Source organism: Camelus bactrianus, chromosome 25, assembly GCF_048773025.1.
Source record: "Camelus bactrianus isolate YW-2024 breed Bactrian camel chromosome 25, ASM4877302v1, whole genome shotgun sequence".
NCBI classification, from domain to species: domain Eukaryota; kingdom Metazoa; phylum Chordata; class Mammalia; order Artiodactyla; family Camelidae; genus Camelus; species Camelus bactrianus.
Genome location: NC_133563.1, coordinates 8,803,159 through 8,947,337, shown reverse-complemented (window position 1 = coordinate 8,947,337; position 144,179 = coordinate 8,803,159). Strand labels below are relative to the sequence as shown.

Here is a 144,179-nt window from a genome sequence, read left to right as displayed (position 1 = left end):
ATAAACCGCTGCATCAAGTGGTGTGGTCAGTCCATACATGAAGAAGTCATGCCCATGGTGTTAACCTGTTTGAATTCTATGTCTGTTGCATGATTAAGGAAAGACTTTGTAATATGTAAAAACTCCGTGTAGTCTAGGAAAACCAGCAGCTCCTCAGTGTGAACAATGTTTACAAAGGCTAATTCTTAAAAATAGTACATCTTTAAATGAGGGAAATATTCAGCGTCATTAGTATTCCCAGATGAAAATCTTACGACTGTTGGCAATGCTTCAGAATGGAAAAAGAGTGGCTACCTCTGGTAGAGGTCTAGGTGAAATAAAGAACTTGATTTGTTACTGTTTTGAGTATAAAGTTATAAAGCCCTTTTGGAAAGCAGTTTGTAGGTATAAACTTGAGATCATTTATATACCCTTGAATGCTGTTTCTGCAGCTCTATCCTATGAACAAATACCAAAGTCTCATGAAGTTGCAGCATTATGTACAAAGGCAGAAAGTCATCCTGTCCACTATAGAAAATAATGTTTGCATTGAGAACATTTGTAAAACTAATAGTGTGGGAAAGTACTGCCATATAGGCTGCGGGGTCAGGAGTTAAGGAAATAAAATTATGGGAATCTCCTGTGATAAATTGTGCTGAACTAGTGTTCTTAGACACAGAAAACAAAACAGTCTACTAAAAGTCAGTCATGATTTGGGTGGGAATATGAGAGGGTTTTTTTTTTCCACTTTGATGTATATTATAATCTTTAATGACACATGTTCTACTTTTATATTAGGGGAAAACCTAAATTTTTAAAACACATTTTGTTATAATGCTGCAGAGGAATTTCTTCCAGGCTGTTGTGTGATAGAGAACCTGATAGTTTAAATTTCTATTTTAGAAGATTGCAAAGTGTAAGAGCCATGTTGAAACGGCAACGATGGAAAGCCTTTGTATCTTCTCATTGGCGTGCAGGCGTACACCCACTCGTGTACTGATGGACAAATCTCCTTAACCCTGGTTAGCTAAAAGGGAAGGAGAGGAGTGTGTATTAAGAAAAGCTTTATGTGATTGTAGTTAAGAGGTTTGTGTTTATATTTGATAGTTTCATTTCTTCACTTAAGGCCCTATTTCTGTTTTATAGTGTGCTCTTTATTAAAGATTCTGAAATTATCAGTAACTATTACAGAATCAATGGTCAGTCTTAATTAACCTGAATGTCATAGAATAGAACCTAATTTTATAGTTCTTACATATTTTATTAGATTTGTTGGACGATTTAAGTCTCGTAAAGAACGAGAAGCAGAACTTGGAGCTAGGGCAAAAGAGTTCACCAATGTTTACATCAAGAATTTTGGAGAAGACATGGATGATGAGCGCCTTAAGGATCTCTTTGGCAAGTTTGGTAATGTGTCTGAATTAAATTTTTATAGTCAGTTCTGAGTAATTGCTCAACATTAAGTTTTGGCTAATTTATACTAAAAAATGAATGAGACTTAACATGGTACTTTAAAACATTTATAGTTACTTGGATTAAGCTGCTGATAGTCCATTATACTACAGAGTAGCATATAAAAGTTCTATCCAGTTTAAAGGTTAATAGCACAGTAAGGTATCACTGTAATTGAAACAGATTTTTAAAGGTTTTGCTGTGTTAAATTGTGCTGGGTTTTATGCACCTACAGATCCCATCTCATCAGAGGCATTGCTTGTGACAGCCAGTGTAGGTTGGAATGTAGTCTTTAATTATGGGACAAGATAATTGTCCAGCTTTAGGATATTTTGGCCAGTCTCAGCATCACGTTTGAGCAGTTTTTTTTAAGTGACTTTCAAAGACAAAGATCCATATTTTCCAGTGATAGCTCCTTGGGATGGCCTTTTGAATCCATGGGATCTTAAACTGCTCTTTTCTTGAATTTCAGAGTAACTTCATTAAACTTTAGTTATGTACTTGATCAGATGATGAACTTTATAATTGTGGTCTTGCAGATGATTTGCTTGCCCCTTATCCTTTGCTTTCCTTTTGAACTTAAGCAGGTGTCCTTCTTTTCCTTAAGTGTTTCAAATTGTAAAGAATTAGGAAATCAATATTTTTCTGTTGTCAAGCTGGCATGCCACATGGAACCCTCTACTTTGAGCAAAAAATTTCAGTTTGCACAAAGATAAATTGTATAAGATGAGGAAAATAAGTGACATCATTTCTTGCATCTTACTCCAAATAGTGGCTGCTGGCTTTTGTATATTTCATGTCTTGTTTCTTCTGTTTTAGTTAGAAGCTGTTTCTAAAGTTGGATTGTTAACTATCCCTAATGAATAAATGCTGTGTGGGTTGACCATCAATACGCAGATTTGTCAGCTATTTTCTTGGCTGTTTTCATAGCCAGATTGGAAGTTTAGCTTTAGGGCAGAGGCACATTCAAAGAAACAATATCTGCTCCCATATATCTTGTAAATTCTCTGTAGTCATGTGATTTTTAACCCCTTTCCCCCCCACCCACCTGAGATAGTACCCACTTCAGTTAAGTCTATTTCACTGACAGAGTTGGGGGACGATGTGTCTTCAGAAACATGCCACTCCCTGCAGGTGATTCTGCTGTGTCTTCCTAATGGGCAAACCCTGTGTTTCCTTCTACTCCCTGTTGAAAATCAAGTGGGCCAGGGCTCAAAACATTCTTAAAGAAAATCAAATTGTTTTAAAATAAGCCATCTGTTTTGTGCTAATGCTAAGAATAAAACTGCATCTTTTACAGTTGTCTAAAACATACCTCCTTAAATGGAGGAATGCTTCAGGAAATAGAGTGTTAGCTTCTTAATAGAGAGTCTTTAATGAGAGTATTTAGTGCCCATTGTTGGAGAGAGTGGTTAGAGGAGGAATAAATTTCTGGGGGCTTGGGATTTTATTTTAATCTCCATTTTTATATTTTTCATTAGTTTATATATTGAAACTTGAACTGTATAAACTAAATGTTGTATGGAGTATCTTTTGAATCATGTGAAAAAAATTTTTTTAGGACCTGCCTTAAGTGTGAAAGTAATGACTGATGAGAGTGGAAAATCCAAAGGTTTTGGATTTGTAAGCTTTGAAAGGCATGAAGATGCACAGAAAGTAAGACTTTAAATTTTAAAATAAATGTATTTATATATTTATTTAAATGTAAATATATTTTGAAATATACTAATCAAAGGCAGTGTGAGTTTTCTGTATTTTATGGTAAGAAGTGGGTGGTATAAAGTTGAGTTGCTCTTGTATTGAAAGATACTTGCATACCAATGGCTATTCTAAATGTTTGTCTTAATGTGTATTTTGAATTACTTTCATCTTATATATTAGTCTTGAGAGTGTAAATAGGGAATCTATACTGTCATAAAACCTGTTTATTTTTGTGGTGGGTCCATCTTCAGCTTTTATAATCTAACAAATATCCTACATTGTTAAAAAATAAATTTATGTATTGCCAGTTAGTAATTAAATTTTTTGCGATTTTTGTGAGGCTGTGGATGAGATGAATGGAAAGGAGCTCAATGGAAAACAAATTTACGTTGGTCGAGCCCAGAAAAAAGTGGAACGGCAGACGGAACTTAAGCGCAAATTTGAACAGATGAAGCAAGATAGGATCACCAGATACCAGGTTGGTTTTTTAATTGTAGAAGCAAAAATAAGACAGAGATGAGGACACCTATTTTATGCTCATTTCAGCTACTGCTGGTAACTGGGGGGTTTGAGAGAAGAAAAGGAGAAGAAATGTGGGCCAAGCATGGGATAAGCTAATAGGAAGTGTGTTTCAGTACCACTATAGTTTGCTTTTTCCTTTTTCTACAGTTTTTTTTTTCCTCTTTTTTAGGGTGTTAACCTTTATGTGAAAAATCTTGATGATGGTATTGATGATGAACGTCTCCGGAAAGAGTTTTCTCCGTTTGGTACAATCACTAGTGCAAAGGTAAAGCATATGATGTGCATTTTTAAGATTTGGGAAAAATCCATGTACATAGATACATTTGTATAAATTTCATACTTTGTCCTGGAGAGTTTTTCTTTCTTTGTAAATAAATGGCCAGATAGTTTTTTCTTCCCTAAAAAAAATCAGTCTTTCATTTTTCAGAAAATCATGTTTTTGTTTCATTACTACAGAAACTTATATTCAGATTTGACTGGGATGTTGTAGCTGATGATTTATTTTTGAAGATAATGAATTCTGAATTCTTTCCTGAGGACGGCTGTGTTTAATGACCATAGTTAGTAATTGATCATTATATGATATGCACGGTTCTATGCTCTGTTAAACTAGTTATTTTACTGGTTAAAGAAGGCAGTCTGTTAGGGAACCATAACTGTTTCCATCAGGTTAATTTATGTTCACTTACACAATTCATTCTGGGGAGTCAAACTTAAAGCCCACTAATAGTAAAGACAGAGCTCATATACTTGGTTTACTTGAAATCAAAAGTTAAGAAATACAGCAGTAAGATTCTAGTTTAAATTCTGGAGTTTTGATGTAAGAACCTCTGCTTAGGTGTTTTTTTTCTGGTGACCATGGTCCAGGAACCCTTCTGTATGTAAAGTTTTATGCATGTGTATTTCGGAGTGGGGTTGGGAAGTGTGTCTAAAACTTTAACCAGATTCCCAAAAGAGCACAGGAAAAATTAAAACGCAGTGCTCTGGAATGAATGACCTCGTGGCTTATCTTTTATCTGCTTGGCAACCCCACTGACGGAGGGAACTTCTACAATGGTGAGGAAGTGTTGTCGGCACAGTAGAGGAATACACCTACAAGTGAAAGTGATGTAGCTGTCCTGTGTTTGATTCAGCCAGCGCTTTTGTGTGATAGTATCTATTCCCAAGTGTGTTTATCTTCAGTATGTTCCCTGAAAATCATTTAAATTGAATATTGTCCATCAGTTTATTTCAAATGTATGCAACACGTCTGTTTTACAAAGGAGGGTCTTTATTAAGTCCTTTTTGAGAGGTCCTTTGGATCATAATATCACTGTTGGCAAGGAGGTGAAAAATTTGGCAAGAATTTATTCTGGAGGAGGAGGTCATTATGGTAATTTGATAATGTTTGCTGAAAAAAACAAATTTATCAAGGCAGAAGGGTAAAAAGTAGAAGGTGACCCCTCCATTCTTCTTTTTCAGTCTCCAAAAGTAGTTTGGCCTCCCCAGATATTTTCCACGCTTGTGCAGTTTTTGTGTACATCTAAACAGTTTAAGGATCATACTATACATATTCTGCAATTTGCCTTTTAACTTAACAGTAGATCTAGGTACATACTAATTTCAGGTGTTTCTCATTTTTTGGCTAAGGGCTGAATAGTCATGGTATAGATGTAACATAACTTAACTCTACTGTATCTGTGTTGTTGGGCGTTTGGGTTGCTTCGCATGTAAGCACTGTTAGACCCACACGCTAATAAATATCATTACACATACATCTTTGCCCACATGTCAGTATTTGTGAAACTCTGGAATTGAAATAGCTGGTTAATGGATATGTGTGTTTAAAATCAATGCAATTGTCCAAAAGGCTTAACAAGGTAAATTATTACTAGCTCTGTCAATTTAGTAGAAAATGGTATACATCTTTTTAAATAAGATGTCCTTTTCATGTGTTTACTGGGTTTGCCTGTTCTTGGCATGTTTTTGTATTGCATTGGTTATCTTTATTGATTTAGGGAGAATTTCACATCAGCCCTATGTTTTATATTGCAAGTATTTTCTCCACATCTTCCACTTAAGACTTTGGGGTTCTTGTGTCATCTTAGATTTTCCCCGTATTTTTGCATTTTGTTTTCAGATTCAGAATCTGGCAGTTTGATTTTTTTCAATGAGATATGAATAAGAGATCTAACTTAATTCAAAATTATCCCAGTGTACCACGTACTGGACAGTCCAAAGTCTGTCTTTTCCCTACTGTTTTAAAGTGTTAGCTTTAACATACTAAATTCCTATAATTGCATGGGTTTGTTTCTGGACTCTGGTTTTTTTGTTGTTGTTGTTGTTTTTGGGTTTTTTGAGGTTTTTTTGAGATATAACTGACTTAAAACATTATTTCAGGTGTATAACATAATTGATATTTGTATATATTGCAAAGTGATGGCTACAGTAAGTCCAGTCAACATCCATTACCATAGTTACAAAAAGTTTTTTTTTTGTAATGACTTCAAAGATCTATCTCTTAGCAACTTTCAAATATATAATACAGTATTATTAACTGTAGTCTCCATGTTGTACATTATACCCGCATGACTTATTTTATACTTAGGAGTTTGTACTTGTTAGCAACCTTCACCCCTTTCTCCCAACCCCCTGCTTCTCTGGCAACCACCAATCTGTTCCCTGTATCCATGAGTCCAGTTTTTGGTTGTTTTGATTCCACATTTATGTAAGATCATTGGACTCTTTTTATTGCTGCTTGGTTTGTCCCTGTGCCACCAGCATGCTATCACGGTAGCTGGATAGCATGCTTGTGTGCATTGCAGGGCTAGAGACGTCTTTGCTTCTCCTCGTTGCTTGTTTAAAAGATCTTCACAGTCATTGGAAGCTTCCTGAATATTGTTTATGTCCCAATATTTATAGCCCTTATGGTCCTGAATGTGAAATTTTTTTTTTTAAATGTGGATCTTATAAAGTTCAACCACTTTCCCTCCCTCTAAAGAGTAATAAAGCATCTTGTCAGCTTGAATTGCTAGAATAGTCAGATTTTAATTGTGTTTCTAGTGGTGCTTAAGTTTAGTAGGCCTTCCATGTGCTTAGAAACTAAACCTTAACATTGAAAATCGATTCACCTTAAAGTTGCTGTTGTACCTCCACCGCTTTACTTCCTCTTTTGCTTGACTAGGATCATGCATGCATGTAGTTTACCCTTAATATTTTGGTATTAAGGGAAAAACTATGGAAAACATGATGAAAGCATTGACAGAGTTTAGTTAAATGTGAGTCCGTGGCTAAAACTGACTAAATAGTAACGTTCTCCTTTCTGTGCTTCATCCTACCATTGCATTAATCTTTTTTTCTCTTTTAACAGGTTATGATGGAGGGTGGTCGCAGCAAAGGTTTTGGTTTTGTATGTTTCTCCTCCCCAGAAGAAGCCACTAAAGCAGTCACAGAAATGAATGGTAGAATTGTGGCCACCAAGCCATTGTACGTAGCTTTAGCTCAGCGCAAAGAAGAGCGCCAGGCTCACCTCACTAACCAATATATGCAGAGAATGGCGAGTGTAAGAGCTGTGCCCAACCCTGTAATCAACCCCTACCAGCCAGCACCTCCTTCAGGTTACTTCATGGCAGCTATCCCACAGGTAGGTTTTAGAAGAAAACAAATACCTCATGCAGGTTTTCCTATTCGGTCATTCTAGTATTTTGTGCCCCCCCCCCCAAAAAAAACTAATAAAGCCTTAGGATGAAAACGTTAAGACGTGAATTACAATTAGATTTGAAAAGGACTTACTGGGTGAGGATCTGCTAGATGGTTTGAGAACGTATAATTGGTTGCATTATTTGCCTTTTTCTGAGGCTGATACATTTGCTTGCTTCCTGCAGACTCAGAACCGTGCTGCATACTATCCTCCTAGCCAAATTGCTCAACTAAGACCAAGTCCTCGCTGGACTGCTCAGGGTGCCAGACCTCATCGTAAGCTATTTTTTTCTTTTCCCCTAGGCTGCAAAGGGTTTGGACTAAAAACAATACATGAGGCAAATTAGCTGTTACATCCCCACAGTATGTTAACTGTTGCTTTTCGTAATTTATGGTTACAGGTGTTCATTTTGGGGATCCTAGCATTTTGTATTTTAAAAAGAAGCATAAAATGCTTCACCATTTCTGTCTTATTTTGAGAGAGTAACTTCAGTGCTGGTTTGATTTTCCTTTATGACAAGTTTGAGAATGCATCCAACTCAATTTCGTATTTTTAAAACAGGCAGTAGTAGTTGTAAAGATCTTATTTTACGAGGACCAGGGTCCAGGCATTTTCAGCCTTATCCTATGGAACAATGCTGTATTGCAGAACACTTGGGACCAGGTTCATGTATTGTGTTCAGCTATTAATAAGTACTTGTTTTTGTATGAATGTAAATTTTTTATTAACTGATGCTCTGATCTGATAAGTCTAGGGGAATGGCAGATATAGGAGGCTAAGGTTTTTTTAAATGGTATTTATATTTGATCATTTTTAGCCTTTTGTGCAAACCTCAGTTCTAAAAAAGCAGCATGAACACTTTTGGTGAGTTTTTCCCGTTAATGTGCATTCATGTCTTTAAATGTAGCATTCCAAAATATGCCCGGTGCTATCCGCCCAGCCGCTCCTAGACCACCATTTAGTACTATGAGACCAGCTTCTTCACAGGTTCCACGAGTCATGTCGACACAGCGTGTTGGTGAGTCTTACCTTAACCTTTCCTGTAAACGTTGGTCTCCAATTTGAAGTAGCAAGGTGAATACAACCTTTTTTCTTTCTTTCTTTTTTTTTAAAGCTAACACATCAACACAGACGATGGGTCCACGTCCTGCAGCTGCTGCCGCTGCAGCTACTCCTGCTGTTCGCACGGTTCCGCAGTATAAATACGCTGCGGGCGTCCGCAATCCTCAGCAGCATCTTAATGCACAGCCACAGGTCACCATGCAGCAGGTGTGGGCTTAATGATTTCTTCATAAAGATGTCAGTCCTTTATCGCAGTCAGACATTGAAGACAGCTATATGATTCAAGAGAGATTAAGCTAGCTAGAACATCTTGTTAATTGAGGTCTCGTTAATTGGTAGTATGTAAAAATGTCTTCTATACATCAGACTCCAGGAACTAGACAAGCATTCAGCAGTCCGCATCCTGAAGTACTTACGTGACTTGAAAATTTGGCATAGTTAGAAGGAAGGGTTGAAATAAAGTTTAGTTTGTGACATTTGGCTTACCCTTTTTTATTTGAACCCTGGAACTGAGGCTTTCATTGATCATAATAGAAATATGGTTCTAGAGTATATTCTAGATAAAAAAGAAAATTCAGTGTCCCATGTGTTCATACTATTTGAGCACTTAGCTCACCCAGCTTCTGTTTATGTTTAGATAATCTTTATATCCAGTGATTTTGCAGTGATGACTATTTCTACTTTAAACTTAGGAATTTTCCCATTTTCTTTCTAGCCTGCTGTTCATGTACAAGGTCAGGAGCCTTTGACTGCTTCCATGTTGGCATCTGCCCCTCCGCAAGAGCAGAAGCAAATGTTGGGTAAGGACCTTTGTACCACCCAGTCAGATAGGAAGACACTTGCACCTAAAAATGACAGCTGGGGTGGCAGGCTCTGAATTGGCATGAGTGATTACACCAGTTTGCCTGCCTAATTAATTTAGAGTCTAGAAAGCTATTAAAATGTTGCCTTTGATGGATAGGTTAATAGGGCATTACTTGCCATGATGGAATCCCATCACATTTTTGGAAGAAGGAATCTGAAACAGATGTGTAAACCACTCTGATTTTTGTCTGAGCACAGATTTAACACTATAATAGTAATATAGCTTCCTTTTTTCCCCCCCCGGCAAACGGATACTGCCAAGAATTAATTGCCTTGTGGTGGATCTTAATCTGTTCTATAACAGTCTTCTTATGAAAGATACTGAAGTGGTGGATTATGGGTTAGCATTTATTTGCTATATATGAGATTCTTAAACCCCAGTTTTAATATGGTAGATGCCTTAAGATATTTTTGATTGAAGGAGTTTTTGAATGTTTTTGTTCCTAGGTGAACGTCTCTTCCCTCTAATTCAAGCCATGCACCCTACTCTTGCTGGTAAAATCACTGGCATGTTGTTGGAGATTGATAATTCAGAACTTCTTCATATGCTCGAGTCTCCAGAGTCTCTCCGTTCTAAAGTAATTTAAATTCATCATTTATCTAGCAGCTTCTTAACTACACATTCTTTTATAGAACATTTATAAGTGTTTTTGTACAAGCCATACACAGTTCTAAGAGTTTTATAAAATATTAATTATAAATCCTGATAATAACCTATGGTGCTATTACCCCCATTTTATAGGTGGGGAAACTGAAGCATAGAGAGGTTGGATAATTTGCCCGGTGCGCACACGGAGCAACTAGTGAATGGCAGGGCTTGTCTCAAATCCAGTCTCTAACTCCAGTGTCCACGCTCCCTTATCTGTGCTGCTGCTTTATCGGAGAATGGGGATATTTGCTGCTATTTCTCAACTTTGGGGGATTTTTGGTGGGGAGAGAATAAAAGATACAAGAGGCTCACAATTCTAGAGCAGTGGTGGAATGGAACACGAAAGATAAAGATTGAGTTGGAATGTTTTTTTAATAACAGTTCTTTCCACTTTCGTCTGAGAAAAGGAGTTTGCCTTTGTTGGACAATGTGTTGTCAGTTCAAAATTATCTTTTAATGACTACTCTTCAGAACCAATTTGTTTTGCTGTTTCAGGTTGATGAAGCTGTAGCTGTACTACAAGCCCACCAAGCTAAAGAGGCTGCCCAGAAAGCAGTGAACAGTGCCACTGGTGTTCCAACTGTTTAAAGTGAGCCTTCCCCCTGTGTTTCTGGTTTGCTTCGTCTATTTTAACAGTTTGAACATACTTTGAAATAGAGCAACATCTCATTTTACCATTAATCCAAATGTATTGCTAATTTTTTTCAAAGAGAAGTAGAAATACAATAATTAAAGGAAATTTTACCTGTTATCCTGGGGGTGATGCTTTCAAACGTTTTGTATAGTCATTTGTATCAGATGTCTTTAACGGGGTCGGCTCTTTGCATAGCTTATATATTTTCTTGGGTGGCAGCAGCGACAGTTGCCTTTTGGCCTGTACTGTTGCTGTGTGAGAGCAGCCACAGCCAACACATAAATAAATAGAAATGGGCTGCAGACTGATTTGGCCAGGGGCATTACTACTGCCAAGCCAGTACTGGTCCTCTTATTTTTCTTCAACATAATACTGTGCAGATTTAAGGTATGCAATAATACATAAACGTATGTATCACTTATGTAATGATCCTTTCTTTTTAGTGGTTGGGATCATTAAGTTCTGTCTCAACAAATTCAGTGATCATAATCTTTTTCTCCCCCGTATTTACAGATTGATCAGGGACCACGAAAAAGAAACTTGTGCTTCACCGAAGAAAAATACCTAAACATCGAAAAAAATATTGTGGAAAAAAAACATTGCAAAATATAAAATAAATAAAAAAAGGAAAGGAAACTTTGAACATTATGTACCGAGCAAATGCCAGGTCTAGCAAACATAATGCTAGTCCTAGATTACATATTGATTTAAAAACAACAAAAAACTACAAAAAAAATAGTAAAATATAAAAACAAATTAATGTTTTATAGACCCTGGAAAAAAGAATTTTCAGCAGAGTACAAAAATTTAAAGCATTCCTTTCTTTAATTTTGTAATTCTTTACTGTGGAATAGCTCAGAATGTCACTTCTGTTTTAAATAACAGAATTGATAACTGAGCAAGGAAACGTAATTTGGATTATAAAATTCTTGCTTTAATAAAAATTCCTTAAACAGTGCACAGTGATTTTATGCTATTTTATTTACCTTTGTAGCTGACCTCCGTAAATAGGTGATAAGCTGAAATTGGCGTAAGAACCTCTTTCATGAAAAAGGTACTGTTATTTTTCAAAGATGTATTAGTTTTATGGAAAAGAAGCATGGGACAATTCCTCTGTTGCATTTTCTGAATTTAGATTTCCATGTGAATTTTTGAATCAAGGCATGTATTTTTTGTTAAATAACCTTAACATCCTTTGAGGTGATGCCAGTTTGACTATATGTTGTTTTCTAGGCTGTCAAGGTAATTAGCTTAAAGCCTCATTTATATGGTATAAAACAGTAACAATTACTCTATTTGTTGGAGAGGAGGGTGTAGGTAATATAAAAATTATACCAAAGACTAGCTGTATTAAATGTACCAAAGTTAGGATTAGTTTTAAGCCTTACTTTTTAAAAGACCTTTAACTTGATAGTTGATGATTGTGACTTATCTCAATCTAATACCTTATCCAAAGTACTTCTACATCTGGAGAATGGATTTAGAAGATCAGGACTGGGGCCCAGGATATCTGCATAAAACAGATACCCTGGCTTTTTTAATGCACTTTTGAGAATGGTCTAGTTTTAATCTCTGTTCCATTCTCACACACATACACTGCCAGAGGTAGCTTTCTAAATTGCACATCTGATTATCTAATCACCATGCTAGAATTATCTCAGTACTAACTCTAACCTTTGGGAGCAGAGAAATCCAAGTACAGCCTTGGCTGTGACAGTGGCAGCCCTCCCTGCATGATGAAGCCTTTCAATGCTCCTGTTTATGGAGTGCTTTTCACTTTGGCTTCTTTTAAAACTTGGGACACACACAAGTCCCACCTGGTACCCCATGGCTTAAATCGGTGCACCTAGTAGACATTGTAATGATCATTTTGTATTTTGCCTGACCACAGTCTTGCCCTTTAAGGGGCTGGCAGTTCGTTGAGATAAAAACAATTTTTCTGAGTCACCAAGAAAGCTTTCCTCAGTGCTTTAGAAAGGCAGAGAAGTATATTCTGTACTTCTTAAAATTTTAGGACAAATCATTCAAGCCCTGGTTTTAAAGGAGCAGACTTTGTAGATACAGCTTTTAAAGTGTCTTAGACTAAAGTTCTCACGGTTGAAAACCATTCCAAGTCTAGTGTTGCAGATAGGGTTTGCACAGACAGTAGCTGGATTTACGTTGGATAGTTGGAATTCGTATTTCTTGTGTGATAAAAACGAAGATGCACCGTCTCCATCTGTTTTTGAAATGTGTTTTCTTAGAGGTAGCAAACTGTTAGGAGGAGCCAACAAAACTATACATTGTAATTGATTTAGGAAAAAACAGTTGATCTTACTTGATTCTGTATTTGCAAATCCAGCTACTAAAATTTTTGTAACCCCCAAAGTCAGTGCAAAGAATAGATTTCAGTCTTTTGCGAACACGCAGAGAGCACTGAAAAATTTGTGTCACCTGAAACGAACATGTTTCCCAGCTGAAGTAAAAAAAGCCTGCCTTATTTTATATAAACAAGTACCCTTTTCGAGGTCTGATTAGTGCCACATCCTTAACTGTTTTGTGGGTGTGTGTGTGTGACAGACACAGATTATTTAAGTGGCCCCCAAATCATACTGTGCTGAAGGCTGTGATGTCCTTTGGATAAAATGTTAGATAAGCTTCATTTGAGCATAAGTTGGAGAGCTGTTAGCTATGGGTTCCGTGTTAATACATACTAAATAAGGTGTCATTAGAAACACTTAAAGCTATGTATCTATTGTGAAAATGTGACAGGCTTACTGGACAAAACCCTGTTATTTCCCTTAGGGCCAATGAGTCAGTGTTTACCAATGTCACTGTTAGCAAGACTTCACGAAACATAACTGCCACAATTAACGAGAATTGACTAGTTGTATCTGATAAACATATGGCTCATAGTCTACAATAGTTTATTTTAAACCATCCAGCTTTGTGCAGCATCTGAGATGAAGCAGAATAAAGCAGCAGACACTACTACCACAGCTTACAAGGCACGTGTATGGCTGCTTCTATTGGAAGATTTGAGACAGACTAAATTGAAATATTTTTTCTGTGGGTAGTAGGTATAATGGCCACTGGGAGACTGCTTTTTTAGCCTAGAATCTCCTTTTCTTTAGTTCAGCACTTACCTTGTGTGGATGAAATAAGCTACAGTGATGTGCCTTGTTTACAGGATGCTACCTTTGATTATGCTTCTTTCTGTCCTGTCAAGCTAATGGATCACAAATGAGTGACGTTTTGGAGAGTACTTTGAAATTCGCTTATTCTTTTGATGTAAAACTATGGTCCCTATTCATTTGCAGTGAGTAAATGACTTTGAAGAGGATCTGGGTACTGTTGTTTAGTAAGTGCATTCTCCCTGTAAGACCAGTTCTCATGGAGACAAAGTAAAACCAGAAGTTTGGTTCAAGTTGGAAGCAAGGTGGGTGGAGCTGGCCAACACAGTGGCCAGCACCGTCCAGCTGTGATGGTCCAGTGCATGCTGCTCTGCTGGAGACCAGTGCTACACGGATGGATTCCTGTCTCCCTCTTTCTAGTGACCCACTGTCGTCTGAATATAACCTATCCCAGACCATCTAAATTTAAGGGTTGTTAGTTACTTTGATACATCTCAGATTTCGCTATGTGTTCTCAATCACCTAGTTACAAGTGCTGTGTATACACACGGCAGTATATGGGGGTGACTCAAATTTTAGGTGTTGCTTTTTTTACCTATCCACAATCATGGCAAATTTGGGGGGATTATTTATAAAGATAGAAAAATGATTTATTTACTGTTATTAACAGTGCCCCCAGAAAATGTGAAAAAACATAGGTTATTCATTAGCCTGCAATAACATTCTGTAGAGAAAAAGCTCTTCACATTACAAGAGTACTTTTTAGATTCCACAAAATAACCGTTGATAAGGTATATATAAGCAGATGGATTTGTGGTTGGTGATGGGGTTTTGTTTCAAAATAACCCCAGCCGCAAGTGAAATGAGTGTGGTGCTTGGAATATTTTATTCTCATTTTCAAATTGCCGAGTAAACATACCAGACTGACATTCTAAAGTATTCTGAATATGTGTCATCCCCCAAATGTTAATATTTCCCAAACTACTGAAATCAAAGGCATGACCATTTTCTGAAGTAACAGCATAAAAGTTACAGTAATGTAAAATGAGTTAGGTGCTAAATACATCCTTTCAATCTTTAAACTTAATAGTTAAATAGATCTAATTTTTTGTAGGTAATCACTTACAAAATGTTGGTGATTATTTACAATACCATCTGTGATAGGAATGGGGCTCGTGTGCACCAAGAGATGGCAGTTACGGGCACCTGTGAACAACAGGTATTCTTAAGACAGGTGGGGCATTGTTCAAAACAATTTTTTTTAAACATTGAAAAGCTTGCTTTTGAGTATTGAACATGTGCTACGTGTTTACTTATCCAGTGAAGTCTTTTACAGGCACTATTTCATTTAATTCTTAAAACCACCCTGTGAGATTGGGTCAATAATATATTCCCATTTTACAGGTACGGAAACAAAAGCTTCAAGAAGGTTAGTGACTTACCCAGAGTCACATAGTAAGTGGTGAAGTTGGGATTTGAATCCAGATCTACAGGCTCTGCAGTTCATGCTGTTAGGCTTTGTGTAAACAGCCTGTGAATTATGAAAAAGTGAAGTTCCATAAACTCAAGTAATGGGGCTACCTTCAGCCTAGGGCCGGGAGATGGAATGACAGGTGTACAAAGCGCAGTGGTAGTAAGCCAGAACAGATGGTTTTTTGTTGTCCCATTTTAGGACAGTCAAAAACTAAGGGAAAGAGAAAGTCATCACTTAGAAAAAAATTTCAAATGATGTCTTTAACCAAGCTGAGCTTAAAAATTCTGGATCAGAATATTTTCCCTTCTTAGCATCTTAGATTGCCTTGGAATCTCAGACATTTCCTTTAGCAACCCTGTGACATTTTTTGAGCTTGTTCACATTCTTATTCTAGGGTCTCGGAATTCACAAATGGACTTAACTAAGACCTTTTAATTATCATAAGAGTTTTTATAAAACTTGTAGAATTAACCTTTTGATCACACATTGTACTTCTTTGCCAGTTAGGAAGATATCAATCTTTTCTCAACAGCTATCAACAAATACGTTAGATACAATGCCAATTGCTGTTGCCAAAGAAGAAATTTTCAACAAATTAGGTATGTTCTATTTAACTAACACATATTGCTAGTAAGTGGCAAAGCCAAATCTACAACTCCAGTCTCTCTGACTCCAAAATCTGCTATTAACTTTAACTTTGTTTTAGTTTAGCTTTTATTTCTTTTGCTAGTCCTTTATGCTAAAATAAATCCAACAGAAGGAATTCTTTATATTTTCTTTACCAGTTATATTAATGGATATTAATTTTAAAGGACAGTTTTGGTTTTTTCCTTCTCATTTAAACTTAGTTTTCACTTGGTCTCAGATCACTAAAGTGATGTCAGGAGAATCATGGTTGTCTTAAGTCATCCCTCTTTTGTCTCCTTTTATAACAACTAACTAGACATCTGTAACAGAAGTGCCTCTGCATATTAAGGGGCACACCAGCCTACCTGTGCCAAAATTCACAGGTCCTTAGTAAGTGCTGCCAATCCACAGGCTGGTGATCCTGCCCCTCCTCCACCAGCACTTGCCATGATGGGGGTAAAAAGAGCCAGGAGAGTGCAAAACTGGGCAGATACCCATGAGCAAGAGCAAACTGGAGGAAGTCAGCCTGCCTGAGGGGAGATTCCCACACACCATCAGAGTAGCATAGACACAGAGATGAGTTTGGATGCGGAGAAGAGGGAAGCACTCACGAGGGCAGCCCCCTCCCCAGGAGGGCACTGCAAGGGGCTGGGCTTTCGGTGGTAGCAGTGGCAACCTCTAACAGAAGTGGGGACCTCGCCCACAGAGGAGGTAGGTGGAAGCAAAAGTGGTGAATGCCCGGCTACCACAGTTGTGCGGGGTTTGGCTGGAGAAACCCATTTCTCTCTAGCAGCACCCAGATTTCTGAGTTGGGAACTTCATGATGGAGAAAGGAAAAAGAAAGGTAAGGAAGCATGTAAGAATATCAAAGGGCATTAAAGAAATTCATTTCCTGATGTCTGTTTCAGGACTTCATCAGGAAGTCCACCCACAAACTTAAGAGCCTATCCAACTCAAGGATCCCCACCCCCCACTTCCAGCCAGGCTGTAGGCGCCCCCCACTGCCCCAAATGCCAAACTCACTTCCACCCCACTCTGCTACCAACTCCTTGTGCACACTCCTGAATGCATCCCAAGAGCCCGCTCCAGTAGACACACATAACAGGCCGAGCTCAGTGGGCAAAGGAGAGAACCACAATCTTGAGCTATAGAGCTGCCTGGAATACAAAAGAAAGGATTCTAATAACCAGCCTGTTGAATTTTAAGAACCAAAGAGGACATAAAACCCTAGTTAAGAAGATGACTGCTGCTTCAGATGCAAAAACTGGAGTGCATACCTACAAACATGAAAAATCCAGGAAATACAGTATCACACACACAAAATTCACCAACTAAACGCAAGGCACAGAATATTGACATCTAACTGATAAAGAATTCAAAATAGCTTTGATGAAGAAATTCAGTGAGCTACAGGAAAACTCATAATTCAATGAACTCAGGAATAAAATTAACAAACACAAGGAGTTCTTTACCAAGATACTTCAGTCATTAAAAAAGAACCAAAAAAGTTCTGTAGCTGAAGCGTTAAATGAACAGATGCATGAAGAATGCAGTAGAGAGCGTTAGGAACAGGGCAGACCAGATGGAAGAGAGGGTAAGTGACCTGAAGAAGAATATGGTAATGATTCTGTTAGAAGATGAGAGAGAACTAAGGTCTAAAAAGAATGAAGAAACTCTATGAGAGCTTTTGAATTCAATATGAAAGGCAAATGTAAGAATAATGGGTGTACCAGAAAGAGACGGAAGACAACAGAGATTATTTAAGGAAATAATAGCTGAGAACTCGCCAGACCTGAGGACTTGCACATACAGCCCACAATGCTAGTAGAACACCCTATTATTTCAATACAAAAAGACCTCCAAGACACATTATTATGAAACTCAGAAGTCAATGATAAAGGACCTTAAAGACAGCCAGGGAGAAAAAAAGTAACCTACAAAGGAACCCCCATTAGGGTAGCTGCAGATTCTCAGCAAAAACTACAGGCCAGGAGTGAGTGGAATGACATGTTCAAAGTGTTGAAAAATAAGAAATGCCAGCCAAGAATACTTCATCAGGCAAAATTACCCTTCAGAAATGAAGGCAAAATACTCTTCCAGACAAACAAAAGCTGAGCAAGTTCAGCACCATTAGGCCTGCCTTGCAAGAAATGCTGAAAAGGAGTTCTTTAAGCTGAAATTAAAATACGCTAAATAGAGAGATGAAAATATATGAAAGCATACAACATCCTAATGAAGGTTACATTAGAAAACTAAGTATTAGAATAGTGTGTTAACCATTTAACTACAGTATACAGGTTAAGGGGAAAGAGTATTAAAAATAGTAGGTACTATAATTTGTTAATAGATAACATTGCATAAAAGGTAAATTATCAAAAATACAAAAGGGGAGCAGGGACGGTAGAGCTCAGTGGCAGAGCGCATGCTTAGCCTGCATGAGGTCCTGGATTCAATCCCCGGTACCTGCATTAAAATATGTAAGTAAATAAATAAACCTAATAACTACCCCCAAAACAAAATAAATAAAGTATTAAAATATATATATATATATACACATAAAATATATATATCTCAAAGGGGAGGAATAAAAGGGTGGAACCCTGTATAGACATGAAGATAAGTTGCTATCAGCATAAAATGGAATATTTTATCTATGAGATGTTTTAAGTAAGCCTCATGGTAACCACAAAGCAAAAAATCTAGAGTAGATTCAGGAAACAAAAAATGGGGAACGCGGAGACAGAGCATTCCACCACGGAAAAATCACCGATTTACAAAGGTAGGCAGAAATGGAGGGGAAAAGCAAGGGAGATACAGAACAAGTCTAACTGAGATGGCAGTAGTAAGTCCTAGCATGTCAATAATCACTCTAAATATAAGTGGGTTGACTTCACCAATCAAAACGCCAAGTGGCTGGATGTATTAAAAAAAGACTCGAATGTATGTGTATCTCTAAAGGAGACTCTCAGCCCTGAAGACATAGAGGCTCAAAGTGAAAGGATGGAAAAAGATATTCCATGTAAGTGGTGACCACAAGAAATCTAGCTTTCAGCTTTCAGTCAGGCTGAATATAGGTACTGAAAGAGATCTTTCCCTTTGGAATACTGACAGGTCTTGACATACCCTCAACTGCTGGGAGCCATGAAAAATAAAATAGGCTGCTTCGACAACCACAAAGGTTTGAGAGACAATGAAGAGAGAGGGCAAGGTTGAAGGATAGGACTCATCTCCTACACAAGACCACTCCTTCAAGACAGGGAGAGGTGGCTGCTTTATCTAACACACAGAAATTAACACAGTGTCAAGGAAACTAAACAGGATGAGCTGTTCCAAAAGAAGATAAAATTTCAGAAAAAGTCATTAATGAAATGAGAATAAATGATTTATCTTGTACAGAGTTCAAAATAACGGTTATAAAGGTGCTCACCAAATTCTGGAGAAGAATGGATGAAGACAGTGAGAACGTCAACAAAGAGATAGGAAATACAGGATAGTACCAAGTAGAGATCACAGGGCTGAAAAATGTAAATAACTGGACTGAAAAATACACTAGAGGGGTTGAACAGCAGACTAGGTGAATCAATAAACTCAAAGACACCATCCCCACTTTTTTCAATGTAGTACTGGAAGTTCTAACCACAGCAGTTAGGCAAGAAAAATAAAATGCGTCCAAGTGGAAAGCAAGAAGTGAAAGTGTCACTATTTGACATATTATACATAGAAAACCTTAAAGACACCACAAAAAAACTGTTGTAACTAAGATTCTATACACTAATAATCAACTATGAGAAAGAGAAATTAAGAAAATAATTCCATTTACAATTGCATTGGAAAGAATAAATTTAACTAAAGAGGTTAAAGAGCTGTATAGTGAAAACTATAAGACACTGAGGACAGAAATTAAGATAAAAATAAGTGGAAAGATATTCCATGCTCATGGATCTTTAAGGTGCCCATGCTACCCAAAGAAATTCCTGTAAAAACTTCAAGGGCATTTGTCACAGAAATAGAAAAAAACAGTTCAAAAATTTGTATAGAACCAGTAAAAAAAAAAAAAAAAAAGCCACCAAATTGGTAAAGCAATCTTGAAAAAGAACAAAGCTGGAGGCTTCATGTGCTCTGATTTCAAACCATATTACAAATGTCTATAATTAAAACAGTATGTGTATTTTTGTGCCAAAGCCAGAGGTCAACAGAACAGAACTGAGAGCCCAGAAATAAATCTATGCGTATATGGTCAATTAATTTAGGACACAGGAGCCAAGAATATACAGTACGGGAAAGGGCAGTCTTTTCTATAAATGGTGTTGGGAAAACTGGACAGCCACATGCAAAAGAATAAAACTAAACCACCATCTTACACCATACCTCAAAATTAACTTAAAAAATGGATTAAAAACTTAAGTGTAAGACCCAAACCGTCAAACTCCTGGAGGAAAACGGGTGGTAAGCTTCTTGACTTTGGTCTTAGTAATGACATTTTGGATGTGACACCAAAAGCAGAGGCAACAGAAGCAAAAATAAACAAGTGGGGCTACCGCAAACTAAAAAGGTTCTGCACAGCAAAGGAGACAACAAAATGAAAAGGCAATGGGAGAAATATTTGCAGATCATATATTTGATGATGGGTTAACACTCAAAATATATAAAGGACTCATACAAAAAGTGTAAGTTTAATTAATTATTGGGCAGAGAATCCCAAAGATGTTTTTGCAAAGCAGACATATAGATAGCCAGCAGGTATATGAAAAGGTGCTCAACATCACTAATCAAGAAAATGAAAATCAAACCACAATGAAGTATCACCTGACTTGTTAGAATGGCTATTATCAAAAAGACAAGAAACAGCAAGTGTTGGGAGGATGTGGAGAAAAGGGAAGACTTACGCACTCTTGGTGGAAATGTAAATTGGTGCAGCCACTATGGAAAACAGTATGGACGTTCCTTGAAAAATTAAAAATAGCACTATCATATGATCTAGCAATTCCACTTCTGGGTACTCATCCAAAGGAAATGAAAATGTTCACTTGAAAAGATATATGTACCCTCATGTTCACTGCAGCTTTATTTACAGCAGCTGAGATATGGATGAATGGATCAAGAAAATGTAGTGCAGTACTCCCTCCGTTGTCTGGCGGGTTGGTTCCTGGACCTACCTTCAATACCAAAAGCCTCAATGGCTCAAGTCTCATGAAATGTCATACTTTTTGCTTATTACCCATGCACATCCTCCCATATACGTTATATCATCTCTAGATCTCTTGTAATCCAGTGCCAATGCTTTGTAAATAGTTGCCAGCACACAGCAAATTCATGTTTGGCTTTTTTAAACTTTCTGAAATTAAAAAATATACAGTGTTACATGCCAATTATACATCAATATGAAATTAAATAATTTTTTTAAAAGCCAATAGAGTAACATGGTGGTTACCAGGGGATGGGGGCAGGGGATAGGACAGACACCGTTTAAGGGTAAAAACTTATAACTAGTAATAAATAAGTCCTAGAGATCTAACGCACAGCATAGCAAACATAGACAACAATAATGTATTCTCATAAAACTTGCTAAGAGACTAAAACTTAATGTTTCCCACCACTGAAAAGAAATGATAATTATGTAACATGATAGAGATGCCACTACAATGGCAATCATACAACACATAAGTGTATTAAATGAACACATTGTACACCTTAAATTTATACAATGTTATATGCCAAATAAATTTTAGTTAAAAAAGTTATAGATGAGCAATACGTATGTTTTGTGGTTTTTGGGTATAAACATGAATCCTGTCCCAGCTTTCCCCAAGAAGAAACAAGCCAATGGACTTGTGGAGAGATGGTGTATTTATCATGTGTGAGTGCAGCTGGAAGACCTGTAGCATACTGTTAACAAGATATCTTTGGTGTCTTTCCTTCTAATCACATCTTTGCTACCTGGCAATCTAGGAATATTACCTCGTGCCCTGCCTTGAGGTTTTGTTGTTTTTTCTACAGTCAGATTTTATTTTTAAATGAATTCAATTTTTTAATTGCGTGCAAAAATCTGAAGAGTACATCTTTGTGAATTTTAGCCAGTATTTATAATCACCACCCACACCAAGATGCAGAACATTTTCAGTACCCTAGAAGGCTCCCTTGCACCACCTCTCAATTAATATGCAACACCCCCTCCCAAAATTAAACCCTTTCCCAACCTCTCTCGTTGTACATTTGTGTTGGCTGTTTCTGAACATCATCTAAATGAATTCGCACATAGTGGACTCCTGTGCTTGGCTTCTTTTGTCCAACATTATGTGAGATGTATCTGTACTGTGTGTAGCAGAAGTTGGCCTGCTTTACTTACAGCATTCCATTGTATGAATATACCACAATGTATTCATCCTATCATTGACGGAATCTTGGCTTTTCAGTCTTTGGCTGTTATGAAGAAACAAGCTTGTGACCAGACCTTTGAATTACAGAAAATGCAACAAGTAGGAAATCACACAGTGCAGTGACAACTGCTCTGCTAAGGCCACCAGCGAACTACAACCCAATGTAATGTTTTAGAACAAACCTCAAACTCCCGAGACAATATCAATTATTCATAATTGCGGTCTAATCAGTGTTTTCATGTTGATCCCCAAACAAAGGGAAAAAGTCTTCAAACGCTCTGCAAAATCAGAGTAAGTCTTAAAATGTGGACCACTAGTGTCTTAATAAAATGAAATGTCTTGAATTTATACTATGACTGTTATGACTTTCAAACAAACCTACATATAATTTCCTTCCTCCTTATTTTCCTTTTCTCAGCTGTTGGGAAGGGCTTTGGCTATGTGAAGGGGAAGATGTGGTGACAACAGCAGGGGTAACAACCAGGGGCAGTGACGGAGATTCAGGGATTTGCGCTGAAATCCACCCCTAGTGCTAGGATCCTGGATGAGGTGACGTCAGCAAAGTAGAAAAAGCAGGTCACAGAGTCAGCCCTGTCCCTCTGCAAGGGCACCTAGCGGCGGGCTCCTTACGGAGGATCCTCTCTAGTTTTAGTACCTGGCACATCGTAGGTGTTCAGTGAATAGCCAGATGACATGTCCTGCTATTTGCTGCTGAGCATACAAATTTTAAAATCAATTTCACATTTTTACTTTGAAACAATCACAAGTTACAGAAAAGTTGGAAACAGTACAAAAACATTTTTTTCTAAAGCATTTGAGAGTTAAGTTGCCAACCTGATGCCCCTTACCCTGAACACTGTCATGTTTGTGTCCTATAAACAAGGACATTTTCCTACAGAACCATAATACTATGGTCAATGGTACTGAGGTACTGATACATTACTACCATCTAATCCTCGGACCCCACGTAAGTTCCTCCAGTGGTTTCAGTCACTTCCTTTATAGCAAAAAGGTCTAGTTTAAAAGCATGTGTTATATTTGGTTGTCATGCCCTTTCGTCTCCTTCAATTTGGGGCAATTTCTCCAGTCTGCTCTCAATCTTCCTGACATGGACACTTTGGACGTGACAGACCAGTCATTCTGCAGCATACCCCTCGATTCCGGCTCGCCTGACATCTCCTTGCTATCAGATTGAGAGTAAGTATATTTTTGGTGGAAATGGCAGAGAACTGGCGCTGCTGTCTTCTCATTACATCCCATCAGGTGCCCACAGTTTCCATCTGCCCCATGACAGATGATGTTCATTTTGAACACTGGACTGAGCTGGTCTCTGACATTATAAAGTTGCTGTTTTTCCCTTTGTAATTAATAAATATTTTGTAAGGAGTATTTTGAAACTAGGTATGTACCCAGTTTCTCCTCATACACTCCATTTATTCACTGATTTATTCATTCTGTATGGAGCATGGTTTCCCACTTTATTCATTGGCTTATAATCTGTGACTGTCATGATTAATTACAGTGTGCCAATTGCTCGTGATGTGACTAGTGGCAGTCCCTTCAAGCTGGCTTCTGTGTCCTTTTGACGTGGACCCATTATTTTTTGAGTGACTTCTTGTTTTGGACCACAGGCTTTTCTTTCATTTTTCCTGCTCAAGCCATAAAATGGGCCATTTTCCTAAGGATCTCTGGCTTCTTTTAGTGGAAAATGGCATTTAGAAACCAAGACTGGGTGTCAGGCATGCTTGTATCCGGTAAGAATACAAGTTCTCTGCACCTAAGCTGTCTCAGGGAAGAGTGCTAGGGAGTGTCCCAAGACCTACTGAATCGGTTTGCGTTTTTAACAAAACCCTAGGTGATTCATATGCACAGTAAAGTTTGAGCCGCACTGCCCACCTACAGAGTAAATAAATGCCTGCCTTATCCAAGCCAGCTGTTGGCACGCCAGCTGCCACAGCTGCATCTAAGGCATCAGGAAGGAGGAGGGAAGCAAAAGGACTCACCTCTCTGTGGCATAAGCTTCCTTCAACCCTAGAAAAACCCTCACAACAATTCTGCCAGCATCTCACTGCTTAGAACTTAGTCACATGGCTGCATGCAAGGGAGGCAGGAAAATCTAGTTTTTCAATTGGGCCCATCGCTGCTCAGAATAAAATGAGTGATCTGCTTCTAAGGATGAAAGGGAACGATAGATATCAGGTAGATTACAGGACTCTGCCCCTGTGGCCTTACTTGGTCACCCCTCTGTGTCCTCTCAGCACTGGGGAAGTTACTGGAAACTGGGCACAGCTGCCAGTCCCCCACAGGTGGACACCAGGGAGGTCACCGTGGCCGGCCGGAGTTAAGCACACAGGTAAAATCTGCCTTTCACATTGACTCAGATCCCCTCATGCCGGCCCACCCAACCTCCTGCCTGGCCCCAGAACGGAGCAAGGGCCAGAATTCAAGACAAGCAGGGTAGAACAGGAAGTGTAGGGGGCACAGGTTAGCACAGTGTCGTAGCTGGGAGGCTCGAGAAATTGTCCCCCAGGTTCAAAGCCCAGAGCCATCACTTCCCAGCTGTAGGGCTCTCAGTGAGGTATGTCTCTTCACTAGAACTCAGCGTTAAGATGGGGATGTGTGTAGGACCGCCTCACAGGTTCTTGGGAGGATGCAATGAAAATAACCCGTGCAAAGCTCTCAGAGCCCCTGGCCAGTGGGAACTCGCCATTAACAGCAGTTATTATGACTGAGCAAAGACATGACCTCTCTGGAGGCGGCTGCCAACCCTGACCACGGGCTTGGGCCTAGAGATCCGTCCCGCAGGAAGGACAGAAACCACCAACTTGGAAGTCCTACCAGTTCACTTAACACTTTCCCCCAATATTCCCACAAGTTTAGAGAAGATAGCAACCAGCCTCATTTACTTTTTTCTTTTTTTAAATGGAGGTACTGGGGAACCCAGGACCTTGTGCAGGCTAAGCATGTGCTCTGCCACTGAGCTACACCCTCCCCCACCTGTTAATTTAGTATTTAACACCCTCGTGACAAATCCCCAGGAATTCCTTGTTTGTTATTTTATAGCACAGTATCCTTTCTTCCCTTGAGTTTGGTTTCCCTTCTTGACCACTTGAACTCCTTCCAAAGCATTTTTAAAAATACTTAAACAAAAACCCAACATACTAGATACAGCATTTGACCTGACACACATCTTTTCCACAATAAAGCCTGAAGCCACCACTGTCCCTTCACAAGCACTTAGCAAACCCACATTCGTCACTGGATACGCAACAAGTGACACTATCATGTTTTTAGATAAACATCCTGGGAAATCTGGCTTCTTCTACTTTGTCATGAACACAACCGGTTTTGCCGAGTACCTCAGGGGACCTCGAAAGACCCGTTCTTGTTATTTTAACCTCTTCACTGGCTTATCGTTATGGTTTGCAATTCTAACTTATTTGCCAGAGGCCTCCAGGTACTACTGAAAGAAAAATCTAAGATAAACAAGGAGCGTTTTTTCTTCCCAAGATCTGTGATTTACATTTGTCTCCTCCTGATTGAGTTTCACAACAATGGTATCATTCTGCTCATAATATTTGTTGAATGACTGACAATGATTTAAAGAATGCCAAGATGCGTGTGAGCCTGTGAGCAGGTGCGTCTGCAAAACCAGGACTAAGTGTTCCCGGCAGCTCTACCTTAGCTCCCTTTGCCACTTCCCGGTTTGGCTGAAACACTTGGAAGTAATCCCTCTGCTCTGTGATTTAAACTGGGGCCAAATTGACACCTGGCCAGCCATCCCAGGGACCAGCAGGGTGAGAAGAGTCACAGCGCCCCCTACAGGTGTGTGCCTATGACAGTGAGCTTGACCATCTGAAACCTCTCCCAGAGGCCTCCTGAAGCCGGAGGGTTGAGTTCCTTGGTGTCTGGCCTGATGGCAAATGCAAACTGGTGATTAACAGCGTAAGGGTGGTACTGATTGCCAGTGTCTCAGGGAGCCCAGAGACTGGACTCCCGTGTTATCTCTGCGGTGGGCTGTGATGGCTACAGCTGGGGTCTCTCCAGCCAGTTTTCCCATCCTTCTCTGCCTGGCAACAGTACCCCCTTTCCTTCAGGAAATTTATCCCCCTCTCCTGGTGAATCCTGTGGGTTTGACAAGCCACGGTGTTTGATCCTGTCTACAGGGGTAGATGAGGACCCCAGTCTCAGCCTTGCCTCCCTTTGGACACTGCTGAGGAAGCCAGAAAGCCCCACAGCATCCTCAACACCAACTTCTCCCTTACCTACCGTACCCAAGCTGTCACGGCCTGGCGATTTTACCGCCTCGATTTCTCTCCTGTCCATCTCTCCTATCTCCCTAACCTCAGCGGTCACTGTCCTTCTCTCCCAAACAGTTGTAGAGCTTCCTAACTGGTGTTCCCATCTCGGTCTGGGCCACCTCCATCTAGCCTACTGCAGCTGGGGTCATTCTTTCAAAGGAAAAGCATGATTGTATGACTCCACCAATTCCCCCATTTCTGTCCTGGCTCCCGTGGCCTTAGGATAAAGGCAAAAATTTCCAATGTCACCCGCAAGGCACTCCATGGACTTGCTCCCTCCCTGTTTCGCCTGTTTCCCTCAAACTACTCTCCACAGGGTATCTTTGTACTAACTACTCAGGCCTTCTTGCAGCCCCAGGCCTTGGTATTAACATGCTGCATTTTTTTTTTAATAGAGGTACTGGGGGTTGAACCCGAGACCTTACACATGCTAAGCAAGTGCTCTACCACTGAGCCACACCCACCTCCTCCCACCATGTGCTTTGTACCCGCTGTTCCTTCCACCCTAAATACCCCTAACTCTGCCTACATTACTCATCCTTTTGATCTTAGCTATCACTTACTTAGAGGCTTTCCCTGACCTCTAAGTTCAAGTCCTCACGTACACTCTCAAAGCACCACCTAGCTCTTTCTCAATGCACTTGCCACAGTGCCCTCTTGCACCTGTGGCCATCTGATTTACATTTACCTCCCCCTGATTATGAGTTTCATGACAATGTCATCGTCTTGCTCATAATATTTGTTGAATGACTGACAATGAATTGGTCTAAGTGTTGGGTACCCATCATAGGCTGGGCCGGCTGGGGCCTTTCCCCAGATTTCCCAAGTCAGAGGTGGAGGAGAACGGTCCTCTTTTCTTTTGGGTTCATGAGCTACCAGGAGGCAGGTTCTAGGTTGCAGATGACCATCGTCCCTGTCTTTTAGAGCTCACCTGTCTGCAAATGACACCTGGCAGATGGAGAGGAGACATGGTCCTGCCACAGTGGTGTCCTTCATTCCATCCCCAGGCCCCAAACACAGAGCTCTCCCCTGTTTCCAAGCCTCCCCAAGTCACCCCCAGCTATGAGAGCCAATAACCTCCCCCCCCCCGGGTATGTAAGCTGGCCTGAGTTGGGGTTTTAGGACTTGCTACAAAAAGCTCCTCGGTTAAGGCACGTTAACCTGGTGACATGAGCCAAGGGAGTGAGGCCTGGAGAGACCTTAGGTTAGGATGTTAACAAACCATCAGCCTAAAGGCAAGTTAGTTGTATTACAGACGGCAAATTTTGCCTCCTGCAGTTAGATGGCATGGATGCTCACGGCCATCTGCCCTAGGAAAGGTGGCCCCAACCTGCCAGCAAGCATTCGGGGCCTGGTTCAAGTGTTTCATCCAAAAGCTGAGTCCATCTCTGCAGCAAACAAGCAGCAACCAATCAAACAAGACATCCATTCCTGCAACAAACATGCACTGTGCACCTACTATGTGCACCAGAGACTTGGCAGGGAACACAGTGGGCAGGATCACAGTGGATTACTGTGTGGTTTGTTAGGGGGTGGGGCACAGCCGCGGACAGGATAGAACGTACTCAGAACCACTGCCAGGCAGCAACGCGGGCGGGCTGCGTGGCGGGGAGGGCAGCAGCATGCGGGTAACAGTCGGAAGGGCCTGGCTGTGCACTTTGGCCCCTCTGCTCACTGCTGCTGAGCCTTACTTAGTTTCCTTTGCTGTTACTGGGGATAATAATACTTGTGCAGGTTACCAGGAGGATTAAAACAGAGAAAATATATAAAGTGCCAAACAAATTGGAGTTGATGTTATGATGTATCCAGATGGAAGTCAGAGAGCCACCTGGAAAGAACCTCTGCCCCAAATTATCCCCCGCTGCCCCACATCAGCCAGAGCACTTGAAACGCCAGCATTAGGGATTTGGGTTTTGAGTTTATGGCTTGATTGCTAGGAGGTCCCTGTTAAAATGCAAATGTGTTACTTGAAAGTGTCAACACAGTGAGTAAGTAGAAGACATAAACATTGAACAAGGATGAATTAAATTCAATCAGCAAAGAACAGAAAAGGACTTGGAGAATAAGGCCAAGGATAGCGCGACCAGCCGTCTGCCAGGCACTGTGGCCTGTGCTTTTGATACCCAAGTGCCCTCCACTCTTGGTGGCTCAGTGTCCTTGTCTGAAGACTCTCATAATAACAGCATCTCTCTCACAGGACTGTTTTGATAGTTAATTAAGATAATACAGGAAAAGCACATGCCCCCATGCCTGGTCACCAGACCTGGAGCCGAAGCCTGTCTGAATGGTTAGGAAGCACTTGGAGCCGTGATCCATCGCTTGAGAAAAGAGACAGAACAGGAGGGACCACTCAGGTGCTCCTGGCACCAGAGCAGTTAAGATGCTGTTGTAACATGACCACGTTGTGCTGCTTCACCAACTAAATTCATTTCCCCTAGATACATGCTCAGGACTGAGGTTACTGGATCATATGATAGTGCTAATTCCTTGAGAAGCCTTCAGACAGGTTTTCTACAATGGCTTTACCAATTGACATTCCCATCAACAATATTATAAGGGTTCCCTTTCCTCCACATCCTCACCAACATTTGTTATCACCATCTGAAAATGGCCAATGAAGGGAGGACAAAAGGGAGCTGCAGCTGGATCCTTCCATGGAGGCAACAGGAAAGAACGAGATGTGACCAGATCTCTCCTACATTGGGGACATCTGGTCCTGCACTTCCAACAGTTCTGTGAAGATTAAGGTATGTTCTGTCTTGTATTTCCAGGGCCTAAGATGTGCTCTGTATCTAATATTCTAAGACAAGTGAACTGACAATAAGGTGATGTCAACAGGAAAGACGGAGATATTTGGTTAAAGGATCTAAAATCCATGTAAACACTAAGACTCCTTTTTGCCATAGTCCACAGGGGGGCATTGCATGCCAATTCATAATTTGTGGAATTTTCTGCTCTGTCACTAGACACCTGAAGATAACAAACAACTCCTACACACATGACAGCTCTGTTACTATCTCAATGGGGATTCTTTCTTGTTTTTATTAACTCATACTCCTCCTCTTCTGATGGGAAGGCAAGGATTGCTTTTTTTTTTTTTAAGGTCAAAGGCAACAAAAGCAAAAACAAGTGGGACCACATCAAACTAAAAAGCTTCTGCACAGCAAAGGGAACCATCAACATAATGAAAGGCAACCTGCTGAATGGGGGAAAATATTTGCCAATCATATATTTGATAAGGGGTTAAAATAAAAAGTATATAAAGGACTCATACAATGCAACAGTAAAAACACAATCTCATTTTTTAAATGCGCAGAGGGTCTGAAGAAATATTTTTTCAAAGAAGGCATACAGATGGCCAACACATGTATGAAAAGGTGCTCAACATCACTAACCACCAGGGACATGCAAATCAAAGCCACACTGAGGCTTCGAGTCATAGTCAGGTTCCCAGTGGGCAGCAACAGCTTAGATTTTGTGGAACCTAAAAACACCAAACCAAACTAAACAAACAAAAAAGTTGAACAGATTGGTAGTTGCCAGAGGTGGGGGGATAGAGAGTGGGCAAAATGGATGAAAGAGGTTAGAAAGTACAAACTTCTGGTTATAAAATAAATAAGTCATGGGGATGTAATATACAGCAGGGTGACTATAGTTAATAATATTGTGTTGTATATTTGAAAGTTACTAGGTGAGTAGATCTTAAAAGTGCCCTTCATGAGGAAACAACATTCGTAACTACGTGTGGTAATGGATCATTTCACAATATATATAAAAACTGAATCACTACATTGCACACCTGAAACTAATATAATACTATACATCAATTATATCTTAATAAAATATATATATTAACTTAAGAAAAAGAAAAGGTCAGAGAGAGATCAAGATGGCAGAATAGAAGGACGTGGATCTCACCTGCCCCCCAAAACACATCTAAAATACATCTAACATGTGCAACAATTCTCACAGACTACCACCTGAAAGCTGGCAGAACGCCTTTTTTTAACTTTTTGAAGAGTGATTTTATTTAGGGTTTTTTTTTGGGGGGGTAATTAGATTTATTTATTTATTTAATTTTGAAGGAGGCACTGGGGATTGAACCCAGGACCTCATGCATGCTAAGCATGCGCTGTGCCACATGAGCTATAACCTCCCCTCTCAGAACGCCTCTTATATAACCAAAGCTGCAAGAAAGATCCCCATGTAACCCCAGGTAGGATGAAAAGAGGGGAAAAAAAAAAAAAAAGAGGAATCAGGGTGGGACCTCAGTTCCTGGGAGGGCGTGGTGAAAAAGGAAAGGTTCCCTCACCCTGGGAACCTCCTTGGCAGCAGCTGGATGCTGAAACTTGGGCTTAAGCTAACAGACCTGGGGAGCAAACTGGTGGCGCTGAGACAGCATTAAGGGCCTGCAGTGCGCACGCGGGGACAGAGCATGAGTCCACCGCAGAAGCATCATTGTCAATGCGCAAAGGCGGGCGTCCACCGTCGGAGCCTCACTGTCAGCACGCTTCCAGCGGGACATGGTTCTAGCCCCACGGGTTTTGAGACGGGGCATGTGCTGGAGACAGAGCTGACTTCCAGGCCAACTGTCAGCACTCCCACAGCGGGTGGGGCCTCCACAGGCTTTGGGAACTCCTGCTCACCGGAGGCGGGAACGATGTCTGAGCAGATTATCAGGGCTCTCAGAGGGAGCAGATCCGGGAGTGGCACCAGCAGCAGCAAACTTTGTGGGCACACACGTCAGGTGGCACGTCCTGGCTGACAGCCCCTGGGGAGGAATACGCAGCAGCTCCTTCCCCAGCGGGAGCACACAGTGCCACCTACCTCACACGACAGCTTAGAACAGGATCTGGGGGTTTCTACTCCAACAACTGGCGCAGACCCTGATGCCGACAGGGCTGTGACAGCCACAGAGCAAAAGAGGAGGTCCCGCCCAACATCCTGCAGGCTCTGGTCACCACAACACAAATCACACCCTCTATCAAGGGGACAATGGCCAGCACACTCTGAGCAAACATATGGCAGGCATCCATACCAGAACCAGCCTTTGGACACCAAAAACATTGGACTCACAGTCTAGGCAGCGAAACTCCCATGTAAAAACAGCCTTTCAAGACCACAGTAGATAACTGTTTCTCCTAAATCCAGAGTCAGAGAAATTTAAATAAAATGAGAAAGCAGAGAACTACTCCCAATTAAAAGAAGGAGGAAAATTCCCTGAAAGAACAAACAATAAAACAGAGTTCTGCAGTCTACAGGTCGAGTTCAAAAAGGAGGTAATAAAAATAAAGAAATTAAGAAAGGAATTAAGGCTACTGATAGAAATGCAGATTACTGTAATAAGAAACTGGAACCCATAAAGCGGAACCAATCAAAATTAGACAACTCAATTGCCAAGATAAAACCAAGGTAAAGGCAATAACAGCAGAGTACATAATGCAGAAGAACAAATATGTGATCTAGAAGATGGAAATAACCCAGTCAGAACAGCAGATAGAAAGACAAATGAAAAAAAATGAGAGCAATGTAGGAGACCTATGGGATAATATAAAGCATGCCAACCTACACATAATAGGGATTCCAGAAGGAGAAGAAAGACAAATGGGGATTAAAAATGTATTTGAAGACATTATGACCAAAAACTTACCAAATCTAAAGAAGGAAACAGAAATCCAGGTAAAGGAAACACAGAGGGTCCCAAACAAGATGAACACAAACAAACCCACACCAAGACATATCAAAAGTGAACTGGCAAAAGTTAGAGAGAGGATAACAGCAAGAGAAAGACAAAGAGTCAGTTACAAGGGAACCCCCATAGGGGCATCAGGTGATTTCTTTACAGAAATCTTGCAGGCTGGAAGGGAGTGGCAAGATATATTCAAAACCTTGAAAGGGAAAAACCTTTAACCTAGGAAACTCTACCCAGGAAAATTATCACTTAGACTAGAAAGAGAGAGAAAGAATTTCTCAAACAAGCAAAAACTGAAAGAACATAGCAATACTAAACCTAAACTAAAAGAGATATTGAAAGGTCTTCTCTAACTAGAAAAGAAGCAAGAATCTATAGGAAAGGGAAAATCACAGTGGGAAAGGCAAATATATAAAAGGATGGCAGATCACTTAAATAAGCTGGTACATAGATTAAAAAAATTTTTTATGAAAGCGATTATAACTACAATGAACAGCAAAAGGATAAACATGAAGATGTAAAATAGAACATCAAAATCACAAAATGTGGGGGAAGGGAGTAGAAAACATAGATCTTTTAGAATGTGTTTGAACTTACATGACTGTCATTCTAAAGCAAGTAGATACAGTTATGGGTTAACATACATGAAACCCAGGATAACCACAAATCAAAAACATAAAGGTCACAAAAACCGAAAAGAAAGGAATTCAAGCATAAAAAACAATGAGTCAACTATGAAATCAAAGAGGAAATCAGAAAATACCTTTGGAGTAAACAACAGTGAAAACACAACCACACAAAATCTATGGGATGCTCAAAAAATAAGAAAAATCTCAAATAAACAACCTAAACTACCATCTAAAATAATTAGAAAAAGAACAAACAAAACCTAAAGTCAGCAGAAGAAAGGAAATAAAGATCAGAGAGGAGATAAATAAAATATAGTTTAAAAAATCAATAAAACCAAGAGCTGTTTTTTTGAAAGGGTAAACAAAATTGACCAATCTCTAGCCAGGCTTAGCAAGAAGAAAAGAGAGGACCCAAGTAGACAGAATAAGAAATGAAAGGAGAAATAACTGAAACTACAGAAATACATAATCATAAGAAAATACTATGAACAATTATATGCCAACACATTGGACAGCCTAGAAGAAATGGACAAGTTTCTAGAAACATGGGGCCTGTCAAAACTGAGTAAAAAAAGAAACATATCATTTGAATAGACCAATCACTAGACACGAAATAGAGTGCATGTGGAACATTCTCCAGGACAGATCATATGTTAGGCCACAAACAAGTCAATAAATTTAAGAAGACTGAAATCATGTCAGCATCTTTTCCAACCACAATGGTATGAAACTAGAAGTCAATTATAAGAAAGAAAACTGAAAAATTCACTAATATGTGGAAATTAAACAGCATGCTACTGAACAGCCACTGGGTCAAAGAAGGTATCAAAAGAGAAATAAAAAATACCTTGAGACAAATGAAAATGGAAGCACAGCATACCAAAATGTATGGGATTCAGCAAAGGCAGTTCTAAGAGACAAGCTTACAGCAATGAATGCCTACATAAGAAATAAGACAAATCTCAGATAGGTAACCTAGCAATCCATCTTCTGGAATTAGAAAAAAGAACATATGAAGCCCAAAGTTAGTAGAAGTAAGGAAAAATCAAGAATCAGAGTGGAAAGAAATGAAAGTCTAAAGAGACAATAGGAAAATCAATTAAACTAAGAGCTGTTTCCTTGGAAATACACACAAAACTGGCAAAACATAAGCTACACTCATCAGAAAAAAAAAGGACTCAAAATCAGAAATAAGAGATGTTACTACTGATACCACAAAAATGCAAAGGGTCATTGAGAGATGACTATGAACCAATATGCTAACCAATTGGACATCCCAGAATAGATAAATTCCTCAAAACATACAACTTGCCAAGACTAACTGATGAAGAAATAAAAAATCTGAACAGACCAACTTGCAGTAAGGAGACTGAATCAGTAATCAAAAACCTCCCAACAAACAAAGGTCCCAGGACCAGATGGCTTAACTAGTGAGTTCCACCAAACATTTAAAGAACAATTAGTGCCAATCCTTCTCAAATATTCTAAAAAATAGAAGAGAAGGTACACTTCCAAACTCACCTTATGAGGCCAGGAGTACTGGTACCAAAATGAGGTAAGAACACCACAAGAAAAGAAATCTACAGGTTCATCCCTGATGAACACAGATGCAAAAGTCCTCAAAATATTAGAAAACCAAACTCAACAGTACATTAAAGGATCATACCCAATGATCAAGTTGGATTTATGCCTGGATGTAAGGATGGTTCAATATCCACAAATCAGTGTGATACTATGTCAAAAAAAAAGGATAAAAATCATATAATTATCTCAATAGATGCAGAAAAGCATTTGACAAAATTCAACATCCATGTATAATAAAAACTCTCAAAGGGGGTATAATGGAAATGGACCTCCACATAATAAAGGCCATATATGAGAAGCCCACAGCTAACATCATACTCAACAGCAAAAAAACAGTGAAAACTTTTCCCCAAGATTTGGAACAAAACAAGGATGCCCACTCTTGCCAATCATATGCAACATAATCCTGGAAGTCCTTGCTAGAGCAATTAGGCAAGAAAAGGGGGTTAAATCTAGGCTCAGTTCATTAAAAATAGACTTTAAACCTACATGAATGTCTGGTGGGACATTAGAAATTTGTGTGGAACATGAGACAGTTCTTTGTATAGAAGCGTCCCGTGCTTTGCAGGATGTCTAGAATTAAATTCAAGGAGGAGCTCCCCACCGTCATTGTGACAACTCAAACATTCCCCGCAGATTTCCAAGATGCTTCCTAGGGGCCATTGCTGCCCCCTGGCTCCTCACACAGAGGAGCACTGTTCTGGGATGAGGAACTTCACTCTAGGGCTGCTTGTGGTCATCCGTCCCAGCTTCATTGGACGCAGCCTTCTGTGGAAGACAAGGCACATATGAAGCCAATGTGTAGAAGATGGCAGAACTGAGGGGGGCAAGAGAGAAAGGCAGAGTCCTGAAGATACTATTTGAGCCCCTGGATCCAGATACGCCTGAAGTCAGATAACATCTGTACTTCCCACTTCATATGAGCATTAAATTTCCCTTTTGTTGAGTTTGGCTTCTGACACATGGAACCAAAAAAAAAAAAAATTTTAATTTAATACATGCTTCAAAAGTCAGTTGTAGACATAATTTAACCTTTTTTTTTTCTTGGCTTGTTTAATGATACTTTATCATTGCTACTGACTTACTTTGGTTTTCTTTTGCAAAGGGAGGAATAGAAAGGGAAGGTGAACTCCAGGGTGTTATGTTCCAATAGGTCAGATTTAGTAAATCCTATGAGGAAATGACTCTACCTTTTCTTTTCCTCTTGGAACTGATCTATACCTACACACACACCACACCACACATACACACCACACCACACACTCACCCCTACTTCCCAAGCTCACATGGAGCCCCGGCAGGCATATTCATATGTTTTCACCCCATTCTCTGGGTAGAGCTGATTGGATCAGAGATGGACCAATCAACTTCTCTTTCCCTAGAATTTCAACCCAGGGCCTAGTGGACTGAACCCCTCTGTCTAAGGCTGGAACCATTACAAGTAACATGAACACTAGGGTGGAGGAGGGGGAGAGCTGTACAGCAGCGTTATTCAACTAAGTGATTTAGGGAAACAGGGAAAATGGATTAGCAGATGCACAAAATGAAATAGAGATGTTTCAGAAACGTTCCAGTTCTAAACATTTCATCCCTTCCAAGATCCAACTATAACCTGCCTAGGTTTCTCAAGAAGCCCCGTGTTTTTAAGTGAATTTCCACTTTTTGTTTACATCTCCAGTGGGTTTCTATTATTTGCCTCTAAAGAATTCAAATCTAATACTTTATTCCTATAGGTATTTTAAGTTCTCTTCCGACATTAAATCAGATCACGAGGAAGCCACCCATTGAAGTGAAGGTAAGGGGGTGGCGTCACCCCTGCAGAACCACCTCCGGGGGACTGGGAGGGGGTGGCGAGGTTTAAGTGCTGCCCTTGGCTTTCATCAAAGGTCAACACAAGAACCACGACAGGTTTCACATTCAAATGAGGCTGATCCTCATCGGCTGTGTCTCTTTGATTAAGTAACTTAACCCCCTGGACCTTTAAACTTGGGACAATACCGACAACCTACCTCCCCGGGTTGCAATGACAGTTCAATGAGATGAAGACAGAAATGTGCCCAGAACAGTGGCTGGGCCAACGTCCCGGCTCAGCAGATGTTTCTCCTACCGCCTCCCCTCCCTGCTTTGCCGCCTTGCTCTTAGCTGTTAACCAGTTCCTCAGTGCCAGCACGACAGGCAGTGCCTCTCTTAGACTGAATTTTAATCTGAAATCTGACATAGCACAGAATGATAGAGGAGGATTGGGTCTGAAAGTTTTTCTAGTTCAACCCCCTTGTCTATGTTTAATTAAAATTAAAAAAAAAAACTTGTTTAAAGCTTAGAGTTGCATATAGGTTAGAGTCAACTAACTCTGTAAGCCTTATATAAAAAGACAAACAGCAGCCTCGAGACCTCAGCTATGTCACCTGCCTGAGACGCAGCCCTTCCTTGCATCTCGCTGACAACTTCCAATGCCACCAAATAACATGCTTGTGACGCCACTTATTTTTCGGGATCAGGTATTATCTACCGACCTCCCACTGTCAAAAATGAGGATCTGCTACCTGACTGCAGATCAGGAAGTTGAAATGCCTCAAGATCAGTGGTGTGCCCAAGGCCCAACTCAGATAATCTGGGGTTGAGGTCAGAGAATTTTTTTTTTAAGCTTCTTAGTATTTTCTCACACAACACGCAAGTTTAAGAGGCATTGCCTAGGCAGTGAGAGCTTCCGAGGAGGAACTTCAGCATTTCAGTCTTGGCTCTGATGCTTTCTGGCTCTGTCACCTTGAGCAAACCTCTTCTGAGCCATAGTTTTTTTTTTAATCTCTAAAATGGCACATTTTGAAGAATTTACAGGAATAAAGGGGATGACATGGTCAAATGCTGTATGAAGATGAGTGATGATTGTGAGTTTCAGCCCAAGGGTTCACTTCCCAGAGCCCCATTTTCCTCATTAGCAGAATGGGGCTCCCCTGGCCCCATCTTACCTCCTGCTGCTCCAGTTCAGTGGCTTTGTTCTTGAACTAAGGGCTTCCTCACACTTGCTATTTTTTCTACCTTAAACACTTCTCGTTCTCACCCTCCTCACAGGCTCTTCATCTGGCTAATCCTGACTCACTTCAGGTCCCAGCTAACTGTCCCCAGTCCAGAGACGCCTTGCCTGTGCCCCTGACTCAGGGCTGACCCCCTCCCCCACCCCACCCCCACGCACGCTCCGTGCTCTATGCTCGTCCTGCGTAGAATGGATTGCACTTGGGAGTCTACTCAGTTGTGCTTTTTCTTGCTGAATGTCTGGCTTCCCTTGTGGGACTGTATGAGCCCAGGGAGGACATCTGACATGTTCACGGCAGTACCTGCGGCCCAGGCACAGGGCCAGACACACAGCAGATCTCCACTGAACATTCTCTCCTCTTGGCTGAATGCCAGTCCACCTGCTGAACCAGCTCATTCCTGGGACCCTCAGCTCAACCTTGTTCCTACAACTCCCTGACTTAGAGATGCAGAAAAGCTGGTTGTCCTCAAGTTCATGTTTATTTAACCAAGATCAGAGTCTGATAGCTGAACAGTAAGCCTGGCTCAGCAGGTGGGGCATACCCAGGCAAGTTATTGTTTACAGCGTGTCCTGGCGTGGCTGGTAATGCACTTCCTTCATTTCCAGCCACGGAGCAGTGGCTCTCATTTCTGCTGAAGAAACAAAATCTCCTTTATATGAACCATTAATAAGAGTTTCAAGTGGCAGGGAGAGCCCTGCTCTGTTTCAGGGATGTGGAGCATCACTGCAGTTCACGTGGTATCCTCGCAACTGATGAAGGGGAGTGAAAAAAGAATCAAAAGAAGCAATAAAAGTTTTCTGAAAAGGCTTTCCAAGAAAGGGCTGCTTGGGTCATTTCCAGCCACACTGTCGAGAAAAGAGCTATTTCTCTTTTTAAACTTTCAAATACAGAGATACTATTCAGTGGCCATAGTATGTTCCTGATTTTTGTTGATTTTCAGAAGTCAAAAGTATTCTTTAAAAAAAAATAAGGCCAAATGTGTTACGATGCTCTATCATTGTGACAGAAATTTCTAGTTCTGAACAAATCTATACCTAGAAATGTTCTCCATTCAATATACAGCTGAAACAGATGTTGTAAGGGGACTTAAGCATGTGTTGGGACAGTTTAGGTGACAAATGATGGCAGTTATTAAGAGCTTGGGTATGTGAGTACAAGGTACCACTGCCATCTCCCCAGCTCCACCCATGACAGGGGTGGCTAAGTGATGGTAACAATTAAACGTGACAATTGAGAGTGTTCATTCTAGAATCATGCTGTCTGGGTTTGAATCCTGGCTCTGCTGTTTAATAGCTTCATGGCCTTGGGCAGTTTATTCAACTACGCAGTCCTTCAGTTAGCTCTTCAACAGAGGAATGGGAGGGTACTTGCCTCACATCACGGGGTTGGCTGAGTGACTGAATGATTTGAGATATAAATATATATGTATTTGAGATATATATGTATAGCACTTAGAAGGGTTTTTGGCCCAAGGTAAGTGCTTAAGAAATACTAAGCTCTGAAGTCAAAAACTAGACACAACCCAAATGCCCATCAACAAGCCAATGGAGGAGGGTCTTCAAGATGGCGAAACAGAAGGATGCAGAGCTCACCTCCTCCCACAAATACATCAAAAATACATCTACATGTGGAACAATTCTCACAGAATACCTACTGAGCGAGCCAATGGATAAATTGTGGTATAGTGGAATACTACTCAGCAGTGAAAAGAAAAACCATTAACACACATAAGAATCTGGATGAATCTCCAAATAACCATGCTGAAGGAAAGAAGAGACCAAAAATCTCTATGATTCTATTTATATAGAACTCATGAAAAAATATACGAATCTATAGTGACAGCATAGCAGAGGCTGCTTGGGAATAGGGAGGTGTGGAGAGGTGGGAAGGAAGGAAGAGGGGCAGGAAGAAGCTTTCGGTGGTGACGGATATGTTTACTGTCTTAATTGTGACGATGGTTTTAGTTTCATGATTGTATGTATATGTGCAAACTTACCAAATTATACACTTTATTTTTTATTATAATATAGTTGATTTACAATGTTGTATTTCTGGTGTAGACATAGTGATTCAGTTATATATTTTTTTCATACTCTTTTTCATTATAGGTTATTACAAGCTATTGAATATAGTTTCCTAAATTACACACTTTAAATGTGGTTTGTTGTATGTCAATTCCATCTCAGTAAAACTGCTTAGGGAAAGCATGAGCCATTACCATTTCCTACTAATCTCATCCTTGTTAACACGGAGCCCCAGCTGGTCATCATTACTGGATCAGAGTCAGTTAATTCTAGTCTTACTGGTTTTCTCTGGTTTAGATGAACTTCTGATTCTCTCCCACTTTTGAGAATTTATAATTCTGTATCTTACTAGTCCTCTGACCTTAAACAAGTCACTGAAACTCTGAGCTTCAATGTTTTTCATCAGTAACATGGAAATTATATCCACCTGCCTTTCTGGGTTGGGGAGAAAGTTGACGTGGAAATTTTCATCAAAATGCTCTAAAACACTGTGCAGTGTTACCCAAGCACAAGGGGATAACATGTGCTGCGTTAGTTGAATACTTGATGTGTTTGGTCTGCCAGCAGGACTTGATACTAAGGACCTCTCAAAGCAGTCCTTTTAGAAATACTACTTAGATTTGTGGGGTTTGTATGAATACCTTTGTTACTCATCAGGGCTGTGGAGGAGGGATTCAGAGATATCAGAGTCTGAGGGACCCAGGCCGAGCCACTTGGAGAGGCGTGGCCAGTGTTAGCAGGATCGCTTTGTATAGGAATTTTCCAGGGGGAAGACTCCACCTGTCAGACCTTCCACTGGCCAGGGGCCTCGCCCTTCAATGAGTGACAGCCTGCTGCGGGGTGGCGTTCCAGGGCCTGGTTTCATCTCTTGCATAGAAAAATGATCGTTTAATATCACTCCAGAGAAACTGCAGGGGTGTTTTCAGGGAAGAGCACCTGTTACAAGACCTCATTTTAGGGGTGAGAGAGAGTTTATATACCCAGAGTGAAAAAGACTGGAAAGAGGCAAACTAAAACTGCCAAGTATGTGCCGAGAGGTATAAATCAAAACACTACCAGTGGTTACTTCTAGGCTTCATGTTGGGAAACTTTTTACTTTCTTCTTTTGGCTTATCTGCATTTTCTAAATTTTCTACAGTGAGTGGACATCACTTTTGCAATAAGAAAAAATTTTTTAAAAATCCCCAAACCAAAGTATTTCTGGTATAGAATTGCTACCTTTGTTCAGAAAAGGAAGAAACATTCTTGTTACCTCTAACCAATAAAGATAACCATCAGCTGTAAACAAGAGGAAAATAATTTAAATGCCTCCATGTATGATCTCCCAGCTCCGGCATCTGTCTCTGAGAGCTGTTGTCACGGGGTAGCTTCAGGAAGGTCCTGCTGTGCCCCTTGGCACCCAAATGAAAAAGATTGTGCTGTTCCCAAGCCACTTTATGGCCCTTAGGGCTAGATCTTACTCTGTAATCTATACATAAATCTAAATTCTTCTTGAATCAACATGTTTTCTGCCTGTGTGACTCAGCTTGAGACTAATTGTATTGTACCCTGAATTCCCCCGAGCCTCTCAGTCACTGGGTGTCCCCAAGAGCAATGGAACAGCCGTCACTGGTTCATAGCCGTTCCTGCTGAACCGGAACCAGCACCCACTGCAAGGAACCTTCTAAAAGCTGTGGTCATCCCCAGAAGCATCTCATGTGCGCTCCTCAAAATTCTACTCTGGCCATGACCCACCACTGTCTTACTGTCTTACATTTCACTGAAGAGCCCAGAGAGTCAAATTTCAAATCCTGGGATATTACAGCTGTGTTACCTTGGGCGAGATACTTAATTTCTCTGTATCTCAGTTTAGTTTCTCTGTATCTCAGTTTCCTTATCAATAAAATGGGCACATAGAGTTGTTGTGAGGCTTGAGAGAATTGATATTGCCAAGCACTCTGAGTGGTGCCTGGCGCACAGTAAGTCCTCATCCATGTGAACTATTTTTATCACTGGCAGTGCCTCTGCCCAGGGTTTGAGTCCACCCACCTCCCTCAGTAGGTCCCTAGCAGCGTGTGAAATAAGTCTTCATTCGGCAAATGGATGAAAAAGACTTCAAATAAAACCCCAGGTGATGCTTTCCAGACTTCAGTTTTATCCCAGCAAGCAGCTTGGATGACATTCTTAACGCAGCATCTCAGAGACTAGATGTCATCTCTCAGAGAGCAAGTTGGAGCCAAACTCAGCCTTCAGAATTCTAAAGAGATGGGAGGGGCTCTGACCATAACTGCTTTTATTCACCCTCCTGTAACTGTCCCACCTGGGAAGTTTTAAAAGCCTGATGCCCAAGATGGATCCCAAACCAATTAAATTGGGATCCCTGAAGGAGGGAGCCAGACTTCAGTATTTACAAGCTACCCAGGTGATTCCAAAGGGCAGTCAGGGCTGGGAGGCACTGCCAGGCCTCACCCAAATGTGTGGGTTTGTGAACGTTTTCACCATAGGAACGGGTCACAGGTGGAGGCTAATGTATGTTGCTAAAGATATGAGTGGATGTTAACAAACTGGCAGGATTGGGGGGAGAAAAGGCTCAGGAATGGGGCCCTTAAGATGTCAGAGCTCCCTAGTATTTGACCTCCTTTTTGGAAGTTGCTTGATTTGGGGATCGTCAGGTAGTACGGCTTGTGTTCTTGTCATTTACGGAGTTTTAGGGGAACCGTTCCTTCTTGTTGGATAACGCCTGCGCTGCTCTTGGTTGGAACTCCCCATGTGAATCCAAAGGCAGGGCTGGGCGAAGGCAGGGCTGAGCCTGGCAGTTCTCCAGTGGCCCTGCCCTGGAGGCACGCAAGGTCTCGTGGAGGAGAACTGCTGTATGACGGGGACATGGACAACCCTCCTGCACACGCTGAAGGTGAGATGGGAGCCGCGCCACGAAGCAGAGAAGGGGCCTTGGGGTCTCTGGGGGGTGGAGGCAGCCCGCGGAGGCCATGCAGGAGGGACGTGGAGTGTGTGTCGTAAGAAAGTTCCTCCATCTCGCTGTGCCTGTTTCTCCCAGTGTCAACGAGGATGAGAGGGCCCGTCTCGGGTCACTGTGAATACTGAGCCAGGACAGCCTGTGTAAAGGAGCCTGGTGCTGGGAAAACCCTTGCAGGGTTGGCCATGCTTATCATCATCATCATCGTGAGATGATGGTCATTCAGACTCTTCTACAACCTGGATAAGGTTTTCCTCAACAACGTTCCCACCACCTTTGAGGGGCAGCAAACCCCTTTCCATTGCGGCTCTTGGATAATGCTCCAGGTGGTCCTCCGAGCCCTGATGTGCAGGGTCTGTGTGTGTGTTACAGCCATGGTTGGCATCTACAAGGCCTGCAGTAATTTCACCTTTTCCTTCCACTTTATATCCCATTTCTCTAGGAAAGGTCGTTTATCCTTTCTCCTTCTCACCAAAACCATCTGTCTCTCCTCCAAAATGCTGTGCTGCCCTTAGGGACCATTGCCAAAGTGGGTGCTTGTGGCCTGGCCCCCTCTGGGACTCAGACTGCGTCAGGCTGCGTGGGCCTGCCTGGGAACCTGGAATTGGCCAGGCTTGGAAAGGACATAGGAACCGGGCTCCCAGGACATGGAAGTCCTGGCCAGGCTCTGATTTATGTAACTTCCAGGGGGAGGGCACTTCTGGTGACAGGACACTCCTGTCTGGGTTCTCCAGGGCCCCATCCCCTAGAAACCTGAGCTACTAATCAGAAGTTTGGGTGGTGAGCGGCAAGTCGGAGCCGAGAAAACTGGATGGTCTTGAGTTGTATCTCATCCCTGCTGAACGTCCCCAGCTGCACAGGTCCAGCGATTAGACTCCCCATCCATCTGAGGTGTGCAGATCGCTTCCTCCCCTGGACGGAACTTGGAGGAGGGGCAGGAGGAGGAGCCTTGGCTCAGAGGCAGCCCTTCCACCAACTAGCAGGCCCTTAGGACTCCCCATCCTTTCAGACAATCACAGTTCAGGAAAATTGGCTAGACTAGAGCTCTAGCTTCATTCACTCTTCTAGTTGCCTTGACTACATGGGTTGTTACCAAGCTTCCAGAGCGTGAGCCCACTTCTCACCATCTGTGCCTTCCTCAGGTCACCCCATCCTCTCCGGTGACGTTGACCTCCACCTGGGTTCCCATTCATGGTCTCACCCCTCCTCTCCAGCTTGGATTTCTGAGCCCTCTGACTGGCTCTCTCTCCAGCACATCCAGCTCAGCACATCCAAACTCATCTTGTGCTCCCCTACCCCTACCCTGCTGCTTCCCCAGATGGCGGGCCCCATTGTCCATCAAGTCTCTTCAGCCCAAACCCCAAGGCAGCCTTGGGTCGCCCTCTCCTTTTCCTCACCTCCCATGGCCCATCAATCTGAGTCTTACAACTTTCCCTTTTTTTTTCCTTCACAATTTAACAGTATTGATGTATTGCCAGGTATGAGGCAGAGTGACGCGCCGTCCTTTCATCTGGCGAGCATCATTAGTGAATAAAGCAACCGTTGGATGTTTGCTCTTGCACCTTTGCTTCCTTACAATTCAATCCCTAGTTCACTTTCTCCATGTGTTGAGCTGCTGGACCCGGACAGAGCAGGGTCACATCAGTGGACGATTGTTAGAAGCAACCATTACACATGAAGAAAAGATCCAAGAGAGATACGAAAGCCTACAAATTTGTCTAAAATTTGGACCAAATCTAACAAGCCAATCCTTGCAATATATTGTGAAAGGATTACCAAGCCATTTGGGGTCAAATAAAAAGCTCCCAGTGCCTTAAATGGATACCCCTTGGCTGCTTGAGAACAGGAGCTGTTTCTAACTGTGCTCGGTCATATTTGAAATCTATCGCTGTCGACACGGCCCCGTCTTCTCTGGCACAGTGACAGCATTTCCCGGGACACCAGCTCCCCAGGCTATGAGCAGGGTAGACCTGAACCAGTTCCAGCTGTCTCTGCTGCAGACTTCTCCACATCCTCAGTCCACTTATGTACTTTGTCAACACCCGAGAGGGGACTGTCCAAGCAGTGTCACCCCAAACCTGGGCACCCAGGTTTTGAGATGCACCCTACAGGACCTGTGATCTATAATCTCTTTTTGCCAAAGGCTCCCTCGCTGGTCTCACCTCCTAGTGGCGCAGTCACAGAGTGCTCCACCTAAAACGTGCTCTCCGCACCCTCTCCCTCTTTACAAACCTTCAGCAGCTCTTCATTTGCAGGACAAAGTCCAAGCTTCTCAGCCTGGCGGCTGCACCTTTCCCATCTCACCTGCCTCCCTCTCCAGCCTCGACGTGCACTTCTTCAAGCACCCCTTTCATTTCCCTGTAACAATAAAGTCCTTGTTGTGTTTTGGTTTGGTTGCTTGATTTGTTTGTTTGTTTTTCCCTGATCATCTTAGGCCTTTGCTGCTCTGCCTTCCACTTAACTTCTTGTCCTGAAAGGTCCTCATCAAACCTCCCGCACCTGCTTTCCTTCCCAGAAAGCCTCTTCTGCCTCCCGTCTCTCTCCGTGCCAGCTGGGTCAGTGTCCCCTCTTCCTGCTGTTGTGCACGGGGGGTGCCTCTGTCCCTGGACTCCCAGCAGTGCTGGTATTTCAGGGTGTCTGCCTCCCCGGAGCAGGCAGCGAGGCCTCCCAGTCAGTCCCATCCCTCCTTCCACCCCCGGCCTGACTCGGTGCCTCCACGCAGGCACCTGAGCGGAACTGAGCTTCTCCGCAGCGTGAGCATCGGCCCCCCCACCCCTCCCCACCTCCGACGGGCTTGGTTTGGAACGCCTGATTCCCAGCAGTTTTACTTCCACAGGGTGAGCTCTTCCCCATGTCAGGGCCCGAATCTAAAGGCCCTTGGTTTTCTAGAGTTCCTTCCATTAGCAGGGACGGACTGAAAACTTACTTTGGTTGGAGAAGTGGCTGGGAGCAAGGGCTCTGGAGTCAGACAGCTTGGGTTTCATCCCGACTCCCCTCTTACAAGCTGCATGAAATGCCCTGCACCTCAGTTTCGCCCCCCTGTAAACAAGAATGGCAGATACAACAAGCTCATACGGGTGGTGTGGGGGTTAGGTGGGCCTGTGTATGTAAACATGCAGAGTCACGCCTGGCCCGGAGTGAGCGCTACGTAAGGGTTAGAGAGTCTTGCTATTATTTTCAGGGGAAAATGCTTTCTTGCTTCCGCCTGTTTCTGGTGGCCTCAGGCAAACTTCGACTTGTGGCAGCAAAACTCCAGTCTCTGCCTCTGCCTTCACATGGCCTTCTGCTGGGTGCATGTCTCTGTGTCCTTTTCTGGGCCTTATAAGGACACTCTAAGTGGATAAGCCACCCTAATCCAGGAGGTTCTCATCTCAGTTCTTGCCTTACGTGCATCTGCACAGACCCTATTTTCAAATAAGGTTGCATTCTGAGATTCCAGGTATATGTGAATTTGGCAAGGCTGCTATTCAACTGGTTATGGTCAGTTTGTGGGTTTAGGTGTTCCAGATCAGAAAATCAGCCAGGAACCATGAACACTTCAGAACTCCCCATTACTGGTGTACTGTTGCAGCTCCCTTATGTTTTCTATAGCTTTCTTTGTTTTCTGAAGTTCCAGCGGACCCCAAAGCACTCAACAAAGCCCAATAGAGGTAGAGTCAAGACAAAGACACACAGCCCAAACTCTCCAGTTTTCCTTTCTGACTCATCTGTCTGGACCTCAAGGGACTAAAGGAATGCTGACAAATGAAGAAAAATAGGGTGGGCAGATTTAACTTCATACCCTGCCTCTTATGGCTCCTTGGTATATTTGCTCAGAAAAGCTGCCCACCAACCCAAAACTCTTGCATGTTTGCTCAAGTCCCTTTGTCCATATGGTCCATGACTTTGGCTGTTGGTGCCCAAAGGCTGGGTTATAAGAAAAGAAGGAGCAAAGGACACATGTACACATAGGTTGGGTCTCTGTCGTTTTCACGAGAGCACCATCCATTAGGAACCACTGGGCTAGCTCTCTAGTCCCTACTACGCTGCCCATCCCAGAGGCCCAAGGGTGTGAAGGACTCAGGAGAGGCAAAAAGCTCCACCTCACCATCCATACCTTCAAAAGAGCGTGGGTACCATATATCAAAGGACCAAAAAGGTTATACAAAGTGAGTAAGAGGCCATATGCAAATAACATTTAAAAGGTTTTAAAAGCAGTAAATGGTTTACTTGTTTGGTAATACCATGGATCACACCACAGAACTGCCTCTTTTTTGGGTCTATAACTAGGCTGTAGGTTCTGTGAGGTTACAGTGCTGATCTGTCACTGCATTGCCCAGCACATACGAGGCTCTCAGTAAACAGCCCTTGACTGAGGGACTGTTAAGCTTTTATTGAATGCCTACCATGTTCCAGACACAGAGTAAATTAAAATACCCCTCAAAAACAATATAGAATTGATTCAGAGATTGAGCACCATTAAATGTGTTTACTTAAAACTACATTAAGAATTTAAAACTACAAAGGGCATGATGGTAAATTAATGGCACAGATTTCACAAGCAGCCTTGAAAAGCAACTTCCTAGAGCATGGGCTGTAGATGCAGACTGCTTCCTTCATATCACAGTTCCACCATTTATACTTCTGCCATTTGGAGCAAATTTCTCAGCTGCTCTGTGCCTCAGTTTCCCCATGTGCATATGAAGATAATATTACTGTCTACTTCATGTGGCTGTTGTGAGAATTCAATGAGTTTATTTATGTAAAGTGTTGAGAACAATGTCTGGGAGAGTAAGGTCTTAAGAAGTGTTAGATTATTATTATTATTATTATTATTATTATTATTATTATTATTATTATACTTATCTCTTGGACATGTTTGAGCAATGTACCTTGCACAGTGCAGGGTAGCTATACTTGTATCAGACAAAATAGACTTTAAGCTAAAAATGTTAACAAGAGACAAGGAAGATCATGATATAATGATAAAAGGGTCAATTCATCAAGAACGTATAACAAATATGAATATTTATCAACCCACATCAGAGCACTGAAATATATGAAGGAAATAGTAACAGAACTAAAATGAGAAAAAAACAGCAATAGAATAATAGTAGAGGACTTTAATACCCCAGTCTCAATCATGGGTAGATTATCCAGACAGAGTCAATAAAGAAACAGTGAATTTGAACAACACTGTAGACCAAGTGGACCTAACTTATATAGACTATTCCATCCAACAAGAGCAGAGTACTCATTCTTCTCAGTGCACACAGAATAATCTCTAGGACAGATCATGTTGTGCTATAAAACAAGTTTCAACAAATTCAAGATGATAGGAATTATATCAAGTACCTCTTCTGACCACAATGGTATAAAACTAGAAATCAGTAGGAGGAAATATGGAAAATTCACAAATACATGGAAATTAAACTATGCACTCCTGAACAACAGATGGATCAAAGAAGAAACCAAATGGGAGGTTAAAAAATTCTTGAGACAAATGGAAATGGAAATATAATACATCACACTTAAAGAATAAAGCAAAAGCAGCTCTGAGAGGAAAGTTTATAGCTATAAATGGCTAGATTGGAAAAAAAAAAGATCTCAAATGACCTAACATTATACCTCCAGGAAGTATTAAAAGAAGAAAAAACTAGGACAAAGTTAGCTGAAGAAAATCATAAAGATTGGAGCAGAAATAAATCAAATAGAGAATAGGAAAAAGATGGACAAGATGGACAAAACTAAGAGTTGGTTCTTTAAAAAGATATTTAAAAGTTGACAATCATTGGCTAGACTAACCAAGAAAAAAAGAGAAAGGACTCAAAATCAGAAATAAAAGAGGAAATGTCATAACTGATAACAGAAATTCAAAGGATCACAAAAGACTACTATGAACAATTATATGCCAATAAACTGGACAACCTAGAAGAAAGAGATAAATTCCTAGAAATATACAACTTCCCAGGACTGAATGATGAAGAAATATAAACTCTGAACAGATCAAGGAGACTGAAGCAGTGATCAAAAACCTCTCAAGAAACAAAAGTCCAGGACCAGATGGCTAAACTGATAAATTCTACCAAACATTTAAAAAAGAATTGATACAAATTCTTCTCAAACTTTTTCAAAACTAGAAGGAACATGCTGAAACTCATTTTAAAAGGCCAGTATTACCCTGATACCAAAAAGAGACAAGGACGCCACAAGAAAGTTAATAGGCCAATATCGCTGATAAACATAGATGTAAAGATTCTCAACAAAATATTAGCAAACTGATTCAACAATACATTAAAAGGATCATACACCATGATCAAGTGAGATTTATTCGTGGGACATAAGGATGTTTCAATATCTCAAATCAAACAATGTGATATACCAAACTAACAAAATAAAAGATTAAAAATCATATGATCATCTCAACAGATGAAGAAAATCATCTGACAAAATTCAACACCCATTTATGATAAAACTCTGAACAAAGTGAGTATAGAAGGAACATGCCTCAACATAATAAAGGCCACGTATGACAAGCTCACAGCTAACATCACAATCAGGGATGAAAAGCTAAAAGCTGAAAGCTTTTCACCTAAGATCAGGGAGGAGTCCACTAACTTGCCCAAGGCCCCTAACTGGATGCTGCTGAGCTGGGATGTGAGTTCCTGCTGCCATTCTCTGAGTCACTACGACATACGGCCTCCCTAACTCAAAGGCCCTACGCCTCAATTTCCTTTTATGAAAAACCAGAACAGTTGAAGGTTCCTCGGTCAAAGCTACTGGCGAAATGAAAAAGACTAATGTACATCAGAGCAGGGCGCCCAGCAAGTGTGAGAGAAGGAGTGGGTGTCCAGCAGTGATCTCCTTCCCTTGTCTCAGAGTCCCATTTCAGGCCCTCATCTCTCACCCAGCGATGACTTGCATCTTAAAGGACTTTCCAAGATTCTGATTAAATCCTGGAAGAAACTACTCAGGCCTATGGAAAAGTGATCTGTGACGCTGGAAAATTTACTCTACTCTCTCGGCCTGTTCTGTCATTGGTAGGATGTTGTTCTTTTTACTTTACTTTATTTTTTAAATTGAAGTATAGTTGGTTTACAATGTTGTATTAGTTTCTAGTGTACAGCACAGTGATTCAGTTATATATAACATATTCTTTTTTATTACAGGTTATTACAAGCTACGGTACATAGATCCCTGCATATATCCCTGTTGTTTATCTAGTTTATATATAGAAGTGTGTATCTGTAGGGGGAGGGTATAGCTCAGCTGTGTGCTTAGCATGCACAAGGTCCTGGGTTCAATCTCCAGAACCTCCATTAAAAAATAAGAAGAAAGTATAAAAATAAATAAATAAACCTAATTACCCCCCCACCCACACACAAAGAAATTTAAAAACATTTTTCAAAAAAATAAGTATGTATCTGCTAATTCCAAATTCCCAGTTTATCCCTACTAAGAATGTTTTCTATGTCAGTGAGTCTGTTTCTGTTTTGTAAGTTCATTTGTGTCATTTTTTTAGATTCCACATATAAGTATATCATATGATATTTGTCTTTCTCTGACTTACTTCACTTAGTATGATAATCTCTAGGTCCATCCATGTTGCTGCAAATGGCATTATTTCATTCTTTTTTATGGCTGAGTAGTATTCCATTATATATATACCACAACTCTATCCACTCATCTGTTGATGGACATTTAGGCTGCTTCCACATCTTGGCTATTGTAAACAGTGCTGCTATGAACATTGGGGTGCATGCGTCCTTTCAATTTAGAGTTTTCTCCGGATATATGCCCAGGAGTGGGTTTGCTGGATCATATGGTAAATCTATTTTTAGTTTTTTAAGGAATCCATGGTACTTTTCACAGTGGCTGCACCAATTTACATTCCCTCTCACAGTGTAGGAGGGCTCTCTTTTCTCCACATGGAAGGATGTTGTTCTTAATGTTCACCCAGAAGAGTTAGGGGAGGGTTAAAGCACAGGGAGCACGGAGAGAGCCCAGGGCCTCCTTGTGACAGACACACGTGACTGCTCTTCCCTCCAGCCTGATGACCGCAGCAAAGTGGGGGAATGCTGTCCTGGTGTAACTAAAAGAAGAGGATTAGGATTACTTTCCACAGCAATGAAAAATGAAAGACTGTTGAAAGAACGTGGGATGGTTAGTCCAGAGAATAAAGGGTTTATATGAACCATCTGAGTGCCAGCACCTATTTGAAGTCAAAGCTTCTGGGGGATCAAGAGAGGCCAAAGCCATTTCCATTTGATGAGGTTTCTGGTATATTAACAGAGAAAAAAAGTATTATTTTCTCTTTTTTAATGGAGGTACTGGGGATTGAACCTCGTGCATATTAAGCATACACTCTACCACTGAGCTATATCCCCAGCCTCACCCCCAAAAAAAGGGTATTTTTTTTTAAAGGAAAAATATTTAGTATTTAAAAAAATACTAAAGTACAGTTAACAAACACTGTGGCCTACCTTAAGCGTTACGTTCGACAAACGTTAATACATAAAACAAAACCTAATATAATTGTTCCAGTCATAGGGGTAATTACTAGATGTACATATATATTTGAAAACCTTAATTCACAGTAACCGCATGCAGTGTTGGCAGGTAATGGGACACATTTTTTCCAACCCTGTCAGGGCACCTACTTGCAGCAAATGTCAACATTTTGAGTTTGAGGGTTAGTCTGAGTGTGATCTGTCTCTGTCTCATGATAGACCCAACTGAAGGGGGACTGGAACATTCTGCAGGCCACAGGGATCAGAATGGGGCCCTGGGGCCATTTCTCCTCTGCTGTGCACCCCACCCCACCCTCACCTCCTAACCCTCAGCGGGAAGCCTGACCTGAGCTTTTGGGGAGAGATGGAGTGTAGTAAGTGACTGACTCCATTGGCAGGTGGACGGGACATACATGCACAACGATTTTTAACTTTAGTGAGTTCAAGGAACCCTCTGAAAATCCGATGAGATCCTGGGCCTTCTCCCCAGAAGAATTTCTATCACCCCACCACTCACTCACAGTTTTCCCCGCAAAGAGCCCCCAGGAATCCATAGACCTCAGGGTGCAACCCCTAGCCGAGGGAGGCTCTGGCACTCTCTAGGGTCTTCTACACTGAATTCCGTCCCAGGGAATTCCTGCCTCGCACCTGGGAGCCCGGCCTCGGGCGGGCGCAGGCTGGCGGCGGGCGGGCCCTTGGCGGTGGATGCGCTCAGCCTCCCTCCCTTCCTGGGACCTGAGCGGCGCAGCTGGAGCGGGGCGGGGACCAGGAGGCGGCGCGGCCAGCCCGCGGCACCCACCGCCTCGGGCTCAGAGCCGAGGACCGCGCCGCCGCCGCCGCCGCCGCAGGCCTGGCTCCCTGGCTGATCGCGGAGCCGGGACTCGCCGACCGCGCCGCAGCCGCCACGAGTCTAGCTCCCAGCGCTGTTCCGGGGCCACCGCCAGAGCCATGAAGATGCACTTCTGCATCCCGGTGTCCCAGCAGCGGCCGGACGGGCTGGGGGGCCGCTACGTGGTGGGTTGGGCTCGGGCTGGACAGAGAGGAGGCCAGTGACATGGCGGGGTAGTGGGGCTTACCTCCCTCGGCTAATTCGGACGCGATGTGTCTGTGTTTGCAGCTGTACTCCGTGTACCTGGACGGGTTCCTGTTCTGCAGGGTGCGCTACAGCCAGTTGCATCGTTGGAACGAACAGGTGAGCGGATCCGAGTCGGGTACCAGCCCGCCCACCTGAGGCAGGTGAAGAAAAGTGTGCCCAGTGGTCTCTTGGCGTCTGACTCGGGACACTGAAGCTTTTGAGGGCATCAGGCTCTAATCAGGGTCGTGGTGAGGACTGAGTGTGAATTGCTTGGTATTCAGCGCAATGACTACATGTTGCTGCTCCTTATCACCAACAGCTGTGAGATGAGGGAACAGGGTGCAGGTGATTATCCCAACCGGTACCAGCCCCGTGATCCCCACCAGCCCCACATGCGCTCCATTTCAACACCAGCTGTTCCCGCAGTATGATGTCCCTGTTCAAAATGAGCAGACCAAGTCTAGATCAAGGTGTATTCTTAGGAATCTTCTACATGAGTATTTAATCTCCTTTCTCCCAGAATTTGTCTGCCCCTTTTAAAAAGGTATGTCTTTATTTTTGTTTTCAAACGAGGGTATTCATAGGCTTCAAATACCAGCTGGCTGGAAACCCAGCAAACAGACTGCTTATCAAGACAGGGGGCCATTTCCCACTCTAGTTTCTCACTCTGATGTCCTGATAGCATTTTCTTCCTGGAGGCAGACTGATTTCTTATCCTGCTTTAATGGGCTTTATTTTCCTAAGAAAGAAGTGTTGCAAGTCTTCGAGCTGGGTTAGAGGAGTACATGGAAGTTTGCAAGTGAACTTCACCCTCGTGCAGTGTTTTCTTTTTAATTTTTAATTTTTTAATTTTTAGATTTTGTATCCTGATTATAAAGAGCCCATACCTAAAGTTAGAAAGAAAAAAAGAAAAAGAGAAGCTTACCTAGGTAACAGCAATTAACATTTTTGGGAGAGTCCTTTCAGGCAATCTCTGGTTTCTAGTGAATAGATACATCACGTTTCCTTTAACACTATCTTCTGTTGATGGGCAGCTCAGGTCCATTTTTCCACAATTAAAACATCACTCCAGGGAGGAAGGTATAGCTCAAACACTAGAGCACATGCTTAGCAGGCACTAGGTCCTGGTTCAATCCCCAGTACCTCCTCTAAAAATAAATAAAACTAATTACCTCTCCTCAAAATAAAATAATTAAATAATACAATAATAAATTAATTTAAAAACTTTTAAAAAATCACTCCAGTCAGACTTTTTGCTCATACATCATAGTGCTGGAAAAATCTATTTTCAAGGTATGATGACAATTCTTGGAAGTAAACAAAAACAGGTTTAATGTGGTTGTTACCTGATTTTTGTGGTTGTCTTTGAACTGCTAGCACCTAATATGGTGCCTGTGACCCAACAGGTCCTCAGGAATGATTGCCAGTGACCGAATAAAAGGGGCATGGATTCTGACTTCAGAAAGATGACAAGCTAGTTGTAATCGAAATGTGTCTGGGGAGTTGGGAGGGCTACAGAAGCAGGCAGATGGGGATCTCGAAGGAAGAGAAGGTACAGGTGTTTTAGGTATTTGGAAGAGGAATTCGACATTCATCTCCCGCCCTCATCTGTCTTCCTATATGTGAGATGGCCCTGGGGCAGTGGCCATCATGGGGGAAAAGTAGAGGATGGCAGGGAGGAGCAGAGAGGAGCAGGGAGGGCGTGGGACTGACTGCCCACTTCCTCCCCCTGCACCTCACCTCTTCTCTGACCTTTGATTTTCTCCTCAGAAATAATCAAGTTGGTGGTTATGGATGTCAACTTCACAGGGCACTTGTGAAGATGAGGGACCAGTTTCTCACAGAACTTGGTGCACAGGTTACATGCTCAGTAAACATTCACTCACTCAGAGGCTTCTGACCCTCGTGAACCAACAGACTCAGGATAATGCTGGTTTTCAGAAAAACTTGGACTTATCAAATTCTAGCAGGTCCAGAAGTGGAGACAGAAAGCCAGTTCTTTTACTCTTGATCTTCTATGTTGGAAGCCATGAAAAAGAAACCATCTGTTGTTCCCTGCAGTGGACTCTTACAGGCTGAACTGCCACAGCCCAGGGGCCCCTGGAGGGTATACAATCGATATCCACAAATACTTCATAGTTGTCCCAGGTTTTTCAAAATCCTAAAGTGGAGATTTCTTTATCCAGTTTCTAGCTACCTTACAGGTATCATTGTTTCCATTTTCTGTAGGAACAACTCCATTTTAAAGAAACTATTTAGATCTGGGTGGCTATTAGTATTATTATTAATTTAAAACAACAGCTAACAGTCAGTTACTCTGTGCTGAGATGGGTGCCAAGAGCTTGACATGTAATATCATGTTTAGTTTTTACAAGTCTTAAGAGCAGGGTTATAATTAGCCCCATTCAACAGATGAGAAAATTGAGGCACAACCTGCCTCAAGTCATACTGCTAGTAAGTGTTGGAGTCAAGATTTTATCTCTAGAACCTGCTCTGACCTATTACATTTTGTGGTTTCTTACCAAAGTTGACAAAATAAATTCTATGAGAAAAACAACTGTGTCCTAAACTAACAGGCTTTTACTCTATTTGGGCATACCTAATAAAATTCCCTGACTTTCCATGTTCAGTGTGATGAACTTTTGGTAAATGTATACGATTAACACTGCCATAATCAAGATAGAGAACAGTTCCTGAAATCATAAAGTTCCCTTGTCCCCTCTGCCTTTGATCCACCTCTGGCCCGAGACAACCAAGATCTGCTTTCTGTCATTAGAGTTCTGGGAGCAGGATTTTATCCACCTGCCCTCTCTGAAGTCATTGCCTGCAGCCCTGTCCCCTGTTAGGCTCCCCTAAGTTCAGGCGGTGGCAGCTTGCTCTGCTCCTGCTGAGAACTGCCTGTCTTTCTGCCCTGTGAACTGCCTGACCTGACTTCTTTCTGTGCTTTTAGATGAATAAAACCAGTCTGATTTCTGCCCTTGCCTGCACCACCTCCCTCAAATGGACTTAAAGAAATCTGGCTCCTTCTGGCCGTCCAGTGTAAGTGAGGCTGGACTCTGTGGAAAGAATGCTTCCTTCTTTGCAAACACTCTGCCAGCATCAGTCGTGGCAATGCGGATTGGCCAGGGAAGCTTGGGAAAGATCCTTCAGTGGAAGAGGAAGGCTATGCACCAGTTCCATCTTCCTCTCAGCCGGCTGCTGACCCAGCCCAGCTCCTTCCCTCCTTCCACCCGATGTCTGCTCTTTCCCCAACTCAGACCCTTTGTTCTCATCAAACTGGCCCATTGCCTCTGCCTGGCTCACCTCCCCTTCCTGGGAAGATCCCTGCTCTTTGGCCATGGGTTAGGGACCAGCCCTTTCTCAAGGCTCACCTCCTCTGGGAAGTCCCCCTTGATTGCACAAGATGCCTTTCTCTGATTCCTGTGCCACTTTATGTTCAGACCTTGTCATGTTCCCTTTTTTGGTGTGTAGATTTGGTTTCCCCTGTTTATTTAGTTGCAAAATCCCAATACTTGAAGGGATGAATGAAGGCTGTAGGCATAGCCGAACCAGCACAGAATCCTACTTTAGTAGATGCTCAGTAGAGATTCGGTGGTGCTGGTGGAGGAGGAGGAAAAGCAGTGAAAAGACTCTGAGTTCTGCTACTCAATAACGAGTAGGGTTATAATTAGCCCCATTCAACAGATGAGAAAATTGAGGCACAACCTGCCTCAAGTCATACTGCTAGTAAGTGTTGGAGTCAAGATTTTATCTCTAGAACCTGCTCTGAGCTTCAGGTTACTCTTATCGTCAAGTAATCTTGTTGTCAAGGTGGAAGGATGACAATGTTAATGGCAATGATGCTCATCTGCCTCGTGGGACTGTCCTTTGGCAGTCCAGATTGCTTTGAGCTTGTGGCCCTTTATCTGGAAAATCTGAGGTTTTTATTACAATGGGCCTTGCTGAGGTGAGACAAATGAGTCAACATTAGAAACAGAGACTGTAGAAAAGACATCCTTTGTGTCCACAGTTGCACTTGTCCCAGGTCACCACTGTGGGATAGGGATGGGGGCTGTGAGTGCGTAGGGCGGGGAAGGAGGTGATATTTTCAATTGGCCGGTAAAGTCCTTTTCATGTTAAAATGCAGAACTGTACGATGGAGAATTCGGGGCAGGAGATTGTGCTGGGATTAAGAACATATATTATATGAACATGGTCTTTAAAAACAACCAAACAAAAACACCTCATAATGAACAGAAGAGATATTTTCCTTTTGATCTCTTGAAAATTTTTTGGAAAGAGTGATGGGGCTAAACGCTAATACCAGATAATTCTCAGTATGCTTGTGGTTTTAATAGCTAAACTATGTGCTATCCAAGACCAACTGAAAGGTTTGTATTTCGGGAGAGTTAGAGAACTTGTGGAGTTGGTAATTGACTTTGGCTGGCTCAACCGCTCAGGTTGTTGCGTATTTCTCTTCCCTCTTAGTCCTGTGCTACAGAAAGGGCGGGGTCGGGGCAGGGGAGGATTCTTCAAGAAGTCAGCTCAGGTTGTAAAACCTGCTGGGAGAGTTTTGGCTCTGGTATGGGTATTAGGACCTTAATCCTTGTTGACTTTTCCCTTAGGGTTTCTCCCAGATACTCCCCTCCTGATGGGTGACCAGGCAGCCCTGCTGGCTCAAGGCCACTGTGATTCTAACCAATCCGGGAGCACCTGAGGAATTTATGAACATGTGCCAAGGAAGACAATTACCTTTTAAAGATCACTTAGTTAATCAAGAAATAACTGCATGCGAAGAAGATAAATTCCTGCTCCTGCTTGATGGAATTAGCCGGGATAGGGTGCATAAATCCCAAGTTGTTTGAGCAGCCCTGCCTGTGATGACGTTTCAGTGGGGGTGGGGTGTGGAGAGCGAAGTGGCTCTGGACAGTCTCTGGCATAGCAGGAAAATTTCCTTGCATTTGAAGAAATGGAATTGTTGCAATCATATTTTATACTATTAGATTTAGAGGAAAGATTGCAAACTAATTGGACACCGGGGTTAAGCAGGTAATTTAAATTTAAATGCAAGATGTGGGTCAGCTGTGAGGCAGCGGGGAGTGGTGGGAACAGCTTAGGTCTCTGAAGGAGACAGTTGCCTGAGAAAATGTGAACTAGGTGATTCCAGACCTGGTTTCTCAAGAGAGGCCAGAACATCAGTTTTTCTTTTTCTTTTTTTAATGAACTTTTTTGGGGGGACCAATCTTTAAAAAAAATTGCCAAGATAGTACAGAGAGTTGCCATCTACCCTGCACACAGTTTCCCCTGTAGTTTTCCATTTATATGGTACTTTTGTTATAGTTAATTAACCAGTATTGATACACTATTATTAACTATAGCCCATCAATCACTCAGACTTCTTTAGTGCTTACCTAATGTCCCATTTCTGTCCCAAGCTCCCATCCAGGTCGCACATCACATTTAATTGTCCTGTCTCTTCAGGCTCCTCTCGAATGTGACAGTTTCTCAGACTTCCCTTGTTTTTAGTGACTGTGGCTGTTTTGAGGATTACTGGTCAGGTAGTTTGCAGAATGCCCCTCTGTTGGAATTTGTCTGATGTTTTTCACATGACCAGAGCCAGACTGGGGTTATGCCTTTGAGAGGACGATCGCCAAGACCAAGTGCCATTCTAATCACATCATGTCCAGGGTACCTGCTATGGACGGGACTTCACACTGTTTGCCCTTGGTCATCTGCCTGAGGTAGTGTTTGTCAGGTTTCTCCGTGTAAAGTAACTCCTCCGCCCCCCCCCCCCCTTTCCTTAGTGACTTCTTTGGAAGGAAGTCACTATGCGCAGCCCACACTTAGAAGAGTGAGGGTTTATGCTCCATCTCTCTGTGAGGTAAGTACCTACATACATTATTTGGGATTCTTCTGTACTAGGGATTTGTCTGTTCTCTCCAGTTTATTTGTTTATTCAATAATTTATATCTGTGTGGACTCCTGGACATTTACTTTCTACTTTGGGTTGGATGTCACTAGGACTTTATCTTATTGTTCAGATTACTCCAGCTTTGGCCTGTGGGAGCTCTTTCGGTTTGCTGCTGCGTTTCTTTGACATGCCCCTGTTGTTGACTTTCTTGGCTTGTTTGGGGCACTTTCTTATTTTCAGGTGCTGCAGATGCTCCAGACTTGTCTTGTACGTTTCCTGCCTCGGTCCTGGAGTCCACCATTCTCCATGGAGCTCTAGTTGCTTTTATTGGAGAACAGTATTAGAAGCCAAGGTCTGGGCACTGGTGTGCTCCTCACCAGTGCAGTGCTGTGGCTTCTAGGCCCTCAGCTGACAGAGCAAGGGAATACACCATGTGTATCTGCATGTCTATAAATACTTCTGTGTGTAGCCATCTGTATCCCTATTAAGCGAAACAAATTCACAGCAGTGTCTTCAGCTACCATCCATTACCACATGGCTCCTAGCCTGTTCCCGTTACTTACCTGAAAACCCTCATTCCAACGGTGAAAAATCTGAGTCCCACCACCTGCCATCCGTTTACTTAATTGTTCAATTCTGTGCATGCATATAGTGGTATGAGAATTATTAACCTGTACCTGTGCAGGAAGCAACTTTACCAACTAGAGCACAGTGCTTACGTAGAGTTTCTTTTGCCTGTAATGTTTTCTTACATTCTGCACTCTGTCCTGGGTTTTCCTCAACTTTCTGTATGATTTTTAAAATAGTCATACAGATTAAGGTTGTGCTGTAAAGTTCAGTAGGTTTGACAGAAGCATAGCATCACGTGTCAGCAATGACAATATCGCACAGAATAGTTCCATTGCCCTAAAAAAATTCCATGTGCTTCACCAGTTCAACACCCCCATCCCAAGCTCCTGGTGACTATTGGTATTTTTACTCACTCTACAATTTTGCTTTTTCCAGACAGGCTTTTCACTTATCAATATATTTCATGTTCCTCCATGTCTTTTTGTGGCTTGACAGCTCACTTCTTTTTATTGCTGAGTAATATTCCATAGTAGGAATACACCAGTTTGCTTATTCATTCACACATTGAAGGACACCTTGGTTGCTTTCAGTTTTTGGTGGTTATGAATAAAGTACCTATAAATATTGTATGCTGGTTTTGTGAATATAGTTTTCAAATCTGTTCCGTAAATAACCGGAAGTGAGATTGCTGGATTGTATGATAAAACTATGTTTAGCTTTGTAAGAAACTGCCAAACTATCTTCCAAAATGGCTGTACCATTTCATGTTCCCTCCAGGACATAACTTTTTATATTTTATATCACAAAAAAAAAATATTGGTATCAAATTCAAATTCCCTGTAAATCAAACAAACAACTTAGCAGACCAAACAAAACACATCCAGGAGCTGTGTTTTACCTACAGGCAGGCGGTTAATAACCTTTCTCGGTGGTAGATCAACACTGTCCAGTAGAACTTTCTGTGCTGGTGGAAACGCTCTATATCCTCTTTGTCCAATTCAGTAGCAACTTGCGGCATTTCTGGTGGCTGCTGAATATTTGAAATAGAGCTAGTATGACTGAGACACTGAATTTTACATTTTATTTTTATTTAAGTAGTCACAGGTGGCTGATGGACACCTTATCGGGTGACACGGTTCTGGGCCACTGGAAGGGTTTGGGCTTGTAGTTGAGTGAGATGGGAAGCCATGCAGGCAGTAGAATGATCTGACTTAACATTTTTAAGGTACCACCTTAGAGTCTTTATTAGAAATAGACAGAAGGGGCTCAAGGGCAGAGGCAGAGAGGTTTGTTGGAAGGCTACTGCAACAACCTGGAAGAGATGACAGTGGTTTGGACCAGGGTGATGGCCATGGGGGTGGAGAGAAGTGAACAGATTCTTGATGTGTTTTGAAGATAGGACCTATGCAAGGTAAATATTAACCACACACACAACTGTGTTTGTGGCAAAGGCCATGGCATTCAAGTTCTTACCTGTTCGCATTCTCATTTCTCTTTAAGCCACTGCTTTCATTTTCTTTAAGCCACTGAGCCCTCCTGCTCCAAAGTACCATGTTAAAACCTAACTGGATTCCTTCCAGGTTTCCCTTCTCTTACTTTAAAGAGAATGATGCTGTGCCTGGTCCTCAAGCTGTCCTTGTAAATGCAGGGCTGGACTGAAGGAAGACGTACTTTCAGTTACTTCAATTTAAAGATCATTTCTGAAGCATCCCCTATTAGCTTACATAAAAGTCATTTCCACCGTGGCCTTGGGTCATATGTGTGTGGGGAGAAGGGAGAGGCCTGGCTGGGTTTCTATTGGGATCATATGTCAGCCTTGTAGGAATTCTAGAAACCAGCACTGTCCATGAGAAATATAATGTGAGCCACATATGTATTTTAAAGTTTTCTGGTAGTCATGTTATAAAGCATAAAAAGAGGCCAGTGGAGTTCATTTCAATAATATATTTTATTTAATTCAATTCAATATATTCAAAATATTGCCATTTCGACATGTAATCAATATAAAAATTATCAGTGAGGTGTTTTACCTTCCCTTTGAACCAAGTCTTCAGAATCTGGATTGTTTTTCACACTTAAGCACAGCTCACTTCGGGCCGGCAGCACTGCCAGTGGCTACTGAATTAGCACAGCTGTAAACACCTGCTGCTGTGTTCAGATTTGGTGGAGGTGGGGTGGGGGAATTAAATTCCCAACTATCATCCTTGATATCACAGATTCTATTGGAGACTGAATTAAAAGAATATTGTATGATGTGACCAGTGGGCAGTTTGGTAAAAACAAATGAAAAATTAAAATGTACCCCAAATCTGCCACACTCCCTCTGGAGTCGTCAGTCTGGGATGTGTCTAATGGTGCTCTAGAAACCTATACTGAAATAAATTCCTCCTTAAGAAAATCAAGGTGTCCCCTTTTCCTCCTTTTGGCCACCAGGAAGGGTTAATTTTAAATTAAGTGCCGGAGTGAGACTTGCCCTAAGAGGAGGCATGGGTAGCTCACCACCCCTGACTTGTAGGCTCTTCGCCTTAACTGTGTGTGTTCTGCATCTTTCAGCTGAGGCGGGTCTTTGGAAATAGCCTGCCACCCTTTCCGCCAAAGCACTATCTCGCGATGACCACATCTATGGCTGATGAGAGAAGGGACCAGTTGGAGCAGTATTTGCAAAATGGTATGTATTTAGATTTTTTAAAACAGATTTATTGAGATAAAAAGTTCACCCATTTTATATATATGCTCAGTGATTTTCAGTATATTTACAGGATTGTGCCACCATCGCTGTAATGTAATCTTTACCACCCCAAAAAGAAACTATACCTTAACCAGTCACTCCCTCTGTCTCTCCTCCACCAGCCCCTGTCTTTAGACACTGATTTCTGTCTTTATAAATTTGCCTGCTCTGGAAAATGGAATCATACAACATGTAGTCTCTGCATTTGGTTTGAAAATGCTCTGCTTACATTCATCTCCTGGTGCTCTGTGTTGGCTTTGACTGCAGAAGTCAAAGAAGTACCATTTGGATTAGCACTGAGCAAAGGGATGAAATGAACCATGTATGTGAAAGCTCTCAGGAGATGTCGGAGACGTCTACTGGCATTTCCAGCTCTGTTCTTCCCGGGGGTCACACTAGGGCACCAGGGATTCCCTGAGGTCTGCTCTGGCCCCGTGACGCTTGCAATACAGAGGTCCTGGCCCATTGCTTGGCTCCTGAAAAGTGCTGTGCACAGCAAAACTTCTCTCTCACAAAAAGAGGGAGTGGAGAGAAAGCAACATTGGCATTCAAATATTCAAAGGTTTATAAGAGGGGAAGGATAGTAGCTCAGTGGTAGAGTGTGTGCTTAGCATGCATGAGGTCCTGGGTTCGATCCCCAGTACAATCCCTCTATTAAAAAAGAAAGGGGGGTGGTGAGGAATGATATAGACACAAAATGTTATAAAAATACAACCTGTCTAAAGAGTATACGATGAAAGGTGCATTCCCTTCTACTTCAGGTTCCCAAGCTTCTAGAAGAAAACACTGTTAGAAGCAGCTTGTGCATTTCTCAGAAACCATCCTGTGTATTCTAGTGGGTGTACCCGGCTGTTTGTTCGACACAAATTGAAACTTACTCTGTGCACTTTTCTGTATCTGATTTTTAAAAACTTTTTATTCTGAAAGAGTTTCTGGATTTCAGAAAAGATGCAAACAAGGCAAAAATTACTGTGTACTCTTCATCCAGATTTCCCAAATGTTAACATTTTACATTTGCTTTATCATTCTCTCACGTCCCCACGTCTGTGTTTGTGTTATGAATGTATATATACATTTCTATACATGTGTATATATATATATATATATATATAAGTTTTGAGAGGCTTGTGTTGCACATACAAGCCACTTTACCCTTAAATACATCTATGTGTATCAAGGACCTTTTCTTCTGTAACCACAGTGTAGTTATTAAATTAAGGCAATTAACATTGATACAATAATGCTATCTAATCTAGAGACATTATTCAGACTTCACCAACTACCCCACTAATGTCCTTGATAACAAAAGAAAAAAAGCTTTTCCTTCTGTACATTGATTTTGTTCCTCTTAAAATAGTAATCTTATAGATTACTCTAGGTCAGCAAGTATAGATTTACCTCATTATTTCTCAGGGCCGCACATATTTTTTTAAACACAGTAAATAGAACTTCTAGAAGTCAGCTGTTTTCCATTCACCTTTTGTGATACAGAATGTTCTAAGTGTAACCTCTTTTAGACCTGTTAAATAAGCCCTTTCAAGCTGACAATGTAATATCTTTTGAATTTTCATTCTCTCTTGGTTTGTTTTCTCCTATCTTCGTGAAATGCTCCTTTAGAAACTGGCCTTTTCACAAATGATCACCACGCTTAAGAGGTCACTTCAGGCCTGGCCTGGCCTGTATCTACATTCAGGATGCCTTGTGCATCCTCTTGGCAGATAAAGGAAGGAGTGCAGCATAGCCTTGTGGCTGAGAGCACGGGCTCTAGTCAGACCTGAAGGCAAGCCTCAGGTTTGCACCTCACCTGGGGCAAGACACTTACCTTCTCTGAGCTTCAGTGTCTTTATCTATAAAATAGAGATCCTTCAGGGTTTGTTGTGAAGATTAAGTGAGCTAAAATATACAAAATGCTTACTTAATAGTTGCACAGTAGTTGGGTGAACACTTTCCCAACAGCTTTCCCCACCCCCAAGTCTCCATGCTAACGATTATAAAGTGAGTTTGCATATATGCCACATACATTCCAGAAAACAAGACGAGGGCCTTCCCCCCCTGAAATTATCGCCCTTGAAATAGAGGGAACACGTTTCATAAAAAGGTTCTCATGTTATGCAGACACTCTCTCTCTTACTTTATTTTGAAAAACATGGCATCATTTGGGAAAATATGACCTGAAATGACCTTGGCCAGTGCTGGTTTTGAACGCTGGTGGAAGTGATTTGACAAAATCAGTAAAGCAGCAACAAAAAGAAAGACATTTAATAAAGATTTAGTAAGGAGAGGACTGATGGGGAAGAAGAGAAGAAGTAAGGAAGCCAGGGGAGGGTAGAGCTCAGTGGGCGAAGCGCATGCTTATCATGCAGGAGGTTCATTCCCCAGGAACTCCATTTAAAAACAAATAGGAAAAAAAAAAAAAGAAAGAAGTGAGGAGTCCACCAGGAAATGCCTCACCCAGAGCTCGGGGTTCTCAGGAGAAACTCTGCTCCATCTGCTCTGGCCACAGCGCTGGGTATTGGCATCTGGAGCTTTCAAACTAAGGGGGGAAAATGCTCTTATAAGTAGAGAAGGATGGAAACGTTTAATCTCTCAGACAGCCTTGTAATCACTTTTTTTGTTGTTGTTGAACCTCTTGAGAGCTCCTATCGTTAAAAGAGTTCCTCTCAGTCAGTGTTTCTTGGTTGATTTAAAATTTGCAAATTATCCAGTGTCTCACTAACGTGGGAATCTCTGTCCAGGTTTTTAGATCTTATTGCTTCTTTGTGTTAATTTCATCATCTTTCTAAGAAGTAGAGGCAACAAGGTGGATCTTGGGCAATGGGTGTGCACAAATAAAGTGGGATTCCTAGAAACGGTCACCCAGGATTGGTCTGATGGGTTCATGTTGTTGTCAAGGCTGCCTGGAGGAGGCGAGCTTTGTAGACTTTCATGGATCCCAGAGGTCACAGGCTCCATTGCCTTCAAGGAGGCAGCGGTGCACTGGCAAGGCCTGGAGGGCTCCCTGGAGGACAGAGCAGTTTAACAGGGAAGTCAACCCAGCTCCCCATGCTAACCAGGTTCACCGTCCCTGTTTTTCAGTAACCGTGGACCCAAACATGTTGAGAAGCGACGTCTTCGTTGATTTTTTAAAACTGGTGCAGTTGGTAAGCTCACTTGTCTTTACTAAGGTCATTATTTCACCGCGGAATGTATCTCCTGATGTGCATTTCCAGCCTTTTCACAGCCCCGCAGAGCCTGGATTCAGATAAAATACATCCATTTGGAGTACACTGGAAGATGGTTTCTATTTTGGATTTTTGGAGGTTTAGATTCTAGAAGGAAAATTAAGTGTGTCACTTGACTGGCCCATTTTAGCCTAAGCATTGTGAATCTCAAAACTGGCCATGAAGAAAAGAACCTTTTATCATTAGGGGCCCTAGGACAACTCTGAGACCCTACTTCTGTAGCTGGGATTTGCACGTGTGTGACGGGGAAGACCTCAGGGCCGCAGGAATAGCCATGCCAGCTGTTAACTTGTATATTCTCTGCTCCTAACTTTATTGTAAACAAATCATGGAGAAAACTCAGTCTCAACAGAATGACGTATAGCAACTCCCTTTCCTCTTGGTCAAAGGAACCGCTGGCCACTTGCCCTCTGGAAGCTGGAGCTTGGCCAGGTGCATTTGTTTAGCACGTCACTCATTCTGGTGGTACATGGGGGAGCATTTTTATGCCTGCATGTATGTTCTTGACTGAATGGAAGAGCTTTGGAAGGAGTGAAGTTGTACAATGATACCTTATTGAACTGGCCCCCTAGTGTGGGGAGGAATGATACCCTGGTTAGATTTGTAAAAATGGGAGCAAATTGCATTTATTCAGTGGGTTCAACTGTGTTGATCTACTTCTAGGAACCCAACTGAGAAATGACACTGCAGCCTCTCATTGTATGATTGTTCGTATTTTCACATGTACTTGATGGTATATGTGTATATATACACAATTATATATGTATGTATATATAGAGAGATATAATTTCCTCTTTGAAAAGTTTGTTGTTGAGGTGGTAATGGTGGTAACATACAAACAGCACAAAAGGGTGTACATAAAAGTAGCCTCTGCTCTCACCACAAATCTCATCTCTCAGAGGGAACTATTGTTTATAGTTTAGTGTGTGTTCCTTCTACACATTTCTGTGCAGATACAAGCATCCATATCTATGTACTTTTTTTATTTTACAAATAGCCATATACTCTACCCTCTTCCTGAAATTTTTTTTTCATATTCTTTTTCATTATGCTTTACTACAGGATATTGAGTATAGTTCCCTGTGCTATACAGTATAAACTTGTTGTTTATCTATTTTATATATAGTAGTTTGTATCTGCTAATCCCAAGCTCCTAATTTATCCTCCCCTGTCCCCTTTCCCCTTTGGTAACCGTAAGTTTGTTTCTATGTGACTCTGTTTCTGTTCTGTAAATAAGTTCATTTGTGTCATATTTTAGATAACACATGTAAGTGATTATCATACCATATCTGTCTTTCTGACTTACTTCACTAGTATGATAATCTCCAGGTCCATCCATGTTGCTGCAAATGGCATTATTTCATTCTTTCTTTATGGCTGAATAGTATTCCACTGTATAGATATATCACATCTCCTTTATCCATTCATCTGTTGATGGACCTTTAAGTTGCATCCATGTCTTGGCTATTGTAAATAGTGCTGCTGTGAACATTGGGGTGTGTGTATCTTTTTGAATTAGAGTTTTCTCTAGATATATGTCCAAGAGTGGGATTGCTGGATCATATGGCAACTATATTTTTAGTTTTTTAAGAAACCTCCGTACTGTTTTCTGTAGTGGCTGCACCAATTTACATTCCCACCAACAGTGTAGGAGGGCTGAGCCTTGTTTTTTAAAGTTTGCATCTTGCAAATCATTCTATGTGAGTGCATGGAGGTACGATTGGCCTGGGTTCTGTCATCTTTGTGTGCATTATGATTTTTGTTTGCAATGTTTTTTAAAAGTCATTCACAGGGTAGCAATGTTTTGGAGTTTTGCTTTGAGTGTCTTTTTCCCCTGATGATTTAAAAGAGTTTTATCCGGACTTTAGTTCTCTTCATAATTTTTACCCGTGTAACTCTGCACAGAAGCCTTTTACCCCAGCTGCATTTGCAATGTCTCTTCTTGATGAAATTTTCACTTTTGCAGTGGCTTTGTGTCCCTCTTCCACTGCTGGCATGAACTTGGCCAGCTTACTTTCGTGTCCTCTTGTTATCATACCTCTTTTTTGAGGCCTTTGTCTGTTCTTTGAGATCTTAGTTCAGAGAAGCCGTATTTCTATTAGCACAGCCCTCCTTGCCGTCTCCTTAATGGCATCATTCTAGGGGGACATGTTTTTCATCCTGATTTGGCCACATTTCTTTCCTCCTTTTTTTGGTGGGATCTTTACCTCTGGCTCTTCCGAGGTGATCCCCCAACTTTGACAGGGAATGTGTTCCGTGAGCCAGTGGTTTGCGGGCTCCCAGTGCTGGGAATTGCTGGAGCCGAGTCCTTTGAACCTGTCTGCTGTCCTTCTGGATCTCGCCTGTCTCATTTCTGAGCACTTTCTCTCTAACACTCTGCCCCCAGGCCAGAGCAGCATGTCCGCGGTGAAGCCAAAGCCACACAGTTCCTCTTACCAGATCTTCAACCCTCCCGCTGACTGATCAGCCTCAGGCCTGGCTTAGTGTTTATGAGTGCAGGCTTGGCGTGAGCTTAGAATTTTGGCTGCCCTACTTTCAATTTGTGTGGCTGGGGGCAGTTTACTTAGCCTCTCTGCATCTCAGTCTCCCTGTCTATAAAATGGGGAGAAGAGTGCCTGTCTCTTAGGGCTGTTGTGAGGATTAAGTGAGCCAGTGCTCTTAATGCACTTCAATGTCATCTGGCCGATGCTGACCCCTGTGAAGTACTGTTACCATCACCAGTGCCAGCCCTTTTTCCTCTTCCCCGCCTGCTGAGAGATTGCTTTCAGTGAAGATGGGTGTCTGCATGTCTCCTTGGCCTCTGCAGCCAGTGGCTGCTGTCGGATGGGCCCAGAGCTGTGCCCACAGGCAGGCGTTGTGCCTCCTGATGAACTGTGACAAGGCAGTGCCTGTGTGTGCTGTCGGCTGCACCTTTGCACCTCTGCCTCCCTCCTCCCTGACCAGATCCAGCGTTAACCGTGCTTAGCAACCTCTCTGCAAACCCAGTGGTCCAGCCTCAGGGCCATTTTCCACTTCTTCAAAGTTGATTTTCCTTCCAATGGTTTTCTGTTTGTCTCCAAGAGGAAAGCAGGACAGAGGTAACTACTCTGTGATGTAGTTTGAGTTGGGAGCTGCACTGATGTAACCAATTAATGGTAGGCTTTCCCTTAAATCTTATCAAAAGGCAATGATATCTTTCCATTAATTTTGAGAGTGTTTTCCTCTGAGGTAAGCGATGTTTGTGAATCCAGGGCAAAAACCTTTAAGAACCCAAGATTTGGGCATAGGTGGGCCTAGAAAGGGACTTTTTGCAACAGTTTCTCTGAGGAAACCCCTGGCGACCTGAAGCTCAGCTAAATATGGGGTCTTGAGGGCCACGCTGTGGTTCACCTCAGTCAGTTATTACAACTGCAGGGGAAGTAGGGAAATCTGCCAGAATTCCCCTGATGAGAGAGATGTGAAGAAAGAGCAGCTGACGTTGTGTGGGGGGCTGGTGCTGTGGAGGAAGGGGACCAGTGGCCCTGACATTATGTGGAAGGGCTTGGAGTGATTCTCAAAGGATACGAGGAGGTGGGATGTCCCAGCACTGGCCACTTAAAGGGAAAATCTTGCAGGTGGTTAGTTCAGCGTTTGCTGACTTGGAGGCCAGTTCTGACAGGGAGAAGCCCCAGGACTATTTGAAAAGTGGCCAGCACAGTGATCAATAAGTGGCCGGTTCACTCAGGCAGCCAGAAGCTTACTGCACGCGGAGGGAGGCAGCACACCATGGTACCTGCTGCTGGTGTCACGGTGGTAACATGGCAGCTGCACAACTTAGCCAGTCCTGGACACTTGTGACAGAGAAAGGAGAACTGTCATTGTTACGCCGGCGCTAGCCAGCTCAGGCTGCCATAACAAAATGCAGACTGGGTAACTCAAACAACAGAAATTCCTAAAACTGTGAGAAATGGATTTCTTCTTTGTGTGCATGTGGACAGAGAGCAAGGTCTCTGGTGTCTCTTCTTCCATCAGGCACCGTCTGCAAATACCATCACCTTGCAGCTTACGGCTGCAACACATGAATGGGGGGTGAGGGACAGACATTCACTCCAAAGCCACGTGGATGACGGGCTCATGCTGGAACCTTGCTGGGCCAGCCAGGAGACATGTCCACCCTATTTTGAGCCCAGGCCCAGAGACATGCCGAGCTGGCCTGAATTCTGCCACCAACTAGCAGTATGTCCTGGGGAAGTTATTTAACCTTTGTAAACTTTTCCTTCATCTGGAAAAGGATGCTTTGTGAGTATATATCCCTCACAGAGTTGTTATGAGAGTTACATGAGCGTCTCTCTATGTGTGAAGCAGGTGGCACAGAGCACAGTTATCGGTGTCAGGATCTAACAGTGTATTTACATGTAACAAATACACAGATATTGTATTTACTCATAAATGACAAAGGACACATGTTACCTATAGAGGTAGATACAACACATTTCAAAACAAATGTTGCTTTGGGGGACCACCCCTTTGGCTTTGGAAAATAGCAGACTTTCTCTTCTAAAGAACTAAGGTTCAGAATCATTCACACTTAGTAACTTTTAGTATGTGGGCTAGAGGGGCTGGGGGTGGGTGGTTAACATTGAAAGCCAAAGCTTGCCCTTGGATAACAAAATTAGGAAAAAATAAGCCTGTCACTAATGTGATGGGCCTTTCACAGTTCAGTTGGGTTGTCGGATTCCCAGTTGCCTACAAAGCCTGGTGCCGGGTCTGTCGTGTCTGTGAATGGTGGTGGTGGGAGAGGGCGAGGGGTCAGGAGGGCTAAAATGGGGAGGGGCTGCCTGTTGAGAAGGGGTGTCGCCTGGTCAGCTGAGTGGAGCCCCAATTCCATGATGTCCAAATAATCTTCTGATCAGTCCTTTGGATCTTCCCTCCCCCAAACTGATCCAGGAAGAAGGTGACATGGATGGAGTTTTCTGGTCACTTAAAGTTACCTCTTCTCACCTCCCTCAGCTCGTTCCCGCCCACGATATTGCTAATTGTGAATGCTCTGGCTTATATAGTAGGCTCACAACACAGGGCATGATTTGAGTGACTCTTTTATCACTTCTTCTAAGGAGGACACATCACTCATGCTATTCTAAATGCCTAGGAGAGACTGGAATGCATTGCATGCCGTGGCTGCGTTCTGGTTTAATCCTACTGTGGGATCTGGGATGAGAACGGCTGTGATCCACATCAGCCTCCCAGAGATGAAGCAGCTCTGTGGACAGTCAGGATCCCGTCTGGGAGGCAGTGAGAACAGCTACCCCCAGATGCAGCCACCCCAGGCGGGGGGTCAGCCTGGGCAGCCACTGACCCTGCCTCCCCCCGGGGTCCCCTTGTCTATGGTACCTGAGAGCCGACCTCAGCCTCGTGCTGTCCTGAACTCTGGTGGGCTTCCCGTGCCTCCAGCGTGTCTCTGACATTCTAGAGCACTCCATTGGAGAGCTTCCCACGTCCCCAGGTTGGCAGTCTCCTGGCCCGCATGCGTCCCCTCGCAGCAGGCAGAAGGCATCAGTGCAGTCAGGGCTGTGCAGAGCTGGGGTGTTGGCCCTCAGCTGGCCGCCTGTTTGCCAGAGAAAAACTTACTGCCCCACACAGGCCTCACAGTTTGCAACTAGAAGTTTCAGAGTTTCGCTGTAGCAGAATCCTAAATGAGTGCATATTATGGACTTTTAGGGATGCCAGGAAATATTCAAAATGAGAGTTAAAATCTGCGATGACCTAGAGTCATGTGGATGATTTTATCCAAAGCTTTTTTCCTAAAGTGGATGCCTTGTTTATTTGGAAATCATTCAAGCTGCCTGTCATTTCTTTGCCTGGGCTCCTCCACCCGCTCCTCCAAATCTCTGCCCTGGGCTCTCTGTGCTTTGGACACTGTGTGCCCCAAGGGCCCACAGAGAGGGAGCTGACTGCCCCCTGCTGCCACGAGCCCCGTGGAAGGGCACCGAAGCTTACTGTTCTCCCTTTTGCTTACAGGACACATTTAGCATCACTACCAAGAAAGTGTCTCTGGATATCTTTCTACCTGATGGAAGGAGCATTAAAGTCGAGGCTCTAACATCAGACACTGCCGAAAGAGTCTTAGAGGTGAGCTGTGTTTGAACCCCCGCCCCAAAGCTGAGTTTAGGAATCATTCTTGTGAAGACAGGGGCTAGGATGTGTTTACCTCCCGGGAACTGCCCCCCTGTCATTTCGCTCTGGATGACTTCTCTGTAGAGATGCTGGTATTTTCTGAGAGACTGAGTCCCTTTGTTTTGTTTTGTTTTGTTTTTTTTCCCTGTGAGCATCGACTTCCTGGGTCCTTCCTAAGGCTGCTGTTGGTTCCCTGAAACTCAGCCAGGGAGGTGCCCTGCAAATACGCGAAGTGCTTCACTGTGGGATGTCCGTGGTTGGGAGCAGAAAGGAGGGTGGAGTCCAGATGAGTCTACCAACCCAGTGGGCTGGTTCCTTCTCCCTTGTGGAGAAAGCTCATGAAGCCAGTGCCTGGCAGAACTAATTCTGGGTCCACAGGGCCAGACCTGAGTTCTAGTAGGTTCTCTGAGGACTCAGAGCACAAGACCCAGAAAGCATTCTGCCTTGCCCAGATGCGGTTGTCACCAGCTCTGCCCCTGGGGCCTTTCCTCCTTGGAGCTGGACTGCGGGGAGGGCACCACACTGCTTGAGGGCCAGCTCCCAGGCCCTTGGGGCAGGGGGAGGGGGTGGAGGGAGTGGGATCTGTCCACTTGAATAAAAAGGTAAAATGAGGCAGCTCAAAACTGTCAAGCAGATGGGTGACTCGGGAATAGCAGGGGAATTGCAATTTGGGTCACGCAAGGTGGAGAGGCGGCAGGCCGGTCCTCGGAGGGGTTAGGGCAGCCTGTATTTGTGGGCAGGGAATGTAAAGAGGGGAGAGTTCAGTTAGAGTCTGCTGAAGTCAAAACAAACGGAGACCGGATTTGAAAATTCCCTGAGCAGACAAAACCGGTCCAGTCACACAAACAAAGCTCAGTTTCACTTATTTCATGAGCCCAACCTGACCTGGGTCATGTCTCGTTTGGGTCTCTGGAAACCATAAGCGAAATTTCCCAAGGCTGATATGAGGCAACCCGGGACCAACTCCTTGTCATTTGAGAAAGTTCCAGTATTATCAGCGGTCTGTGCATCAGGCACTGACGGGAAGTCAGCCTCTCAGCCCTTGAGTCTTGTCTTCCTGAGGGCATGCTTGTGGGGCTTTCCATTTCTTACTCTCGGGTTCCACTCTGGATGGAAGTTCTTTCACAAGTTCTAATCCTCCAGAGACACATGCAAGGGAAAAGAAGTAGTTATAACCGGGAGGAGGTCAGAAAGTTTCTAGGACCTTTCCAAGGACAGAAAGTTCTTGTGCTGGGGTCGTGGTGTCTGCGGCCTCCTGAGCCAGATGACTGGAGGTGCCCCGGGATGGGCTCCCAGCTCCTGAGCCTGCCTTCATCTGGCACTGCCGAGGTGTCCTCCTGCACCGTGGCTCCTCCTCCAGCCTGGAGATTTGAGCCTGCCCGCGCCCTCCTGGTTGCATCCCCAGGTCAGGAAACGCCCCTTCTCTAGATCTTGATCTACTTGAGAATGATTATTTTGGACCTTTCTTCCTACTGAAGTCACCGCATACAACCTCTTCTTGGTTCCTGGATTGCTGGCCTGGTTGACTCGTATCAGCAGCCAGCTAGTTGCCGAGGCCCCTCCATTGAGAAGCCACCCTGGGCTCCTCCTACTTCACCCCCCACATCCTACTGACGCTACATCCCAAGTCTCTCTCCTTTTCGTCCCTTCTTCCCCGTCTCCTCCTCTCCAGCCCTGTGCCCCCAGCAGCTCCCAAACTAGCCTCCCAGCTTCCAGTCTTGCTAATCTGTGCTGATTTCTAGAATGATCTTTCTAAAAAGCATCCAGGGTGGACATGGGTCGTATTTACTGTAGGGAAAGATGTCTGTGCAATCTGTTACCACTGGAGCACACTCAGCCCCTTGCACAGCCGAGCTCAGTGTTTTGGTTTGTTTGGTGGTGGTTGTTTTTTGCAAGGGCATGGGGAAGTGAGTGAGGTAGAAAGAAGGCGAATGGGGATCAACACTGAGTAAAAGTTGTGAAAAGTTCCCAGGCTCTTCTTTATGTTCAGAGCTGTACCGAGAACACTCACTCATACCCTCAGCCAATCAAACTGTCTTATGATTTGCAGATCTCTGACAAGAAAAGTACCCTTTTGAGCCTGGCATTTATAGCACTGTCACCTTGAGAGCTTGGAGCTGTGGTTAAAGGGTCAGGTCACTCACAGAGCCGTACCGGTGGACCCTTGAGCGTTACAGAGGTGACCCAGCGAACTCAGATGAGGCATGCAAAGAAATCACCCAGGAGCCCAGCCTCAAGGGTAGTGGGCTGGCAGGGTGGAGAGGGAAGCAAGTCTATGCAAGCAAGGACGTCCCTGCTAAGGGAGGGTGAATGGATGTGAAATGTTACAAGGTTATGGTCTCAGGACCAGTTAGTGAAAATTAAATCATTGGTGTTGAAATGAAAGCCATTTGACATGAAGGTCAAAGAGGAATGTGAAATGAGGGCAGCCCATGCCTGGGATCTGAGCAAAGACCACAGAAATTAGACCTTGACCATCACAGCAGACATCAGAGAGAGGTAGTCCAGGGGTGTCACAGGCAGACAGGGGCCTGTATACTTGTATATGGCAGCCCAGCAGTGAGGAACATCCGCTTCCCCAATATCCAGTGATCCAGCCCTTGTGGGAAGACCAGTTGGAGTGTGGACTCCAGGACCAGATATTACAGAAGGACTGATGTGCATGGAGAATGGCTGCTGCCCCCCAGTGGACAGTAAAGACCAAACGACCTGGGAGCTGCGTCCGCATGGGAGATGGGACAAACCAGTCTCGGCTGAGCCATTTCATGTTCATTGCAGGGCAGGCGGGGGGCGGGGGAAGGGGGGGATGACTTTTATTTTCTTCACTGTTTTTTTCTTTTCCTAAATTTTCTAAAATGAGTGTGTACTATTTTTAGATTCAGAAAGGATTTCTTCTAATGTCCACAAGCTCCTTAAAGCTCTTTTTACTGCTGTTTACAGGCAAGTTCAAACCATGCACATCACACCAGACATGCCTAACTTTGCCCTCCTCTTTCTGATCCTTGGTTGAAGGTGGTGTCACACAAAGTTGGACTATGTCGGGAGCTGCTGGGCTTCTTTGGCCTATTTCTCATTCAGTTTTGCAAGGAGGGCAAGCTATCTGGTAAGGAGAGAGGAAGGGATACAGGGCAGCCTGAGACGGGATGGGCAGACACGGGCAGGTGGGCAGATATGCGCTCAGCTGGGAAATGCGGGGTCATGTCTGAGGGGACAGCCACCCCCAGAGGAGCTCCTCAGTGTGTTGGTCCTACTCTGGCTCTCGGCCCCTGGACCAGACATTTGGGAGTGGGAGGTTGTGCCTGTGTTCAGGGTGGGCTGGTGGTGAGCAGCTCCAGAGAGGCAGCACGGTCAGGAGCAAGACATCAGTTCTTTCCAGTAACTACACTTGCTCTCGTGCCTCCCCCAGCCCCAGGCCTGCTGTCCGGTGCACTTTTATCCCTGCGCCCTGGCTGTGACCACCAGCCATGCCACCAGCCCCTTGTGAATGGAGCGCTGGACTCCAGGCATCAGTCCATCCTGTGACACCATCATAGCTTCTTGTTATGGATTATTTGCTTTACAAGGAACTATATCCGGTATCTTGTGGGGGCCTGTAGAGGGGGAGAAAATGAAAAGGAGTGTACTCATGTCTGTGTCTGACCCAGGCCTTGTGCTGCGCACCCAAAGTTGACACAACATTGTAAACTGTCTGTACTTCAAATAAGAATATTTGCTTTAATATGTGGATGCTATAATTAAGTTCTTAGATTCTCAAAAAAAAAAAAAAAAGATGTAAGGAGACCGTGAGTGGTAATATTCCACTGTTGCTTTTCTCTGCAGTGCATTTCTACATATTACAAGTTTTTTTAGTTGTAAAATGGTATCAGTTATCTCCAAGTAGTTTACATATGTCCTCAAAAGCTGTGGGGGGTGATTCTAAGGTAGAAGTTAAGGGGTTTGGGTATCAGCTTGGCCACCAGGAGCTGTGGTGTGCTGGTAAGGCACTGGACCTCTCTGAACCTCAGTTTCTTCATCTGTAGCGAAGTGGAAATGGAAGAAGGTACTGGTCTTTTGTGAGGATCAAATGCTACTTATTTTTTGAATGAACCTCAGAAAGTTAAAAATTATATCCAAAGGCAAAAGAGCATTATTATTGTGATTTTATTCTTTCCAATGGTAATACTTTATTTCATCATTTTAAAGCACTGTGTGTAAGCTATTTGTGCTGTTTCAACCAGTAAGACTCTTCTTCCACTTTGTCCAGTCATGAAAAAATTGGTGGACTTTGAACTCCCTTACGTTAGCCTCCGAAGTTCCGAAGTGGAAAACTGCGGGATTGGACTCAGGAAGTGGTGAGTAAGCATTTGTCGTGGCAGAAGCTACCTCAGGATAGCTTCCCTTGCTGATGGGAACTTGTCCGAGTCTCACCACATCCAGCTCGCAGTCTGACAGCTGGAAGGGGCTCAGGGGCTGGGGGAAGGTTAGGAGGAAAGCAATGAAGAAGAGAAGGGCAGGGCAGGGAGTCTACCAGAACATTTGTCCTGAAGAACAGGATGTGGAGGGTGACTTTCACTGGTCTCGAGTAAAAACCTGACGGATATTGTGAGGACGGCAGCCATGAAGGTAAGGACTGAAAAACAAGAGCCGGGGGCAGGGAGGCCGGGGATTGGGGCAGGTGACGGGGAGGAACTGCAGGCTGTGGGTCAGCTTGGGAATAGATTACCGACTGTATTTAATTGAAGGGATTTGTTGATGATGACAAGCAAGTCTATTTATCTGTTGAGCTGTAGTATTCCCTGTGGGCAAAGAGTGAACTCAGCCAATCCACAGTGAATTTGCACTTTGTGTGTTTGGCTTCCATTCCTAAAGGATTCCAACAATACACGCTTATATACCAGAGCAGCCCTAGCTTCCTAGATCAATAGGATGCAATCTATGAAAAAATCTGTAGTAGTTTTGCAGAAATTACTTTTGTTTCCCCCAGAAACAAGGGGTCCCGTGGAGAGCAGACAGACAAAATACCAATGAGAAGCAGGACACTCCCCCAGCCCGACCCACCCCCATCATCCTATAAGCTATAATTCCCCAGTGTTTATTACCGTGGCCGTATTAGATTACTTCGCTATTCATGCTCTTCTGGCCCAGTTATTCAGTAATCTAAAAATAGGCACTTTAAAGAAAGGCATTTTGAAATTGGGGAACAGGAGTTATCTTGACCTTGTGATACCTTAGAGCTCCAGGCTATCGTTTTGAATTTTGGAAGGAGATTCCCAGCAAGGCTAGAAGTTCATATACTGCTGTTCAAAAGTGTTCTGAGAAGTGGTCAAAATCTGTGGCCTGGAGCCCCGAGAAGGGGAAAAGGATGCAGTTCTGTCTGAGAGTCTAGAGAGTAGCTGTTCTTCTGGAAGCTGCTTAAGGAAGCACAGTTATCCTGGATCTGAGTATGTGAATCTAAGTTCCAGTGTTCTCTGGGTTTAGCTAAATAACTTTAGCCAAGTTATTCAAGCTCTCTAAGCCTCAGTTTCTTTATCTGTAAAATGGGAATAATATAATAGTAGAGTATCTCATAGGATTATAGTGAGAGTTAAATGAAGTAATCCTATATGTCCAATGAATCTTGGTCATTTTTTGTTATATTGATGATGATAATGATGATAAGAGTAACAACAACAACAACAAATCCCTGGGGCTTGGACTGTTTTGTCCATGAACTCTCCAGAGAGCTTGAAATCAAAGGAAAGATGAGGATTTTGTCCGTCTCCTTGAAGCTTGAATTAGAAATTGGGCTTTGCCTGCATCTTCAGTAAGCAGATAAATTCTAGATCATAAATGTGAGATAAAATGTCTGCCCCATCACAAGCCCACATCTCGGATCTGGGCACATTGCCTTTGCTCATGGGAACCGGGAGGAAATGGGGTCCTACTTCAGCTGTTAGAGCTGAGGGTCAGGTCACTGGGAAGGGAGAGTCTGGAGGCAGATCATACAGTTGCCTGGTCCTCTGTCTAGAGTGAGAACTTAGCAGGTGGGAGCAGGGAGAGCAGCTCGACTGCTGCGAGCTGTGGGATTCCCGGCAGGTGAGCCCTGTTTGGAGTTTCAGGGACTTTTCTCTGTGTGTGACTTCCCTGGTGCATCTCTCCAAAGACAGTATAGTTCCTTCCAGACCAGAGAGCACCTGCCCTGGCCTCTCAGAGCCCCAGCCTGGGATGGGTCTGGGTGCTCTCCAACTCTGGTGCAATGGTTGCTATTCGCAGCCACACCAGGCCCCTGGGGTGCAGGGGTAACATCGCTAAATGGAATATAGGTAGGAATGCTTCAGCTGCTTCTCCACCCTAGGACGACGTTGAGCTTCGAGCAACATCTTCATCCTTTTCCTAGTCTATGCCAGTCCCATCGGTCTACTCCCCCACACTGCTGAGTGTGGGGGTCCTGCTCACCTGTGCCTTCAGACTGGTTACAGGCCAGTCCGGATGCACCCTTTCCTGATGGAGTCTGTCAGTTCTTAGCAAGCTGCTGTGCTCATCTGGTAACCGTAAACTTCAGTTCATCCCGGTGATTCTGGGTCTGTTAGACAGACACAAAGCCCTGCTACTTGCAGGTCACTTGGCCAAGGTCCAGAGACAGGAGTCTGAATAGGGCCCAGCCGCTGGACTCAGGGGTCTTCACACCTGCTGTCAAGATCAGCTCGATCAGACAGTGATCGGGACAAACTCAGAGCGCTGAGGAAGCACAGGGGATGGGTTGCTCACATAGCCTTGGGGAGGAGGGGCCTGAGGAGGGGACATGAGGATGAGGCTTGGGGGAGAGGAGGAGGAATCAGGGAAAGATGTTGGTGAAGGGAGCCGTCCTCCAGGTGGTGGGAGAGGAGAGAAAACACAGTGGGAATGTGGAGTAGGGGGAGGGGAGACAGGTCAGAGATGGAATTGGAAATGAAGGTGGGGTCTTCCATAAAGGGCCTTGGAAGTGAGCAGGATAAATGCTCTAACTCCTGGGACCAGGAGAGTCTGAAAGGTTACTGGGGAAAGACCACTCCAGTTAGAATGTGGAGCCAGGGATCGAGGGAACATAACCAAGGCAGAAAGTCTGGTGAGGTCACAAGAGCAGCTCAGGCCAGAGATGAGGTGGCCATGCACGGGGCGGCAGCATGGCTGTGAGTGCTGGGCAGATGGCTGTGCCAGGGATTGCTGGTAGGGAAAGGATGTCAAAACTTGACGACCAACAGTGGGGCTGAGTGTGAACAGGGAGGCAGACCCTTCCTTTAAAGCTTTATCAACTCATTTATTTTTGCATGTCTACTCTCAGAGCCAGCCAGGCAAGCTTACGGTATAACGACAATAGGAAACAGAAGAGGTGGAGGTACAACTGAAGACCAGGCAAGCAGAAGGCTGTGGCTTTGTTAGAAAGAGGGGCCTTGGTTCAAAGCATCCAGGGCCACCACTTCAGGGAGCATATGCTCCCTTAGCCGTGTCATGAATTAACCGAATGCTCTGGAATCGTGCAGGTACCTGGACCCATCCCTCGACTCCAGGCTGATGGACTGCAGAGTGGCTGTAGATCTGATCTACATGCAGGTGAGGGTAGCCAGGGGCTGCTAGAACATAGTATCTTATCGGCCATTTGGGTTTGAAACCATTAGAGAATGTGCGTGGCAGTTAAGAATTCTACCTGCAGACCTAGAAGAGGCAAATGCATAGAGGTGGGAACTAGAATAGAGGTTACCAGGGGCTGGCGGGAGGGGAGGAGTGATTGTTTTAATGGGTACAGAATTTTTGCTGGGGATGGAGAGACAATTTTAGGTGTGGAGAGCCGTGATGGTTACACAACACTGTCAGTATTTTTAGTGCCACCGAATTGTACACCTCCAGACAGTTCAAATGATAAATGTTATGTATATTTTACCACAGTAAAAAAAATTAATTAAAAATTTAACAAAAGTAAAGTTTGGAAGGGAAAGAGTTCTACCTCCATGTTGTATTTTTTTTAATTGAAATATAGTCAATTTACAATGCTATGTTAATTTCTGGTGTACAGCATAGTGATTCAGTTATATATATATATATATATATATATTCCTTTTCATATTCTTTTCCATTATAGGCCACTACAAGATATTGAATATAGTTCCTGTGCTAGACAGTAGCACCTTGTGTCTCTCTTCTACCTCCATTTTAAGACTCTCTCTGAATTGGCAGTTGACACGTCATCTAGACTAATTTACATGAGCCTGGAAAGGATACCCCCGATCATTTAAAGTCATACATGGTCCCTAAATCTCACTTTAGCATAATTTTCTTTTTCCCTGAGCCAACAGGTTGCATACGTGCCCCCAGGGCCAGCCTCCTGGGCAAGTGACATGTGAGGCTGCACATGGTCCCCACCCGCTGCCCGTACCCCCCTTGCTCAGAAGGGCCCCAGGCTTGTTTACTGCTCTGCTGTCCTATCTTGAAATTCTCACTACTTTTTTTAACAAGTGATCTCACAGTTTCATTTTGCACTAGATCCTGCAAATTATGCAGTCGGTCCTGCCTTACTCCCTGCCTCTCAACCTCCAAAAAAGTAAATTTTGAGTTTGGCTGCCTTTCCTTTCCTGACTCACATGGTGAAAGTTCTGCTCAGTCTGGGCTGGTCAGCAGATGCTGCCTCCGTGATGCACCACTGGTTACCCCTGTGCCAGCTCCTCCCACTTCCCCAGCTCCTCCCCAGCGGTCACCAGCACGAGTCAGCATCTTTGGAGGTCTGATCTTTTCCGAGTCCTGGCTTGACAGTTCTGGCGGTTTGGAAACTTCTTTTAAGCAGAGTGGTGGGTTGAATTCCCTGCCTGTTCAAGCCCTCCCAGGGTTCTCCGTTCCCTCAGACTAAACCCCAAGTTCTGATGCACTTGCTTTATTTTCCCCTTAGCTTTTCCGCCCTTTCACTCTGTATACGTGTATATTACTTGTGTGTGTGTATACGTGTATTTTCAAATTTTTGTTTACTGTCTCTCTCCCTACTAGAATGATTTCTCCATGAAATTCAGGAATTTGCTCACTGTGGTATCTCCAGAAGCTAGAACTATTCCTGGCATGATCTTGGCATTAAGCCTTGTGATGGGTCTGGCATTGTACTAATTATTTTAAATACATTGTTTCATTTAAGCTTTATAATAACTGTCAGGCAGTTGGTACCACCTACATTTTTAAGAAGAAGAAATGAAGTTTGCTGACAAAGAACTGAGTAGGCTGAGACACAGAGGGTTTAGAAAAGGGATTTAATGATACTTATTTGCAGGTGGCTTTTACGTGGTGTTGTTCTAAGCTGCTATACTCTGTAGCTTTTTGTAAACTAAGGAGGTAGAATTGAAGAGAGGGGAGAAATGTAGGGTCAGATATCACTTTTGATGAGCTTTGCAAGGGGACAAGGAAACATTAATAGAACCTCCCTCAGTACTTCGGGGATAGCAAAAAGGTAAAGGGGTAGATTTTGATGCTTTGACTTACCAAAGAGCAGAGAAGAGGAAAAGCACATACTTCTTTAGGGGACTTTTGTTTTTGTCTTAAGCAGTTGCATTGCTTTAATGGCATTGTTTTAAGCAAGTTGTCATTTTTGGAGTGGTTTGTTACACAGCAATAGCTAACTGATACATAGCTATTCATACTGTTTTCCCTTTAGTTGGATTATGTGTGTTGTTGATACATATGTTGAATCTAATTATCATATAAAGTTACTTCCAAAAATTTACACTATGATTCTTCATGGAATGGGAGTTATTGATCACACAGAAAGGCAAAGACTGACAGTTCCCTTATATACTGGAAAAGCTAAAGTTCATCTTTGGAAAAATGACTACAGTTCCATGTTCTGTATTTTCTTGCAAAGCAACAACCAAGTGCTTTATGTTCCCAGAGAGAGGAAACTGCTCTGTATGATACTAAGATTAGGGGAAAAGACTACCTAACATGGGCTGAGCAGTGCCACAGACGGTGAGAGAAATCACCAAGTGCCTCAGAAGAAATGAAAGCAATTATCAACAGGGAGAGACTGGTGTGAGCAGCTCACGTACCACATAGGTTGGCCACGTGGCACTGTGTCAATTTAATTGACAGTGTTTTTCCTTCATGTCACACAAAATCAGGGTATCAGAAAAATCAGTGGTATCTTCAGTTTGACAAAATAGAGTATCAGCTGTGTATGCATCTCCCCCACCAGACCACCAGCCCCCTGCAGGGACCTTGGCTTTTTCAGCACCACGCAGAGAACCTGGGTGCGTGACTGAGCAGACACAGCAGACCCCAGCAGCCAGGATGTCACAGGAGGAGTCACAACCTTAATACCCATTCCTCCTTAGGTGACTTTTTAAGAGACCAAGACCAACTAGTAAATAATTTCCACAAAACTATTCTAACTTCAAAGAAGGCAAATCAAAATATCACTTATTAACTGTTTAATGTTCATGATCATATTTTTATGGCTAGAGTATAGCTTTGAACTCATTTCAGATCTTACTTTGATCCATGCATAGTCACGTTCCATGTACTTATACCCCTATTACATGAGTTGGAACACAATTTACCATTCTAAGTGTTTACTGAGGCTCAGTGCTGAGGTATCCTTGCTGATATGATACATTATTAATGGCATCTGTTTTTTTATTTACTATCGCATCCTTGATTGGGACTGCATCACCTAATTCTAATATTGTTCCTGTGGTATGGCTTCCAGAGATACATGGTGGGGAAAGCTAGGAACTACCAGCATCAAATATGATTTTTATCTGTCTTCATTAAGGAGTTGTAAAGTAGGAGCCATCACAGCTTAAAGCTGGGGAAAGATGACTTCGTGGAAAGCACACTGAATTGTAGTTTCAGAAATGCACTCTGTCCCTTGCCCTGTCACTGACTTTCTCTCTGTGTGACCTCAGGCCAATCCCGTCTTCCTTCTGGCACTAGAACTACAATGTCTCCCTGTGAAGCGACGAGACTAAACTAACACTCCCTAAGTTTTCTTCTAGCTTTAATTGACTATTATTCAAACCTTAGCTCTTTGCCTGGCAAAGTCTTCCAAAAATTGTCATTGATGTCATAGTAACCTGGGCCATTATTATTCCTTGAATTTGACTAGAGGTCCTGAGAAATCAAAAGGGGGCCCCACAATTGTTGCCTCCTTTGGGAAGCCTTCCTTGGCTTCTACAAAAAGAAAATGCCTTCCCCGTCTCTGCTCCATGGTGTTTTGTTGTGCCTGCTGTTGTGGTGCTTCCCACCCAGTGCTGTGAATACTGGTTCACACACCTGTGTCCCCTAACTAGACTCTGGATGACCGAGGGCAGAGACTGTGTCCTGGGAGCTTAGGGTACATGAATGAGTGAGAAGCAATCACCCTTTAAAAAAGATAATGCAAAAAGTTCTGATGAGCTCTTCTGATAAATAACAGTGCCATCGTAATGAACTGCTAAGGGCTACACTCGATTTTTCTAGAGCAGGTGTGCTCAGTGAAGTCCCAGGAGCCAAGGGGGCTCCCACAATGCAGATTCACTCAGAACCTAATTTTTTAAATTGCATGAAATCACATTAAGTCATGGTTTTCATGAGTGTTTCCTTCTTCTTTTTAAAAATTTGAGTGACACTAAACAAAATGGAAGATTGCCTATAAAAGTATAAGTTTCTAGATTTTCTAAAAAAATTTTGAAGGCTCAGTCAATTCTGAGCCTACATTTCAACAGGGCCACCACTGGCCCATATGATAACTTTGTACAAATTAGAAAAAGGTGCCCCTTCCTCCAGGCAGGCCCAGTCCTGCATCAGGGCCTGTGGCTTGGGAAGGGAGCATGAGCTGACCAGTAGCCTCCTAACACCCCCATGGCCCAGGGCCCTTGTACAAAGCATCCTCTACTCACACATCCCTGGCCTTGCTCTGCTCACGGCCTCAACTGCTCAGAGCCGAGTGGCCGATGCCTTGTTTAAAAAGGCATATGCTCTCCATTTCTCACCACTGTAGCCTCTGCAGAGGGCACTAGAGTATGTGTGATTGAAGCTCATGAAAACCATGACTTATGTGATTTCATGCAATTTAAAAAATTAGGTTCTGAGTGAGTCTGCATCAGCCAGTCTTCGGGGAACCATATAACTAAGTAGAGACATTTGTCTAAACTTCACTCTCTCATTGTCTGGAGTGAGGGGCTGTATATAATATATTTGAGTGATGACTTGTGAAGTCATAATCAGGGTCAAATGTTTTTGAAGGGAGTGAAACTAAAATAGTTATGTTACCTCTCCTGTAGGACTTTTAAATCTGTTATCATATTCTGTGAAATAAGTCGGATATGTGGAAGTAAGTTGCTTACATGTGGAATCTAAAAAAAAAAAGATACAAATTTTATTTGCAAACTAGGAGACTCACGGACATAGAAGACAAACTGCAGTTACCAGGTGGGAAAGGGGGAGGGAGGGATAAATAGGAGTTTGGGATTAGCAGACATACATTACTATATATAAAACAGATGAACAGCAACGACGTGCTGTGTAGCACAGGGAACTGTATTCAGTTTCTTGTAATGAGCTGTAATGGAGAAGAAACTGAAAAAATATATATGTATGTATGTATATGTATAACTGAATCACTTTGCTGTACACCTGAAACTAACCTTGTAAATCAACTACACTTCAACAACAACAAAAATTTCTGTGTTTGAGAGGCCCAGCTCCTCTCATGACAAATGATGTATCTTTGGTTAGTATCTACCTCCTTACCGCCATGACTGCTGTTTACCGTGTAGATTTAGCCATGCTTTCTCTTTGACATCGTTGCCCTGTTCTAACAGTCCTTATGGAGCTCTAACATCAGGTAGAATTCAGGAAGAAAAGGTGTTTCGTTCTTCGTGCCCATGCTGATTCCCTTCTGGTATAGCATCTAGGTTCAGCTTTGAGATCAGGTGGCAACAAGGAGAAAGTCTTGGGGTAGAATTCAGTGTCTTGGGCAATAGTAGGAAGGTTTGGTGGAGTGGGTCCAACCTGGGTTTAATCCAACTCTTGCCACTTACTGGGTCATCTTGAAGTCATAACCTCTCTGGTTAGGAAAATGTTCCTAACCCACAGAATAGTTTTTAAAAAATCAATGAGAAATTTATCTTAAAACAGTTTTTCAACAAATAGAAGTTATTTTTCTTCTCCTCTCTCAACCCATCTCCTGTCCCCCAACCTTAATAACAATGTCAAAAATCTATTCAAGTTTTCTTTCTCCTCTTTCTTTCTTCCTCCCTGTCCTTTGTATCACTGAGGGACATAGCAGATAGACTTACATTCAGACTAGGGTATATATAAGTGTCTGATAACTGGAAAAGAATTATTTGCGTGTTTGCTGTATGTAAAGCATCAGACAGGATGCACCGAGGTAAAGGACTCAGGGTCTTCCTTTGAGGGGTTGACAGTTTAACTGAGGACTAGTGAGGAACTCTTTTGGAGCATGATGTCAGCATAGCGCAGGCTAAGCCTAGTAGCTGATGAGATGGAAAGCAGTCTCAGAGCGTCCCCTGGGGCCAGGCAGGATAAAAGGGGAAAGGAGGCTGGATTCCAGAAGGAAAAGGGAAGAGCACAGAAGAAGTTCCTGAGGCTTCAGGACAGTCCAGGGGGCAGTTGTCTCCCGGTGATTTCTGCCTTTGAGGCCGGTGTTGTTCTGCTTAAACCTTCTGTGCAGATTAGGGAACAGAAGCCAGAAGCCCATTAGGGAGGTGGAGAGTGCACACACTTGCTGGTAGCAGTTACCCAAAGCTGAGCAAACAGGGCCCAACAATGTTTTCCCTTTTAATTTTTTTTAATGGTAACGTTTGTTTTCATCTTATAAAAATTTACAAATATGGAAGAACTCAAAAATAAAAGCAAATGTCACCCCAAATCTTAAATCAATTACACATCTAAACTCTCAACTTTTTTTGCTGTGTTTATTTCATGTGCTGTATTTTATTCATAAGCCCATCCATTTTCTTGACTCGTAAGTGTGCACACAGGGTCTTTCGGGTTTTGTTTTATATATTTCTTTTGTTTTCTAAAAATCAGGACCTACTCCTGAGCCCTTATTTTGTAACTTGACATTTTTTTATGTATCAATACATCACAGACTTTTCCCATGTTGTTAAATAGTCTGTATAATTTCAAATGATAGCATAACCTATTATTGTGGTTGTACCCAAACTCAATCACCTATTTTTGGGCATTTCATATAGTACTTGTTTCATAGGGTGGCTGTGATAACTGACTTTTTTGGGGAGGGAGGGGGCTAAAATAATAGAAATGTATTTTCTCACAGTTCCCTAGGCCAGAAGTCTGACATCAAGGTGCTGGCAAGGGCCATGTTCCCTCTGATGGTGCTAGGGGAGTTTCTGTTCCTTGCCTCTTCTGGTGGCTCCAAGCATTCCTTGGCTGGAGTACTATTCAGCCATAAAAAGGATGAAATCCTGCCATTTGTGACAACATGGATAGACCTCAAGGGGATTGTGCTGAGTAAAATAAGTCAGATGGAGAGAGACAAATGCTGCATGATTTACTGAAATATAAATTACATCATACATAATAATTAAATAATACATAAATAAATAAAATAAAATAAATGAACCAAACCAAACCAAACCAAACTAAATCAAACAGAAACAAACACATAGATAGAGATAACAAATCAGTAGTTAGCAGAGGGGGAGGAAGTGGGGTCGACTTTTGTTTCAGAGCAATTAGAACAATGCCTGACACATAGTAAGCACTATAAGTGTGCCTGCCACTATTAATAGCTGAAAATTTCTCAATATTTCAGACAACAATAGTAATAGCCTTCTCAATACATTTTCCCCACATCTATACTTAGCATTTTTTTTTTCAGTGGAGGTACTGGGGATTGAACCCAGGACCTTGTGCATGCTAAGCAGGCACTCTACCACTGAGCTACACCCACCCCCCTATGCTTATCATTCCTGTAGGCGGTTTTAAGTTTATATCGTCAAATCACCTCCAAAAAGTTGTACCAGTTTATGTTGCATCAGTTCTGTGTGGAACTTTCTGTTTCTCCAAACCCTTGCCAACTCTGAATATTATATATATTTTTTAGTCTTTGCCAAGTTGGGAGGCAAAAAAATTCTTTGATTACTAGTGAGGTTCAATATTTATTTGTCACTTGGAATTCCTTCTTATCAATTGCTGATACATACCCTTTGTCCATAGGGATGCTTGCAGTTTTACTATTTCTTTACCTAAATGAGATGAACTCTTTGCCACATATGATGCACTCATTTCCCCTGGTTTGCCATTTGCTTCTTAGTTTTGTTCTTGGTGGTTTTACATACAGAAGTTTTTATATTTTTATGTAATTATATATTCATTGATATGACATTTTGCCTTTGTATCTTAGAAAGCTATTTCCGATCTCAAAACCAGATTAAAATACTCACCTTTTATTTTCTTCTGGTTCTTTTATGGTTTTTATATTTGAATCTTGAACCTCTCTGGGCTGATGTGGTTGGGTGGTGTAGGGGAAGAGCTACTTTTATTTTCTTTCCCAAGTGCTGCCAGTTGTCTCCAAACCATTGAGCAATTGCTTCCCACATCCAACTCATTTAAAAAGTCATCCTTCTAACATGCTAGACCTTTATATATGTCCATTTGGGTCTGTTTTTATAGCCTTTTATACATAAGTGTGGGGTTTTTTTTTTTTTTTCAGATCAATTCATTTCTGTTAGGTTTGCTAATTTTACAACTTACATTATTTTAAGGCAATACAGGACATTGAAAAAGAATGGGCCAAACCCACAGAGGAGCAGAAGCAGAAATTAGAAGCTCTCCGGAAAGAAGACAACCAAACAAAGGTGAATGAAATATTGCACCAAGAGAAATCTCTTGGAAGGGAGTTAAAGAAACATTGGAATTGAGCTGTTTCTGTAATTTATAAACCCTTCAAGCACCAAAAATGGGGCTTTTTTAAAAAAAAAAAATGAGACTACCTTCATTGATTTTCCTTTTTATGAAATTAATAAAGGCTTACTGTTTAAACATTCTAAAAAATACAGACAATATATTGTGAGTCCTTTGCCAAGTTAATTAATGTAGACCCTCAACGTTATTTTTAATGACACAGACTATTCCATTTTATGGTTATGTTATCATTCAGCTATCCAATTTCCTATTATTGGAAGTCAGGTTGTTTCCAGGATTTGCTGCTATAAATCACTTTGGCAGCGAGTGCCATGAGGCCCAGGACTGAGTCTAATTTATACATACCCTGTGTATTCCCAACATCTGGTGTGGTTCCTGGATGAAGGTCCCTGAACATGCAGCCAGCATCCTGTCTTTGAATATACATTCTATTTTCTTTTATTCTTTAGGATGTATTTCTAAATGTCCATTTGTAAAGTTTCCATGAAGATGGTACCAACTGACATACCCTGTTTCCAAGCAGTGGATATGAAATCTGACAAACAAGATATATTTTAGCAGAGGAAATGGCCCTTGCTTCATTGGGTTGTCTTTTTAAAACAATTCTTTATACTTAACAAATGTTCACCACTAAAGCATTGATTTTTGAAGAAAAAGCAAACAAAATTTAGAGGACTCATTTATACTTAGGTTGATGTAGAAAGTAATTCTTCAAAGTCTGCAATATTTTGAAAATTTTATTGATGAACTGCAAAAAAAAAAAAAAAAGATGGAGGAGAAAAAGCATATACTGCCAAAATTTAGTATTTCCCTGCTGGGAATTCCACCACAGCTTTGTCATGGAAATTTTGGAATTCAACTTCTCTGTGTATTTGTCAATTTCTGTAATTACAGCCTCTATTTTGATGGGTAGCATCTTGCTGCTACTTTGGATACAGTTACCAATTCTAAGGGCATTTCTGCTCTATAAACTTCTTAATTTAGTAAGAATATTGTTTTTAACTATGATGCTATGCTGTGCCAAAATGTGTATTTTTGCCACAAAACAAATTTTATTTTCTATGGTGAATATTTCCCATGATTTTTACCATACTGTTTTACTAGTGGTCTTTTGAAAACTTTACTTTGAGTGCATGGATTTAGTCCTATAAACTTTTTCTGCATGTTGTTCAAACTCAGTGCTTTAGTGGTTGGCCAAATCTAGAGAAGGAAAAAAGAACACAGTGAAGTAGAGGCCATTTCTTTTGTTAAAATATGTCTTGTTTGTCAGACTCATATATACTGCTTTGGGACAGGGTATATGTGGGGTTTTTTTTTTTTTTCATCTGAAAAAAATGGAACCATTATTCAAGTTATCTTAAATGATTTTCTCTTGAGGCATCTAAGAATACTGCTATAAAACCGGCATTATTTAAATGTTTGTGGCGTTCTGCTAATGGAGTCAACACACGAACAACTATTGCTTTATGTTAGGTACATGTACAAGAAAACTTGGAGTTGACAAATGAGTGAAATTAATTGAAAGGAGCAGTCATTTGCTCTAAATCAGAGAGAGGGGCTAACTATGGCCCATGGGCCACTGTTTGTATAAATAAAGTTTTATTGGCACACAGCCACCCTCATTAATTTGCCTATTGTCAAAGGCTGCTTTGGTGTTGGAGCAGCAGCGGTAAGTAGTTGCAATAGAGACCACATGCCCACAAAACTGAAAATATTTACTATGTGGCTCTATAGAACAGTTTGCCAAATCCTGATCTGAACGAAAATTTATAAATATCTTCTGCAGTTATACATGTTAAATTATCTTTTTCAGGTACAGTCTTTTTAAAGGAACTGATTTTCAAGTAGATAATCCTTTTAGGTTTCTGTCTTCCAGTTTTCATATAATCCGTATCAGTGCACCCCCTTTGAATAGCAGATGTCAGCAAGCATTTTGAGCAAGTTACTTACTCGTCATTTCTTAACTTCATTTAAAATACTTTCATCTCTTTTAGAGCATTGCAGCCAACGGTTTATTACAATTTTTTTGTGTTACTAAATAATAAAATAAACAATTAAAGATTTATACTATATAATAAATGAGAACTTTTGTAGTAGGAGCCGTGAAACTGCTCTGTGGCAAGATCACCCAGCCCCCGTCCCCACCCTGCCCAGGTAGCATTTACTCACAACCTGTCATTTCTGATGTTTCCCACTGACCCAAAAGGAAGCCTAGCAGCTTCATGCAGCTCCTCAGTTGAATGAATGGGCTGCAGCACAGTAAGCAGGTACGACGTGTGGCCGGAGGGACAGTGGCCTGGAATCCTTCTGCCACCTTGTACCAAGAGTCAGCCATCCCTCACCACATATGTCTCAGCACATTTCCCAGGTAGCTCTTGAAAGAGAGGTGTAAGTTGCCTTCTTCAGGGGAGGACTGGAAAAGAGGCAGGTTGTTACTGCGTGGTCTTCTTTCTGACTTAACCATGTGGTAAAGTGGGAACACTTCTCTGAACACACATCTCTCACCCCATCAGGCAGGAGCCTGCGGAAGGCTAGAAGAACAAGCTGGAGGGCATTAAACTGATATCAGGTGACTTGAATGCAGTCGTTAATAACCACTTTGTTAGAAAAATGACAAGTCCTCAACAGACATTAACAGGACAGGATGCCAGGACTGTGGGTGTGGACTGCATCTATCTTCTGTTCTTAAGTCACATCATAAGCAGAGGGAAAAGCTAAACCTTAGACATCACATGAAAGTGTTCCGTTGGTGCTTTGGGGCGTGGAACCCCACCAAGAGAGCAGATTCACTCTTGCTCTCTCCTCATTGCCATTTACAAAACCCCTGTCTCTGACAACCAGCACCACCAGTATATACAACAGCCTGTGAAAATGAACTGCTTCCCTCCTACCTTGATCTCAGCTTAGTTTAAAAAAAAAAAAAAGCAGCATTTTATAGGCACACTTTTTGTTTGTTTTGCTGCTATAATCTTCTGAGATAAAATCCTATCTACTCATTTGATTTCATTCTACTCGTTTCTCCCTTCATCATTCACATCGACTATTTTCATTCCCACTGTTCCAAGCACTGTAGCAGGAGCAGGGACCCACCATGAACTTGGGCAGCCCCTGTTGTCAGAGAGTGAAAGGGGCATTGCCTTCATTTATATCCTCCCGAAGAGAAAGGTGCTTTCACTGTGACTCCATTCTGTGTGTGCTGTCAGAATGGCGGTACCTCCTGATGTGAGATTTTCGTCCTCCTCAAGTGGTCTTCTGCTTCCTCCACCCCCAACCCCTTTTGGAACAGTTTTTGGAGCTGTCCCAGGAGGTTCGGCACTATGGATATGTGCAGCTGGATCCCTGTACCTGTGACTACCCAGAACCGGGCTGTGGGGCCGTAATCTCTGTTGGCAATAACGAGATCAGCTGCTGTGTCACCCTGCCTGATAACCAGACCCAGGATGTCATTTTCCAGATGAACAGAGTGAAGTGCTGGCAGGTCACTTTCCTTGTGAGTATCTTAGCACCTCGCCGTACCCATGATTTAAAGCCTCCACCCACGATTTAAAAATCCTAGTGTTCTTGGATGATGACGTTGGTACTGGGGAGAGAGGGCTGCCTTTTGAATCTGAACCTTGAGTGGACTGGCGTCTAAGCCACAGTGAGCATCACCTAGTGGTAAAACCTGTCTATTATCTGGTACCCAAGTTCCCCACCCGTAACAGCAGAGACACCAGTCTTCCCAACCTTCCAACCACAGACTTCTCTACTGCTTGAAGGATGTCTAAAGTAATCACACCACTTAGAAATAACAGCTACCGTTATTGAGCACTTAATACGTACTCAGTACTGGCAAGACCTCTATGCTTGGAAACTGGACGCTGACCAGCCGAGCTATTCTTAACAGTCCCTGGCATCACACCTACACTGCTGTCTCCTCCCAGAGAAACCCTTCTGATCAGATTTATTGAGTGCCTACTTTGTACCAGGTGCTGTGTGGGCAATGCCACATCTGCTATTTAATTAATTTCTAAAATAGAACGCAGTGAGCTAAGAGGGATTGTCTGCTTTACACAGGAAAGAGAGGTTAACTAGTAGAGGACAAATGCACCCAGGTGCTAAATCCACAAACCCCCGGGATGTTTTAGCTGGCTCACTGCTAGGTCACTCTGTGACATTTGATACGATCAACTGTCTTCCTTCCCAAAACTCCCCCTCCTTCATCCCTTAACTTTGTGGGTTGCTCCTCCCTCTGACCATTCCTAAAATGCTGGTGTTCTCTGGGGTTCCATTTCTATCATTTTTCCTCTACGTATTCCCTGAAATCAATTACCCAGATGCCTGTCAAAAGGTCCATAGTTCCTACTGAATTCTGGACATCTTCACCAAGGGTTTTATAGACGCCTCAATTCAACCTTTCCCCAAACCAGTCTCATTCTTTCCCTCTCACACCTGCCCGAAGCTCCTTCCTCTCATGTCCATCCCAGGCTCCCTCCTCTCATGTCCATCCTAGCGTTCTTCCTCCTGTGTTCCCTGTCTTCGTAAGTGGGACTTCCGTGACTGCCCTTTAATTGCCAAACCATCAATCCTAAAACCACCTCTGACTTTTCTCTCTTACCTCGCATGTTTAATTGCTGACAGAGGCCCAGCCCTTCTGTGCCCCTGCTGTCCCTCAGGACTCTCCCGTCCCGCCTGCCCTCACAGCTTGGCCTCAACACTTCCTGCCTAGATGAAACCTAAGGGTTCACCAGATGATCTTCCTTATGACTGTGGTGATGGTTTCCTGGATATATGCATATGTCCAAACTCTTCAAATTGGGTACATTCAATATGTGCAGTTTTTGCATATCAATTATACCTCAATTTAAAAACACACACACATAAAACAAGGTTATATATTGATCAGCTGATGAAAATGTTGTAACCAGAGGTTCACAGGAACCTAGACCTGTATTTCCCCTTGGGCTGTGTTTCAGTCCACTAATTCAGTGCTTATGGTGACTTTAGAGAACATGACTACTGTAACTAATAAGAACTGACTGCGTTTGAAAACAGAAACAGACTCACAGATGTAGACTACAAACTTGTGGTTGCCAAGGGGGTAGGATGGGAAGGGACAGACTGGGATTTCAAAATTTGTAGATACTGACAGGCATATGCAGAACAGATAAACAAGATTATACTGTAAAGCACAGGGAAATATATACAAGATCTTGTGGTAGCTCACAGAGAAAAAAATGTGACAATGAACATATATATGTTCACGTATAACTGAAAAATTGCGCTCTACGCTGGAATTTGACACAACATTGTAAAATGACTGTAACTCAATAAAAAAAGAAAGAATTGACTATGTTTAGGAGGTGAAAGTATAAATAAAAGCAAGGGATTGATTACCTCAAAAAATAAGAGCATTACATGAATATAGCCATGCTCTGTGCAGCCTTTGGGGTTTTCTTTACTCAGCATACATTTTTGGAAATTCATCCCGCTTGTTGGTATATCAGTAGTTTGTCTTTTGTTATTGTTGCTGAGCAGGATTCCATGTATAGGATAGCCAAAATTTCTTTACACTCACCCAATGAAAGATATCTGGTGGTTTCCAGTTTTTAGCTATTACGCATAAAGCTTCTATAAATATTCATGTATAGGCTTCTGTCTGAGCACAAGTCTTCATTTCTCTGGAATAAATGCCTAGGAGTGCAATTGCTGAGTCATGTGAAAGTTGCATGTTTAATTTTTTAAGAAACTGCCAAACCGTTTTCAGGGGGGCTGTATCAATTTACACTCCCGCCGGCGATGTATGAGCAATCCAGTCTCTGCATCTTCGCCAGCATTTGGTGTTGGCATTAGTTTTTATTTTAGTCATCCTGATAAGTGTGTAATGGTATTTCATTGTGATTTTAATTTGCTTTTCCCTCATGGCTGATGATGTTGAACATCTTTTCGTGTGAGTATTTGCCATCTGGGTATCTCAGCTGAAATGTCTTTTCATATCTTCTGCCCATTTCCTAATTGGATTGTTTTTATCTCTCTTCTCAATTCAGCAAGGCTTCTGGGTTCTGTTTGGGTTCCCCCTCCTTGCACTGCGTCCTGGAAACTCCTCCAGGCAGTAAGCTGGGTGGCTGTAAAGCTCACCTTGTTTTCCTGCTCTCTGGGTTAACAGGCCTGCATTATCTGCTGTTCAATGTCTGAAAATAGCTATTTCCTGGTTCATTTTTTACATTGATGCGGCCAGATTCATATTTGTAAAATATAAATCTGTGCTATTATCCAGCTTTTAAAATCTTTTAATAAATGCTTCCTGCCCTCAAGATAAAGTCCAGACTCCTTAACTTAGCTTATAAAACATGTAACAGTTAGGGCTATTTCGTGGCAAGCAGCAGAAACCAAGACTTCTGGCTCTAGTGGGAAAAAAAAAGATATATTGGAAGGATATGGGGTAACCCACTGATTTAAAGGAAAGGCTGATGCAGAGACTTGAGATGGTCAGGAACCAGAGGAGCTCAAGGTTTCTAGAAAATAGGAATTCTTTACTACCTGCTCCTTGGGTCTCTCTGCCCTGGAATCAAATGAGGGGCTCAGAGAACATTTGTCCAATTTGTCCATTTGTCCAGTTGGCCTGAGTTTGGGTCATGTGTCCCACTCCAGGAGGGCAGCATTTCCTGACAGACCTACCTAGAGAGCCACAGTGGAGAGGGAGGTTTCCCCCAAGGGAATCTGAGATGTCGGTACTAGAGGGGGAGGGATGGATGCTGCACAGCAAAAATCACAGGTGCCTCCCACCAGGCATTCAAGATCTGGCCCTGCCCTGCCTCTTGAAGCCTCTTTTCTCACTACCCTCAACATCTTGCAGCCTGTACTTCAGCCACACTGCATTGTCTTTAATGTACCAGGTTCCCTCATGCTTCAGAGCATTTGCACTTGCTTTTTCTTCCACCAGGAACCCCTTGTGCCCCTCCACTAAAAACCATAACAAACTTGCATAGTTTCTATTTCTGCTCAAATACCTGCACCCCACCCCCCAAAGCCTTCCTTTACCCTCCTGGTCTGAGTTAGGTGTCCATCCAAGTTACTTCCATAGACCTGTGTTTGCTTCCCTTGTAATACTTGTTACATCAAACTGTGACGATTTACTCTCATGGCTCCCAGTAGGACTGATAGTTTCTCGGGAGTAGGGACAGTCTCACTTGTTTTGATATTTTTCCCAGCAGGTAATAGCCACTTAAATTTCTGTTGAAGGTCAAATAATATATTTTCCTCTGCAGGGTTCTCTGCTGGATATGGATGGGCCCCAGCAAACTCTCAACCAGAACTTAGAGCTCAGATTTCAGTACGGCGAGGATAGTCACTGGCAGTGGTTTGTTATTTACACCCAGCAGGTAAGTTCTCAGGGCACAGCAGGAAAACCTTCTGTGCCAAAATGCTCTCTTGCATGCTGGGGTGGACAAAGCACATCACCGTAACCAGCTGGAGCAGAGTGCTGGCCTGCGACTCACGCTGTGTTCGGCCCATAATACCATTTCTTTTGTTTGCTTTTTGTTTTATTTTGCTCGTCACCATAGCTTTCATATCAATTAGAAATGAATGAGTTCCAAGTAACAGAAGACTCAATGGACAGTGACTTAGACCACAGGTCGGCAAACTTTTTATCCAAAGACCAGATGGTAAATATTTTACATTTTGAGGTTCATATGGTCCCTGTTGCAACTGCTTAACTCTATTGTTGCAGCACAAAAACAGCCACAGCTAAGACATAAACAGATGGGTATAGCTGTGTTCCAATAAAACTTTATTTACAAAAACAGGTTGTGTCTTAGACAATACAAATTTTTATCATCTCACTTACTAAGAATGCTGGAGGTAGATGAGTGGCATCCCTATAATTCTTTCGACCTTTTCCAAGTTGATAAAAGCTGTCCCTTTTATCTGGAAGGCAAAAGCCTCACCCCAAGAGCCCCCCGGTTGACTTTCCATTATGTCTCATTGGCCAGAACCATGTCACATGACCACTCCTAGCTGCAAGAGAGTCTGGGAATCAAGCATTTAGCATAGAGAAATAGGATTCATGATCAGCTTAGAGTAAGCATGAGTCATTGCCTAGAGCTGGGTACTTTGTCATCCCGAAGTCAAGATTCTGTTATGAGGGAAGAAGGGACAATGGCTGTTGAGTTGAATTAATTAAATTTGAAATAATTGAAATTAAAAATCCATTAAAAAAAATCTGATTTTCTAAACACCAAATCCAATTGACAGTTCTTTTCAGTGGGCTAACTTAAGCTATTCCAATTTGAAATCAAAACTACAAGAGTTCTAAAATGAAACCAAAATATTAAAGTATCCTTTGCATCAACATTATTAATATCCCTGGTGGTCACACTAACTTTTGTGTTCCATGGAGCATTCTGGTTTCAGGCAACCAAAGCTCTGTTTCAACTTTCTACTAATATGGTAATAGATATTAGCGTTCTCTGAAAAACACATAGTTTCTAAACCAAAATCCTAGGTCAAAGAAATGGTTCCCCGGGTTCACCTTAAATATGAAAGACCCTTAGGGAAATGGTAGGATGGTTTGCTGAGGCAAAATCTGCAGTCATTTGGAGAGACACACAGATAGTTTGGCAGTGAAACCACCCCTTTACCCCAGAATGCTAAGTGCGGGTAGTTAAATTTTATTATGGTCTTTTAATCTAGTCTAGAGCAAATGAGTTTAAGCCACTATGAAGAGGTGCAATAAACATTCTTTTAAAGGATTCCTAGTAAGGTCTTATTTCCTTTGGAGTGTGGGTTTATTGACATGCACCTGAGGGGTACTTCTGCAAAAGGCAGAAATGTGGCTTGTGTGCCTTGCAAATACAAAAGAGGGCTTGGCCCCATATCTTCCTTAGACCCTTTAAACAAACCTCTGTCCCTTTGTATTTCATAACCCTCACCTGGCTTATAGCAGAGTCCTAACCTGTATGGCTCTGTGCATTGTACAGGACTAGGGAATCAGTCCACACTGCGTGGGACACCATTAAACACCCTTCCTCGCCACGTCAGCTCAGAGGTGGTTGTTTAACCATTTCGTACCCTGGTTCTGGTAGGTTACATACATTACAGATAAACAGGGTTAGTTCTTGGCTAAACCAGGAAGGAAGGCAAAATCTGTTTTTGTATATAAACCCCACGTCTGTGCCTCTTTTCCTTATTGGTGGCAGCCCTTTCCTTTCTCTTCCCTCCTTTCTTTCCCCTTAAATAAAATGCACCCCTATCAGGCTCTACAGTCCTGCAAGACTCTGAAAGGCTCCCTCTGTGTAAGCCACTCGCCCTCAAATTCTACTTTCCGTGGCCTGTCCTCCAGGAGTTTTCTGCATTGGCTACCACCCCAGCCTGAGCTTCCTCTGCCTCTCCTCCCCGCTCCAGTGCGGTGACCATCCTTGAGCACAACTTACCCTAAAGGTCTACATCCTTGAGCTCTGAGCTTCAGTTGTCTCAAACCTTAGTAGGGCCAAACGAGCAAAAGGCAAGCCGAGAGCTGAGAGCAGGACAAGGAGAGAAAAAGGACCCATGGTAGAGGAGCAAGCTCCCATTAAGATGGCAGGGAACCTTAAACTTGGCACGTGGGGGGAAGCTCCTGGGAAAAGGAAGCCCCAGCTTTGGTGCAGCAGGACGTGTAACGTGTATCTCGGCACTAACAGTGATGAGCCAACAATAAGCCACAGGTAATGCTGGGGGCAACTGTCAATCTGGACAGCAAATGATTAAAAATACCAGAAAAGTAAGAAAGTGAAGAAAAACAAATAATTTTGTTTTTATTTCAGTAAAGGCCATAATGTGCTAATATATTCTTTCAAACAGGTTACTACTTATGCCTTAAGTCTCTCAAGCATTACACATACAGTTAGTTATAAGATTGACCATCAGCAGTTGTTTGGATTACAATAATAAGCAGTTTTTATTATTTGTTGCTCATAAGACATGAGCTGTTTACAAAGTAATTTTAAAAATGGGATGTGTTAAGGGAATTTTAAAAGGGAAAAATATTAGTAATGAGATCCCAGACATTTTTAATCTGTCTTTCTAAAAATGTACTGTAACTATGTCTGTGTAATTGAGAAAATTTATGGTTACTTGCTAATTACATCTTATGCAAATTTATGAAAGGTAAAGGACTCCAAAATTCTTAAAAGCGTGCTATTGGAGGGCAGGGCTCAAGATCTGCTTCACGGTATGAGATGAGAAGGAAGATGATGAAAATATCCTCAACTGACAGTTCTTTATTTCTGGGTTTCTCAGGCTTTTTTGCTGAGTAGCTGCTTGAAAAAGATGATCTCAGACAAGATGGTAAAGCTAGCTGCAGAGAATCCAGAAATGGTAAGTGCTCTTATCTGTGTAGATATTTCACTTTAAGTTTCCACCACCAGCTGACACTAAACTACACTGATGAATTCCCTGGATCAGTGGAGTCTGGTCCTCCAGGCAGGAACCCAGCTGCCCAGATGTGAGCATCTCTGCCCTCTGGGAGCTCAGTCTTTAGAATTCAACCCATTTTTTTCCAACGAGAAGTCATCCTTGGATTTCTGAGAGTTCTCTAACCCTCTACTCTGTGTCCTTGTATTTCTACCTTCCCCCAAATGGAAGATTCCAGGTTTACCATAGAAGCAACATCATAAAGATAGGATCTTGAGAGGTCTTCGACACAGCCGCCATGACCTTTCATAAGCTCTGTGATTTAGTCTCCAGAAAGAATTCACAGCCTCTTGATATTTCCACTGTGCCAAATTAAGATGCCTTTAGCAGTTAGGAGAAGCCACCAAGTAACAGAAGCCTTCAAGGCTATAATTTTTTTCTCAATGTAAAATTAAACTTTGTTTTTCTAGTCTCCATCTCTTCAATAAAGGCCAGGTACTCATTCAAAGTGTTGGTGCTAAGCTGTAAAAAGGGTGCGTGGGATTTTAAATTTTCTCCTTCCCTTGTCACCATCATGATATAAGCATGTCCCAAAGAAGATAATACAGTTTGATTTTTAAAAATGATTACAAATACTACTGCTTGGTTGATGGTTACAAATATAATTCTTTTGCAGACTAGTACACTGGTCTTTACAAATACAACAAAAAATATTTGAAAACTTTCCTTAATGTTTTAATTTTAGTCTTTTATAAGTGAGTGGATAACAGCTTTAGTTTAACATTGATCTTTACTTGACTTTGCAGCATTTTTCTAAGAAAAAAATTGCATTTTATACTTACTTCTCTTTCTTCTAGAACTGAAAATATTTTCCCAGGGAAAATTAAATTCACTGGCCCTTGGTGTTTGAACAATTCAAAATGTACTAGAGAGTAGCAAATCAAAGCAATAGAAGAATCAAAGATGCTCTTTTTAAAAGAGCAATAAAATCTAACCTCCTAGGCAGGATGGACCTTCTTAGGCTCCAATTTATATATATATAGAGAGAGAGAGAGACAGACAGACAGACAGACCTATATATTAAGAGAAAAATAATTAACTAAGGCAGCCCCATTAAAAGGAGGAAGTGATCTCACATGTGGTTGAATAAAGTGTAAGCTACGTGATGCAGGATATACTTGTACAATGAATAGCTAAAGAGTTTGCTCTCTAATAGGAGAAGGTAGTAATCTATTTAAAGTTTTCAAGAAGAACAACCATGCTACCACATTCCTTAGGTTTGCACACAAATTGAAATCTCTAGTTTATCCCTGTGGCTGATAGCGAAATCAGCATATGAGCCAATAAAACTTGTATTGCCTTATCAAAATACAAAACAAGTTTGATTTCCACAGACTCTTTATTTCTTTCCTTATTTCAGTTCTTAGAAATGTTAAGACCCTTCCTCTCGAAAATTGGATGTTGTAGGAATAGTCCACATTTCAGTCTGGAATTTCATCTACAAATCCCTGGGTAGAATGGGACCATGGGAGGGAAACAGGACTGATAGAGCAGCTATTGGAACTTCGACTGAGTTTTGGACCTCTTCACAAGTACAGCTGATGAGAGCAAGTCATTTTACGAAGCTTAAAGTAGCCATATAAATGTTTGACATTAACTCATTTTCTAAGTGAACACAGAAAGTCTGAACTGACACCTATCACTTACAGAAGGCTTGTATGCACTGAGATACAGAGGTCTCTAATTTGCAAGGCAGAATAAATTCTAAGATTTTGACAGCTGTAAAGGATCTGGGGAGGGAAAGAGAAATTGAGGAAACTGTAACCAAAGGAGCTCCATAAATAAAGCAGATGGTCCCTGGGGAGATTAAATAGTACTGTTTTATCCTAGTAAGAAGGAAGCAATGAAAGAAGAAATTTAGTGCTAACTTAAAGTTAATTAGCTTAGTTAGCTTTAGGCAGTAAAGGTAAGACTTAAACCATTTATGAAGAGATCATTAATATTTTTTTTAATGGAGGTACTAGGGATTGAACCCAGGACCTCATGCATGCTAAGCAGGCGCTCTACCACTGAGCGGTACCCAGCCCAAGATCATTACAATGTGAAGTCAAACAAATGCAATAAAGAAAATATAAACATACAGCCAAAAAACATGTTAAATTCTTAAGACAGTATTAACTGCAAACAAGAAAGGAGAAAAAAAAGTGTAACATTCTTCTTAGAGTTCTGCTTTTACAAAAAAACTAAAATTTTTTCTTTTGTAGCATTTGCTACTTTTAACTACAACAGAATTAAAGGATTATTTCATTTGAAAATAAAGTATATTGGTTAGGAGTATATTTGGCTGCTTATAACAAAAACCAAATTAGGCAAAATAAGTGTCTTGGACAAAATAAACATTTGTTTCTCTCTCACCTAAAGGAAGCCCAGAGGTAGGCAGTCTGAGGCTTGGATGGTGGCTTCTTGATGTCACCAGAGACCTTTCTGCTCTGCCATTTTCAGTGTGTGGCCTTTACCTCGTGTCCAAGATGGCTGCTGGAGCTCCAGTCATTACATCCACATTCTAGGCAGCAAGTATAAGGGAAGTATGCAGAGGGGTCACCTCTTTTCTTTAAGGAGGAGTCTCAGAAATCCCACACAGAATTTCTGCTTGCAGCTCTGGTTACAGCTCATTGGCAAAGAGTTAGTCACACCACATGCCCACACCTAGCTGCAAGGAAGTCTAGTAAAGGTAGTCTTTGTGCAGATTATGTTGTCTTTCCAAATAAATTTGGGTGTTATTGCTAAGAAAGAAGGATGAAATGGACAATGGAGCAGGCTACCAGCCATCTCTGCTACGCGAAGAAATCTAAAAGATGCCAAGAAAAGGAAGCTGATGGATTTTATGCAGGAGATGTGTCCCTAAGGAATTTCCTTTTCTTTTCTTTTCTTTCCTTTCCTTTCCTTTCTTTTCTTTTCTTTTCTATTCTTTTCTTTTCTTTTCTTTTTGACATATAGTCAATTTACAATCCTAAGGAGTTTCTGAAAGTGCATTGTCATCAGTATTATTTGTATATTAAGCCATAATTTGAACACATGAAAGGTATCAGGAACATGCTGGTGAATAATTTTCTGAATTGAAAAACAATTTCTATTTTTAATAATCTATGCCTGGTTTGATTGTTTTTATTAGTCCATATATCTTTACCTTATTAGGTTTACTTAAAAGTGGGTCTGGATGTCTCAATTGGTTTTCTGAAAAATGGCAAAGAACAAAGTGGCCTTCTGATTCTGGCTTGCCTCATACCTTTACCCTCTCCCCAACTACCATGGCTATACCTACTTCTCTCGTCACTCCTCTTTCATTTGGGGCAAGATCAAACTATGTAAAAGGCCACTGGGTTCGGAAAGTGGTGCTTTGAAGTATGTTCCCATTATACGGTGGGAAGGGAAAACACCAGGAACATCCCAGGAATGTCAGCCTTTGAGCAGCTGGTCCAGTTCAGCACATGGAAGATGTACAGACATTGCAGCCATCGCAAGAAAGGTCTAAGCCGAGCAGGGGGAAGTTACTGTGCAGGATAAATGGTCCTCTGATTAACAGAAACTGTCTGTTGATGAGAGAGAGTGTGGGAATACGGCACTATGAAAAGAGGATTAGCTTTCTCCCCCAACGTTATTTCCCCATTATATAAAATTCATAAACTCTCTATATTGAAATAAGTCAAGGAAACAGAATATATCAGAAACTGCTTAACATGTATGATGGGTTCTATTTTATTTATTTCTACCTAGGGAGGGGGTAGAGAAGGAGACTAGGAGAGAGAGAAATTCCAAGAGGTTCCCCCTAACTTCGTATTTCATTGCACAAGACTACTTACAAACTATAATGTAATATTGTAAAATAATAATAATAGTAGCAAAACACATAAGGCATCAGAGTATTAATTCCCCATTTACTGAGACTTAATGATGATTTTTTAAAGTTACTGAGCTAGGCTTCAAATATGTGAACATCTCTATTAAGAATACTAACCTAAAGGAAGTCCTATGTATCCTTCAAAGCAGTGTATTTTACTGCAAAATTAAGTTAACCATAGTTAAAAGATAATGCTCTTTTGCAGTATCATGTTATTTATCCCATTATTTTGAAATGCCCCACTCTGTAGTCTCATGAATAATAAGCCATAAAAAACAACTTAGTTAATTCACGCCCTCATTCCATCATTCCCAAATGCCTGTATTTACCAGGCAGTGGCTAGAAACTGAGGACTCCGTGTCCAGTTTATATCTGTTGGAGGAGAAGGGCAATCAGTAAAGGGATACTGCGGATTGGAGAGTGACAGGTGGAGCTGTGTACATCATACACAGTTGGTTAATAGTATTTCTTTGGTTTTTCTGTGAGAAGAGTCTAAGAACACTTTCTCCTAAATCCTGGCTAGGAGACTGACCTCTGTGTGCCGTGACCTTGCCCTCTGACCTCAAGCCTCTGAGGGGGGTCACCCATGGGAAAACCCAGTGAGATGGGAGCGTGGGAGAAAACTGAGACTGGGGTATTCGTTTCTGCAACTCTGTCACTGCCGGGTCCCTGTGGTTGGCCCGGCCCCCTGACAAGGGCCACGGCTCCTGTAGGTGACCTCTCCTCCCTGTTGCTTCGGCTACTCTGGTTCCAGTACCAGCTGTCCCCCCGCCCCTTCAGGCCTAGAAGTGGTAAGAATTACCCCCACCCACGCCAGCCCCTCACTGCTGGCCGCTGGGCGCTCCGACATCCCTTCACTGATTCACTTTAATCTTACCCACACCGCCACGAAGCAGCTCGTTTTAGAAGCTCCCCTCAGTTACCCCAGGAGTAGGCCATCTGCTTTCTGCCAGGCCCCTGACTGTTATATTAAGTCTACCTTCTGTGCATGAGCTGTGTTCAAGCATCTTAAACTTCAATTTGATTCTTCCCTTGATTAACGATGCCTTTTGATTAATCAAAGCCCCATTTGGCTTTGGTTCAACATACGGACTGGAGCTCTGTGGATTATTTCTGGATTTAGGAGTTCATTTCGTGCGAATTCCTTTTAAAAGCTATGTGAAAGCACAAAATCCATAGGCAGCCACTAACGTCAAACTTTGAGCTTCACTTAACTTCTGGGGACTCAACTTCTGTAACACTGAGATACTTGCAAACGAAGGGGGATGTGCAGATGACAGGCAGGTGTCCTGCTGACTGGCAGCCTTCGGGCCCATCAAGAGGATTACTGTGGAAGGGAAATGTGCTAGTTAAAGAGATTGTTTGTGTGCTCGCTTCTCCGGCTGTGCTGACTCACATTTCACTAATCTATTTAGCAGATTGAAGTTCCGGAGCAGGGCAAAAGCAGAAAATACCACGTTCAACAAAGCCAGGTCTGTGAGTAAAATTATGTAATGGATATATTGTAATTTTGATAAATCTGCCCGTTCCTCCCCCCCCCCATTAAATAACGAGAGTCATTCTACTTTTAAGAATAAGGCAGAATTCTCTTTCTCAGAAGCTGCTCCATGGAGGCTGGTCCAGTTGGACAACCATCACACAAACATGGTGTTTTTACTGTGGCACCCCGGGGGGCAAGGAGGAATACTTTCGAGTTTTTATATATAGAAAACTTTCAAGAACACAAAACTCTTTAGTGATTTTCTTCTACACTCCATGCATTTTTTTGGGGAAAATCCTCTTTCTAGTTTGTATATTTTAGTTTCATGGACTTTCTACAATGAACTCTATAAAACAGCTTTTATAACATATATATATATATATATTTGTAACTTTTATAACAAAGTTTATAAACTACTTTTGCAAGCATTTAGATCTGCTGTGCAGATAACAATAATAGTAAAAATCATAATGAAAAACATTAATAGATACGCATCACCAGGCAGTGTTCTAAGCACTTCTTTGCAGATGAATGTGTTCATCGTGACCTGATCCTGTAAATCAGTTGAGGAAACTGGGGCATAAATTGGTGAGATGACTTGCTTCAGGTTGTAGTTATCAGTGGTAGAGGAAAGCAGGCAGTCTGACTCCAGGGCCATGCCCTTAACTCACTCCTTTCCAGGTTCAAATCCTAGTGTAGGTAAACGAAATAAAGGTGGCCTTTAAGTAGCATTTGAATGGGGTTTATTATGGGTCGAGCTCCTGTTACAGGGTCTGATGTGTCTTTTAAGATAGTGTAAGTACAGCATTTATAAGTATGTAAGGTCCTTCCTTGAGTGAATAAGCACAGAGAAAAATTTTAAAAATAGAGTTAAATGCAGAGTTTTCACTCTTACATAACAACAGCATTTCGGACTGCTTACATCAGAGACAGGAGATGGGAACTCCACCACTTACTGTGTGTCTTCCAGCAGATCAAAAAACTAAATGTGTATAAGGAACTCTTGAGGTGCTTATTAAAAGGCAAATTCCTGGGTCTGACCCCAAAGGATGGATTCAGGAGATCAGCCTTTATAGGAAGTACCCCAATGGGAAGTACTGCACCGAGCTTCAATTTCTTTATCTGTAAAATACCGGTAGTAATCTCTCCATCACTTACGTGCATCCATTTCGCTGCAAGGTGATGGCATGGAGCCATACTTCTCAACCTTGGCTGCATATTGGAATCACCTGGAGAGCTCTACAAACGAAGGATGGCTGGGCTGTCCACCCTAGGATATTCTGATTTAACTGATCTGAGGGGCCTGGCAGAGGAGGTTTTTTTAAAGCTTCCCAGATGGTCTAATGAACAGGCAGGATTGGAACCATTGTCCCTAGAACAGTGATTCTCAGAGGGAGGCCCCTCCACCAGCAGGGTCAGCATCCCTTGGGAACCTACTAGAAATTTAAATCCTCAGCCCCAAACTTACTGGATCTGAAACCCCGGGGATGGGGGCCAGCAATCTGTATTTAGGAAGCCCTCCAAGTGAGTCGGGTGCATGTCTGAGTTTGAGAGCCACAACACAACAGTCAGCAGGGATGAGCAGCAACACTAAAGCAGGCCGACCTCGCTCATGCTCCGGGCAGGGCCAGCATGTCAGAAGGGGGCCTGCTATCCAATTATATTGAATTCCACTTATTTTAGCCAGGCTTTATAGAGAGCTTATCCTGAGCTAGGCACTGTTATAATTGCTTTCCACACCTAACTCATTTAATCTTCATAAAAACCCAGGTATTATTATCATCCTTAGTTTGTAGCCAAGGGAACTGAAAACACAGAAAGGTTAAGTAACTTGCCCAAGGTCACACAGCTAGCAAATGATGGAATTAGTATCCTTACCCAAGTTGTCTTTATTTGTTGTTTAACAAATACAATTTGTTTGTTCCTTTAACCACTCTGCTGTGGGGCCTCTCCATTGAGACAAATCCCTTGTAGAAAAAAAAATTTTTCAGCTGCTCTGCCTGTTGGACTGTCACACATTTATTTCACCAGGGCCCAAGCCCACTCTCCACGGCCCTGTCTTTGGGATTTTATAAACAATGAAAGCCAACTATTCACTCACTGAAGGTCTGTAGCAACCATAACCTCTTAAAGTGTTTTTAAATAGTTGTAATACTTTTTAAATTAAAACTTTGTATTTGTGGGGGACGTACCCTAAAGATTTGGGGTGAAATTAACAATTGAAAGCCACATATCTTTAAGAGAAGGGGGAAAAGACAAGAGAAGCAGAGTTCAACTGTTGCCTGGAGACAGACATCACAGTGCCTGGAAAGATGCTCCGGACATGCCTACCTCGTCATCTCAGCACTAACAGATGCATACCTACCCCAAAACAAAGCTTCTAAAAACAACCATTGTTTAAACAAATATAACCTTTCTGTTGCCTTTTTAATGTTATTTTAACGTTTGACTTTTTTTTTTTTTTTTTACTATTATTGCTGCTATGGAAGTTGTTTCCTCTCATATATAATCTCTGATCTCTGTTTACTTTGCAGCAGAAAGCCTGTTCTAGTTTTCTACCAAGAAAAAGCAAGATTAAGATAGTTGAAGTTGACTGTGGTTTTGGGACCATAAAGGAAGATCTTTGAAGAGAAAGTCTGATTTTTAAAAAATGTTCTCAAAGGCCATCTTGACCGTGAAAGAGCTTGGGGGTTGAAAGTAGGCTTCCTGCCACCAACGGAAGAAGTGTGGCCCTTTCTCCTTTTTTTTTTCCACATGAAGATGGACTATATGCATCAAGACTACTTCAGAAGTCTGTAAATGTCAAGATTAAAAAGAAACACAAACCAAGGTTATGTAGTCTGTTTTTAATGACTTACAGATGACAAATGGGAAATCTGAATCAATTAGTATGAAGCTCGTTCTTTTTTTTTTCCCCTTCCTAAAATAGATGCTGACCTGGCTTCATGAAGTCGTTTACACTTTCTGATACTGCATGAATGAAAGGCTCAGGATAAAACACCATAAGTGCATTTGGGGTTAAGTTCCGAAGACACGACTCATTAGCAGTGGCTCTAAGAAATGGAATCAATGAAAAAGAAATCTGGACTTCTCTGACCCACCACAGCCCCAGAGCAAGGAGGTGATGACATGCTGATTTGTTTCCTTACCTCATTCTGAGACTATCAATGTGGATGTACTCAAAGTGGTAGGCTGCCCGGTTCTCTCTCCACTGTCGTGGTTGTATTCTGTCCTTAGAATACTGAATTCAGTTCAATAGCCATCATGCTATTTTGAATATTTTTACTTTAGAAAGCAGTGGGGCTCTGTACTCAGCATCAGATACCTTAGCTTTAAAATGTGTATTTTCTCGCTGGACCTTTCCTTATCCAGTTTCAGTTTATCATCATAATGAATAGAATGATATATAGAATTAAGATCGCAATAAGGGAGAGGGACAGAGGAATCAGTATAATTAGATAAAGTGTAATATTCTAATGTTCTTTACTAACTGGGTTGTATAATTAATTATAAATGAATTATAAATATAAAATTATATTATAAATATCAAATGTAGTCTACTGAATATAGAATTCACTGATGAAAATTCTGTGAATGATTTTTTGAAGTGTAGAACTTGCTAAAGACCCATAATATTTATAAAGCAACATCTCTAGCCATAACTTCCAGTGCCATAAAGTTTTATATTTATATTCTAGGCTGTAGTAGGACATTTTTGCAAGAGAAAATCATAAACATCCCAAATCACCCCTGGTGAGTTTATTAATGGATTAGAATGCATTTTCAGATTAAAATGGAAACTTATCCTCTATTTTGCCAAATTAAGAATAGTCAAAGTCTATTTCTTTTTAATAGCAAACGCCTACACTGTGTAAGGGTCTATTGAAGACCTTAGGAATGTGAAGAGAACTTATATTGGGGGTGAGAAGATGCATTTATCAAATTGAACCATATGCAATCAAATTGCTGTTTTGTATGTTAAAATGGTTGAATGTTACATATTTTGTACGTTGCCACTTGATCATAAGAGCAAGTAATCCAAGACAGCATGTAGCAGGTGTCCAACGTGTAGTGCGGACCTACGTGTCAAAGGAAGTTAAGGAGGGAGGGTGGTCAGGAAGGTCCGAGGGGAAGAGGGACTTTGAAGGAAGAGGAGAGCCAAGTGGAGGCAGCAATGGAGGCACACGCATAAAAGGAAAGGACAGGCACTGATGGGAGAATGAGGACGGTGTTTGGGAAAGAACAGGTAAACCCACTCTGTGCCAGCAACGTGTTAAGAGGGAAGAGGGGTCAGTATACATGCACACACCACTGCAGCATCCTTGTCAGTAGAGCAATTTATTCCTATCTGAGGCTGGCAAAAATAGATGCATTGAATTTAATAGTCTTTTCCCCCTGAGACACTGAGATGATCATCCAAGTCAGAATGTGAGAAGAAAAATACAGGTGCATTCCACAGTATACACCGTGAAGAATAAAGGAACTGGGAGGGATAGGAAACAAAATTCAAAACTTACTTTGTAAAATGACATATTCGCCAGCAGTTATGCAAGAGAAGAAGCGGGGAGTAGCCCCTCTGGGGGTTACTGGGCCTATCTTTATCTAGAAAGAATTGGGGTTTGAATCACTTCTGGATCAGAGGACTTCGTCGTTGGGTAAAAAGTCTAAACTCCAGTTGCCAGGGTGGACTTCCCTGCTGCTGGCTCAGAGGGAAGACAGCGAGTGAGACCCCATCACTGCTGGGGGTGATGCCCTCACTCTCGGTGGTGCTGCTGGGGCGGGACCTTCCCCACCGCACAGCCACCCAGCACGGGAGGAGACACCAGCCAGAGCAGGACGTATGAAGGTAGGCAACTGTTGAATTCCATCAAGTAACTCCTAAGTGGCATGGCGGGGCTTTGGAAATTACCAGCCTATGCTTTAGTCTATAGATTCACTCCTCATATACCTCCAAAAATGGTCCCCACTCAGCCAAACGTCCTCCTGATACATCTGCGTTCACTGACATCACTTCTCCCCACATCTAGACATGCGTGTTTGTTCCTACTGCTGCTCCTAAGCCTAAAATAACCGGCGTAAGCACTCTGCCCACAGGCAAACACACTTGGGCTTGCAAATTTCACAAAAATAATTATGAGAAAAAAGGACAGAGCTGATTAAATTGTGGTTAGGCCCTGAGGGCTGAGCCCCCTTGGGTCCCACGGAAGGGAGCACGCACAGGCTTCATTTGAAGAGCTGACATGCTTGCCAAAGCCACCAGTATGTGGTGAGCTCACAGCTGCACACAACCCCACGTGCATAATTGGGAAGCACATTTTATGTTAAATATGTACATTAGAAATTACCTTAGAGGGGAGGGTGTAGCTCAAGTGGTAGAATGCATGCTTAGCATGCATGAGGTCCTGGGTTCAATCCCCGGTACCTCCTCCAAAAAACAAATAAATAAGTAAATCTAATTACCTTCCCACTTAAAAAAAAAAAAGCCCAGGCTTAGCGTGCACTAGGTCCTGGGTTCAGTCCCGGGACACTTTTCCCTCATGCAGTGTGTGGACTGTGGTCCAGCAGCCAGCAGGCAGGCTGGGTGTGGGTGGCCCATGTGGACTCAGGATTGTGGGGGACAGAGTGGAAAACACTTCTCTCCTTCATGAGGATGGTCTGAATCCTGCCACCAGTGATGCCGGGAAAAAAAGTCAAGAAAAAGTTAGGTACATTTTGCTGGCTCATTCACCCCAAAATAAGACATGCTGAGTTAACTCAGAAAAAGTATGACAAACTAAATCCCTTTTACGTGGCTTTTAATGAAGTCCTATAACTGTGCCCCCCCCACTTTATTGAGGTATAATTGTACTTATAAGTTGCTCTGTAATAGCTATTTGTTAGTATTCTTAAGAAGTCAGTCATTTGTATAACAAATTTCCAGATAAGAAAAATAAGTGAGAGCTATAGAAAAAAATACATGGTGGGCTTGGGTCTAGCCCTAGCCCATGTACTTTTTTTGTAGGGCAAAGTCTTTAGCTAACCACATGGGCTTTGCTTGTGTAATATCTTGGAAAAGATTAGACATTCAGTTGATTTAAAGGCACTGACCCTAGTGATTTTGCATTGCTCCTGCACTAAATGTGGTTTCTCTCCCGGAAATGTGGGAACACGGAGTTGGCTGCACTTCCTAATGGGTTTTCCATCTGTCCACAAGAGCACATATTTGATGGGGTCTGCGGTACAGCAGTTGTCTGGGGGTGGAGGCGCTCGGAACAGCAGGCTGAAAAGTGTGAGCCGGCTTTGCTGTGTACGTGCGCGCTCTTATTCTCACTAGCAACTTGTTCCTGCAGAATTTCTGGGGCGCTCCAATCCTCTGTATGGGGTCCAGTGTGCAGAGGAAGAGATGACGTCAGTCTGCTGCTTCTGGGTCTCAATCAAAGGAAAGTCAGAACAAAAATGATGGGTAAGACATGTGAATGGCAGTTATTAAACATAGATGCTGTGAAAGTCAACAACTTGGAGACAAGTTCTATTCAAAAATCAATCAATGGCAGAGGTGATCTCCAGATTTTGCTTTACAATAGCTGGTGGAGCATCATGCTTTCCAGAAGTACTGGGCCAACAGGTACACATCCTTAAGCTCAGAGGGAGAGTGGTTCCACTCCCACTACTTGTATCGCATTGTGTTAGGGAAGAACGTAGAAAGATTGTACATCAGAGTGTATTTTCATGTACTGACTGAACACGCACCACAAAAACCTAAGATTTTTACAGGTCACTGGATTCATACCCATTATGTATGTAAGTATTTGTCTTTTGTCATCAACTGTGGGTTGTTTGTGTCATAGATCTTCTTTTTACCCCTTTTTTCTTACATCTCTTTTCCCTTTTCATTTGTCAAAATTAAAACAGGTGACGTGCAGTCTGGCGACCACAATGAAGACAGGCTGAGATCTTGGGCAGAGAACTCACTGAAGAAAAAACCCTAAAACCTTACTGCCTTAATGCAAACCCCCTTACCTGGGACTTTCTTTCTGAAATCCTGTTAGATGTTTAACAAAACAAAAACAAACACAAAAAGTAACTAGCTTCATTTGTTTTTTTAATGTACTTTGTGAGCTTGGAAGATAGACATGTAAAATACATTTTTCAGGTTTTTACAAAATAAGATCATTTGTAAGTCTTTTCTCACTCTGCCTTTAAAAAAAAGTGCATAGGCTAAGATCAATTTGCATAACTTATCCTACCTTTTATTTTTCCTATAAAAATGTCAGAAGTTACCTTTCTTGTCAATCACAAGTATAAGGTCAAAAGATGCTTTAGTCCAGTTGTATTTGCAGAAAATAATTGTCAGAGTAGAATAGCCTCGGACTTTATCCTGACCTTGAGCATCACAATTTTGTAAAGGTGAAAATGAAACCACAGGATAGGTGTTTTGTGAGGAAAAGAGTGGAATTGAGGCAAGTTCTGATCAAGCTCACTTCCTGGAGTTTATTTCAAGACTAAGAAGATGTGCTTTGCTTCTGTTTGATCGCCAGGAGTTTGTTTTGAGTCTAAGACGAGGGTTAAGATCCCTCTAAGCCTAAAATTTCAGTTCAGTTTGAGCCCCTGGGGTGAGCTAAGTGCCATTCTAGGGTTGAAATGGATGCTTTACCAACACAGATGGCTAGAATCTTCTAAACTGGACAAGGAAGACATCCCAGAGCCTTTTGGGATCAGGATGAGCCCTTCCTTAGCATTTCTTTGCCCAGATGTAACAAACCCACGCCCTCTGGGGTGGGAGGGGGAGGGTATAGCTCTGTGGTAGAGCACGTGCTTAGCATGCACGTGATCCTGAGTTCAATCTCCAGTATTTCCATTAAAAATAGATAGTAAATAAACCTAACCCCCCAATAAATAAATTTTTAAAATGCCACTTTAAAACATAAAAATTTGAAAAGAAAATAGAAACAAGTAAGCACTCTAAAGTATTTCAAGAAAATGGTAGAAAAATTCCATGCATCATTTCTGACTTCCCTTCCTGGGCTAAGAGTCTCTGAGTGGCCTGTGTAGCATCATTAGGCATGATGGTGGAGTACAAAAATGACCCCTCTGGCTTGAATTCTGAGCTTCTCCTTTTAGCTAGTAATGTGAGTGTAAGCAATTAGCCTAACTACATGGCCCTTAGTTTTCTTACCTGCAAAATTAGTTGTAAGATCCTATATGTGTACTGGATTTTTTTTTATCCACTTGGTTAAGTTGGGAACTATGTTTCCCAGTGTCCCCTCTCCTGTATGGTTTCAGTTTAAAATGAGCAGAGAGGACTTTCCATGAGATCCGGGAGACAGAGCAAGGCAGTAGCCGTTACCTTCTGACTGTCTTTTCACAATCAGATACAGTGACGTGGAAAGGCCAGTTCCTGGCAGTTTCCAGCTTGTCCTTGTTCCCCTCCACTCCAAACCCAGCTCTTCTTGCCTCCTGGCCCTGCTGACCCACAGAGCCTCAGACCCACCACCAGATACTTGGTGGGGACTCAGAGCAGAGGCTGGTTGCACAGAGGCAATGGATCCTCAAGATCCCCCTTCATGTTCCCACTTCAGTGGGACCCAAACCCTGCTTGGCTTCCCAGAATCCTCAGGCAGACTAGTTTGACTTTTTATCTGATCCTCCAAAACCTCCTTCCAAACCTTCACTTCCAGGACTCCTCCCCCAGCTGTGTGAAATGGAATGCCTGTAATAAATCCATTATCCCAGAACACAGCTTCCTGACTGAACCCACATCTCACCAGTCACATTTAAAGGCTTTGCAAAGCAATGTGTTTGCTTAAACCTTTGCAAAAGGTATTTGCTTGCTAATGATCAGTTACTTTACTTTTGGAAGGGAAGGTTAATTGGGGCCAGGCATTATATACTTGCCCATCACATACATTATATCTTCTGATGCGTGTGTGAAAATCTGTGTGGTTCTCCCATGTGTGGGTAATTGCAAAGTAAAACAACAAGGCGGTTTTCAGCCAGCAGCTAAGCTCTTTTCTTCTTCCCAGGGGTCTAGCTGTTATCTCACTAACTCCAGAAATTCAGGGAGACCTAAGATGTTTACTTTGCAATTAAGAAAGGAAGAGATCTCTTTCTGAAAGACTTGCTTGAATACTTCATTTGTAATTGTGGTAGTTGCTGAAGGAAAATGCCCTCCTAGGTTTCCATTTTTCTCCCCTTAGTTTTGCAAATACAATGCCTGGCACAAATACAAACTTCATTTTTTCCCCCAGTGGTTCAGATGTTTAAACTGTCAGAGAACTGAAATGAGTCTAACTCTGGTGCAGAAAGATATATGCTACTTGTCTCTAATCCTGTGACTTGCTGATTCAATGATTATGCCTTGAGAACTCCCAGTGTTGTTAAAAACACCTGATTCCCCGTGGCGGGTTGTGAGAAACTGGGAGGGGCGGGAGAGGGGGAGCCACGCTTTCTGGGAGCATATCTCCCTCTAGTGGTCATGCGTTGGTACTACAAAAAACAGAATGCCTTCCGGAAAATAGATCTCAAAACCAAGAAATGCCTTTTCCTTTGCAGATACGCGTGTTTTTGAACATCTCTCCCTTCCAAGACATTTCTTTTCTACAGAGACAACTGGTTAAACTGGGATGGTTGCTGTATCACTTTGAGTATCTTCTGATAAATGTTCTATTACAAAGGTTTTTTTACTTTAAAAAAATTGAGATATAGTCGATGTACAATATTATATATGTTACAGGTGTACAACACAGTTATTCACAATTCTTAAAGGTTACGCTCCACTTATAGCTATTATAAAATATGGGCTCTATTCCCCATGTTGTACAGTATATTCTTGTAGCTTATTTTAACAATGCTTTTGAAAGCCTTTTCTGCATTTCCTAAAACTGAATAGGAATGTATAATCAATATGGCCCAAACCCTTCTTTTCTCTAAACAGAAGAAAACCTCCTAACAGAAAATCCTTCTGCAAGCAAATACTTTCTGTCATCCCTTCACTCTTTACTCTGTGGCTGCATCTGACTCAGTCGCTCTCAACCCCAGCTGCACGTTAGAACACTCTGAGCAGCTTTTAAAAATATGGGTGCCAGGCTGTACTTCCAAACACTTCTGACTTGGTCTTGGCTAGCGTGTTGGCCCTTTTAAGCTCCTGTGGTGACTGTAAGGTGCTGCCAGGGCTGAGAACTGCTAAGCTAATTCTCTTGACTACTGACAATGTGTCCCTCCTTGCGGCAGGGCTGACAGTTTGATGGTAGGAACACAGCTCAGCCACACTGACCTTCTGACATAACCATTTCCAGGTCACTCATACTGTCCCCTCTGTCTGAAACACTCCTCTTGTTCATTGTATAATTAACTCCTCATCCTTTGCATCTCAGTTAAACGTCACTTATTCAGAGGCACCACTGCCCTTCCATCTAAATTAGGCCCCGTACCATCTGCCCTCATATAACATCCCTCCTCTTTTCCTTTGTAACACTCATCAGTTGTAATTATAGGTATTCCTCTCCGTTGAAACTCTCACAATCAGCACTCAGGACTAACTAGCTTTTGGTAATAAGGAAGAAAAGGTAGATTTAGCTGAAGGAAATGGAGTTTAAGCTTCACGGCACTTGTGGTGGGCTGAGTAACATTCCCCCTACAGGTGTCCTCATCCCCAGAATCTGTGACTGTTTACCTAAAAAGGGCTTTGCAGATGTGACTAAAGATCTTAACCTGGAGAGATTGTTCTGGGTTTTCCAGATATGCCCAACATAATTCCAGGGTACTTATCAGGAGGCAGGAGGGTCAAAGATAGAAAAGATGCAAGGTTAGAAGCAGAGATCAGAGAGGAGAAAAGATGCCACACTGCTGGGTTTGAACCTGGAGGAAGGGGCCACGAGCCACGGGCTGTAGGAGGCTTCTAGAAGCTGGAGAAGACAGGGAACTGGGTTCTCCTTAGAGCCTCTAGAAGGAAATTCAGAACTGCCTACACTCTAATTTTAGCCCAGTGAAACTGATTTTTACTTCTGACCTCCTGAAATGTAACAAGATGAATTAGTGTTGCTTCAAGTCATTACGTCTGTGGTGATTTGTTACAATAACAATTAGGAACTAATATGGCTCTGCCTTGTACAGGCCCCTTCCAAGACCCTGCAAGGGACCTTGGAAGTATGTTCACGTGGTCAAATGTTTCTGCAAAGCTTATGAAATTCAATTATTTTAACTACAATTGTTTAAGGCTGCTGTCTCTGCACTCAGACTTGCCAAGGCACTGTCCTCTTGTTGAGAAATGTGGCATAGCTACAGGTATTTCGGGGGTCTGGCTAATCAGGAATGCTGCTGAGGATACTCCGGTTTGCATTTGGTGGGCTCTGCTTATGTGGTTCATGGTCCTGTGCAGCATTAAGCTATTGCTGGAGTGTGGGGAGGGCTTCCATGCACACTCCTAACGCCCACTGTGCTCAAGTCCCATGGGTGCTGACATGGAGTCAGAATATGTACAGCATCCAGTTCATTCTTTTAATCTCACCAGAAGAAAAAGCTGTCTGCACAGTCTCTACATTTTTTCAGATCAAACAAAAGCAGCAATTCATGAAGATGGAGAGATTAATTTGAATAGAACTAGTGAATAGGCTCTCAGATTATTTGATAAACCGATTAATGAAAAGGAGGGAACTGTATGAACACACTGGGAAAAGGTTGAAATTCTTTGTTGATTTGACACAATTGATGGGCATCAATGAAGATGTTATCTCAATACAGCCTCAAAGAGGACATCGATGACAAATTGGTTAATAAATTTCATCAATTTAAAGAGTACTTAATATTTATGATTAGTCACTGCACGAGAAAATATGGAATGCCCGAAATCTTATTCTTATATGAAAGAGATTTGATAGAGGTTTTCTCAAATTCGACAATAATCCTAAACATTTAAATGAGGTTTCCAGGAACAAACTGTTCCACGGCAGTAATAGCCCTTGAATGAAGGGACATGAGACCCCTTAGGGGGTGGCTTGGCTGGGCGAGTTATGCTAGAATTCAGGGGGAGGAAGATCACCATGCAGGGCAAGTCTTCTTGGCTGTAGGGCTGGAGTTGTTAGTAAACTAAAAAAGAAAAAAAGAAATTTCCCAGTAAATGAACTTCCCACCACCCACCACCTTTTTAGTTTCGGCTGGATATATCTTGTATCCAGTCTAGGAACCCTAAAAAGTGGGATGTAAGTATTCAAACCATTTTCGAAAATGCAAACGCTCATATTTTAGAATTAGAGCAGCCAATAGTTAGTTGCTGTTACTAATATACCAATTCAGGTTGTAGAGACGACTTAACATAAAGGCCGGCAGCTATTAATTGATGTCTACAGCTCTTGGTAAAACTGTCCTGATCTTTGAAGTCTTCATTTGGCTCAGGGTTGGGATGTTTCTCTAGAAAAGGACTTGAAAATTGCAAAGCGCTCCTGGACCCGGAGGGAGGAAACCTCTTTCGGCTGTCCTCCGCCGGCCGCACCTTTGATGCTTTGCCTAATTTACAGCAGGCTCACGGTGTTTCTGATTCCGTGCGGGCCGAGCCGCCGTGAGGGCCTCCCGCCTCCAGGGGGCGCGCCTTCCGCGGCGCAGGGAGGCCGCTCTGGCCCAGGCGGGGCTCCGCGAGTCTCAGTGGCCCGCGTCTCCTCTCCGCCTGCTGTTGCCGTTGTCGCCGCCGCCGCCGCCGCCGCCGTCGTCACCGCTGCAGGGAAGGCGCTGCCGCTGTTACCGCTGCTCGGCCGACTTGAAGGTACCTGGGCCGCGTCCCGCGGGCGGCCTCGGGGTGGAAGCCCCTGACACCTCCCCCGCCAACCCCGAAGCACTGCAGAGCCCCGGCCCCGGGCCTGACCGAGGGGCCTGCGGGGCGAGGCCGCCCGCCGGAGCCAGGCCAGCCGTGGCGCGTCCGGGCGGCCTCCTCGCGGGGCTGTGCCGCTCGCGGGGCCGGGGAGGGCCTGCGAGGGCTCCGGGGCTCGGGGCATAGAGGCCGTGCTGTGGGCCGCGGCGGGCCGGCCTGGGGCGGGCGTGCTCGCCGGGAATCGTGAGGGCGGAGGTCCGGGCCGAAGCCCTCGGCCGGCGTCCAGGCGTCGGGCCAGAAAAGATGGCATTAGCCCCGGTGGTGGGCTACCCCCGACTGTTGGGAACCCGCAGTCCAGGCGAAAGCAGAAGCAGCTGAGACGTGAGTGAACTGTCCCGATGGCACGGGCCCCGGGTGCCCGGGGTAAAGGACAGCATTGCCTCTTAACTAACATGCAATGCAAGAAGCAAATTGTCCTCCGGTACCGGCCTCTGCCTGGATAAAAAGACATTCTTTAAAATGCTCCATAGTGTCCACAATTGGCTACAGAACATAACGAGGTTAAAAAAAAAAAAAACCATTAAATAGTAATTCTTCTCCGTATAAAAACGGACAGTGGTACCAAGGCGCTCCGAGCTGAAATAGCTGTAATGTCAGTGGTGAAGGAACTGCAGTAATAGCTGTCTTCAGGGCTTGCTCTATGTCGCTTGCTGAGTGCTTTCAAACCTACTACCTTTATTTAATTCTCTTAGCAAGCCTAGGAGGTACCAGTCGAGGCCCTGACTTTAAGCCATAACCCCACTCCAGTCTTTTGTCTGCGGAGCACTTTCTATCCTCAGTACCCAGCAGGAGTCAGATTCTTGGCTGCCAGTGCCCACTTCCAGACAGCTAAGCTCCACTCATCACTTTGTGCTTATGTAGAGATGTTTAACTAATTTACTGTTCTGACTACATCTTTTTGGTTTTCCACTTTTTGTATTCTGTCAGTTATTTCCATATGCTAAAACATTAACTTAATGTACTGTTTTGATCCCAAACCATGTGTTTTTCATTCCCTGGGAGGCCCAGTCCCATGGTCGTGGGCACAACTTGGTTGCCCACCAGTCCTACATCTTCCTGTCCTGTTAGTGCTCAACACTATTACTCTTGACTGTCCGTATGTTTTGAAGGGATCAGCTCTGATTATTTTAAGTTATGGAACATACTACATTCCTCTCGATGTAGTGGTTTATTTAGAGGTAGACACATTTCAGTCCAATAAGACCCTTTACTTGGAGTGCTAGAATGATATATTCCTTTTTCCTGAAAATATGGTGTGAAGATGACAGCTAAAGTTGCCTTAATCATTTTAGTAAATATTTCAGAAAGGACAGAGAGAGATAGAGGCAGTGGGTGGGAGGAGAGAGAGAGAGAGAGAGAAGGGACGCACACAGGCTAAGGCAGACAGAGAAACAGGGGCAAACCGCGATTAAACCTCACCTGAAGTTTACACTAAGTCTGGACTTCAAATACAGGCATCAATAAAGTCCCTTTTTTATCGACAGTTTAAGTTAGGTTTTCCATTACTTAGACCCAAATATTTAAATGACACAGAACCTAAAGTAGTCATTACCACTTGATTCCTACTGCTATATGCATCTGCCACTGCTTTCTAAGAAGGAAAAAAAATTGCTTGTGTTACATGTTTCAGCAAAAGACAAAGATCAAAGGAAGGGTGGGGTGTAATGGTATCTAACTGTCTTCGAGAAGGAGTTAAATTGAGGTCTAAGAAATCTCACGCTTAAATGGAACAAATCTCATGGTGGTTGGAAGTAGGCTGAAGGCTGGGTAAATTCTAGGAGCTCACCAAGGAGATAACTTGAAGAACAAGCTGAAAGGATGCTCTGAATAAACAAATGAGATAAAATAAGCTCACTGAGGGAAAACTCTTACAGACAATACCAGTTATTGCTTTGTTTTTAAGAAAAACAGCCAACAGGCGAAACATAGCCCCAAATGGGGAAGTGACAGAAAGAGAATTAAATAAAAGAAATGCCATTTGGCTCTGGGAAAAAACTGATACTAGGACTAAAATTGCCACCAGAGTTGGAATGTCTAGATAAACTGCTCTGACAATGTCATACTTCAGGACGTTTTGTAAAAATTTAACTCAGGCTAAAGGAAAAAAGACACCATAATGTAATAAGTGAAAATAGAGATTATTTGGCTAGTTTTAATATACTTCGTTTTTTAAAAAGTAAAACACAGCAGAGTATCTGATCTCTTAAAGACCCAGTGTGGAAAAGATAGCTAAATAAACCATGTGTGCTCTTGCACTGGTTTCTGACTGATTGGTACCATCCCTGAATAACAATGTGCACATACCTTTTAATTGACTGTATTCAGAAATTTGTTAAAATTACTGCTTTTTGGATAGCCTGTTGAGTACACACAAATACCAGCACTTCTTTGCCAAATGTGTGTTTATGGCCACTTGATCAAGAACTAGGGGCAAAAAAGTTACCTTTTTTTTTTTTTAGCAAAGGGGTGTCTACTGTTTGTTGAACATATTTAGTCTTAGAATTGTTTTAACCACTGGCAAATCAGAAGTTAAATTATCTAAATGTCTCTATACACTGCCTTGGAGGAAGTGCCTATCACACCAGTGAACAGAGAAGTTCCAAAAAACTAAATAGCACTTAAAAAAGAAAGGCAAGTTCTTCTTCTTCAGGCTCTATACTTCTGGGTATACAGCCAAAGGAAATGAAATCATTATCTGGAAGAGATACCTGCTGCATGTTCACTGTAGCATTAATCACAATAGCCAAGATATGTAAACAACCTAAGTGTCCATTCACAGATGAACGATAAAGAAAATGTGGTACATGTACACAATGGAATATTATTTAGCCATTAAAAAGGAAGGAAATCCTGTTTTTTGTGACAGCATAGATGAACCTGGAGGACATCATGTTAGGTGAAGTAAGCCAGACACAGGAAGATAAATACTGTATAATCTCACTTATACATGGAATCTAAAAAAGTCCCACTCAGGACCAGAATAGAACAGTGGTTACCAGGAGCTGAGGGGTGGGGGAGATGGGAAGATGTTGGTCAGAGGGTACTAACATACAGTTATAAGATGAATAATTTCTGAAAAGCTAATGTATAGCATCGTGATTATAGTTAATACTGTATTATATACTTGAAATTTGCTAAGCAGATCTTAAGTGTTCTCATCACACACAAACACACACAAAGGTAACTATGTGAGGTGATGGATGTATTAACTTGATGGGGGTAATCATTTCACAATGTACTATTGAATCATCACATGTACACCTTTAAAAAATCATGCTGCATAAATACTATATACAATTTTTATTTGTCAATAATATTTCAATAAAGCTGGAAAGAAAAGGAAAGAGGAACAAGCATCTATTTAATTTGGAGACTAGCTATTCCTTTGTTACTGATTTTATTGTTATATGTGAAGTTTAAGTTGATCATTCTTAGGGCTGTATACTGGATTGGAAAAAAAGGATTTTATTACAAAGATATAACTGTAAACTTAAGTTCTAATAATACCAAAAATATTTTAAATAGGTAAGTCTTTTTCAAACACCACAGTACAATCCCTTACAGAATGCCGACACAAAATCCAATTCTCTAGTTATTTTCTTTGTAAAAAATCTAGAAAGTCTTTAGTAGAATAATATTGAGCAAATTTGGTATGACAAATTCAGTAGTACAGTGATAATCTCAAAAGTTCTTTCACTTTTAAAGTATAAATAATAAAAAAGTCAACAGAGTTAGTGAACTCTGCACTGTAAGAGAAGAGGTTCATAAGCTCTACACAGAACAGTATACCACTGACAACTATTTACTAGAAGAAATAGAAGAAAATCTAGAAAAACGTGGATTAGGAATATATAAAATTTTTTTAAAATCAGTATCATAAGGAGATTAAGATAAAAAGACTAAATTTATATAAAAACATAAATTTAAAATCCAAATTGTAAACAGTAAGGAACAACAAATATTACAGAAAATCAAATCAGTAATGGAAGGGCCTAACTTAAGCAGCTCTGCAAAAGAAAACAGTTAAAAAGGATGTATGAAATGATTAGGACAACTAGAGAGTGGAGCCAACCCCTGAAAAATTCCCAGAGGAAAAAAAAGAACAAAACAAAAGATACAAACTTGAAGACTTAAACACTTCGCTCGACAGAAAAAACGATAAGTTTTTTTTAATCACTATAAATACAAATATTTGAACATGAAGAATGACCTCAAGGCCTTTGGTCTGAGCTATTGGAAGGATGGAGTTGCCCTTTACTGATATGGGGGAGACTTGAGGGTGGAGAGAGATGGGAAGGAGGGTGGAGCGGGAATCAAGAGTTGAGTTGTAGACACATCAGGTTTGAGATGCCTGTTGAGGTGGGATTATTTGAGACTGGAGTTCAATGAACCAGTTCCAGCTCAAAATAGAAATTTGAGAGTCGCTAGCATATAGATTGTATTTAAAGCCATGAAATTGAATGCGCTAGCACTTTCCATGTTGAGAGGCTGGAGAAATGAAGAACGACAAAAGGACTGAGAGGAGAAACCTTTGCAGGCAGGAGGGTGAAGTGCTGGAAGTCAAGTGCAGAGAGTGTTTCAAGAAGGAGAAAGTGACCAGCTTCTCCTCCTGCTCATCTGATAAGTCAGGTAAGATGAGGACTGTGAAATGACCATTGGACTTGGCAGTGTGAAGATCACTGGTGACTGGGCAAGAGCACTTTCAGAAGAATGGGGGAGAAAACTGATCGGTGTGATTTAAAGAGAGAAAAGGGGGAGAGGGATTGGAGTCTGCAAGTATGTACAACTCTTTAATGCAGGTGAGTTGTAAATTTTTCATATATAAGTTATTTGAAAGCACTGTAGTCATCTCCACAGTAAATAAGTTTACTTCCATCTTCAGCTCTGTAGCAACTTGGCTTGGATTATTTTATCAGTGACTGGTGGAAATAAAATACTACTGCTGCTGATGATAATGTATTGTTAACCTCCAAAACCAACACCCAGTGAAGTTTGTCCATTTTACATAATACATTTCAGGGCTCATAAAAGTGCTTGCGTGGAGTGTGTTCATTTGCCACTTATCTTTGTTCTTACGTTAGGCTAAAATTAACATAGAGGTGCTACGAACTATACATTTAAAGACAAAATACATGCACAAAGAAGTTGAGAACCAGGATTTATTTTGAAGTATGCTGTCTTTTTGTCTGAGGACATGAGTTTAGGTTCTTGTTTCTGCCCTCAGTAAATTAATGCCATGTACAAAATAATTTGCAAGTATATACCAGATTTACACCATCTTTTCTGGGGACATAAACTCTTTCCATGATCTTTGTATTTGTGTGTGTGTATGTGTGTGTGTATATATATATATATATACACACACATATCTTTTTTTCTTCGTGATCTTACATGCTTTTTCCAAAGCGGGTGCAGTCCAGCCATCTGTTGCATTGTAAAGATTGAAAGTGATTAAATAAAATATTTATATTTATCTAGAACCATGGAGGTAAGGGTTGGCAGGTAAAGTTAGAGCCTCTCTGGTTCTCAGTATCCTTATCTGAAAAATAGGGAGATTGGGTTAGATATCTAGGTTAGATGATCCTGGATGGCCCTTCCAGCTGTAAAAGTTTCACAGAAATAAATTTAAATTTCTCCTAAGAAAACAATCTTGTACCTTCAAACTATTTGAGGTAAAGTCTGGTTTAAATTTTGTGGAGTATTTAGAAAATAAGGAATAATTTTTTTTAAATAAGGAATAATTTACAAAAGTTCTAATTTCTACATTTTTAAATAACACCGAGTAAATGAATAAGTAAGAATGTCATTTTCATAGTACCGTAAAAATTCTGTGTAAATGAAGTCTGATAATGTAGGTTAAAGAGGTTTAGATTTTTCATGTTTATATTTATGCTGTTAATTTGCTTGGTAAATCTCTCTCTCTCTCTCTCTTTCTTCTTCTTTCTTTCTAATTGACTTACAAAATTGTATTAGTTAACTTTTCTTTTTTAAGGAAAATTGAAGTTCATCCCAATTCTGAACAATTTCCGAAGTAATGAGCACTGTAATAGGTAACTGAAATGAAACAGAAGCTTCAAAGGCGGTTACTGGTATTGCTTTATACCAGTATTAGATGCTCAAGTTGCTCTTGAAGCCCATGTGGGCCACAAGGTGGCGCAATTAGGCCATGTAAATAGCGTACTGCTGTAGCTAGGAAAAAGGTAATTTTTTAAAAAATCAAATAACTCTTATTACAAAAGTAACACGTGTATGAAAAACTTCAGATTGACCTCCTAGAGCTTATTTAATGCCTCTATTATATAATTATAAGTTGGAAACGTCTATGAGAGGGAGTCCCTTGCTAAGAATTTTAAACATGGTAAAATTACACAGTAAAAATTTTGGAAAATCCTGAAAAGCATTGGAGTAAAATGAAATATCCAAGATAAACAATATTCTCCTTGTAAAAAATTAATTTTAATTTTTAAACCAATATCGTTCTGAAATTTGAATTATAACTAAGTTTTAATAGTGTAAAAAAATAGTTACATAATATAAATATTGCAGGAAATATATATCAAAAATTCTTGTTTGCTGATTTTTTGATTTCCTGATGGAGAAATAAAAATTTAGGCAAATGTTTTCTCACTATCCTAACAAGTAAGAAATACTTGAACAGTGAGTCTAGGAATGTAGTCACTTCCTGTAAAGTAGAAAACTTTTCCAAATATTTTATTTGGGTTTCTAATATTTTAAAAAGTTTACTTTGTGTGATGTGATTGCAAAGAGTTAATTCAGAATATGTAAGCTAGACTGATGCTTCCTGTAAAGTAAGAAACATTTCCAGATATTTATTGTTTTCCCACAGTTTAAAAAGTTTACTTTTAATAAAATGATTCCAAGAGTTTAATTCAGAGTGTGTGGACTAGACTAATGTTTCCCTTTATGTAATCTTTGATGAAAAGATTTGCTAAATTAATTCATTATATAAAAAGAATCTTAAGAAAACAAACTTAGTGACTTAGTTTTTTTCACCCAGAAAATGAGAATAATGATAGTACTTCCCATTTAGGTTTTTTTCCCATGAGGTTTAAATTAGTTATTACAGGAAAAACACTTAAATAATGCCTGGAGTATAACTTAATAAATGTTAAAACATGTTGCTAAGCAGTTGTTTGCAGTGTAATAGCAAAAATACAAATCATTTTTTCTTTTTCATTATAAATAATAAACATAACATAATAACCATTTACAAACATAAGTAAATCCTTTGTTCCCTAAGAACACCACCTAAGTAATACCTGATTAGCCTACTTTTAATTATTATATGAACTTAAGCACAATGAACTAGCCTTTATTAAAGTAGCTCTGTAATTCACAGCTTTACTGCATTAATAATGTTTTAATTATGAAGTAATTGACAGCTTGGCATTGAAGAAATCACAAAATTAAAACATTTTAGAGTTAAATTTGACTTGGAAATACCATAAAATGTGTATTCTCCACAAATTTAAACATAAAGTAAAAATGTATCTGTGGTGAGTCCAGGTCTATCTAAAATTTACTCTTTTTGAACTTCTGTTAATTATTTTTGAGCCTTAGAAGTAAAATTCAGAAGGTTCTATTTATAAACCTCCTCTTTAAAATATTTGTCATGGTACTGCAATAGCCTAAAAGGGTAATATTCTCAATTCCTTTTTTATTTACTCACTACCAGGCTTTCAGAAAGGGGGCTGCCCTTTTCCTTTTTTAAGAACTCAAAGTAAATATTCACATATGCTTTGCCTTTGTTTTGGTAGATACCTCAAAGGTTAAAATTTGGAACTCTAGCCATAAGATCTATGTGAATCTCAGGCCCTTCAAAACAGACTCCAAAAAAACAGATAAATATGGACCCTAAATTCATCGCAGTTTAAGATGAACTATAAACTGGAATCTTGGAAGTTTTATAGTGAGCAAAAGCAAGTGTTGCATCACGATTGCTGTCACAGTTAAACTATTTGCCAATAAAGAAATGAAACTGGTTCTATAACCTTATTACATTGTAGTCAGATCCATCTGTATCACATCTTTTAAATACATTGCCTAATAACCCATTGTGATAGTTGAATTTTGATCAAAAATATTATTTTAAACTTCTCTTAGACTATTTGCGTTTTGATTGGTCTAAAATGTCAACAAATTCCACTCTGTGTGATAATTGGGAAAATATAGGACAGATTCTTTTTTAATGTGCTAAAGAATTCAGTAAGAACACTGAGAAATAAAGCTGCTAAAGATAAGCAGACTGAAGAAACATACCAATATATGGGGAAAAGTTTAAATTGTTAAAATTTTTACTTACTCTCAAATATGGCTTGTTTTTTTCCCCATGCCTAGTATCTGTGGATCTGCACACTGCTTAGGTTTTAAGAATAATAATTCTAAAGTGCAAGCAGTTAGGATTTAATGAATTCATTGGGCGTTTTTATTTTTTGGTTCTTTGAGGTTATTTTATATTTTAAAAGCAAGTATCCTTTTTAAAGGGCAAGAATAAAACAAGTGAGCTGTAGCGAATCCAAATTTGGGGACTCCATTTACTGTGTGTCACTCTCAGTTTTAGTTCTTTCCTTTGACATTAGAAGATGCAGGGAGTAAGATCTGCTGGTGTGTCTTTCCAGCTATGCTATTTTGTCGTTGAATTTCCTTGAAGTGTCTGGTGCTTTGATCTCTGATCAAAGTTGCTATATAGGCATAAGGCTGTCAGTCCATCTGAACCAAGAATGTAGCACTTAGTCTTGCCTTTCCTAGGGACCTTTCAAAATGAAAAATAAATCAATACATTATGTATGGCTGGTGATACTGGACACAGAAGACCAAGTAAAGTGATGGTATAGTAAGTGTATGTTAAAATAGACATGTCTTCTCCATTAGTTCTTAACCATCAAGAATACTATCTTAAAGTTGTATAGATTGACCTAAGATAAATATAAAAAAATATATAAAATGTAAAAAAATGTTTTAATAAGAAAATGTATTTCTATCAAGTCGGTGGCTCACAAGCTTTCACCAAAACCTCCTTGTTTTGGTACGTGGGTTGAGACAAGCACTATTTGGCATTAGGAGCTCTTGTTACTGGGATCTAGGTGACTGCCTTGTCCCAGAGGATGAGTGACTCCATCCCCATGCAGTTTCCTGGGCAGTGCCACAGAGCATGGAGTTAGAGTTTTAAACGCTACGCTGTGCCAGCCCTCTAAGACCTGACCCTCAGAGTCCTGCTTTGAACAGTCCCAGGGAGTCGGCCTCTGAGCCAGTCAACTGGCCCTTATGGACACTATGTCCCTTAGGAACCAGAACCAGGCCTTGGTAAACAACCGGAGGACTTTCTGGGGTTTGACTGTCCCCACTATTGACTGTTCTTACGGTTTTTCCTCTGCCAGGAACCAGTTCTCTTTCTTTCCTTTACCCCCCACTAGAGGTCACTCGTTTGTTAGAAACCGCTACGTTTCCAGGGGCTTACAGAACGCTGCTGAGTACGAGCTCAGGTGCAGGAGAGCACTGGTCTCCTGCGTAGTATCTGTCATTTTATGGTGCTTAAGTCTTAGAGCTGGTGAGGAGCTGAAGTGGGGTTCAGTCCCAGGCATCCCAGCTCTGGATACATTCTGGGTGGAGTAGCCACGCTCTCTGAACATCTGACAGTAGAAAAACGGCCTTCAGAGAACTGTACACTCCCAAAGTCACCTCTGTCGGGAGAGTCAGACTAGCGCATCTCTCCGTCCTGCTCTCCCCACCTCTAAAGCAGCTCCAGTGTGCTCACATGTGTTCACAGGGTGACAGACTCAGCCTCCTGTGCACCTCGAGAGCTGTCACATGCGTGCCTCTAACTATACTTGTGCAGTGGCTCATACGATACATTCCCTTTGGTAAGTGCCAGGGCTTCCACCTGAGCCCTTCCAAATCTTGGTCCTACAGACTCATCCATAAATGATTTCTCACTCTCTTAGCACCCAGAGAAATGACCTCAAAGATCTGGCTTTTTCTCTTTTACTCTCTTTTTCCCATGGGGAAGATGGGCACTTTCAGACTCAATAGTCTTTCCATCAAAATCTTTAGGCTTCCATATGACCCAGAAATTGCACTTCTAGCTGTTTATCCTAGAGAAAATGGAGATTTACATTATGTAAAAATATGTACCTGAATGTTTTAGAAGCTTTAACGTAACATCCAAAACCTGGAGATAACCAGATGTCCTTTAGTAGATAGACAGTTAAACTGTGGTATATCCATTCCATGAAATGCTTCTCAGTAGTGAAAAAGAAACAAATTGTTGATACAGATGGCAACCTGAATGAATCTCCAGATAATTATGTTGAGTGAAAAAAAATTGCAACAGTTACATACTCTATGGCTCCATCCATGTAACATTCTTGAAATGACAGAACTATAGACATGGAAGACAGTAGTCTTCCATTTCCAGGGGATGAGGAGGGGTGGGGGCAGAAGGGAAGTAGATGTGGCTGTAAGAGGGCAATAGAAGAGATCCTCGTGGGGCTGGAAGTGATCCGTATCTTGACTGATTCAGCGTCAGTGTCACTGATGATACCATCAGGGGAGACTAAGTAAAAAGTACACAGGACCTCTCTGTATTATTTCTGACAACTGAATTTGAATCTAGTTATCTCAACAAAGTTTAAAAAGTCTTTAGTCCTCTCCCCTCTTTGGACAATGGTTAATGTGTCCTGAATTTTATTCACTTCTATAACTTCTTGGGGAAGCCAGTAACAGATTTCTAATGATTTAATTGGGGTTTTGGACAGTTTCTTGGCAGGTTTCTAATAATTAGGCCTAATGCATTATATAATACTAAGTTTGAAATCATGTAAATAAATCTGTAATTTGATCAAGTTGTTTTCTTAATGGGGCCTGTCATATCAGAGAAAAATGGTCTTTCTTGTGGATTTAAGGAAATATTAGGATTTCTTGGTGGGGGCATAAGTATATAATCTATAATTTTATCCCCAAACAAAAAGCAGCACTTGTCTTTTTCATAATGTAAATTCTGCTATCTTCAGAATAACCCCTGTACCGTCTTGACAATGAAAAAGCCAGATCATATATTAATATGTTAGAGACAGGCTTCAGGCATGAAGACTCAGCTCCAGTGGTCAGGACAAGGAAAGAAAGTTGTAGGCTTTTTTGGTGAACACAGATTATGTGTTTAAAGAAATTAAGTGGCTCAGGGATAGGAAGTTTGTCTGAGTTGGTGTTGCAGAACCACAGAGAACTAGGGCACAGTCAGGGAGGTGGGCATTGTGCATATTGTCGTGTCATCATGGTGTTCTTTCAGCTGTTGTGGGACTGGTGCTCACGTACAGTTTGTCAGCCTCATCTTCGCTTCCAGCCTAGCACTGCTAGCCTGTAAGATACAGCCTGACGTAGGTACATTAGGTGGAGCTTCATAAAATACCATTAATTACTTCCCTATATAAGTTTATTTAAAGGGATTTGGTAATAGCATGAATGACCAGTAAAAGTCATGAATTTCAGCTGGAACTATAAATTTGGGATTTAGACTTTATGTCCTAAATTTACCAGTGAGTGTGGTACCTGGCACATTTTAGGCACACAGTAAATGTTTGCCTAACAAATTACCATTGATTTTTTTGTGGTTCATACTACCTGTCCATGACCCCCTCTCTTCCACGTTCCCTCAAGAGAAGAGTGCAGTGGGACAAGCCAGGGACTCTGGAAATGTCTCTCAGGGCCCAGAGAGGGAGGGCAGGCAGCGCCACGGTGCAGGAGGAGCTGGGTCAGGAAGGGCTGTGCAGAAGACTGCAGGTAGATCTGAGCCAGCATCTCTTCTGCACTGAAAAGAAACAGTGGGGGACAATCTCAGGAGGAGGGTAAAGTACCAGCATTTAAGACAGATTAGAAATATTTTTTTTCTTAAATGTACCTGTTTGGTTTAAACACAAGTATTGGTTTTTTAACTTTTTTCCCCAATGCAGACAGCTTTTTATTTCTAAAAGTGCTTTAGTGGGCTAACCTGAGATGTAGCCACCATTTATAACGTGAAAATATGCATTCCATTTCTGCTGACGTAGAGTGAATTTTTGGAGCCCAGTCTGTCCTCTGCTGATGGCACATTATCTGACTCTTTCCTCTTTCTGAGCGTGCTTGCTTGTTTGTGGGCAACAGAGCTCCTCCTTATTAAGCCCGTCTCTTCTTCCTTTTCACCACTCTGTTACTCGTCGGTGACTTTATTGGCCTCATAAGTTGATGCCTTACCCAGAGATTTTTTGGAAAGTATCTACAGGCCCGTCTAGCTTGTCTGTATTTAGTAGAACAGCAAGTCCTTTTTCACGCCGCTTCTTTGTTATAATTGAATTTTCTGTTTCCTGTAGATCCTTGCCAGCACACTTCTGGATATTTTGTTAAACCTTCTTAAGAATTCAGAGAAACTGCCGTGTGACCACTGAAAGAAAGATCCAATCCTAAGGCCCAGGTTAGTATTTTCTGCTGTGGACTTCTTCAAAATACGTGAAAGCTTCAGTGAACTGTGGCCTTGCTTTTGGGCAGAATCAGTTCTGCGATCAAGATGAAAAATGTTATCTATCATTGGGCCTAATAAATTTGGAGGTTAGTAGTTTTGCAAAGACACAAAGAAACTCACAAAATACACCACACTTTCTCTCACTTAAAAATAGACAAGAAAGGCTTGTCCATTTTACTGAGCCAACATTCAAAAGAATCCCAGTCTGCAAACCACAAGAATTCTTACTGTGTTTGAACCAAAAACACCAAGTAGATTGTTTTTTATTATCTATTCTGAGAGAATTTGACCAAAGCACATTGCCTCTTGAAAAGCACATGATAGGTTGTATTTTAATTTTTAAAAAGTTTGTGATACCTTTGTCTTTTTTATGATCCAATCCAGTGAGTACTGTAGGGGAAAATAGGGAGATTACCCTCAAAAGAGAACTCTTGACATTTTTTTTGAGTAATATCTTCCCATTGGATTAATTTCTTAAGAAGCATTATATGGTACCATAATCTGAAGTTTATCTTAACTTGATCTCTGTAATTCTTAATCATAAGCAGATTTTCTCCTTATTTAGAATTATCCTTAATGACTCCTTCTCACTCTTTATATCCAGCAGGTCAATAAGTTATGTTAATTCTATTTAGTATGTCCCTCTCCAGTATGCCGTCTTCTCTCCACCACTGTCTCAGGTCCGGCTGTTGTCATTTCTTGCCTGGATTTCTACAACGGCTTATTGACTGATCTCCCTGCCTCCAGTCTTGACCCCCTCCAGTCTAACCTCTTTATATCTCAAACAAAGTGATCTTTCTGAAGGACTGATATACTAAGACCATGCCATTTCCTTGGCTTAAAATCCTTCATTGACTCCTTACTAAAATTCAGATGTAATAAATTTTACCATGGATTTGTTACGAAGGTTAAACGAAATTTATTAAGACCCCTTAGTGCAGTGCCTGGCTCAGAACAGGCTCTCAGTCAGTATTAATGTCTCCGCCTCGCGTGGTGGGCCCAGGGCAGCAACAGAGCTTAGTGTAAGGTGGCCCAGGGCTAGAGGGACTGTGTCTCTGCTGGAAACCAGGCAGAGTGGAGTAGGGACAAAGAATCTTACCAAACTCCAGAGCCAGGCTTTCCTGAATTCCCTTGAGGTTAGGCACAATAGATTGATCTAGCATCCAGTTCCATCTGTGTTCCAGAAGGAAGGACTTCGCCTGATAAATTACAGGCCAGGCTCATCTGTGACTTTTGTAACCTTAGGTAAAGGGAGCCATCTTCACAAGCACAGAAGTCTCTGCCTTTGTATTTTCTTGTTTTGGTTTGCTTTCTCTTTAACTTCTTAGGAAAGTTTCTTTTATCAGGCTTTAACTTTTTCTTAAGTGAACCAAGGAAAGGGAAGTTGGGGGTGGGGTGGAGACACGCACGCGCGCGCGCACACACACACGCTCGCGCACACTGAGAGACCGGGAGACTGCTGGGACAGAGAAGCAGCAGTGAAAGAGGCGTGGACAGACCGACTGGTGAACCTGGGCTGCTCAGATGGGTGGAATATTAGAGTGGACACAGCAAGGACTGCTGCCTTGGTCCCACCTCCGAATTCCCAGAGACCTGTTTCTCCTCACCGCTCCGTCTTCAGACCGTGGGAGTTTAGCGAAATCAGATATTTAGATAACCACAGGACGGAGCAGAATAGGATCAGCGCCGTAAAACGATGGACAATCTGGATCAATTTTATGATATTTCCAGTTTTTAAATTTAGTTTTTTACTTTCCTTGGCTTTTCTATTTCAATTAAAATTTGAAGTTTGTACTATACACACAGCATTTAGCAGGTCCTTGTTGAGTGTGAATTAAGCTATTTATTTTTTAAAGCTGATTTAGTTAACTTTTGAGCAGAAAATTCTGTTTACCAAATAGAATATCTCAAATACAGTAAGAAGCAAATATATGAAAGAGAATTACTTGGTTTTTAGTAAGAATCTCTACCAGTAGTAACATTTGTGTGTGTGTGTGTGTGCATGTAGGTAGTTATTTGAAGTTTAAGGAATATGTTGTCTGTGTCTTCTGACAGAGCAGTAAACTTAAATCAAATTGCTTGTATCTTGCTTAACTTAAAGAGACACGTTAATGGAAAATAAAATATACTTGATAACTCTGCTGTTGTTTCTGTTTGGTGAGATGATTTATTAGCGGCAGGAGGCCAAGAAGGAAAAGAAATAGTGCTTTTCTGAGTGACTTCATTGTCTTGATTTAGTTTGGCTGCAGCAAATCCCACTCACCTCGTATTTCATTACAGGCATATTCCCTCCACCACATTCCAGCAATGTCCTACGTTTTTGTAAATGATTCCTCTCAGACTAACGTGCCCCTGCTGCAAGCCTGCATTGATGGAGACTTTAACTACTCCAAGCGGCTTTTGGAAAGTGGCTTTGACCCAAATATTCGTGACGGCAGGGGCAGAACAGGCCTTCACCTCGCAGCAGCCCGAGGCAACGTGGACATCTGCCAGTTGTTACATAAATTCGGTGCTGACCTCCTGGCCACAGACTACCAGGGAAACACAGCCCTTCACCTCTGTGGCCACGTGGATACTATTCAATTCTTAGTTTCTAATGGACTCAAAATTGATATCTGGTAAGTTCTCCGTGGTTTTTGAAGTCTAGTCATTTCTTCCCGTTAGTCTCTCAACCAGTGGTCTAATCTTGGAAGTCTACTGATTTTGTCTCCTCGTTGATCAGGTGTAGTGACAAGTTCAGAAAGGTATTGAGGACAGTGTCATCTTGTTAGGGGAGTGATGTAGCAAGAGGCTGACTTCTAGATTTATGCAGAAGCAGTGGTAAGTTTTTCTATGAAAATAGTGGCTAGGTTCTGCTCCTCATTAATTGTGTATTGTTAGACAAGGGAAAAGGAAGAGAAGAACTCAGATTTGTTGAAAATCGATTATGGTCTGGGCATTGCACTTACTGTGTTAGCTCATTTAATCCTCAGAGTGAACAGCTCTTGAGGTAGGTGTTATCTTCATTTTATAGATGATGGTTGAGACAAGAATTCTGGCTTAAATGGTGTAACAGAGGTCACACAGCTGGAGTCTGAACCTCGTTCCACCTGATCCAGAGCTTGTTTGACTTCTGTCATGTAACATACCATGCCAGCCTCCTTATCTCTGGGGCTGAGTCCTTTTTATACTGAACAATTTGAGGAAGTAGGTTTTTGGTTTTGGTTTTGGTTTTGTTTGTTTGTTTGTTTGTTTGTTTTAGTGATACCTTGTCTCTTGAGTGGGAAAGGTATCAGACCACTTTTAAAAGCAACCTTGACCTTTAAGCTACAGTTACATGTTGCCCTAATGTATTGGTACTATAATGTCCCTAAATCTGAATAAGACAGTAAATGGTTTTGCTACTATAGGACAAAATGTGGTGGGCATTGACTAGAGGATTCAGTGTTACTTGGGCTGTCTCCTGTTGTGGAATAGCTCGGTGAACCAAAGCAGCTTATTTGATTGCTTGAGTTTTGTTTTAATTCTTACGTATTTTTAAAATATATATACTCTTCCCATAAAATATAAATGTCAGACAAGAATGAATCTAGAATGTAGAATTTTCCAGTTAATTTCTAGGAAGATGTTCTCTTTTTATTTATTCTCATTTATCTACTCTTATGCCTACATATATATATATATTTTTTTTTTTTGTCCCTTTTTTCCCTAAAAGGAAAAAATAAATTGGTTAACTCAAAATTCAGGTTCTGGCTCAACCATTGGTTCTGCTCTGGGATTTGAGTTAATGGGGCCCATGCCTTCCTCACTGAGATCTACACAAATGGCTACTAACAGGGTAATAAAACTGCTATGATGACCTCTTTATTTTTATGAAATTTTTTAGCAATCATCAAGGTGCTACACCCTTAGTGCTGGCAAAGCGCAGAGGAGTGAATAAAGATGTCATTCGATTGCTGGAATCTTTGGAAGAACAGGAGGTAAAAGGATTTAACAGAGGAACTCACTCAAAACTGGAGACCATGCAGACAGCTGAAAGTGAAAGGTACTTAAGATACCATTTTTCTTAAGGGGCGAGTCACTTTAAGTGAATCTTTTATGATAGCTTTTTGTGAGCTTTATATTTATTTGCTTTCAAGTAAAGAGCTTTGATTCTTTCTTTGAACTTTATTTTGTCCTTCTGGCTCCAGATTACAATTGAAAAGCTATTAACAGTAAGTCCTATGTGCCCACGTGCACATAATGTTCTGTTAGCCAGTGTGCAGGGAAGCCTGCTGTACAGGCGGGGAAAGGCTGAATAGGAGGGAAGGAAGCAGGAGTTTGAGAATTCAGATACGGGTCACAAAAAGAAAGGAATTTCAGAAAGGGAGGAGAGAGAAGGAAGGCCAAGAACTTGGACAGTATTAGAAGAGACCGAAAAGGGAGTTTCAAGGGTAGGGAATTAAAGTGCTGAGGACAGTAAAACAGGAGCAGAGAGTGTAAGACAAGATGTCACACACCCGCCAGTGACGTGGACATGAGGCGACTTCCCCGTGACCTGGAACAGGTGAAACGGGGGCTCCCGTGCGTGCGCCTCGCGAGTCACCACTGAAAGCAGGCAAGCACATGAAACAAGGGAGAAGTCCAAGGTGCACGGGCAGGCCCTTCTCTCTCCTGTCTGCTGCAGACTGGCGGTCAGAATGCCATCAGCAATTCAGTAGCATTGAGTTACCTATTATTTGTTAAAGATCATGTTCTTCCAAAAGGACTTAAAGATTATTTTCATAACTACCTTAAGCTTCTTTACCGTGAAAAATGTCCAAGAATGCATTTTTGCTTGGTGTTTTTTATTAATAGCCAATCTCTTGGCACCTCTTTATTCGAAATACACTTTTAACTTTGTTGCATCAATTGTGATTACTTATTAACTAAGAAGTGATTAGTCACTTGAGCAGCGCAGTATGACATTTATTCTTCTTTCACGTACCTGCCACTGCAGTTCAGCATGTGTATGCATATTAGTCACAGCATAGTGTGAAGACAGCTCTTTAAAACCTGGTTGTCCGGACTGACTCCTGCCCTCCAGTGCCATGGTAGGGAGGCGGTGGGTGAAGCGTAAAGTAAAACACTTAAAGGGCAGCATCGTTGGTCTTTAGGAAAATGCACATTAAAACCACAGTGAAATACCACTTCCTACGCAATAGGATGGCTGTAATCAAACAGATGGACAATAGCAACTACTACCGGCAAGGAAAAATTCAAACCCTCAATCTTTGCTGGACGTAAAGTAGCGTAGCTGCTGTGGAAAACAGTCTGGCAGCTCCTCAGAAAGTTACACAGACTTACCACAACGACTCCACGTTTAGGTATATGCCCAGGAAAATTGAAAACATGTGTTCACACAAAAACTTGTACGTGGATGTTCATAGAAGCATTATTTTCATAGCCAAGAGGTGGAAACCACCCAGAAATTCATCACCGATAAACGGATAAACAAAATGTCACCTATCCATTCAGTGAAACATTATTCCGCCGTAAAAAAAAGAATGAAATGCTGACATGTGCTGCAACATGGATGAGCTTTGAAAATGTGCCCCGTGAGAGAAGCCAGGCACAGAAGGCCACGTATCATACTATTCCATTTATAGGAAATGTCCATAATCAGCAAACAGAAAGTAGATTAGTGGTTGCCAGGAGCAGGGCAGGGGCGGTAGGAAGTGGCTGCTGAAGGGTACAGAGTTTATTATAGAAATGTTCTCAGGTTATATAGTGGAGATGGTTGTACAACTTGGTGAACAGACTAAACGCCACTGAATCATGTACTTTAAAAAGATGAATTTTATGGTACGTGAATTATATCAAGAAGAAAAAGTGGGGGGAAAAGCTTAAAAGGATTGGCTAGTACATGGCATTGTGGCACAGCTGTGTGATGATTCGTCTTTTCTAGAGCAAGAGATAAAAGCAAGATTTTGAATGTACCAAGTATTTTCCATTTCCTTTAGGGTTCCCTGAAAAATAGCATAACTTCTTACAGGCCTTTAAATCATTTAGTTGATGAAAAATATTTCCCCACACCCCCATATATCCTAGGTTTAATTTAGTTCTTCTTCACTTTGTAGGTATGGATGACAGAGACAGTATAGATGATACATATACAAAAATAATTACACATGCACACACAGACCACCATGCTAGAATCAGGTATTTCCTAGACAGTAGAAAACACTTCATTGGCTAAATTCTAATTAGCAGAACTTCACTAGTGCCTAGAGATTGCGCGACTGAATTCTCATTTTGTAGATTCCCACCGCTTTCACCCTTTACTATGCAAAAGTAGAGTGTTCTAGGAAACCTTTCCTGAGTCAAGGTGGCATCAAGCAAAGAAGCAGTTCTCTTAGGAGTCATCTCACTAACGGATGCACAGAAGAAATGAGGATAAGGCACAGAGGCTCACAGACACAGTTCAGAGCTTTGGCAGCTGGGTGCTGAGATGAGGAGTGTAGTTCTGGGGAAGCAGCTCGGCGGTGCCACTCTCGCTGCAAAACAAACATTGAACAATATTTTTGATTTTTGCCTTTTTTCGTATAAAAGCTAAATTCCTCTTGGGATTTTTTTCAGTTAGCGAATACAGGTAGTATCGCAGATGTTTCTTAAAAGTGAGGTGGCATAAAGCGAACTTTGAAAAAGTGGGAGATACCTGTATCTAACACCTTTACGTATGACAGCATGTCGATTCAGACATAGTCAGTAAATTTCAGGTAAGTCAAAATTAACCTCTCCTAAACTTCTCAGAGTTCCAATCTTATTTTGAACTTCCTTGAGATTTCTTAAATTTTCATACTCTTGTAGATAACCATGGAAAATGTCTTCTCATAACTCAACACTATAAGTCAACTATACTTCAATAAAAAATAAAAAAAATTAAAAATAAAACTAGAAAATGTCTTTTATTATTAAGAAGATAAACATTTTTCAATATAAAAAAATTTGGATGTTAAGCAGACCGGCCCTTTAGGAAGTCACCTTCCGATGACTAGAGAAGACTAATGCCAGGATAGGCTGAAGGGCGTCTGGCTCACAGTGTTCAGAAGTAAAAGTTGTAGGTTACAGTGAAAACTGTCAGTTACGCACGAAGAACCAGACTCTAATTGTTTTATGCTGTTTCCATTGTTCTGTCCCAAGATGGTTGGAAGAATGTGAAGAGAAGGAGTTTAGGAAGGATAGTAATAGCGGTAGACAGCTGGTACCTGTGATTATGGTCATTGTGGCTTTAGTCTAAGTGATGCCCTGTTACTGGGCCTGCGTGTTGTGACACAGTTGTGCATGCTGATTCCTTAGAGCTGGGAATTGATCACAGTGCAGCCTTCTGAATACCAGCATCAGATACGCTGTTTTCTCTTTGTGGTGGTCATATTTTTTGTTTATATAGTTCTGAAAACCAGAATCAGTGTTTTTATAGTATTTGTACTACCTTATATTCAACTAGACTCAGCCTTAATGTGAAAGAGAAATAAACTTACTCTGTATTGTTGTACAAGATGGAACTAAAACCAGTGGGAGGAAGCTATCAGGAGGAATTCCTAGTGGCTAGCCCTGTCCAAGTGTACCGCGGCCTGAAGAGGGAGCAGCCACTATTAGAGGATGACAGCTGCGAGAAGGAATTCCTTCACTGGTCAGATTATTGAACTAAATGAATAAAATCCCCTTTTCACTTTAAGATTCACACACTGTATAAAGCAGTTTTTTAGATTTGCCCATCTTTGCTTATTTTCATCAACATGAATTCTCACATTTTGAATTCTCATTTTGAATTCGTCTAAATTTCAAATAACCAAAATGTGTTTTGCTTTAGTATCTGATGGAAACAACTCATTTGACCTACTTCAAGACTTCTGCTTGGGACATTTTTTATTAGAAAAGGATTCTGAACTTTGACCCTTCCAGATACTAAAGCATGAAACATAATCATTGCTATTTAGCAATTTATAGTTACAGGTACATTGTGGAGATGCATGCAGATACACAAATCAGCACACAGGTGGGTGAGAGTATGCGTACATGTGTCAGTTTTCTTCTTGTAAGTGTTGTTTTAAGGTTGGTCTTTTCTGAACAGTGCAGTTCCTCTTGCTTTATGTTCTTGAAATAGGTGAAATGTGTTGTCTCATACCCTTTCTTTTCTCTTTGCTTCTCTCACAGTGCCATGGAAAGCCATTCCCTGCTCAATCCCAACCTGCAGCAAGGAGAAGGAGTCCTGTCCAGCTTCCGAACCACGTGGCAGGAGTTTGTAGAGGATCTGGGCTTCTGGAGGGTGTTGCTCCTGATCTTTGTCATTGCTCTGCTGTCCCTTGGCATCGCCTACTATGTGAGTGGGGTGCTGCCCTTTGTGGAAAACCAGCCTGAACTGGTGCATTGAAGGAGCTTGTGGGAGATGAAACCAGTGCCAGTGTCCTGGCTTCCAGTGTTTGTTCTCAGTTTCTCAGAATCTTCTCTTAGTGCTAGGCAGTGAGGGCTGTCCATTTTTCCTTTTGGCATTTTTACACATTGTTATCCTTTTAGGAGAACGACATGTCTATTTGAACTAACTACATACTGTAGTCAAGCATACTGTGTCCTAAGCTACCTCCAACTCAGCCTGACTCCTTAGGAAAGCCTCTGCACAGCCTTCTCTGATAAAACGTGGACTGTGGAACAAAAGATGGAGGCCGGGGCTAGGAACCCTTACTGTACAAACCTCACCTTAATGTAGGCTCAACGATAGTGAAACGTTCAGAAAGGAGAAGGTTATCCTACGTGGTTAGTTTTGGTTAGTTTTGTTTTGCTTTTGTTTGTCTATTTTTTCAAAAGCCACTTTTCTCTTTGTATTTACTTTCTCTGGGGAATACCGGGGAATATGAAACATTCAGCTTAAAATTTGAAGTGTTTTTTTCAAAGCCTGAATAGCAAATCAGTGTTATTGGAATCTGTTTGGTATGTTTTAATATTTTTAAGTCTAGTCTCAAACCGAACAGAACTTTTGAAAATATGCTATATTTTCTTCACGAATGATTGATTTGATCTCATATTTATTTGTTTTTAGGATAATTTTGATTTTTTGGTAAACTGCTTTGCTTTTTTATAATATTCGTGAAAACAGAACTTGAGAAGTTCATTTTTTCACTCTTCACTTTCTTCTGGTGTTTATTTGCAAGATATCCGAGTCATCAAAAATACAGTCAGAAAACCTTTTCTACTCAGTAGTTAGCAGGGGGAGATGTTTCTGATGTTTACCTGTCACTGTAATTCTGTAGCGCTGTTATGTGAAAAATTCAGTTCTATAAGCTAGCTGTGTTGTCACAATTGTATCATAGTTTATAATTTTTTCATTTTAAGTTCAACCTTGTTTAGAGGCCCTGTTAGAATTGTCATAACAATCCCATCCATGTCAGTAATTCTCCGATGGCAAGAGTGGATGGAGTATTTCTGAATTAACAGCGCTGAACGCTATTCTAGGTGTCGTAAACTCTTCCTGCATTGTAGTATTATGTGAATTGAAATCTGGCCCCCAAACTATACTGCATTTTTCAGCAGTACATTTGAAGGCCTCTTTTGTTAATGGTTATGTTGTATATAAATCATATTCTTGGATTATTAAAATAGGATGTGAAGACTTGATAATTAAGTCAAAAAATTGTAGTGAAAGAACTAATGGTTTCATTTTTCACACACAGTCATCTAAGCTACTGCTAATTGAACTGCTGCTAGAATTAGAAATTACAGTTTAGAATAGAATTGATATTTCTGTGATTCTCTTTGCTGCTTAATATTTTCTCTTTTGCATTTGTATATCTAGAATTGATGTGTTTTCTTTCATGTGGCTTTATCCTGTCTCAAAGAGGTGTTCTGAAATTCCTGATTTACCTGGCTGCCTCAGGATCAGCGCACAGAGTCTTGCTTTTAGGTTAGATACAAACAAAATTAATCATACTTGGTGTAAATACAGCAAAAAACAGTGGACATTAGACTGGAGAACACTAGAATTCATCAAAGTACATTCAGATTGAAAGCTTTGAAATTAGCTTTGTCTATGTTTATAACTCTAAACATGTGTGAAATTGGTTAACATCTATGTAAATATATTGCATTTTTTAAAGATTAATGTTTCCTTTTAAGTGCTGATTTCTTTGTATTCTATTCTCTACATTCAGTATTCAGTAATACTATCAATAAATGTATTTATAATCTCTTAATCACAATCTATTTTCTTCTGTATCATTGTTTTTTCTTTTAATGTAGGGTTTTTAAAAATGAGTTCCAGTTGGCTGTTTAAAAAAACAGCTTTTTTCAAACCTGATGTAATAGGTATTTCAAGTTTCACATTTGCTTATCTTATAAATATTCTGAAATTAATTTGGGTGAATTGCTTGTGGTTTTAAGAATGATCATAACTATCATGATTAAGCACCTCCCAGCATACCTCATCTCATTTCTTCCTTATGTTCGCCCCACCCCCGATACACTTCCCGGTCTTGTAAGATGAAGAAACTGATGAGGAGGGTTAAGTAGCTCGTCCCAGGTCAAACAGCTGGGACATGGTAGAGCAGGGATTCCACATTTAGGCCTTTCCCCAATTATAAATTTACTCTTTCTTTCTGCCCTGCTGTCTGTCATGAACCTGGCAATTGGAATCATCTAGAACCTTGCCTGCTGCCATCTCAGCAGCATATATTACTAAAATTTCCACTCCTGTTTACAAATACTTACCCTTAACCATTAACCATATCTGACTGCCCACTTCCCTGTGTACCATTTCCTCATCACGTGCTGTACTCAGAAACGTGCACCGTTGGCCACTGGACAACGCAGGGTTTGGGACTAGGAGCCTTGGCCACCGTGCAGTTGAAAGTCTATGTGTGACTTTACCGTGGGCCCTTGGTGTCGTGGTTCCGCACCTGCAGACTCACCCAGCAGATGGTCTTGCAGTACTGTGCTGTGTATTTAACAAAAAAATCTGGGCATCCGTGGACCTACACAGTTCAAACTCTTGCTATCCAAGGGTCAACTGTATTTTTTTTTATCTTTTTGATAAGTTTCATGAGAACGGAGACTTAGTCTATTTTTCCTCTCCTGTTTGTTCACAGTACGCCCTGTGGAACTCTTTGTACACAAATACTTTTTTTCCTGTAACTGTACTTTTCCTTTTCAGATTAAACGTGTACTTTTCTCGTGTTTCCTCGAACAGGCTGCATGTGTGAACTGTGCTGGCCATTCTCCTTCCACAACATGCCTGCTGCTGGATGGAGGAACCACAGAGCCCTGCACCCCTAGCTCCTTTACGTAAGAGCGTGCAGGCCTTCCACCAGCACAGCCTGCCTCACACTTACCACAGGTGGAAAAAATACTGTGTTTTGTTTTGTTTGTTTTTTTACCACATGGTATAGAAGTCTAGGAACAATAGTCACTTTTTGTTGTTGTTTTATTTAACCCGGTCTTTGACTTGTGAAATTGTTTATGTATGTATCAAAGTGCTTTCAGCTGCAAGAAACCAAAACCCAAACTCAAAATGACTTGAACCGTAAGAAACGTATTGATTTGTGTAACTGGAAGCCCAGAGGTGGAGTAGACCCCAAGGGTGACATAATCCACATTTAGCTCAGTTCCCTGTGTTTTTTGTTCTCCCTTCCTGTTTGTTGGTTTCATCCTCCAGCTGGTTCTGAGATGAGTCCAGAATTTTCAGGCCTCACATCCATTTGTGACCATGTAGAGAAAAAAAGACTGTCTTTCCTTTGGTTTGCTCCTTGGAAGCTTTCCTGCAAAGTCCCCAGCAAACTTCCTCTCGGTTTCATTGGCCAGCATTACGTCGTGTACCGTGTTCTCAAACCAACCAATGCCGTGCACTGGCTGATTAGGCCTGGATTGACGAATCAGTTACCTGTGCGGGTGGTGTTGGTTGAATTAATATGATGGGCTTGGACCCATGGTTTTAGAAACAACTGGGGACACTGCTGACATCAGTGGGCAGGTCACATAGATGTTTCATGTCTTACAGCACATGGGACAGTTTAGCACAACAAAGAATTGTGCCACATCCATGATTCTTGAACGTTCTGCTGGTCATTCATATGATTTTTTTTTTAATTTGTTATCTGAGCCTAAAACTTAACTCCATTTTACATTTTAAAGTATTTTTTCATACAGTTTTAATGTACCCTGAATTTTCTAAGAATACACTCATGAGATAACTGAGGGAAGATTCTACTTTATTTTGTTCAAAACTTGACCAGGAATTATACTTATTTCAAAAAATCTTGTTACTGACAGCAGTGCTGCTGCTGATGATGGTTGAGTCCCCACATACTTGTGTGTGTGGGTACCAGTGACTTAGTTGCTTCGTCTAGTGTCACTGCACCTGGGCATTCACATGTGGAAATACACATTTCATTATCAGTTACTTTCCCTTTGTTTTTCCTTCATATTACATGACTTATATTAAGTCATTTATTGACTTCAGCAGTTGTTACTTTTATCAGTGATGCATACATACTACAGCTTCTCTTTTTAGTCATCTTGGTATACCTTTTCCAAGTAGTTTATCTTGGAAGGGTACACCAGGAAGTAGCATTTCTCAAAGTTAATAGAACGCTGGAGGAAAAAGAGGCCAGCATCTGGGTAAACCACCCTTTAAAATTGTTCAAGCTGAAACAATCCCAGCTGTGCTAGATGAGGTAGAACTCTGGGATCAAGCCCATTCCATTGTGCTCAGATGTAGATTCCAAAGTTTTCTGGAGAGGATCTTGGCCTTGCTGTGGATACCTACTTGGCTTCCCTCAAAGCACAGATAGGCTGGCATTGTGTTCAGCCACTCATCTGCTCATTGTTTCATTTTACGTCACAAATGGACAGCTCCACATAGGCACAAGGGTCTACACTCTCCTGGCAACGGGGGTTTGGACGCACTCCAGTGAGACGTCAAGGAGTAGTCTGGGGTTCCTTGTTGCCTAATAGTCATCAAAGACCGCTGATAACAGCATGAAGAGGGTATTGCTTGGAAGATGTTTTGGATCAACACTGCCCCAACTTTCTGCAGTGATGGCTGTTTTCTGTATCTTTCATTGTGGCTACTCAAATTAAGTTAGAAATTCAGTTTGTCAGAGCATAGTTATCTGAGCCTGAAAGCCAGCTCCATTTTACATCTTTTTTTTTTTTTTGGCAGGGGGGTGTTTTATTCATAATTATTCATATATTTCTATTTGGAGGAGGTGCTGGTGATTGAACCTGGGACCTTGTGCATGTCAAGCATGCGCTCTACCACTTGAGCTCTACCCTCCCTCCCATTTTACATTTTAAAATAAAACTAGCCACATTTCTATTGTTCAGTAGCCTCCAAGAGGCTGTTGTGTTGAACAGTGTTTCTGCAGAAACTTCCTTTGGACAGCACTGTTCTCAAACCTGCCTTGGGCTCGTCAGGACAGGGTAGAGTAAGCTATTGAACGGTCATGAGGCAGTTTCCACCCCAAATGCTTGTATTGAGCTCTTCGTGAACAAGTGGTGACACTGTACATTTCTTATGAACCCACTTAATCCTCACAAATTGCTTTTACCCCCACCTCACAGTTAGGGAAACTGAGGGCACCTGAGGCAGACTGGAATAACATGTTCCAGGTCACACAGCTTTCATGACAGAGCTGGGGTGTGAAGTCAGACAGTGTGGGACTATAGCCTCTTCTGACCATCGTACTGTGATGCCTGGCTCTGCTTGGTGGTGATGTTGTCTCGCAGTGAGAGTTGTCTCGAGGACTAGCCCTGTGTACTAACCATTGCATCCACTCTAAGGAAGGCTACTGAACATGCTGTTGGCGCAGTTCTGTGTGAAGACCCCCTGATTGCTTCTTACAACCGCAAACTGCATTTCTGCTGAGCTTTGCTTCCATCTTATGTTCTCTATGAATTATGTAGTTGATCAGGTAGAATTCCTCTTTCACACTGGATGCTGACAAGCTTAATGCCAAATTTGGGTTCCACCAGAAGCAGATTGTAATATAGGTCATTATGGTGATTTATTAGAACATCACTCCTGGTTTATTTTATACCCTCATCTTTAGTTTTATTTTCCTGTTCTGAATGTTCACTTTTCATTTATGCTATTCTGTATTATTTAAGCCCCCTTATATCATTTTTGAATCATGATGGGAGATGGATAGTTAGACAGTTAAGTTGGATTGATAGGACTGCCACAAACTTACCTGTCAGTTGCATTGACCTTTTGCAGTTGGTAACAATCATCTGTTGCGTTCTATTCAAAATGCAACTGTGGTTTTTGGCATAGCTGAGATTGTCATTTTACCTTATTTATGTGTGTCTCTTTGTTCCAAAAGGGATTTAAAATACCTGCTGAATAAGCAGGTAATAGTCTAAATGCTGGAAATCAAATGTCCTAGTTTTCTTCTAGCATTTTGGTGAATCATTTGAGTGAAGTCAAAAAAATGAACATTAACAAGTTTTGTAATCACAGTTTCAGAGATGAGGGCTGTTAGAAGTCATCTAGGGAGGGGGGAGAAGACTAAGGGACTCAGTGACTGCGGCCCCTCAAGGAAGAAAGGGGCAGAACCATTACATGAATTCACTCTAGTTTTTATTTTTTCCTTTTTTTTTTTTTTTTTTGAATTGAAGTAGAGTCAGTTTACAATGCAGTGTCAACAATTTCTGGTGTACAGCATGTTTCAGTCATACATATATATACATATATTTGTTTTCATATTCTTTTCCATTATAGGTTACTGCAAGATATTGAATATAGTTCCTCCCTGTGCTATACAGAAGAAACTTATTGTTTATCTGTAGTCTATTACTCTTACCTCAACTACACTGCCCCTTACTCACTGGTCTCCATCCACTGACTTCCCACATGCTATTCTAATTGTTATTAAAAAAAAATACAAGTATCTGGTGTTAGCTATATAAAGATAAACTTTGCATTGTGTTCTGTGTATTTTAATAATTAACCAGGATACTGACCTGTTCAGTAAGCTGTCATAAGCCAGGGAAATATTTTCCTGTCACCCAAATCTCCTTTTTTTTTTTTTTTTATGAACAGGAGAATCACTGTAAACCTATCATCTTCACTTGATAAACATTTTAAGTGAGAAATTGTTTCGCTTCTCAAAAAAAAAAAATTCACATCAAATAGTGCACTTTCTCTATAAAGCACCTTACACTGTGGAAAGGCTGTGAGGAAGCCATGCAGAAGTTTCCAGAGTTTCCATAGCAGGCTTGGTGTTACCACTTTGTCACTGGTCAGTCACAGTACTTCTTTATTAGAACAGCTATTTCTTCAGTCCGTTGTCTGCTGCATACTTTTAATTCAAGTTAGGAGATTGATGACTGCAGGACCATTTGTCAGCTTGGCGCTGGAGCTGCAGAATGCCCTGCTGGATGGTATTTAACAAGGCCATTCACTGCCTGGTGCCCCAGTGTGTCCGAGATGTCTTGTGGGTGTTAATTGAGCTCTGCAGTATGTGTTCCTGTGTGTCCTCTCCCACAGCTTTGGAAGCATCTCTAAAATGAGAAATGTGTGAAGATAAGAGAATACCCCACACCGGGATGACGCTATCACTGTATCTGCTTAGGGATCACTCACCCGAGTGGTATTTAATAGATTCTTCTTCCCCTTTTTTTTCCCCTAAAGGTTTTGTTTTGTTTTAATTCTGGGTTATTTTTTCATGTCCATATTAATCTAAGGATCAATTTAATAATAAGTTCTGACCAAGGGTAATTTCAAGTTGAAATATGCAATAGTAAATTTGTTGAGATTTAAAAATAAACAAATGGATTTTTTTTTTTTTTTGCTGGAATCATTACAAATTAACATGTACCCATATTGTTTTATGTGTGAATACATTTTAGCAAATTTCAATTGCTCGCCCTTCCTTCCTTCCTTCCTTCCTTCCTTCCTTCTTCCTTCCTTCCTTTCTTTCTTTCTTTACAGTATCCCTTTGTGAGCTGTTAAAATTGTACAGTATGCAGCGTTATCTCTACAGAATGCTTACGTTTTGTGCATGTCCATAAGCCAGATTCCTTTTTGGAGGTTCATGGATAATTGCTAGCCTAGTTCTCTTGCATCTTGGTGCTATAAATTGCAAGCGTTTAGAGGTGTGGCATTACAGCATTAGTTGTTTCTTCCTGTAACTGGGCTATGAGAAGGTTATTCTCTGTCATAATAAAAATTAGTATTCCCTTTCTTTGGGGATTAATTTCTAAATTTGAAGACTCCAGGTCAGAGTTGGCTGGACTGCTTCACTGAAATTTCAACCCCTAAGAAACAAAAATAGGTTTTGAAATAGTTTCTAGGTCACTGGCACAGAAAGCTGGCAAAAAACTATAACTTACTTTGGACAGTCCTAGTTAGTACAATTCCATCAGCACAGGCTGTTCTTTTAGACTCTGACTCAAATTTAGGAGAAAATAAAATGTGAGGATCCTTGAATTCTTCTTCTGTAAGTTTAGGCCTGGGCGGTTCTCACTTTAGTCGAGCCCCTGATTTGGGGAGAGGAGACATACTTAACCAGATATCAGTTCTGTATTTCACTTTATTGAGCTATCCACATTCGTTTGTTATTTTAGTTTAAGTTCCAGTCTTGGATTAGATGGCACCGTCTGTGGTTATACTGGAAAACATGTAGTCTTGGAGCTGAGAGGTTCTTGCTCTACCTAATATGGGCTGACCTTGCTCAAAAAATTTAGGTTTTCTGAACCGTTGTCTTTATCTGTAAGACAGAAATAATAGCCCCCCCACAGAGACTTATAATTAATAATAATAAAACTGTCTTACTCAAG

General features: G+C 41.7%; 3 protein-coding genes across 10 annotated transcripts in view; all 3 read left to right on the top strand.

Annotated features, from left to right (window-relative positions):
- The window catches only part of PABPC1 (poly(A) binding protein cytoplasmic 1), a 16,588-nt gene extending 5,088 nt beyond the window's left edge, over positions 1–11,500 (top strand). The window contains exons 5-16 of one of the 2 annotated variants that reach the window (XM_074353121.1): positions 1,247–1,386; positions 2,993–3,087; positions 3,473–3,610; positions 3,824–3,919; positions 7,004–7,276; positions 7,518–7,608; positions 8,241–8,351; positions 8,448–8,602; positions 9,111–9,195; positions 9,707–9,837; positions 10,404–10,497; positions 11,056–11,500. In XM_074353121.1, the coding sequence (XP_074209222.1) occupies positions 1,247–1,386; positions 2,993–3,087; positions 3,473–3,610; positions 3,824–3,919; positions 7,004–7,276; positions 7,518–7,608; positions 8,241–8,351; positions 8,448–8,602; positions 9,111–9,195; positions 9,707–9,837; positions 10,404–10,496 (1,408 nt within the window). In that variant the 3' untranslated portion in view covers position 10,497; positions 11,056–11,500. The remainder of the gene's footprint in view (positions 1–1,246; positions 1,387–2,992; positions 3,088–3,472; positions 3,611–3,823; positions 3,920–7,003; positions 7,277–7,517; positions 7,609–8,240; positions 8,352–8,447; positions 8,603–9,110; positions 9,196–9,706; positions 9,838–10,403; positions 10,498–11,055) is intronic. The other variant, XM_074353122.1, reaches the window with a different exon arrangement.
- A 30,731-nt stretch (positions 11,501–42,231) lies between these two features.
- On the top strand, positions 42,232–104,892 carry SNX31 (sorting nexin 31). Of its 6 annotated transcripts, none has more exons than XM_045517221.2 (15): positions 51,806–51,851; positions 51,955–52,029; positions 56,517–56,940; positions 60,926–61,040; positions 64,176–64,240; positions 70,298–70,408; positions 73,466–73,556; positions 74,697–74,784; positions 77,932–78,001; positions 86,155–86,247; positions 89,601–89,804; positions 93,562–93,675; positions 96,572–96,649; positions 101,999–102,055; positions 104,598–104,892. In XM_045517221.2, exons 4-15 carry the CDS (start codon positions 60,983–60,985, stop codon positions 104,688–104,690), a joined length of 1,122 nt encoding a protein of 373 aa, XP_045373177.1. In that variant the 5' UTR covers positions 51,806–51,851; positions 51,955–52,029; positions 56,517–56,940; positions 60,926–60,982; the 3' UTR covers positions 104,691–104,892. The 6 variants fall into 6 exon arrangements, with proteins under 6 accessions (XP_045373176.1, XP_074208724.1, XP_010954078.1 ...); XM_045517223.2 differs by lacking the exon at positions 51,806–51,851 and adding an exon at positions 54,863–54,951; XM_045517220.2 differs by lacking the exons at positions 51,806–51,851; positions 56,517–56,940 and adding an exon at positions 42,232–42,285.
- A 9,743-nt stretch (positions 104,893–114,635) lies between these two features.
- ANKRD46 (ankyrin repeat domain 46) lies at positions 114,636–137,602 on the top strand. 2 transcript variants are annotated; one of them, XM_074353084.1, is made up of 6 exons: positions 114,684–114,796; positions 119,439–119,530; positions 127,264–127,364; positions 129,693–130,030; positions 131,278–131,436; positions 135,567–137,602. In XM_074353084.1, the coding sequence occupies exons 4-6, from the start codon at positions 129,720–129,722 to the stop codon at positions 135,781–135,783; spliced, it is 687 nt and encodes a 228-aa protein (XP_074209185.1). In that variant the 5' UTR covers positions 114,684–114,796; positions 119,439–119,530; positions 127,264–127,364; positions 129,693–129,719; the 3' UTR covers positions 135,784–137,602. The 2 variants fall into 2 exon arrangements, with proteins under 2 accessions (XP_074209184.1, XP_074209185.1); XM_074353083.1 differs by lacking the exon at positions 119,439–119,530 and having other exon boundaries at positions 114,636–114,796.
- Positions 137,603–144,179: the final 6,577 nt, after the last annotated feature.

What these genes read in the sequence shown, in the direction of transcription:
- SNX31 (XM_010955776.3), top strand. Translation starts at nt 51,786, where the DNA reads ATGAAGATGCACTTCTGCATCCCGGTGTCCCAGCAGCGGCCGGACGGG. An exon ending in GGAGCAGTATTTGCAAAATG is followed by an intron (nt 61,041 to 64,175) that starts GTATGTATTTAG and finishes CCTGTTTTTCAG; the next exon opens with TAACCGTGGACCCAAACATG. An exon ending in CAAGGAGGGCAAGCTATCTG is followed by an intron (nt 73,557 to 74,696) that starts GTAAGGAGAGAG and finishes CACTTTGTCCAG; the next exon opens with TCATGAAAAAATTGGTGGAC.
- ANKRD46 (XM_074353083.1), top strand. Translation starts at nt 129,720, where the DNA reads ATGTCCTACGTTTTTGTAAATGATTCCTCTCAGACTAACGTGCCCCTG. An exon ending in GGACTCAAAATTGATATCTG is followed by an intron (nt 130,031 to 131,277) that starts GTAAGTTCTCCG and finishes GAAATTTTTTAG; the next exon opens with CAATCATCAAGGTGCTACAC. An exon ending in CAGACAGCTGAAAGTGAAAG is followed by an intron (nt 131,437 to 135,566) that starts GTACTTAAGATA and finishes CTTCTCTCACAG; the next exon opens with TGCCATGGAAAGCCATTCCC.